The 144,179-nt window shown below is 33.5% G+C and overlaps 1 long non-coding RNA gene, 2 other non-coding genes and 1 pseudogene across 4 annotated transcripts; 2 read left to right on the forward strand and 2 right to left on the reverse strand.

The window, feature by feature from the left end:
* Nucleotides 1-17,453: 17,453 nt before the first annotated feature.
* LOC128042031 (small nucleolar RNA R71) lies at nucleotides 17,454-17,560 on the forward strand. The gene has a single exon (XR_008197239.1). It is a non-coding gene; the product is annotated as a small nucleolar RNA R71 (small nucleolar RNA).
* A 24,156-nt stretch (nucleotides 17,561-41,716) lies between these two features.
* On the reverse strand, nucleotides 41,717-73,476 carry LOC105772251 (uncharacterized). Of its 2 annotated transcripts, none has more exons than XR_001126666.2 (3): nucleotides 73,109-73,476; nucleotides 72,917-73,028; nucleotides 41,717-41,980 (listed from the first exon to the last, which is right to left on the reverse strand). It is a non-coding gene; the product is annotated as an uncharacterized LOC105772251 (long non-coding RNA). The 2 variants fall into 2 exon arrangements; XR_008196773.1 differs by lacking the exon at nucleotides 41,717-41,980 and adding an exon at nucleotides 53,049-53,334 and having other exon boundaries at nucleotides 73,109-73,475.
* Nucleotides 73,477-79,283: 5,807 nt separating this feature from the next.
* Nucleotides 79,284-79,390, reverse strand: LOC128042036 (small nucleolar RNA R71). The gene has a single exon (XR_008197244.1). It is a non-coding gene; the product is annotated as a small nucleolar RNA R71 (small nucleolar RNA).
* A 63,083-nt stretch (nucleotides 79,391-142,473) lies between these two features.
* LOC105771839 (probable sarcosine oxidase) lies at nucleotides 142,474-143,833 on the forward strand (annotated as a pseudogene).
* Nucleotides 143,834-144,179: the final 346 nt, after the last annotated feature.

Consider the following 144,179-nt stretch of genomic DNA (forward strand, 5'->3'; position numbering starts at 1 on the left):
AATTAATCTTCATTAACTTAATTGATTATATAATTAACTAACCTAAATATGAATTAGTAAATTTAGTGACTACACCAAACATCCACCATCGTTTGGTCATAATATAGTGGCCCAATTGTTCATTGGTCATTTGGTTAATTAAGGATTCATAGCGATGAACTTTTACAACTTTGTCTTTATACCTTAATTAACTATGAATTTGACAAAATTGAGGGACCAAAATTTAATTAATCTTTATACTAACCTCGTAAATATAAATATTTATGGACTCGAACATTGATGGACTAACTAATGCGCCTGTTACACTATGAATCAGATGTGCCAAAAATCGTATTTAGGACCAGGTATGGTCGTTATGAATTTTTAGTTATGCTATTTGGGCTAACTAATGAGGCTGTTACATTCATGGACTTAATGACCAGAAATTTTCAACCTTACTTGTACCAATTTGCTGTGTTTATTAACGATATTTTGGTGTACTCGAAGAATGAAGAAGAGTATAATAGACATTTGAGAATTGTGTTACAAATTTAGAGAGAAAAACAATTGTATACCAAGCTAAGAGAATGCGAATTTCAGTTAAAAGAAGTGGCTTTTCTAGGACATTTTGTGTCAACTGATGGTATTTGGGTTGACCTGAAAAAAGTGGAAGCCACCAAAGAATGTAATTGAAATGAGAAGTTTCCTTGGATTGGCGGGTTAATATAGAAGATTTGTAGAATGATTTTCTATAATTATATTACCATTGACTAGATTACTACAAAAAAGATGTTATATTTGAGTGGAAAGAAAAGTGCCAGTTGAGTTTTGAAAAGTTAAAAGCAGCGTTGACAGAAGCTCTAGTACTAGCACAACCTGAGCCAAGAAAAGAATATGTAGTCTATAGTGGTGCATCTTACAGTGGTTTCAGATGTGTATTGATACAAGATGGAAAAGTGGTTGTGTATGCTTCTAGACAATTGAAACCATATGAAAGAAATTACCACACACACAATTTAGAGTTGGCAGCAGTAGTGTTCTCTTTGAAGATTTGGAGACACTATTTTTATGAACAAAAATGTCATATTTTTATAGATAAAAAAAGTCTGAAATATTTTTTGACTCAGAAAGAACTAAATTTTAGATAGAGACGATGGATTGAATTATTGAAAGATTACAACTGTATCATCGATTACCATATGGGAAAAGAAAATGTAGTGCCAATACATTTAGTAGGATGTCATTAATGGCCTTGTAAGCAATGAATGTGCATTTAAAGTTGGAACAAAATAGAGTGTTAATAGTTGAGCTAAACGTGAAAAAAACTTCGTTGCAAAATGTGAAAGATGCCCAAAAGGAAGATATGAAAATGAATTCGATTAAGAAACAAGTTGAAGATGGAAAGAGCAGTGGATTTGTAGTGGATAGCGAAGGAAATTTATGGTTTCAAGGTAGGCATTGTGTGCCTGAAAATGATGAATTGAAGCAAATTATACTATAGGAAGCTCACTGTAGCTCATTTGCTATGCATCTAGGAAGTAACAAAATGTACCATGATTTGAAGCATTTTTATTGGTGGAAGAGAATGGAAAAGGATATAGCAAAATATGTCATCAAGTGCTTAACGTGTAGCAGGTGAAAGCGGAACATCAAGTTCCATTAGGATTGTTACAACATATAACAATACCCAAATGGAAGTGGAAGGGGATTACAATGGATTTTTTGGTTGGTTTAAACTCACACCAAATAAGAAAGATGTAATTTGGGTGATTGTAGATAGATTGAAAAAATCTTCTCATTCTCCATATGTTAGAACATATTATTCCATGGAGAGATATGCATAATTATATATAGAAGAAATAGTGAGACTTCATGGAGTGTTGAAATCTATCATTTTTGATAGAGATCCAAGACTTACTTCAAGATTTTGGGAGAAGTTACATGAAACTTTGGGCACCTGACAAAATTTTAGTACTGCATTCTGTCCTCAAACTAATGCTTAATCCGAACAGGTAATTCATATTTTGGAAGATATGTTGAGAATTTGTGTCATTAAATTTAAGTAAGTTGAGAAAGATATTTTCCATTAGTAAAAGTCACTTATAAGAAAAGCTATTAATCCAACACTACAATGGCACCATATGAAACATTATATGCAAGGAAGTGTAGAACTATTGTTTACTAGAAAGAATTGAGTGAAAATAAGTTAGTGGGACCAGATTTTATCAGAGAAATTGTAACACCCAAAACTCGAAATAGAAGTTATTGTTTAAATCCACCTTTAGAAATCATAAATTCTGATAATTTTATTTACGTCAAAACATTTACAAGTTCATTATGAAATCACATGCAAAATTTATTTATTTTAGTAAAAAAATGCTTAATTTGATATCTAGATTTGCAGCGGAAATTTCTGAGTAGCTAATTCGGAAATTGTGATTTAGATTAGAGAAAACGTATATATATATATATTTACTGATTGTGCATAATCTAAAACTTTCGATATTAACTTACATAAAACTTGTTTCAAAATTTGTAGGGGAAAACTCATATTTGTTTAATTTTAAAAACCAAGCCTTCCATCAACTTAACAGAAAAAATGCAAAAAACTTAAAACTTAAAACAAATAACAAAACCTAAAACCAAAACCAAATCCAAAAACTTAGTCCAAAATCAAAATTCCAGAAAATATAATTAAAAATGATTCAAACCATATTAAGTGAAAACCCAATTGAAGCTCTTGCACACCATTCGGTGCTAAACTTGCTGGTTACTTGAAAGGATAACAAACAAAGAGTGAGCTTACGAGCTCAGTCTGTAACACATCCCAAGCAACAAATCAAATACACATAAATAAATAGATAAATGTTTAGATACAAATTCAAAATCAAAAGCATTTTCATATTCAAATACGGATGCATATTCAGATTTAGTCGTGGATGCAGGCGCAGATTCAGATATGGATGTAGACACTGATTCTGATACAAATGAAGTCACAGATCCTACCCCCATCCACTACACACCAAATCCGTCCAACCAATCAGACTAATTAGGACTATAAGAGTCCATCCATCCAATCACACTGGGTCATGGTGGTATGCCACTCAGATAAGGTGCAGCTAAGCTACCAGATATATATATTAGTTTAATCGCCAAAATTGCAGTAATATTGCCAGAATACACTTCCTCCATCACATATCAAACCAACCCCGATGCACATGCACAAATAAACTAACACATATATCCCATAAACAGATGTCATGCATGCTTTCCATACGTAATCATGCTTTCAGAGTTCTTAGAACATAGAACGTACATGTATTTTTTAGATACCTTACCTATATTGCGTACAGACACATATCTATAGATATCACGAGAGGTGTAATTATGAATTATGAATCCAAACGATCTTAGGTGGAAATTTTCAAAAAATGGGCCCACAAGCCCGTCTGGTCCACACGACTTGACGAATGGCCTCACACACTTTTGCGTGACCCACACGGGCTACCACATGGCCTACCACATGACTGTGTGACCCACACAAGCTACAACACGATCGTGTGGCTCACTCAGTTTACCACATGGCCTACCACACGATCGTGTGACCCACACAACTTACTACACGACTGTGTGACCCACACGAGCTGCCACACGGCTGCGTGACCCACACAAGCTGCCACATGACCTATCATACGACCGTGTGGCCCACACGGCCTGGCACACGACCATGTGACATTGACAATGCTTTTCAGCTTTATGCCATTTGCTACTTTTGGGGTTTTTCGTTACATACCTGATCAATTTCTAAAGAAAACTCAACCACGAAAATTCCAATACCTAAATCAACATCCCAGGAAGTGAAAATTATCAATCATACACTTAAAACCAAGTCACAAATCAAATACAACTGCCATGCTAAAGCCTAACCAAATGAAACAACCCTTAAACCAAAAACATTAATCACTTACCATTGCAAAGTGGCAGCCTAAAATAGTGCCTAAGTCATTAGTGAGACATCGTACGCACCACCCTCTTCTCCTATTGAAAACCTAAAATGATATTCATGAAAACTAATTTTGACTCAAACCATCAACATAAACCTCTAACTCTATACCGAAAACCAACAACACACCATCTCTACAAAAAAATTGAAACCAATACTTACCTAGAGTTAGGAGTGGAGCTAGGATATTAAACTTGTGGAGGCCAAGCTAAAATTAGAAGTGCTATGTAACAGTTGATTTAAAAATATAAACAATCAATTAAAAAGAAGCAATATTCCAACATGACAATCGATTTAAACATATAAAAAATATATTAAAAAAGCACTATTCCAATAATTAAGAGGAAATAACATATCATTACTTAAAATTGTGCACGACGTTCTTTCAAGGAAATAAAATCAGTAAATATAGAGTCTGAATCAAAATTTTTAGCAATCTCTCTCTCAATATAAAAAACAAGATTATCTTTAAGAAGCTCATCCTCTATTTTGTTGCGAAGCCTTGTTTTGACAATTTTCATTGTCGAAAATGCTCTTTCTATCAATAAGAAAATATACCTTTGAAATCTGTGTCTCTACTAATCCTTGACAAATATAAAAAATTCTGGACAAATATAAAAAATTCTGCAATTTAGGATGATTTGGAACATTTTGCTTATAATGCTGCAGTTGATACTTTAAAATTACTTTCTCTTCCTTAATGAAATCAAGAGGATAATATTTTTCCACAATACAACAAATATCATCCATATTGAAGGATTTATAAGCATCCTTCGAATCTAAAGCGGAGCTAAGTGTAAGAAGATCAATTGTCCGTCATTAAATCTACTATTTAGCTCAAGAAGTTGAGAATCTATAGCAGCATTGAATATCTCAACTTGATAATGGTGCTCCATATTGAAATCAACATGTTGGTGACAACAACGTTTTACCCCATATGGAAAATCCATATCAAGAACCTCAATATTGTGCTTTTCACAAAATGCTTTAACAACTTCCAACAAATTGTCCCAAACATCTTCTCTCAACTTTTGTATAAAAGTTTTGGTGCTTGAGACTAAGTACATAACATTTACTATATCTTGGGATTTTTTGTAGATGTTGACAAAGAATATCTATAATACCCATTATCTCTTTCACTAGTTGTAAGATAAAAACAAAATCAAAAGATGTAATCTTCTTATAAGTTGCAACTACATCCCCACAGATAGAATAATTAGAACAACTTTCAATAATATTTTCTATAACAGAACAAGTAGCATCAAACATCCTTATCAGGATACAAACAGAACTAAAATGAGAGATCCAACGGGTTTCTCTAGTTGTTTCACAGTGCCAAGTTGGTTAAGTCCTTTACCAATTTCAAGTTCATCAATTCCTAACATATTTGCAATTTTAATTGCTTGGGTAGCTTGTAATTGATCATGACATTTACAAGAGGCACTTATTATATTAATAATGAAATTCAAATCATAGAAAAAATTATGAATAGGAATTACCTCTCGAGAAGTAGCAACTAATGCCAACTGGAGTTGATGAGCCAAGCAATAAACATAATATGCATAGGGGCAATCATTTAAAAGAAATGCTTACAAACCATTCCATTCACCCTGCATGTTGCTAGAACCATCATATCCATGACCTCAGGTATTTTGAACATCAAGACAATGCCGAGAAAGAACATGTACAAGATCAAAGAAACTCTATTTTATTAAATCCTTTCTCATAAACATATCTCAAAATAATAACCATTTGCATCATTTTAGATTTATCACGTGCCTCATCAATAATGATATAAAATTTAGAATCTACAATTTCTTCACGAATCTTATGACGCACTTTATTTGTAAGAATATGTAACATCTCTTTTTGGATCATATGAGAAGTATATTTAACATTTCTTGGAGAATTTTCCAAAAAAAATTTGGAAACTTTATCAATATAGAAAGCTAACAATGTAATCAATTCAAGAAAATTACCTCGATTTCTTGAATTAGAGGTTTCATCATGACCTCTAAAAGCACATCCTTGCAAAGTTAACCAGCGAAAAATATCAATTGAAGTCTTGACTCTTAAACTTTGTGCATTGATAACATTGTTAATGTGTTGAGATTGATTTAACAAATCGTGAAAAATTTTCTCAGCATTATTATGTGGAGAGCATGGATCTTGGCCAACATGATTCAAGAAAGCACACCTTTTTCCATCATTAAATTTTTTTCAATTATTAAAACCTTAAATAGTGAATGCATCTGTTCCATGATGAACAATTTGTTTTGAGAAAAGATAGCATGAGAAATAATATGTTGCATCTTTAGTAGGGGAATACTCCAACCAAGGAAATTTACAAAACCAAGAAGATTGAAATCTTTGGGGATGCTTGTCACCAGAAAGTGGGTACTCAGACGAACGTATTTGTAACGTCGCAAAATTTTGAGAATTTAATTGTGAGAATCTACAGTAATTAATTTTTGTATCTGTGGCTCTATGTTCTGCTATTGTGTTTAAGGTTTGAAGTTTGAGTTGCATCGTTAAAAGTTTTATTATTTTTAAAACAACCCCTATCCATATGTTACATAGTTAAGTGCAATTCTGTGTAAATCTATGTCAAGAATGAACCTGCTGGTTCACTGGTTAAGCATTTGTATTCTTTCTGGTCCTAAGTTCAAGTCCCATTGTGTGCATTAGGAAAAAATTTTCTTGTTGTCAGAAATACGCTAATGGTTAAGACAAAGGCTTTTTTGAAAAACATTCTCTTTTTCTTTTCATCAGTTCATCCTTTCTCTTTTTTTTTTGTTTTTGTTTTTCCTTTGTTTTCTTTTTCTTTTTCTCCATTTTTGCTTTCTTTTTACATCGTTTGAGTGTACCATGTTGATTATTGAACTTCTCATTCTGATTTGTTGCATGGGTTGGGTAACTAAGTCCTCCGTGATGTTAATTGTGTTAATTTGTTAAAGTTCTAAGAAACAATAGTATGGAATGGTTGATAGTTGTGATAATGGATGAATTCTCATTATTAAGCGATGTTGGTTCCTTATTTTAGGAATAGGAGTTGGAAGTAACGAGTCTCGGCAGGACAATCCAAGTAACTTCAGTTAATCTTTCGGTAAGTGTCGTTTCTGTTGAAGGTTTACATGCCAAAGTTTTCAACATAAGTTTCTGTGTGTAAGTTTACTTCGTTGTCATTGAAATTGGTTGATTGAATGGTTATATGATTTTTTTAGGCTTCGAAGACTCTCCACGCTGTTATCGCTTCAAAATCCCTTTAGGTGTGTACTGAAAACCTTAAATTCTGTAAATTTCAGATGCTGAAAAATGTGACAGTTGATGCGTGTGCCAGGTCATGAGGGTGGCCGTGTAACTCACTGTTCATCGATTTAGAGCCACATAGTCAAGGCACACTGGCGTGTGTCCAGGCCGTGTAACTCACTGTTTATGCTTTAGAGTCATACGAGCAGAGGACATAGGCGTGTGCCCAGGCCGTGTGGCATATAAATAAGGCCCGAAACCTATTTTTAAGGTCGTGAGTGTGGCCTAACACTGATATTAACTTCCTCAATGTTTGAATGATTTGAATTTAATTGTATGAGAACTCTCTGATACCCTGTAATTGACGTATGGATAGCAGAACTGTATGTGTACTGTAATACTTATTCTGATATCGAACTGTATTACCTACTTGTGAAACAATTTAGAATGACTGAATACATATTGGACATTTGTACTCTTCATTTTCATGGGTTGGGATATTGTGAAATAGGAAGTTATCTGCTTTGAATTAGTTGCTAAGCCATAATGCGTATAAATCTGATTTTAGCACTTTGTCGTATTTTGATCTAGCAGCTAAGCTGCGTCTTTGTAAACGTGTCAGAAAGACACTCTATGGTGTGTAGGGTTGGTTGGGCATTGACCGCCTTTAATGGTGTGTTGGGATGGCCAAAGATGGTATGTAGCAGAAGGGGGTTAGGAATATCTACATCTGAATCTAATCTGTTGTGTATATGAAATTTTAATTGGTTCTACATATGTAACTAATCTGTCCTGAATTTGAACTGAAATTGCTTCTGTTACCAAACCGAATCTTTGAATCGAAAACTATTTTATAAATGTGTTTTAATTGAACAAACTTCATTTACGCACTGAGTTCACAACTCACTTAGTTATTGATTAGATTTCAGATGGTTCTCAAACTTGAACGGGTCGGCGCCGCGAAAGCTTGGTCAAGTTTTTGTCTTTCTTTTAAATACTACTATTAGGAATTTCGGTATTCTATAATATAATGATGTTTGGAAAGATTATATACTTAGTTAATTGCTATGTTAGATATTAAGTGATGAATGGTTCATTTTGACTATATTATAAATGTGATGTTTTTAGTATCATTAATGTAACTCTCTAGACTTGGTCTGGATATCTAGGTCGGATTTAGGGTGTTACATTTAATGGTATCAGAGTCAAGTTAGTCAACACTCAGACTATTTTTGGGCTAATAATGTGTGATAAAAAGTGGTTACATGAGAACATGATGTTTGATTCAATATGAAAACTGAAATAATAGTAAATGATCGAGCCTCTAACGCCGAACCTGTAAGTATTTCTGTTATGTTATAATGATTGTATTACATGAACTGTTATATGGTTAAATGTATTGATGTGAATTAGTGAAATTATCATGTTGGATGTCTGAATTGATCTGTGCATTTTGACATTGTAGCTAGATTAGAAAAATGAGTTCGCGGGGTAGTCGTGGACGTGGAATTCGTGGGCGTCGAGGACACCGAGGAAGAGCTCGAACAGAATCATCCTCTATGGGTAATATGCCTAACCTAGAGACTAGCAGATAGTTGGTACTCCCATTGTTGAGATGGAGTCTCAGACTCCGACGGCTGGGACAATGTACTGTCCCAGGCCATGATTCGAGCACTAGAGAGGGTCGCAGGGACCCATTCTGGATCTGGAGGCTAAGGGTTGGTTACTGAATGACTCCGATCGAATGGGGCTAAATTGTTCAGGGGTGTCATAGGAGTCACTCTTACTTTTGTTGAATATTGGCTCGAGGCTATCGAGCATATCATGACTGGTCTTGATTGAAGTTCCACTCAGAAATTGAGGGGTGTGGTATCCCTACTTTGGGATAAGGCTTATCAGTGGTGGCTTACGGTTGAGCAGGGTGCTTAGCCTGAACATATCAACTGGGATTATTTCAAGAACGCCTTCTAGAGTAATTATGTGGGGGCAAGTTATGTCAAGGCTGGCCGACCCAAGTTTGTGAGCCTATTTTAGGGCGACTGAAACGACGAAAATGTGCAAGTGTACACAATCGCAGCAAGTAATAAAGTGACAAGAAAATGTCGAGTTATCGTACCCACAGAGACTGTAAAAAGGAATATTTATGAATTAATGTTAAAACACTTTGGTGATGGAAAATATAAAGATGATTAAAAACAAAGGGCTAAAAACTAAGTAAAAAAAATTAAAAATAAAAAGGTTCTAATGCACGATTTCAAATCAGGTTTAATCAAAATGATATAATTGTGTTGGATTAATTACATTCCTTTAACTTAGAATTATTAAACTTATGTTTATACTGCTACGAAAAAATTCACGGCAACTCGGTAATTTGCAAAATACTGCTCATACATACTTATTAAATTAATCAACCTCTTGAACATTTTTCAATATCAATCCAAGCGATTAATCAATCTTTACAAGCATATAAAAGATCAAGTGAGGTAACAGAGTATTTCTACCTTCAAACAGTTTAATAACAATGATCTTGCAAGTTATGCAAGGCATATGTATTGCCAAATACAATGCTAAACTTTAGCTACCTTAGAAGAATAAACATGCACTGATTAAGTATTGTGTCGATTAATTGCAATTTAAATAAGATTTAATAATTATTGCATTAGTTATCTAACAATTAATATTGCAAGAATAACTTAAGCATGATTTTACTTAATCAAGCATCTTACCAAGGCCTATAACAACAGAAACACAATTTTAATAATTCAAGTAGGCAAAATATAATCAACCCAACACAGATTAAATTAAAACTATATTGATTAAAATAACCATTTCAATAGCATAAATATTCATAAACATGTTTGTCAAAACAACAACGAAATTTAAAGAGATAGGGAACAAGAAGCAAATCTGGTGTTTCTCCGTGGCTTGACTGATTTCTCTATTCTTCGTTCTCCATTGTCCTCGACTATCAAGGTGGATTATGAAAACTTTAATTGCTTCTCAAAAATGGCACTTGAACAAAAGGGAAAATGGGAAGGAAAAGTTAAGAGAAAGTGAGAGAGGAGAAGAGAGAATTGGAGTGTGAGGGATGTGTTGAATGATCAGTAAGGGGTGGCTTTTATAGCTGATTGTGGTTGCTAAAAATAGAAATTTCCAGTTGCCAAAGAGACCCCCCTTGGCTGGCCACACACATGGAAAATTTGAGAGATTCAACAACTTTGCTAAAAATATCCTAGGGAAAATCCATAAAGCCACATTTTTTGGAGGGGTTTAGGCTGGAAATAAATTTGCCTTGATGCTTCAAATTGCTTCTCGGTTTTATTCTTCGAGCATTGTCTGTCGAGCCAATTTTTTCCCTTTGTGCTAATCTGTCGAAAATAAATTAATCAAAATTAACTATAAAATTAATTAAAATTCATCATGTTCATATTTTTAACATAATTTAATTATTTTATAATATTTAATTATTTTTCGAAAAGAATTTAACCGAAGTAGCATGATTTTAAGTTAAAAAGGGCATGTAAAAACATCTAATTTTTCGTGTTTCTACACCCCAAACTTAATTCATTTCTTGTCCCGAGTAATGCACAAATTTGAAAAGAATTTTCTCGAAAACACTTTTTGAAAAGCTCCTTCAGAACAACATTCTTCCCAAAACCATGAAATCAATATACTTATGCTCAAAAACAAGAAATTTGATAATTATGCTACTCAAGTATGTATATCGTTCAAATTAATCTCAATAATCACTACAATAGAAAGATTAGACTAAATGTTTCTTAATAAAGACATGTTAATCCCTACCAATTTGATTTTAATCCCTTATTCAAAATTAAACTGCAATCATTAAGCTTAACTGATGTCTTTATATGTTGAACAGAGCAATTTCTCTCCACTAATGTAGGTAACATTGGAACTTTGAATCAATAGGTGTTTAACAAGGTTGTAACGTGGCTGGGCTTAGGGGTAGGTAAAAGATAGATAATTTTATGTTTAAAAAAAAACCCTAGACTCAGCTTGTATCGGACCTTTCAAAATAATTACCTTTAATACATCAACTTTTCTTTCCTTTTCACATACTCTTTAGTGCAATTTACTTCAAGTACATATGTTTTTTTTTGAGTATTTTACTGCATGTACTACAATTTTTAGAGCATTTCATACTTCTTTGCAACTCCCCCAAACTTATTTTCAAAGAATACTCTGAATAGTACTGAGTCTAGTGTTTGAGAAAATTTTAAGATAATTAAGAAAAGTGATGGCTAACTTTGTAAGGGTTTAAATAAAATTAGGCCATAAAGGCTCAAAGTTGGGTTTCAAAGGATAAATATTTCATCACGGTTGGCTTGAAAGGCTCAAACGGTCCAAAAAACAGTTGCCTAAATCATTCTCAACGTTCCATGCTTCCTAGGATTTCGCCTCAAGAAACTACTAAGTCAATTCTAAAGACTTAAACTTTCATGCATGCCTAACTTTCCTAAAGAACTAAAATTTTATGGTATGATTTGCATGTTTTATTAGAAATACATTTCATGTCATTATTAAGCTAACATAACAATTTTTTGAAATAATCAAATTTTATTCATACTTAAATTTTGCATACTTAACAAAATTCAAATTTATTGAACAAAATATATCATATTCATAATTAAAAGAAAAATTTTATTTTGAGTGGAAATAATTTCAATTTTTGGTCCCCCCAACTTAAAATGAACAATGTCATCATTGTTTAAAGTGAATAGATACTATACACCAGGTAGGATTCCGGAAAAGAGGAGGCGAGTCAATTTGACTGCTTAAGTACCAAGCTCTTCCTAGATCCAATCCTCGACATATATATACCTATTGCCACACTTTAGACTTTACTACTTGTCCATATTTGCTTTTGATTCCCATCTCTTATTTTATTGTGCGAAATAAAAATTCCTAATTAATCCTAATTTAAGCTAAGTTGATAAAATTAATATATAAATTATAAATAATATAATTATATATTAAAGTTTATCAAATTATTAATAATATTAAAGATATTTATTCTAGATGCTTTTGAAAATATTCACAAAGAAAGGCACCTAGTTTTTTTATTATTTACTAAAAGAGTAACTAAATTTTAAAATAATTCAATTAAGTCCGTAGACTTAATGAAAATTTAAAATTGAGCTGCAAATTAAAACTTGGATCAAAATTGACCCTTTTATTTGAAACTAAAAAATTATTTTTCCATTTAGAGGATAATTTCTTGAAAAATTATGTCAAAATAAATTCCCAGGAAAGATTGGAGGGGTCAGAAACAGTCCCGTTTAAGTTCCAATCTCCTAGACAGAATTTATTTAAACATACTTTACCCGAAAATATACCCTAAATAATTTATTCAAAAAGAAAAATGAAAAATTAAGTATCCGATAAAATGAATGAGATTTTATCCCGTTCAATTTTATCTCCCCAATAATGTTTCAGGCGCTGAGCATTAACTCAAAAATTACCTCCCTTACCTTGGAGTTCAACAACTCCGTATGGATAGACTTGGTGAATCGTAAATGGACCGGAACAACGTGATTTTAGCTTATCTGGAAAGAACTTCAATCTGGAATTGAACAACAAGATTTGCTGACCTACTTCAAATTCTCGAACTCGAATGTGGTTGTCATGCCATTTATTGAGTCTTTCTTTAAGTAATTTGGCATTTTCATATGAGAACATTCGGAACTCTTTTAACTCATTGAGTTGGAACATCCGTTTCTCTTTCACGAGCTTAGGATCCAAATTAAGCTGTTGAATAGCCGAGTAAGCTTTGTGCTTTAACTCATTGAGTTGGAACATCCGTTTCTCTTTCGTGAGCTTAGGATCCAAATTAAGCTGTTGAATTGCCCAGTAAGCTTTGTGCTTTAACTCCAATGGTAGATGGCAGGCTTTCCCAAAGACCAACCTATACGGCGACATTCCTAACGGTGTCTTGTATGCTATTCTGTAAGCCCATAAAGCATCATCTAATCTTGTGAACCAATCTAGTCAGTTCGAGCAGACTACCTTCTCAAGTATGCCTTTGATCTCCTTATTTGCCAGTTCAGTTTGCCCATTTGTCTGCGGATGGTAAGCTGTTGCAACCTTATGTTTCACTCCGTACTTGTCTAATAACCATTTTAACCACTTGTTCACAAAGTGGGATCCTTTATCACTGATGATAGCTCTTGGGGTTCCAAACCTTGTGAACACATGCTTCTGCAGAAACTTCATCACAACCTTAGCATCATTTGTCGGATATGCCTCAGCCTCGACCCAGTTAGACACATAGTCTACTGCTACTAGTATGTACTTGTGACCGCAAGACGGAGGAAAAGGACCAAGAAAGTCAATACCCCATACATTGAACAACTCTACCTTAATGATGTTTGTTCGAGGCATCTCATTTCTGTTGGTGACATTTCCAACTCTTTGACATCGATCATAGCTCTTCATGTAAGCATATGCATCCTTGAATAGTGTTGGCCAAAAGAATCTGGCTTGCAATACTTTGGCCACTGTACGTGTACCTCCGAAGTGTCCCCCACTTGGAGATGAGTGACAGTGGTATAAAATCTTTGGTATTTCATCTTCTACCACGCATCTCCTGATCATCTGATCTGCACACTTTTTAAACACATATGGCTCTTCCCAGAAATAGTACTTCACATCGTGAAGAAACTTTTTCCTTTGTTGATACGTCTTATCAATTGGCATCAAACCACAAGCTAAATAGTTAGCAATATCAACGAACCAAGGGGTATTATGGACATGATTTACAGTCAGGATATGTTTGTCTGGAAACGTCTCTTAAATTGGTATAAGAGGAGAATTCCCTTCTTGTGGCTCCAATCTGGACAAGTGATCTGCTACTTGATTTTCGACTCCCTTTCGATCTTGAATTTCTAGATCGAACTCTTAAAGTAGAAGTACCCATCAGATCAGCCTCGACTTAGCTTCTTTCTTCACAAGTAAATACTTAATTACCGAGTGGTCCGTAGAGATAGTCATTTTGGTACGTACCAGATAAGATCGAAACTTGTCGAAAGCAAACACAATAGCAAGTAAAATTTTTTTCTGTTACCGTATAATTCAGTTGAGCTCCTATTAGGGTTCGACTTGCATAATAGATGGGATAAAAAACTTTGTTCCTTCGCTGACCCAAGACAGCTCCAATTGTGAAGTCACTTGCGTCACACATCAATTCGAATGGCAAATCCCAGTCTGGTGTGATGATTATGGGTGCCGTGACTAATCAACTCTTCAAATCATTGAAGGCTTTTAAGTATTCCTCATCAAACTTGAATATAGAGTCCTTCTCCAATAATTTGCATAAGGGTTTAGTAACTTTGGAGAAGTCCTTGATAAATCTTCGATAAAAATCGGAGTGGCCCAAAAAGCTCTTCACACCCTTTACAGATGTTAGAGGTGGAAGTTTCTCAATAACGTCTACCTTGATCCCATGTCTCGTTATCCGATGCCTTAGAACAACTCCTCGTACCATAAAATGACACTTTTCCCAGTTGAGTACGAGATTCGTTCTTCGCATCGCCTTAGTACCTTAGTTAGATTGGATAAACAATCATCGTAAGTATCTCTAAATACTGAAAAATCGTCCATAAAAACTTCCAAATATTTCTCAACCATGTTAGTAAAAATAGACATCATACATCTTTGAAATGTAGCAGGTGGATTACATAAACCAAATGGCATGCATCTAAATTTAAACCTACCATACGGGTAGGTGAATGTCATTGTGTGTTGATCTTCCGGTGCTACTGTAATCTGATTATACCCTGACTATCCATCGAGAAAATAGTAGTAATCTCATCCTGCGAGTCTATCCAACATCTGGTCCAATAACGACAAAGGAAAGTAACCTTTCCTAGTCGCCTTGTTTAGCTTTCGATAATCGATGTAGATTCTCCATCCCGTAACCGTTCTAGTCGGTATAAACTCATTGTTCTCGTTCTCTACGATCGTGATACCTCTTTTTTTTGGCACGCACTGGACCAGGCTTACCCTTGAACTGTCTGAGATGGGATAGATGATACCCGCATATAACCACTTGATGATCTCTTTTTTTACTACGTCCTTCATGATGGGGTTCAGTCTCCGTTGTCCATTGCCATCTTCCAAGATAATCTTGTGCATGCATACAGATGGACTAATACTGCAAATATAGGCTATGGTCCATTCGATGGCTTTCTTGAATTGTTTCAGAACTAGGATAAGTTTCTCTTCTTACTTAGTGGTCAATTCTGCTGAAACAATCATAGGCAGAGTAGAATCATTACCTAAATAAACGTATTTTAAATGAGAAGGTAATACCTTGAGTTTTAATTTAGGTGGCTCATCGATCGACACTTTTGGTTGATAATAGTCCATTTTTTCTAACTCTAAAGATTCAAAATAGGATTGCGAATTAAATCCCCTTTGATTAGCTTCTAGCAAAGCTAACTATTCATCCTCCTCTTCATCATTTGGAGGATCCAATGTCAAAATTCTTTCCAGTGGGTCCTCGACACAGTTGAGTCCCTTCTCCACTATTAAATCCTCTAAATTGGACACTGCAGAGCAATCATCCATTGTGTTAGAAAATCGTATAGACTTAAAGACATTAAATGTTACCTGATCATCCTGAACACGTATAGTGAGCTTGCCCTTCTTCACATCAATAAGGGTCCTTCCAGTTGCTAGGAACGACCTTTCTAGGATGATTGGTACTTCTTTATCTGCTTCAAAATCTAGAATTACAAAGTCAGTAGGAAAGATAAATTATCAACACGTACCAATACGTCCTCGATTTTTCCTTCTGGATGTGCTAAAGATCTATAGTTGGTCTAACTTCTCCTATCCTCAACTTTCTAAATATTGACATAGGCATCAAGTTGATACTTGCAACTGAGTCACATAATGCCTTACCATAATATGTTGCTCCAATGTTGCACAGTATGGTAAAACATCCAGGATCCTTCAATTTTGGGGGTAGTTTGTCTTGAAGATATGCACTACATTCCATCGCCACAGCTGCCGTATCAAATTCTCCAAGTCTTCGTTTATCAGATAAGATATCTTTCATGAACTTGACGTAGTTTGGCATTTGCTCAAGTGCTTTAACCAACGGGATGTTGATGTGAAGTTGCTTGAGCATGTTAAGGAACTTCTTGAATTGAATCTCCTGCTTCTGTTTCTGAAGTCTTTGAGGGTAGGGTGGTGGTGGTTTCATTACTGGCACTGATTCTGGTTGATTTTTCTTTGGCGGCAATTTTGCATCTAACAACGTTGTTAGTTGATCAAAATTAGCTGGTCTTGAGGTTACTTTGTGTGGTTTTGCAGATTTTGGTTCCGGTGAAACTGAAATTTCAACACTTGGTTAAACTTCTTCTAAATCTTAAGCCTCAGCTGGCTCCTTTTCAACTTCGAAAATGTTGGGCTCTACTGTCTTTTTGCTCCTCAATGTCAACGCCTTACAATGTTCCTTCCCCATATTTCTTGGATTCTCTGTGTCACTAGGTAGAGCACCTTGTGGTCAGTTCCTAAGTTTAGTAGCAAGCTGGCCCACTTGATTCTCCAAATTCCTTAGAGTGGCATCATTTTTCGCCATGTATGCCTTCAATCGATTCTCTAAGCTATTGGATGGTTCTGCTTGGGTTGGTTTCTGAACTTGTTAGGGGAAACTAGGCAGCTGAGTTGGTCTAGGTTGGGCGTAAGTGTTACTGGTTCCAGGCCCTTGGTTACTTTAGAAAAAATCGGGTGATTTTGCCACGATGAGTTATAAAAGTTGGATTGCAATCCTTGCCTCCATCGGTTTTGGTTTTGGTTACCCATGTAATATATGGATTCGGGGTTCGATGGACATTCTTTAAACAAATGTCCTTCTCCACAATACACACATGCTATATTCTCAAATTGGTTAGGTGGTTCGGCTGCAAAACTGTTAGACCAATTAGTGGTAAGATTCTTAATCATTGAGGATATTGAAGGTACCTGAGATGCGAGTGAAGTGAGAGCGTCCACTTCATGTATTCCAGTGACTCGTCTTCTTGATACTACTTGATTGGTTGGCCATTGATAATTGTTGTTGGCAATCCTCTCAATAATTTCGTAAGCCTTATTATAAGACTTAGAAAGGAAAGCACCATTAGCAGAGGCGTCCACTACCATCCTCGTGTGAGCATTGAGACCATTATAGAATGTCTCAAGTTAAATGAAATGTGGGATTCCATTATGAGGGAACTTTCGTAATAAATCTTTGTACCTTTCCCATGCCTCATACAGGGGCTCATCATCCATTTGTTGGAAGGCAGTGATCTCATTCCTCAACTTGGTATTCTTGTTCGGCTGGAAATACTTCATGAGGAATTTCTCGGCTAACTCTTGCCATATAGAAATAGAGTTCGATGGCAATGATTTCAGCTAGGCACGAGCTCTGTCCCTTAGCGAATATGGGAACAACTTTAGCCGTAATGCATCTTCGGGGACTCTGGCTAGCTTGAAAGAATCACTCACTTCCATAAATGGTCTTAAGTGAAGATGAGGATCTTCAGTAGGCATTCTACTAAATTGGCCCATAGTGTGAAGCATCTGGAACATGACTGGCTTCAGCTCGAATTGTTGTGGCTCGATTTTGGGTCTCCTAATACCCGAATTAACATCGTTAAATACTGGCATGACATACTGTCGTAAAGTTCTATCCCTATCATCAGCAATAAGAATAGGATTCTGAGCAAGGTTTGCTCCGTTTCCTTGATTCATATTCTCAAAGTTTATCTCTTCGGTCCTTCTCTGGTTCACTTGTCTTCTTCGCTATCGAAAGGTTTGTTCTATTTCAGGGTCCATAGGGAGTAAGTCGATAATCTGGTCAATACTCATAAACACCTGAAATAATCACAGAAAGATTAAGTAAGTAAAGATTTAAACAGGAAAATAAATAAACCAAAATGTAAAAATAAATTCACAAATAATGGCTTTTTTTTAAAAATAGTCCCCGGAAACGGCGCCAAAAACTTTGGACGAGGAAAATGTGCAAGTGTACACAATCGCAACAAGTAATAAAGTGACAAGTAAATGCCGAGTTATCGTATCCACAGGGACTGTAAAAAGGAATATTTAGGAAATTAATGTTAAAACACTTTGGTGATGGAAAATATTTTGGTTTAAAGATGATTAAAAACTAAGGGTTGAAAACTAAGTAAAAAAATTTAAAAATAAAAAGGTTCTAATACACGATTTCAAATAAGGTTTAATCAAGATGATATAATTGTGTTGGATTAATTACATTCCTTTAACTTGGAATTATTAAACTTATGTTTATACTGCTACGAACAAATTCACAGCAACTCGGTATTTTGCTAACTACTGCTCATACATACTTATTAAATTAATCAATCTCTTGAACATTTTTCAATGTCAAGCCAAGTGATTAATCAATCTTTACAAGCATATAAAAGATCAAGTAAGGTAACAGAGTATTTCTACCTTCAAACCGTTTAATCACAATAATCTTGCAAGTTATGCAAGGCATATGTATCGCCAAATGCAATGCTAAATTAACTTCAGCTACCTTAGAAGAATAAACATGCACTGATTAAGTATTGTGTCAATTAATTACAATTTTAATATGATTTAATAATTAGTTCATTAGTTATCTAACAATTAATATTGCAAGAATAACTTAAGCATGATTTTACTTAATCAAGTATCTAACCGAGGCCTATAACAGCGGAAACACAATTTCAATAATTCAAGCAGGAAAAATATAATCAACCCAACACGGATTAAACTCAAACTAGATTGATTAAAATAACCATTTCAATAGCATAAATATTCAGAAACATGTTTGTCAAAACAACAACGAAATTTAAAAAGATAGGAACAAGAAGCAAATCCAGGGTTTCTCCGTGGCTTGACTGATTTCTCTGTTCTTCATTCTCCGTTGTCCTCGGCTATCAAGGTGGCTTATGAACACTTTAATTGTTGCTCAACAATGGCTGATGAGGACCTCTTTCCCAAGAGAAGAAATCAACACTTGAACAAAAGGGAAAATGGGAAGGAAAAGTTGAGAGAAAGTGAGAGAGGAAAAGAGAGAATGAGAGTGTGAGGGATGTGTTGAATGATCAGCAAGGGGTGGCTTTTATAGCTGATTGTGGTTGCTAAAAATAGCAAATTCCATCAGAGGCCCCCCTTGGTTGGCCACAGACATGGCAAAGTTGAGAGATTCAACTTTGCTAAAAATAGCCCGGGGCAAATCCATAAAGCCACATTTTTTGGAGGGGCTTGAATGCAAGGTTGAAATTTATTGAAGGGCTTCTTTGTAAGCTTATTTAGTCAGCTAAAATGCTGATTTGGGTCAGCATATGGACGGTTCTGGGCAGCCCAATTGGTGGCTGGTTCGGTTCAACCAATGCGGTTCAACTAGACCTTTTTTTTCCATAATTAATTAATAATAATTTATTTAGCCCAAATTAAATTGGGAATAAATTAAAATTAATTATATTATGAATTAACACAGATTTTTAGACCATCTTAGGCTGGAAATAAATTTGCCTCGATACTTCAAATTACTTCTCGATTTTATTCTTCGAGCATTGTTTACCGAGCCAATTTTTTTCTTTTGTGCGAATTTGTCGAAAATAGTCAAAATTAATCAAAAGTAACTATAAAATAATTAAAATTCATCATGTTCATATTTTTAACATAATTTAATTATTTTATAATATTTAATTATTTTTCGATAAGAATTTAACAGAAAGAGCATTATTTAAGTTAAAAAGGGCATGTAAAAACACATAAATTTTTATGTTTCCAGGGACTAATCTATGGCTAAATATGAAGCTGAATTTTTGCGCCTGAGTAGGTATGTATAAACAATGGTATCGTCTGACTACAACAAGTGCGTGAGGTTTAAGAAAAGATTGAGATATGATCCATGGGTTCTGATAGCTCCTCAAAGGGAGCGGGTTTTTACGGCTCTGGTTGATAAAGTAAAAATAGTGGACAAAGAGCGTGAGCGGTGTTATCGCGAGAGGGATCAGAGTAAGATTAAGAGGGATTTGGTTCCCTCTAGTTCTAGACAACGCCCTAAGAAACAGGCGAGATTTGATAGGCTTTCGAGGCCCAAGGCACCAGTTGCAGTGACTGAGATTCAGCTGTGCACTGATTATGGGAAACACTATTCGGACGAGTGCTGGAGGAAGTTAGGAGTGTGCCTTCCTTGCGGGTTATGGAGCGTCGAGTTAGGGATTGCCCCTATCAACCAGATCAGGTGCCAACTACGGCACAGACTCCGGCTCCAGGTTCTGTTCAGCCTTCGAGAGTGGTTCAGCAACCACCTAGAGGTCGTGGTTCTGGTAGAGGGGGTAATGGTTGGGGGAGAGTACAAAGAGCACCGGGTAGAGGGTGCCAGTCAGACTCGATAGTCAACTAGTTTACGCGGTGAGACGCTGCGAGAATAGTGATAATGTTGATGTTATTATAGGTACATTGTTCATGCATTATATTTTGTACTATGCTCTCATTGATATTTGATCTACTCACTATTATATAGCAAGTGTTGTTTTTGTAAATCTAGGTTTAACTGTTAAAAATCTTGCTAGAGAGTTTTATGTGATTAGTCCTTTGGGTTTGTCAGTTCAGGTTGATAGAGTATACAGATGGGTACATCTAGAGATCCATGGTACAGTGTTTCCAGCTGATCTAATGGAGTTACCCTTTAATGAGTTTGATTTGATTCTGGGAATGGATTGACTCGTAGAATAGCAGATCAGTCTAGAATGTGCAACCAAGAGAGTTACTCTGAGAACGGATGAGAATGACGAGGTGGTTATGGTTGGTGAGAGTCGAGATTATCTCTCGAATGTAATCTATGCCCTTGTAGCAGACAAGTTAGTTCAAAAGGGGTGTGAGGCATACCTTTCCTATGTATCCAATTCGGTTCCCACAAAGCTTTCTGTGGGAGATATCCGCACTGTGAAAGAATTCCCTGATGTCTTCCCTAAGGAATCGCCCGGAGTACCTCCAAATAGAGAGGTGGAATTCGGTATTGATCTTTTACCAAGTATCGCTCCGGTGTCTATTGCACCCTATCGCATGGCACCGAAGGAGCTGATCGAGCTAAAAGCCCAACTTCAGGAACTTCTTGATAGGGGTTTCATCCGACCGAGTGTGTCTCCATGGGGGGCACCAGTGTTATTTTTTAAGAGAAAGATAGATTGATGAGGATGTGCATAGATTATCAATAGTTGAACAAGTTAATAATAAAAAATAAATACCCGTTACTGAGGATTGACGACTTGTTTAACGAGTTTCGAGGGGAATCTATTTTCTCAAAAATTGATCTGCACACTGGTTACCATCAACTCAAGGTCAAAGAGAATGATGTGTACAACTTCGCCTTTAGGACTCGTTATGGACACTACGAGTTTCTGGTGATGCCTTTCGACTTGACGAATGCCCCATCGGTGTTTATGGATTTAATGAATCGGGTGTTCCAATCGTACTTCGAGCAATTTGTGTTGGTTTTTGTTGACGACATCCTGATCTACTCTAAAACTGAGTTTGAACATGATACTCACCTTCGCATTGTACTCCAGATACTCCGAGAAAAATAGTTGTATGCTAAGTTTAGTAAGTGCGAGTTTTGGTTACAGGAAGTTACTTTTTTGGGTCATGTGGTAATTGTGGAAATGATCCAATTAGATCTACAGAAAATAGACACTATAGTTGAGTGGAAGCAACCAAAAAATGTATCTGAGCTTCGTAGATTCCTGGGCTTTGTCGGTTACTATCGAAGGTTCGTCGAAAGATTTTCTCTAATTGCGTCACCTCTATGAAGTTGCTACATAAGAATACTCTGTTTGTTTGGTCTGAAGCACAACAATCTAGTTTTGATAAGCTTAAGCCTGCTCTAACACAAGCTTCTGTTCTAGTTTAACCGGAATTGGGTCAGGAGTTTGTGGTATACAACGATGCGTCACAAGTCAGGCTAGGATGTGTTTTGATGCAAGATGGTAAAGTGGTCTCTTACGCATCGCGACAACTTAAGGCACACGAGGGTAACTACTCTACACATGATCTTGAGCTGGCTGTGATCTAGTTTGCTCTGAAGATCTAGAGGCATTATCTGTATAGTGAAAACTATATCATTTACACCGATCATAAGAGCCTCAAATATCTATTAACTCAGGAAGAGTTAAATCTTTGGCAACGTAGGTGGGTTGAGTTACTTAAAAATTATGACTGCACGATAGAGTATCATCCAAGCAAGGCTAATGTGGTAGCTGATGCCCTTAGCTGTAGAGCGATGATTGATCTGAGAGAATGGTAGCTCGTCTGAGTTTGGTTGAGGATGGTGGGTTGTTAGCCGAATTGTAGGTTAAACTGACTTGGGTTGAGCAGATTCAAGCTAAACAGTTGAGCGATGAGTCCTTAGTTCAGCGACTACAACAGGTTGGTTCGAACGAAACTTCTGATTTTAGCTTGGACAACGACAAGGTTCTGTGTTTCAGAGGTCAGATTTGCATACCTAATGATAAAGAGTTAAGGCAGTTGATCCTACAGGAGGTGCATAGTAGTCCCTATGCTATGCATCCTGGTGGGAACAAAATGTATCTGGACCTTCGCGAACTCTATTGTTAACTCGGGCTGAAATGGAAGGTAGTTGTTTTTGTCTCCCACTTTCTAACATGCCAAAAGGTTAAGGCTGAACATCAGTTGCCTTCTGGTTTGTTTCAGCCAGTTAAGATTCCTCAGTGAAAGTTGGAGCATGTAAAGGTGGATTTTGTTAGTGGGTTGCGTTTAACCCGCACTAAGAAAGATTCAGTTTGGGTATCGTTGATCAATTGACCAATTCCGCTCACTTTATCCTTATTAGAACAAATTATTCCCTGCAAAAGTTAGCTAAATTGTATATTGCAGAAATCATGAGACTACACGGGATTCCAGTGTCAATCATCTTTGATAGAGATTTTTGGTTCAGATCTAGGTTCTTGAAGAAGCTCCATGAGGCTTTAGGCACCCGACTTAATTTTAGTACTGCGTATCATCCTCAGACTGACGGACAGTCTAAGCGAGTCATTTAAATTTTAGAGGACATGCTTCGGGGTTGTGTAATAGAGTTCTGGGGTAGTTGGGCGGATCATCTACCGTTGGCTGAGTTTGCATACAATAACAGTTTTCAATCTAGTATTTAGATGGCACCCTACGAGGCCTTGTATGGTCGTATGTGCCATACTCCTCTATTTTGGATAGAATTAAGTGAAGGCTGGGTTTGGGTCCTGAGCTAGTTTTTAAAATTGAGAACACGGTGAAATTAATTTGAGATAGACTGAAAGCCGCCTTTGATCTACTGAAGCCCTATGCTGATTTAAAAAGAAAGGATATCGAGTTTTCTGTATGTGATTTGGTGTTCCTGAAGGTGTCGCTATGGAAAAAGGTTTTTTGATTTGGATGCAAGGGCAAGCTGAGCCTGAGCTACATTGGAATTTACCTCATTTTGAAAATAGTCAAACCTATTATGTATTAGTTAGAACTACTGCCAGAGTTAGAGTGAATTCATGATGTGTTTCATGCCTCGATGTTGAGACGATATCGATTTGATCCATTGCACATTGTTCTTGCTGACAAAATCGAGTTGCGACTGAATTTAACATTCGAGGAGGAACCTATTCAGATCATATATCACAATGTTTAGGTACTGAGGAAGAAAAATGTTCCTCTGGTTAAGGTTTTGTGGAAAAATCATAGGAATGGGGAAGCCTCTTGGGAACCTGAAGATTCAATTTGGCAACAATATCTGTATATATTTAAGTCAAGTAAATTTCGAGGCCGAAATTTTTTTTAGGGGGAGAGAGTTATAACACCCCAAAATTTTGAGAATTTAATTGTGGAATCTATAATAATTAATTTTTTTATCTATGGCTCCGTGTTTTTCTATTCTCTTTAAGGTCTGGAGTTCGAGTTGCATAGTTAAAAGTTTTATTATTTTTAAAACAACCCCTATTAATGCGTTACATAGTTAAGTGCAATTCTAAGTAAATCTGTGTCAAGAATAAGCCTGCTGGTTCACTGGTTAAGCATCTGTATTCTGTTTGGTCCGAGTTCGAGTCTCATCGTGTGCGTTAGGAAAAAATTTGCTTGTTGTTGGAAATATGTTTGTGGTTAAGACAAAGGCTTTTTTTTTAAACGTTCTCTTTTTGTCATCATTTCCTCTTTTTTCTTTTCTTTTTTTTCTCTTTTTCCTTTGTTCTCTTTTTCTCCCCTTTCGCTTTCGTTTTACATCGTTTGACCGTACCCTGTCGATTATTGAACTTTTCATTCTGATTTGTTGCACGGGTCAGGTAAGTAAGTCCTCTATGATGTTGATTGTGTTAATTTGTTAAAGTTCTAAGAAACAACAGTGTGGAATGGGTGATAGTTGTGATAATGGATGAATTCTCATTATTAAGCGATGTTGGTTCCTTTTTTTAGGAATAGGAGTTGGAAGTAACGAGTCTCGGAAGGACAATTTGATTAACTTCAGTTAATCTTTCGGTAAGTTCTGTTTTCGTTGAAGGTTTACATGTCGAAGTTTTGGACATAAGTTTCTATGTGTAACTGTACTTTTTTGTCGTTAAAATTGGTTGATTGAATGATTGTACAGTTGTTTTAGGCTTCGGAGACTCTCCACGCTATTATCGCTTCAAAGTCCCTTCAGGTGCGTACCGAAAACCTTAAATTTTGTGAATTTCAGATGCCAGAAAATATGATAGTCAACACCACATGGCTGTGTAGGTGGCCGTGTGTCTAGGCCGTGTATGGCCATGTTAGTGCAGGGTTCACACAGGAAAGGACACGGGCGTGTGTCTAGACCGTGTAACTCTCTATTTGTGACTTTAAATTTAGAAACTATTTTAGAAATGTGGTCTAATTGAACAAACTTCATTTACGCACTGAGTTCACAACTCACTTTGTTATTGATTGGATTTCAGGTAGTTCTTAGACTTGAACGGGTCGGCGCCCCAGAAGATCGGTCAAGCTTTTATATTTCTTTTAAATACTACTATTAGGAATTTCGATATTCTATGATATTATGATGTTTGGAAAGATTATATACTTAGTTAATTGTTGTGTTTGATATTATGTGCTAATGGTTCATTTTGACTGCGTTAGTAATGTGATGTTTTTAGTATCGTTGATGTAACTCTTTGGACTTGGTCTGGACATTTAGAACATGTTAAGGGTGTTACAGTATTTGATATGGCCCCATTTCTAAATATGCTCGAATGGCTTCATCTCTTTGATTAACAGGATATTTCCATATTTGAGGACATAATCTTAGATCTCGCTCTAGATTATTGATATCAAAAGAAAGATTTGAATGATCTTCACTTACAAATCTTGGACATTTAGAAGTATTAACTTCAATAGTTGGAGAATCTTTATTGTTCACTAGTTGACTTGCACCATAAGTATCACTACTTTTCCTTGTAACACCCCAAAATTTTAGTTTTGGGTATTGTGAATGTGTGACACAAAATATTTGTCTACTTTAGTGGTTATGTGTTCTGGGTGTGTTTGGGAGGTCCCAAGGTCAAGCCAGAACTTAGGTAAATTTTGGTATTTTTATGAATAAGCCCTATCTTTGGTCAGTATGCTTTTAAGTAAAAGTTGGCAAATAATTAACAGAATAGGCCTGCTGGTCTGGTGGATAAGTGAAGTGTTGGTGTGAAGGAGGTCCTGTGTTTGAATATTGGCATGGGCATTATTTTTGCTCGTGCGTCCAGGAGAGTTTGAGATGGACTGAAATCTAAGTAGTGGATTTAGTGGGAGTTTGATGGAGAGAAATAAGGGATTAGGGTGGTTATCAACTATTCTTTTCATCTTTTTTTTCGTTGTTTTACTTTCCCCAAAATCCCTCAACACTCTTGTCGTTTTTCTCTTCATTGCTGCAGAATTTCTGCTCTCTTTCACCTTTCATCTTCTTGATTTTTCTTTTCCCACTCTGCCTCGTGTCGCTCCACATTTGTCTGCGATCGTTCGGTAAGTTTTAGATAAGTGATTTGTCTCCATTTGTTAACTTTCTTTTGAAGTGTTTTGTTTATGCTAATTAGGGGAAGATTCAAGGGCTCGTAATAATCAATCGGAGTCTTAGTTTGTGTGGGAATTACTGTTCATCAGTTGAAGGTAAGATTTAGTCGCTTATGGGTTAAAACCTCGATACGAGTTCGATTTGGGATCATGTTATGTGAGATTAAATTAGTGTTATTTGTTCAATTATAGGTTTTGGAGTCCTTGGGGACTGTTTTGGCATCAAACAAAACCAGGTGTGTACTCAAAAAGCAAAAAATAGGATTCGACGAAAAGTCGAAATTACTTGTTGTATGGATAGCAGCAGTAGGCTAACTTTGAAAAATCACCATAAATTGTGGAAATGGAATTAGAGGATTAAAAAAATATGGAATTAAACCTTATTGAGTCTAGTTTCTCATAGAAGAAACGGTGTAACTAATGAAATTTTAAATCATGAGATATGATAATTTTTGTGAGACAAGGCAGAATGAATTCAGGTTCCACTGTTTTGAATTTAGAAAATCATCAAAAATTGGAGAAAAATAATTAGGGGTTAAAATTTACATGTTTAAATTATTAATGAGGGTGCAGTCTCGCTGCTGCGGGACGAGGCTTATCAATGATGGCTGACCGTTAAGGAGGGTACTCAGCCCGAACGTTTAACATGAGAGTTCTTTAAGATTACCTTCCAGGGGAAATAGGTCAGAGCTAGTTATGTGGATGCACGTAGAAGGAGTTTCTGAATCCTACACAGGGGGATCGATTAGTGGCCGAGTACGAGGCCTAGTTTCTGAGACTGAGCCGCTATGCGCGAGGTATGGTAGATTTGAGTATGAGCGATGTGTCTGCTTTGAGGATGGCCTCAGAGATAATTTGAGAGTTTTGATAGCCCCACAGAGGGAGTGAGATCTTTTGGCCCTGGTCGAGAAGGAAACAATCGTCGAGGAAGATATGAAGGTAGTCATGATTGGAGAACGTCGGAACTACTTATCTAATGTGATCTCTACACTAGTGGCGGAGAAGTTGGTTCGTAAGGGATGTGAGGCATTCTTGGTCTATGTAAGTGTTTCAGATTCTGGGGAATCTACAATTAAGGATATTAGAATGGTAAAGGATGTTTCAGACGTCTTTCTTGAGGAGCTACTGAGTTTACCTCCGAATCGTGAAGTGGAGTTTGGGATAGAGCTCCTTCCTCGTACAGCTTCGGTGTCTATCGCCCCCTACCAAATGGCACCCAAGGAGCTTACGGAGCTTAAGTCTCAGATTTAGGAGCTATTGGATCGTTGGTTCATCCGCCCTAGTATGTCTCCGTGGGCAGCACCGATACTGTTTGTAAAGAAGAATGATGGATCCATGCGGATGTGCATCGACTATCAGCAACTGAACCAGATGACCATTAAGAACAAGTACCCCTTACTAAGGATAGATGATCTGTTTAACCAGTTTCGAGGAGCTTCAGTTTTCTCCAAGATTGACCTCTGATTTGGGTATCATCAATTAAGGGTTAAGAAGGTTGATGTTCATAAGACGACATTTAGGACTCATTATGGTCACTACGAGTTCCTAGTGATGCCATTCAGGCTGACTAATGCACCGACAACTTTCATGGATTTAATGAATCGAGTGTTCCAGCCTTATCTGGATCGATTTGTGGTGGTATTCATCGATGATATACTGGTTTACTCGAGGACTGAGGATGAGCATGATGAGCACCTTCGAGTCGTTCTTCAGACTTTAAGGGAAAACCAACTCTATGCTAAGTTTAGTAAGTAATAGTTCTGGATGCGTGAGGAGACATTTCTTGGTCATGTAGCTTCGGCTGAGGGGATTCAAGTTAATCCTCGAAACATTAAGGCTGTGTTTGAGTGGAAGTAGCCTAGGAACTTGTCTGAGATCCATAGTTTTCTGGGACTGACGAGATATTATCAATGATTTGTAGAGGGTTTTTCATTGATTGCAGCACCCTTGACTAAGCTGCTACGTAAGGGTGTGCTATTTAACTGGACTGATGCGCAACAAGAGAGCTTTGAGAAGCTCAAGACTGTGCTGATTGAGGCCCCTATTCTGATATAGCCGGAGCCTGGAAAGGAGTTCACTATTTATAGTGATGCATCACATGTCGGTTTGGGATGTGTGTTGATGCAGGATGGTAAGGTGGTAGCTTATGTGTCTCGTCAGCTTAAGACCCATGAGGCGAATTATTTGATGCATGACTTGGAATTGGTCGCTGTGGTATTCATACTAAAAATCTAGAGGCATTATTTGTATGGTGAGAAGTGTATCATCTACAGTGATTTTAAGAGCCTCAAGTATCTCCTTACTCAGAAGGAACTTAATCTTAGGCAGCACAGATGGATTGAGCTGCTTAAAGACTATGACTACACCATTGAGTACCACCCTGGTAAGGCCAATGTGGTGGCTAATGCATTGACCCGTAGGTCTATGATTGATTTGAAGGCGATATTTGCTCGCCTAAGTTTATTTGATGATGGTAGTTTATTAGTCGAGCTTCAGGTTAAGCCGTCATGGATTGATCAGATTATTGGTAAGCAGTTAGAGGATGAGTCGTTGGGTCTTCGATTTCGGTAGATTGAGGGTGGTAGTACTACGAATTTTGGATTGAACAGTGATGGGATACTCTGTTTCTGTGGGAGAATCTGTGTTCCGAATGATACTGATTTGAAATAGGCCATACTGAGAGAGGTGCATAATAGCCCTTATGCTATGCATCCTAACGGAAAATAAGATGTACAGAGACCTTCGTGAGTTATATTGGTGGCCAGGGTTGAAACGTGAGGTTACTGATTTTGTGGGAAGATGTCTGACTTGCCAGCAGGTTAAGGCTGAGCATCAGTTACCTTCGAGTCTGCTGCAGCTGGTTAAGTTTCCTCTTTGGAAATGGGAGCACGTAATTATGAATTTCGTTAATGGGTTACCTCTAACACCCACTAAGAAGGATTCAATATGGGTCATCATGGATCGATTGACCAAGTCTGCCTACTTCATACCGATTCGTACTAATTATTCTCTACAGAAGAATGTGAAGCTTTATATTTCTTAGATAGCGTGACTGCATGGAGTACCGGTTTCAATCACCTCTGATAGGGATCCTCGTTTCGCGTCTCGATTTTGGAGGAAGTTATATAAGGCTCTGGGTTCAAGGTTGGGCTTCAATACTGCATTCCATCCTTAGACCGATGGTCAGTCTGAGAGGGTGATTCAGATACTAGAAGACATGTTGAGGCGCTACCACTCTGTTGAAGAGATCGATGTTATGCCAGATTTGACCTTTGAGGAAGAGCTGGTTCAGATTCTGGATCACGACGTTAAGGTTTTGAGAAGGAAATTTATTCCACTGGTAAAGGTTCTATGGCGTACTCATAGCGCTGAGCAGGCCACATGGGAGCCTGAGGATGCGATGTGTTAGTAGTGTCATCATCTGTCTACTTTAGTGGTTATGTGTTCTGGGTGTGTTTCGGAGGTCCCAAGTTCAAGCCAAAACTTGGGCAAATTTTGGTATTTTTATGAATAAGCCCTATCTTTGGTCAGTATGCTTTTAAGTAAAAGTTGGCAAATCATTAACAGAACGGGCCTGCTAGTCTGGTGGATAAGTGGAGTATTGGTGTGAAGGAGGTCTTGTGTTCGAATCATGGAGTGGGTATTATTTTTGCTCGTGCGTCTAGGAAAGTTTGAGATGGACTAAAAATCTAAGTAGTGGATTGAGTGGGGAGTTGGATGGAGAGAAATAAAGGATTAGGGTGGTTATCAAATATTCTATTCATCTTTTTTTTCCTTTTATTATTTTCCCCCAAATCCCTCAACACTCTTGCCGTTTTTCTCTTCATTGCTGCCAAATTTCTGCTATCTTTCACCCTTCATCTTCTTGATTTTCTTTTCCCACTCTGCCTCGTGTCGCACCACGTTTGTCTGTGATCATTTGGTAAGTTTTAGATAAGTGATTTGTCTTCGTTTTTTAACTTTCTTCTGAAGTTTTTTGTTTATGCTAGTTAGGGGAGGATTCAAGGGTTCGTAATCACCAATCGAAATCTTAGTTTGTGTGGGAATTACTGTTCATTGGTTGAAGGTAAAGTTTACTCGCTTATGGGTTAAAACCTCGATACGAGTTCGATTTGGGATCACGTTATGTGAGATTAAATTAGTGTTATTTGTTCAGTTATAGGTTTTGGAGTCCTCGGGGACTATTTTAGCATCAAACAAAACTAGGTGTGTACCTGAAAAGCAGAAAATAGGATTCGGCGAAAAGTCAAAATTCCTTGTTGTTTGGACAGCAGCAGTAGGCTAACTTTGAAAAATCACCATAAATTGTGGAAATCGAATTAGAGGATGAACAAAATATGGAATTAAAGCTTATTGAGTCTAGTTTCTCATAGAAGAAATGGTGTAAGTAATGGAATTGTAAGGTCAGAATGAATTCGGGTTCCCCTGTTGTGACTTTGGAAAATCATCAAAAATTGGAGAAAAATAATCAGGGGTTAAAATTTACATGTTTAAATTATTAATGAGTCGATTTTCAATAGAAACAAATGGAAACATCATCCAAATTTTGTATTAGGAGATAATAAATTTTTAGCAAAGAAGGGACGAAGCTGTTAGACAGCAGAACAGGGGTAAGTTTGAAGATTTTACTGTACTTATTGGCTAAACCAAAAATTCTAAAAATTTTATGGTAGAAAGTTATTTGAGTCTAGTTTCAAAGACATCAAACGGATCTTAATTTGGAATTTTGTAGCTCAAGATATAAATAATTTTGTAATAGTGACTCAAGTAGACAGCTTTCAAGGAACATATAAGTAAATAGTGAAAACATATATGAATATTTAGCTAGCATGGGTTACATTAAAAATGGATCACGGGACCAAGGCCAATTTGGGCCGAGTGGGCTACATGGGTGTGTGGGCCCACACGGGCAGGCCAATTGGGCATGTGAGCCCATTTTTCTGAAAAGTTCTGTAAGGTTGCACGGGTCACCCAAGTCGACTCTGGACCTACTGTAGGGTCGGTAAGCTTTACTTAGACCCCTATATGTGTGATAAGTCTGTCTGATTTTTATACCGAGCATGACTTATGATATCTGAATGTACGTACTATTAATTGCATAATGGCAAGACATATTTTGCATGTTGCATTGCATCGGGGTGGGTTGATGATATTTGGAGGAAGTGTCTAAAAGGCTATTAAGCCTATTATCTGGCAGTTCAGCTGCATCCTTTTGATTATGTGTCGTATTTCAGTACAGCATGGTGTGTAGGGATGGTGGGTTGATTTAATCCCCACATGGTGTGTAGGGTTGGACGGAGATGGTGTGTAGAGGCTGGTGGGTAGGATTCGATTTATCAGATCTCGCATTCTCAGATCGATATGGGTCAATGCCCTAATGTATTTCTGAGACTGTATCTGAACGGGCTAAGACCCAAACTGATCTTTGATGGGCCCAGGCCCCAGACTGTATCTAACTGAATGCTGTTGAATATCTGTATGCATGTTTTCTGTGGGGATTACACACTGAGTTGGAGAAAACTCACCCTTTTTCTGTTTAATCTATACAGGTAATCCCCAACCTTGACGGGTTGGTGCAGTAGAGGACTCGACAGTGTCCACACGTAAATTTTAGACTGTCTTCCGTTAATGTCTAGAATTTATTACTTATTTGGGGTTTTTGGTGCAACTCTTAGACTATGGACTGATTGACTTTAAATTTGAGACTTTATACTTTTTTATGGATTTTTTTTGAAACTGCAACTCAACAAAACACGGTTTTTCTAAAAACTAAGGTTTTCGTAAATAGAAACGATTTTCCTTAAATTAATTGGTTACAAAAGCTTCCGCTAAGACACAAGTGTTAAAGCAAATCAACTAGTACTTATTTTTTCCGAATTAAATAAAAGCTAACTAACTGTAACTGTTTTAACTCGACAATCTTGTCTTCAAATCTCATTCCATGTGACATCGCCAGATTCGGCCATAACGTCTAGGCCGGGTTTGGATTGTTACATTCCTCTTAAAAAAGTATAAAAATTCTTTACTTTCCTCAGTTTTTGTAATTGACCTAGAATTTAATTTTATAAAATTATAAAAATGTAAAATGACTATAATATCCATTTCATTTCCATTTTCATATCATTCTCATTTCAATTTTATTTCATATTCAAATCATAAATTGCATAATATAAAATTTTTACTTTTAATGAAACATACTCATGCTTGTGCTTGTTCAACCATTCAAAATCATAATATTCAAATTCAACTTAAAATCAAGAATTTACTAATTTTATAATTGAAATCATAGTTTTCAATTCAAAAATAATCTTTTAAATACTAATTAAATCATTCAAAATCATAAAAATAAAATTAATATAGCTAGATATAGTAAATCAACTACTAATGGCAAGCTTGAATATACATGGTCTATCAAGTTGACAACTTAAGTTTCCTATATTCACATAACTTTCTCCTCGGTTAATCATTTTTTATTCCGTTTTCACAGGAATGCTCATTGCTTCACAAACTATCATTTGACATAATTTTAAACAAAGTGACCAAGGTTTTTTTCCTCCCCTTCACTTTAGCCGAAACTTACTATAACATTATCTAACTATTTTTGTTTCATTTTTACACTTTTAACAAGTTAGAAACTGTCTCCTGATCATTTTCCATCAAAAAACATACACATTTCACTTAATTTTATAAGCTTCCAAGTTCCATCATTATCCTTTAATGACAACTTTTAATATACTTGGTAAAACAAAATCTATTGGTACATATATATAAAACAAGTTTCAAATATTCAAAATCTATGAAAATTTGAAGAAAAACATACCTTATACTTCAAATTTGGAGGAAAATGATTAAGAAATTTTTTCTTCTTTTCTTGTTAAGCACCAATATGAAGAAGAAAGATGATAAAAGTCTCTTCGTCTTTTCTTTTCTTTTTATATATATTATTATATTACTTATAAAATATTATTATGATAAGTAAACTATTAAATAAACATTAATTTTATTATTATTTAACAATAATATCATTCAAAAATTATCATGAGTAATTTAGCTTCTTCAAGAAGATTTTCTCTTTGTTTTTATCAAGAATAAATTTTTTAATATTATTTTTAATCCTATAAAAATATTAGAAGGACCTATTTATATTTTTAGGAGGGCTATAATATATATACAAAGGGGAAAATTGCAAAAATTATAAACCTTGGGGGTACTACTTATATTTTTGGGAGGTCCATAGCGTAAATTTACAAAGGACTAAATTGAAAAAAAAGTAAACTTTGGGGGGGCAATGGCCCCCTTGGGCCTCAACGTGGGTCCGCCACTGCTCGGAGCAGAACGATCTTTTATCAGCACAACACAATGGAACTGAAACAGAAATTAAGAATAAAATAGAAAGAAACTCAAGACAAAATTGAAAAAGAAAAAAAAAAGGGTCCTAAAGAAAAACTTAGCATAAAAAATTATCCAAAAGGAATTTTGGGAAATGAATGGAAATAGAGAGGAGTTAGGACGTGAGAGAGAGAGAGAGAGAGAGAGAGAGAGTGTGTGTGTGTGTGTGTGTGGGAGAAGGACAATTAGGAGTCCTCATGTTTTTTATTTAAAAAAACTACCCATTAACTCCTATTAATTATCCACATCAGATTTTTCTCAGAGTTTAAAAAAAATTTCCACTTTACATATGTAGGGATTTGAACACAAGACTAAAGGGTAAGCTGAAGCCGTACCACTTAACCAATAGGCTCATTCTTATTATCAGTTGAGAAAAAAAATTTTATGCCAGATGTTCAAAGACAGGAGTTTAAGCAAAAATAGATAACATTCAAGGGAAGTGATTTGAATACAGGACCTCTCACACACAAACACAACACATAGCCACAAAATCATATAATTTACTTTTCAAAATTTTCACAATCCTAACTCAAAATCAAGATGTAATCACTATTGGTTCCATTAACCCAATTTCTTATAACTCGATTTTCGGGATGTGACAACTCTCCCCTCCTTAAAAGAATTTTGTCCTCTAAATTCCTATTGTCACACCAAACACTTAACCAAAATATCTGAAACTCTTCATTCCAAACTGACCATCACACTACCGTTTCACAACTCTGATTTCAATGCAATCTGTAACCCCTCGATCTGTAACACATCCCAAGCAACAAATCAGATACACATAAATAAATAAATACGTTTTCAGATATAGATTCAAACATATTCTCATATACATAATCAAAAGTATTTTCATAATCAGATACGGATGCATATTCAGATTTAGATGCAGATGCAGACGCAGATTCATATGCGAATGTAGACACATATTCCAATACAAATTTAGTCACAGATCCTACCCCTATTGCTACACACCAACTCCGTCCAACCAATCACAACAATTAGGACAACAAGAGTCCATCCATCCAATCATACCAGGTCGTAGTGGTATGTCACTCAGATAAGGTGCAGTTAAGTTGTCAGACGTATATTTTGGTTTAACCACCAAAATTGTAGTAATACTGCTAGAATACACTTCCTCCAACACATATCAAACCCACCCTGATGCACATGCATAAATAAACTAACACATATATCCTATAAACAAATGTCATGCATGCTTTCCATACATAATCATGCTTTCAGAGTTATCAGAACATAGAACGTACATGTATTTTTCACATACCTTACTTGTATCACATAAAGACACATATCCATAAATATCATGGGAGGTCTAATTATGAATTTTGGAGTCAAATGGGCCTAGGTGGAAATTTTTAGAAAATAGGTCGACACGACACGGGCTATCACACGGCCTACAATACGATCATGTGACTCACATAGTCTGCCATATTGTCTACCACATGGGCTGCCATACGGCCTGCCACATGGCCGTGTGACCTACATGGGTTGCCACACGCCTGTGTGACCCACACGGTCAACCACATGACTATGTGACTCACATGGTCTGCCACACGATCGTGTGACGTTGACAGAATGCTTTTTGGCTTGACATCGTTCACTATTTTTCGGGTTTTTTGTTACACACCTTATCAGTTTCTGAAGCAAACTTAACCATGAGAATTTCAATACTTAAATCAACATCCCAAAAAGTGAAAATTATCAATCATACACTTAAAACCAAGTCACAAATCAAACGCAACCGCCATACTAAAGCCTAACCAAACGAAACAACCCTTAATACGAAAACATTAATCACTTACCCTTGCAAAGCGGCAGCCTAAAATAGTGCCTAAGTTATTGGTGAGATGTCGTATGTACCATCTTTTTCTCCTATTGGAAACCAAAAACGATATTTATAAAAATCAATTTCGACTCAAACCATCAACATAAACCCCTAACTCTATACTAAAAACTAGCAATACACCATCTCTATAAAAAATTGCAACCAACACTTACCCGAAGCAAAACGATTGTTTGTCAGAACAACACAATGGAACCGAAACAGATTATAGGAATAAAATAAAAAAGAAACACAAGAAAAAATTAAAAAAGAAAGAAAAAGAAAAATTGTGCTAGAGAAAAAGCTTTGCATAAAATATTCTCTAGAAAGAAATTTGGGAAAAAATGGAAACAAAAAGGGATTGGGATGTGAAAGAGAGAGTGTGGGTAAGTGGGAAAAGGATGGTTAGGAAGAGAAGAATCAAGAGAAAATCCCTTATGTATTTTTTAAAAAAGTACCGATTAACTTCTCTTAATTATCCACATTAGATTTTTCTCAGGGTTTAAAAAAAAATTCTACTATACATACATAGGGATTCGAACACAAGACCAAAGGGTAAGCTGAACTAGCAGGCTTGTTTTATCATTAGTTGAGCAAAAATAATATTTATGCCAGGTGTTCAAAGATAGGGATTTGGGAAAAAGTAAAAAAAATTCAAGGGAAGGGATTTGAACATAGGACCTTACACACACAAATAAACACTTAACCACGAAATCAGATCAATTTACTTTTCAAAATTTTCACAATCCTAACTCAAAATCAAGATACAACCACTTTTGATTCCACTAACCCAATTTCTTCTAACTCGATTTTTGGGATGTGATAACTCTCCCCTCCTTAAAAGAATTTCGTCCTCGAAATTCCCACTGTCACACCAAACATTTAAACACAATATCCGAAACTCTCCATTCCAAATTGACCATCACACTACTGTTGCACAACTCTAATTTTAGTACAATTTGTAACCCCAAAATTGGGCCCAGACGTTACGACCCAATCTAAGCGATTACATGGGCCATAAAAATGGCGAAAACTTTGAGTTGAAAAAAAATGGATCTAATCTTTAAAAACATGCTTTAATATTCCCTTTTTATATGTTGTAGTAAAAAATTACTTCGAAGGAAGACTTACTTATCATTGCAAAACATTGTTTTGATCATCAGAAATTATTCGATTAATTGAGTTTGCGGAAAGCAAATTTTATTAAGAAAACCATTAAAATTTTTAATCCATATAAAATTCCATGTTTTCAATGCCCATAGTTTTAAAAACAAAATATCTCATGCCACAATTTAATAATTTTCCACAAAATAAAATCCCAAATATAATCATAAAGTCCATAAAAGTCCTAAATCGTCTTAAAAATCCATAACCAATAAACCATTATTCTGAGAGCCTCTTCGATGACCGATTTCGAGTTGTAGTTATGAGGATTACTTGAGACACACGAGTAATATGGGTGAGCTTTAAAAGGCTTAGTGTGAGATCGATACAAAATATATACACATACAATATGACAAACATTTCAACACATCGAGTAACAGATCCAAAACAATATATATACAACTTTCACAGAAATCAATATTACATATAAAAGAACATATCGAGACGTGCTTTTGTAATAATGCACATTTTGAATAATTTTCTACCCATCTCCTACACACCAATATCGAGTTCCATAGAACTCGTCCATCCAATAACACACCATTTGTAGACAAGCTACTACATAAATGTCGAAAATGACCACGTAGCATATTGTGGGCAAGTCACCATATAAATGTCGAAAACAGCCACATAGCATATTATGGACAAGCCACCACATAATTGCAGATAAACTGCCACATAATTGCAGATAAACTGCCACATATCTTCCTCCTTTCACAAGTCTTGCCAGATGCATATGATATGACCATTTTCTCATTTTAATCAATTCATGTTAACATGTTGTAAACATGCTTTACCCATAGGATTATATATCACATAATCATATTCATATTTTCATATTTGCATAATGGAATCATAATGATAACACACAAGCCATACATCATATGTCATGAGAATAAGATCTACACATATATCAATATCACATAGATGTAATTTTCACAAGCACCACAATCACATAATATCATCACATCACACAATATACTTTTTCAAGAACAACAGATAGGGTCACTTACTTGGGTTTCTCATCGATGGGGTTTTCAACCCTCTTTATGAGTATGTAGCATACCCGTGCACAAAAATTTATTAACATACTAATATAATAAAAGTAAACACTCATCACGGGACATAAGTTAAAGATCCCACACCTTATTGTAGATCTAAACTGTACGCTCCCTTCGTAGAGGTCCCGCTTGGATCTAGTCCCAATCGGAAATCTAATCACACAAATATATATTTTTATTCACGATCTAATGAAAAACAAGTACTTTAATATTAGATCTAATGAAAGAAATCTCACCAATACTTTCCCTTAATTCGAATGCTTAGATCTGTTACTCTCACGATGCCACACTATTGGTTTCCTAGAAGGTTGTTGTTCGATTCTTCATAACACATGGAGATTGAAAGTTAATCTCAAGAAAGTAATTATATTTGAGTCATTATTTGAGAAGGAGGGAAAAATAAGGAAAGATGATGATTCCATCACTTTGCATAACTTACACTACTAAATAGTACAATGAAGTCAAAGATGAATCCTAGAGAAAAGTTCGAAGGTTTAACGATCTACAAGGGATCATGTGATCGGTGAGATTTGTAAATAAGAGGAGTGAAAAAATTAAAGAATGAGTCAATTGAAAGAAAAAGGTGAAAGAAATCGAAAAACATAGGAAAAGTGGAGAAAAACCCAAATCTTAGTGGCAATCAGCGTTGGCGACAGTAGAAATGGTAGCGGTCCGGTGACAACGGCAAAGGGTGGTGATCGGAGGAGTAGAAGGAGAGAATAAGGGTGTGCACAGTGGTGATGTAGTGGTGCAACTAAGGCTCACGGTGGAGGAATAGAAGCAAAGATGAAGAGAAATGGTGGTGGTTGCCAAAAAAGAGAGAAAATGGTGGAGGAAAAGAGAAGAAAAGAGAAAATTAGAGGAAATGAGGGTGGTGGACGGTTTTAAAGGCTTTTGGGGTGGTCAACAACTTTGTTTTGAAATGAAATTAGTGTAAAGAAGGAGAGGGAACAAAGGAGAAAAAAGGGGGATGTGTCTCACAACTTATGGCAAGTTTGACTTGCTAAAGGAGGAAAAGAATCCTCCACATAAGGCAACAAGGGGGTGGACGGTTGGCATCTATTGTGCACATAAGAATTGTGCCAAAAATAGAAAAATAAAAGAAGGGAACAAGGGGATTCAAACTAGGGACCTCTAGGATGGTTAAGAAGCTTCCTACCACTAAGCCACAACACTTCCTTACTTTTATTATTGCGCAATTAATTTAAAACATAGGAGATGACATTATCACTCTTGTATAATTAATAGAAAAGTGGGATGTGACACAATCCAAATAATATTTCACTCCGAATCCAGTCAATATTTCTAACGAACTTTCTATTCACTACCTTGAATAGTCTCAAGAAACTTTTTACAAAGAAAATATCACTAACGATCCCTTTGCCCCAGATTCTTAAATACACCATTGAAAACATGCACTTTGACACAACCAATACTTATCAACGCAAGGTACATTCGGAATAGATTGCAAAAGTACTTGTACCGCTACAAGATGCAGATTGACCCTCTCGACGTCTAATTGCACAAACTAGCCTTCGATTCCCTCTCTGAGCCGAAGCTTGCATCCGACTAAGAAAATGTCAAGAACAATCCCTAACATGATGCTAAATTGACCCACATCTAAAACATGCTCTGTTTCCTCCAAAATTCACCTAAATGACACCTATCACAGTAAGCACAAATCAAAATCTAATCCTACACTCACAACTGCCTCAACCCGCTGAGGCCTAACTGTTCTGACTTGTTTCCTAGATCGCAGATTCAAATCATCGAGACCAAAACTCTTTTTATTCCATACCTTGTCCCTTTCCTTTTCCTCACTCTTCAAGTGATTACTCTCTTCTTATTTCTTGAACTCATTCAAGCAGAGCTGCTCGGTCATTGACCCTTGACCCACAAATCCAGATTGGACCCCAACGACCCTTTGTAGATCTCTAAGCATAACCTGGAACACAACAACATCCCCAACTTCTTGATTACCACCCTTATATTCGAGTGTCTTAGCTAACTTGATAATTTCAAAATTGGGCACACTGCCCGGATAAGAGAAATTGGCATGAGCCGCTTAACAACGTCCACCACATCCTCGCACACCATGACTATAGATACCGCGTAAACTCATTTTACTTAACTGCAATTTAAAATTCTAAAGTTTAGCTTAGGTTTTCTTTAGATCCTAAGTCTAAAGTTTAACAGATTTAACTAATTTATAGTAAAGAGTGTTTTATAGTCTCTAAATCTAACAATTTTACTAAAATACTAAAGAAAATATAACTCAAGTACACATACTTACTTGGATAGACATTGGAGACTTGGATTCACATTTCTAGATTCTTAGTAAATTTTTGTACAAATGCATCGACATCAAATTTAAAAAATTTTCTTAAAAATTAGAAATTTCACAAACAAATTATGCATAAATTTTTTTAAATCCAAAAATCATAGCCTGAGTTTTACAACCTAGCTCTGATACCACTAAATGTAACACCCCAAACTGGCATAGACGTTATGGTTGAATCTAGAGAAATTACATTAGTTTGTTTTAAAACTCAGAAATTTAAATCTAGCTTTAGAAATCACAAATTTTGAAAATATTATTTACATCGAAACACTTACAATTTCATTATGGAATCACACACATAATTTATTTATTTTATAGAAAAACTCTTACTTTGATATCTATATTTGCAGATGAAAATTTCAGAGTAGCGAATTTGAAAATCGTGATTTAGATTAGAGAAAATGTATATATATTTATCGGTTGTGCATAATCTGAAACTTTCAATGTTAACTTATGTAAAACTTATTTCAAATTTTGTAGCGGAAAACCCATATTTGGTTAATTTTAATAAGCAAGCCTTCCATGAACTTAACATAAAACATGCAAAAAATATAAAGCATAACAAAACCCAAAACCAAAACCAAAACCAAAACCAAATCCAAACCTAAAACCTTAGTCCAAAATCAGAAGTCCAGAAAACTTATTTAAAAATGATTCAAGCCATCTTAAGTGAGAAACTAATCCGAGCTCCTGAACACTGTCTAATCCTAAACTTGTTGGTTACCTGAGTGGAAAACAAACAAAGAGTGAGCTTACGAGCTCAGTGTGAAACACATCCTAAGCAACAAATCAGATACACATAAAGAAATAGATACATTTTTAAATATAGATTCAAACATATTCTCATATCAAAATCAAATGGATTTTCATAATAAGATACAGAGGCATATTCAAATTTAGATGTCGATACAGACACAGATTCCGATACAGAAGCAGTCACAGATCCTACCCACATCTACTACACTAACTTGGTCCAACCAATCACACCAATTAAGACTACAAGAGTCCATCCATCCAATCATACTGGGTCGTGGTGGTATGTCACTCATATAAGGTGCAACTGAGCTACGAGACATTTATTGCGGTTTAACCGCTAAAATGACAATAATACTGCCAGAATACACTTTCTCCATCACATAACACCCGCCCCAATGCACATGCATAAATAAATTAACATATATCCTATAAATAGTTGTCATGCATGCTTTCCATACGTAATCATGCTTTCAGAGTTATCTAAACACAGAAAATACATGTATTTTTCACTTACCTAACCTATATCACATACAAACACATATCCACAGATATCATGGGAGGTCTAATTACAAATTTTGGAGTCAAACAGGCCTAAGTGGAAATTTAAAAAAAAATGTCCACACGATCGTGTGGTCCATACGGCTTGACGCACGACCTCACACATGCCCGTGTGACCCACAAGGGCTGCCATACGACCTGCCACATAGCCGTGTGACCTACACGAGTTGCCACACGGTCGTGTGACCCACACGATCAACCACACGGTAGTGTGACCTGCCATATGGCCGTGTGACTCACAAGATCTACCACACGATTGTGTGACGTTGATAAAATGCTTTTCGGCTTTACATCGTTCACTGTTTTTCAGATTTTTCATTACACCTGATTAGTTTCTGAAGCAAACTCAACCACGGGAATCCTAATACCTAAATCAACATCCCAGTAAGTGAAAATTATCAATCATACACTTAAAAACAAGTCATAAATCAAATACAACCGCCATACTAAATCTTAACCAAACTAAACAGCCCTTAATCCAGAAACATTAATCACTTACCCTTGCAAAGCGGTAGCCTAAAGCAGTTCCTAAGTCGTCGATGAGACATCATACGCACCACTTTCATCTCCTATTGGAAACCAAAAATGATATTCATAAAAACCAATTTTAACTTAAACCATGAACATAAACCCCTAACTCCATATTGAAAAATAACAACACACCATATTTATAAAAAAATTGATACCAACAGTTACTTGGAGTAGATCGACCGTTTGTCAGCGCAACACGATGGAACCAAAATAGAAAATAGGAATAAAATGGAAAGAAGCATAAGACAGAATTGAAAAAAAAGAAAGAAAAATGAAAAATGGTGTCAGAGAAAACTTAGCATAAAAAATTCTCCAGAAAGAAATTTGGGAAAGAAATGGAAACAAAAAGGGGTTGGGACGTGAGAGAGAGAATCAAGGTATGAGTTGATTGGTAGTCTGATAGTTATCCAACTCAATATGTGATTTCACCAGATGCTAGATCAATTAGTATGTATCCGGCAAGAAATAGTATCTATGAGTAACAATTCTGGGGAAAATATAAAGTGTATAATTGAAAGTGGGTTCTGTATAGATATTCTTCTGAGAAGTACCTTTTTTGCCTAAGAGAAAAGAAAGGTAGAAATCATCTAGTAAGGTCTGGAGTTAGCTAAGTAATGAAGTGAGAGATGATACGTTAAGTACGATACTTGGCGTATAACTATATATATCCGATATTATGAATGTATTAGCTAAAGATAGAATAGTAATCCAAAATCTTCAGGATGAAGAATTCAATAACAAAGGTTCCAAGGTATTTTGTATTAAAACTCACTAAGTGCATGCGAAATTATAAGCGTTTGGTCCATGTTTCAGGTGTGGTTGTATATATGAGTTCGTTAGGAGAGACCAAGCTAGGATTGCACCAAGGAAACAACGAGCTGGGATACTATGCATCAGAAAATATCTTAGAAGTACGATGTATAGTTCTCTATGCCAAGAGAGCCTGTTTTTAGCAAATTGATGTGTTGTAACGTTGTTGTAATTATTTGATATTCTTTATATATAGAGGAATAGTAAAAAAATAATACAAATTGTGTGGAAAAAGAATTATATGCAAATTGTTTAAAGTTTATGCAAAGTATTTGTATGTTGTAACATCTAATATCTGGATTCAGAGATTCGGGTCGGGTTAAAGGTGTTACATAGAATGTCAATTTGGTATCGATTTTAGAATGGGTATTGATATTTTGAAAAGTATCGATACTTGGCCAAAAAGTATCAATACTTTTTTACCTAGAGCAATACTAACTTGTTTTAAAATAGTTTTAACTTGATTGAAAATGTTTAACTCAATTGAAACCATTTTAACTTGATTTTATCATTTTGCCAATTTTGTTCAACTTTAACTTTTATTCCAAAACATTTAATTTATTATATCAAAACATATTATCAAATAAAGTTGGTTTAACAATCTCTCCTTTTGATATAACAAAACATTTTTAAATTTATTTTGAATAGATTACCCTTATATAAAAGTCATTTTCAATTTAAGGCTTAAAAAATTGACATAAGATCAAATTTGACATTCAGTTTACTATGAAAACATGGTCACTAAATTTGGCATAAAATCAATTAATCATAATCAATCAACTATTAAATTTACCTTTCTCTTCTCCTTCTTTTTCTTATATAAAAATAATCAAATAAAACTTGAAAGAAAAAAAAGTGGTTAGACCGAGATAGATATTAAAAATAAGGAAGAAGGAACTAACATACCAAGTAAACATTAAGGTACAATCACATAGAATTTGCATTAGTGATGTTCTCCTTGAAGTAATGCACCTTTTCCTACAAACATAGAATTAAATTTTTGTTTTTGGTACAATTTCTTTTGGGCCCATAAGCATTAGATTTTAATATTCTAGTCCCTTTAGGTATCCATTTAGAAAGAATATCATTATCTTTGGTAGTTATGAGTCCTTTAGAGACCCATATATTTCTAAAAAATTTTCCATTGTAAAAACTTGGAGGACCTCTCTGTTTATATAAATTAAAGCTTGTTTTAACAAAGTTTTGTTTTGAACTTTCTCCTTTTTCAAAAACTTTGTTAGAGTGAGATTTTTCAATCTTAAGCACCTTAAGTTGCTTTTGATGCCTATCATGAACTTTAAAAAGTAAATTATGCAAGTTACAATTCTTTTTCTCAAAATCATTTATAATAACTTGCATATCATTTATTTTACTTTCAAGTTCATGATTGACTTTGAAGAGAGAATTATTTTCAACTTTTAGTTTTGAAATAATTTCCTATATTTTGAAACCATTAATTCAAACTCCAAGCCTAATTCATCATAGTAATCTTGCAACTCATCAAAAGAATAATAATTTGAAGTAGATAAGTTAGAAGTTACCTTAGAATCATTGATGGTCATAATGCATAGGTTGTGTAACATCGCAAACTTGGCCTAGACGTTATGGCCGGATTTAGCGATGTCACATGATAGGGTGTTTGAAAACCGTGTTGTCGCGTTAAAACCATTTCCATTTAATTTCTTATCTTAATATCTTATTAGTTCAAAAATTATGTTGCTCATTTAATCGATAGTTTCAAAATGTTATTCGTTTGCAGAAGCTTTTAAAACAGATTAAACAATCGTGTGTTTAGGAAAAATAATTTATTTCTTTTGAAAACCGAAGTTTCCTACTACTACCAGTTGTAATCCATAAGGTAAAGATAATTAAAACCCAAAACCAAATTTCGAAAGTCCAATTACAACCCAAAAACTTAGCCAGTAAAAAAAAGAATAGAAATCAAACAAATTATCGTAAATATGGGTTAAAAACCATGAAAGTCCAAAATCGTGGTCATCGCCGAGTCCTCTGCCGCGCCGATCCATCTAGATTTAGGGATTACTTGTGCACATTTAAACAAAAGTGGTGAGTTTACGAAAACTCAGTGTGTAATCCCACAAAAAACAAACAATAGCAAATCACAGTGCACAGTTAAAGCAGTCCTAGGCCTAAGCCATTTTTCAGTATCAGTAGCAGTTTGGGCCTTAGCCCATCTCAGTACAGTATCAAATATGCAGTAGGGCCTTAGCCTATTACAGTATCAATAGTAGTCATGCAGTATTCAGTAACAAAGTCCTACCAAACCAGCCTCTACACACCATCTCCGTCCAACCCTACACTTCTTGTGGGGATCAAATCAACCTACCCATCCCTATACTTTAGGTAGTACCGAATGCGACAAAAAATAGTAATTTGCAACTGAGCTACCAGCATGTTAGGCTTAAGGGCCTTTCAGTACACTTCCTCCAAATATAATGAACCCAACCACATGCAATGCAACATACAAGTCATGACATGCTATCTCAAGACATCAGTACATATAACCAGTTTAGTATACAAGCATACTATCGTCATGCTCAACACATATATAAATCAAACAGTCAGTTCGTACAATTAAGGGTCTAAGTGATGCTTACTGACCCTACAGTAGGTTCACAATCGACTTGGGTGACCCGTGCCACCTTAGCAATCAATTTAGTGAAAATGGGCTCACACACCCATGTGGTCTGCCTGTGTGGGCCTACACACCCATGTGGCCCACTAAGCCCAAATTGGCCTTGGCCGTGTTGTCCATTTTTAATGTAACTCGTGCTAGTTAAATATTCGTATATGTTTTCACTATTTACTTATATGTTCCTTCAAAGCTGTCTACTTGAGTCACTATTACAAAATTATTTATATCTTGAGGTACAGAATTCCAAATTAAGGTCTGCTTGATGTCTTTGAAACAAGACTCAAATAAATTTCTACCATAAAATTTCCAGAATTTTTGGTTCAGTCAATAAGTACAGTAAAATCTTTAATCTTACCCCTTTTCTGCTGTCTGACAGCTTCGGCCTTTCTTTGCTAAAAATTCATTATCTCGTAGTACAAAATTTGGATGCTGTTACCATTTGTTTCTATTCAAAATAGACTCATTAATAATTTAAACATATAAATTTTAACCCCTAATTATTTTTCTCCAATTTTTGATTATTTTCCAAAGCCAGAACAGGGGAACCCGAATTCATTCTAACATTGTCTCACAAAACTTATTATATCTCACGATTTACAATTCCATTACTTCTATGAGAAACTAGACTCAATAAGATTTAATTCCATATTTTTTTCAACCTCTAATTAGATTTCCACAATTTATGGTGATTTTTCAAATTTAGCCTACTGCTGCTGTCCAAACAACAAGCAATTTCAGCTTTTCGCTGAATCCCATTTTCTACATTTCAGGTACACACTTGGTTTCATTTGATGATAAAATAGTCCCCAAGCACTCCAAAGCCTTCAACCAATTAACAGTAATTCTGATACAAACTAAGACTCTGATTGGTGATTACGAGCCCTTTAATCCTCCCCGAACGATCGCAGACAAACATGGAGCAACACGAGGCAGAGTGGGAAAAGAAAAATCAAGAAGATGAAGGGTGAAAGAGAGCAAAAATTCGGCAGCAATGAAGAGAAAAATGGCAAAAGGGTGGAGGGATTTTAGGGAAATTAAAAAAAAAGGAAAAAATGAATAGAATATTTAATAATCACCCAATCCCTTATTTCTCTCTATCAAACTCCCCACTAAATCCACTACTTAGATTTTTAGTCCATATCAAGCTCTCCCGGACGCAAGAGCAAAAATAATGCCCATGCCAAGATTCGATCACAGGACCTCCTTCACACCAACACTTCACTTACCCATCAAACCAGTAGGCCCATTCTATTAATTATTTGTCAACTTTTACTTAAAAGCTTACTGACCAAAGATATATCTTATTCATAAAAATATCAAAATTTGCCCAAGTCCTACCTTGAACTTAGGACCTCCCAAACACACCCAGAGCACATAACCACTAAAGCAAACATATATTTTGTGTAACACATTCACAATACGAAAAATTAAAATTTTGGGCATTACAATTCTACCCCCATAAAGAAAATTTCATCCTCGAAATTTACCCTGTCAGAACAGATGAGGACATTGCTGACACATTGCATCCTCAGGCTCCCATATGGCCTCCTCAGTGCTATGAGTACGCTATAGAACCTTTACCAGTGGAATGGATTTCCTTCCCAAAACCTTAACATCTCAATCTAGAATCTGAACTGGCTCTTCCTCAAAGGTCAAATCTGGCCTAACCTCGATCTCTTCAACAGGGACAATATGAGTAGGATCAGAGCGGTAGCGCCTTAACATGTCTTCCAGTATCTGAATCACCCTCTTAGACTGACCATCGGTCTGAGGATGGAATGTAGTACTAAAGTCCAACTTTGAACCCAAAGCCTCATATTCCTCTAAAATCGAGACGCGAAACGAGGATCCCTATCAGAGGTGATTGAAATCGGTACTCCATGTACTCTCACTATTTCAGAATTATAAAGCTTTGCCAACTTCTGCAAAGAATAATCAGTACGAACCGGTATGAAATGGGCGGACTTCGTCAATCAATCCATGATGACTCATACTAAATCCTTCTTAGTGGGTGTCACAAGCAACCAATTAACCACCTGCAGCAAACCCGAAGGTAACTGATGCTTAGCCTTAACCTGCTGGCAATTCAGACATCTGCCCACAAAATTAGTAACCTCATGTTTCAACCCTAGCCACCAATATAACTCACGGAGGTCTCGGTACATCTTATTTCTGTCAGGATGCATAGCATAAGGGCTAATATACGCCTCTTTCAGTATGGCCTGTCTCAAATTAGTATCATTTGGAACACAGATTCTCCCACAGAAACAGAGTACCCCATCACTGTTCAGTCCAAAATCTGTAGTACTACCACCCTCAATCTACCGGAATCAAAGACCCAACGACTCATCCTCCAACTTCTTACCTTTAATCTGCTCAATCCATGACGGCTTAACCTGAAGCTCGACTAATAAACTACCATCATCGAATAAACTTAAGTGAGCAAATATCGCCCTTAACTCAGTCATAGTCCTATGGCTTATTGCATCAGCCACCATATTGGCCTTACCAGAGTGGTACCCAATGGTGCAGTCATAGGTTTTAAGTAGCTCAATCCATCTGCGCTGCCTAAGATTAGTTTCCTTCCAAGTGAGAAGATACTTGAGGCTCTTATGATCACTGTAGATGATACACTTCTCACCATACAAATAATGCCTCCAGATTTTTAGTGTGAATACCACAGTGACCAACTCCAAGCCATGCGTCAGATAATTCGCCTCATGGGTCTTAAGCTGATGAGACGCATAGGCTACCACCTTACAATCCTACATCAACACACATCCCAAACCGACATATGATGCATCACTATAAATAGTGAACTCATTTCCAAATTTTGGCTGTATCAGAATAAGGGCCTCAGTTAGTACAGTCTTGAGCTTCTCAAAGCTCTCTTGCTACGCATCAGTCTAGTTAAATGACACACCATTACGTAGCAACTTAGTTAAGGGTGCTGCAATTAATAAAAACCCTCTACAAATCATCGATAATATCCCGTCAGTCCTGGAAAACTACGGATCTCAAACACGTTCCTAGGCTACTTCCACTCCAACACAGCCTTAATCTTTAGAGGATAAACTTGAATCCCCTCAGTCGAAACTACATGACCAAGAAATGTCTTCTCACGTAGCTAGAACTCGCACTTCTAAACTTAGCATAGAGTTATTTTTCCCTCAAAGTCTGAAGAACGACTTGGAGGTGCTCATCATGCTCATTCTCAGTCCTCGAGTAAACCAGTATATCGTCGATTAATACCACTACAAACCGATCCAGATAAGGCTGGAACACTCGATTCATTAAATCCATGAAACCTTTCGGTACATTAGTCAGTTCGAATGGCATCACTAGGAACTCGTAGTGACCATAACGAGTCCTAAACAGCCTCTTATGAGCATCAGCCTCCTTAAACCTTAATTGATGATATCCAGATCGGAGGTCAATCTTGGAGAAAACCAAAGCTCCTTGATACTGGTTAAACAGATCACTTATCCTTGGTAGGGGGTACCTGTTCTTAATGGCCATCTTGTTCAGTTGTTGGTAGTCGATGCACATCCGCATGGATCTATCCTTTTTCTTTACAAACAGTACCGGTGCTCCCTACGGAGACATACTAGGGCGGATGAACCCACGATCCAATAACTCCTAAATCTGAGCCTTAAGCTCCGTAAGCTCCTTCGGTGCCATTCGATAGGGGGCGATAGACACTAGAGCTATACCAGGAAGGAGCTCTATCCCAAACTCCACTTCACAATTCAGAGGTAAACCCGGTAGCTCCTCAAGAAAGACGTCTGGAACATCCTTTTAATTTTTGCTTAGAGGTGCAATCTAGATTATCCATGATCCTCTCCATGGCCTCAATTCAGTACTCGGCCACATTAGGGGCGACCCTAGTGACACCCCTGAAGAGCACAACTCTATTGGACCGGAGTCATTCCGTAACCGACCTTCAACCCCCAAATCTAATATTGGGCCCAACGACCTTCTCTAAAATCCTTAGCATAGCATGGGACAATGCATCGTCCCTAGCCATGTGATTTTGAGACCCAGTCTCAGTAGCGGGTGACATTGGCGTCTCACTCTTATCCAAATTTGGCAGGTTGCCTGATAACGAGAACTCAGCTCGAGCCCCTCTACGGCCTTTACCTAGGCCTCTAGTACCCCGTCCGCGGACACTTCGTGTACTCATATTTAATCAAGTTTATCTGGTATTATAAGTTTTATGAATCAGTTACAATTCCAGTGTTTATTAAAAAATGTTTTATGTAAAACAATATCGGTTATTCAAAATTTGTTTTCGTAAATCGCAGTCTCACTACAGTTTCTAATTTCTCTACAATTTTTAGTATACACTAACTAAAGTGTTTTTAGTTAAGTTTACTACCTATATTAGTTTCAAAATATACTATCCATAACAGTTTCAATTTAAAACAAATCACTGTTCAGAATACTTATAGGATCGGCTCCGGAGAATCGGTGTACCACTTACTCAGTTAAAAACATTTTAAATCATCTGGAAATCAATAAATTTTTTGAAAGCCCAATTTTTATAAAACCAATAATCCATAGTTGAGTTTTACAACATGGCTCTGATACCACTAAATGTAACACCCCAAACTCGTCCCAGACATTATGGCCGGATCTAGCGATGTCACATGATAGGGTGTTTGAAAACCGTGTTGTCGTGTTAAAACCATTTCCATTGAATTCCTTATCTTAATATCTTATCGTGTGTTTAGGAATAAAAATAGAATAGAAATAAAACCAATTATCGTAAATATGGGTTAAAAACCATGAAAGTCCAAAATCGTGGTCACCGCCGAGTCCTCTGCCACACCGATCCATCTAGATTTAGGGATTACTTGTGCACATTTAAACAAAAGGGGTGAGTTTACGAAAACTCAGTGTGTAATCCCACAGAAAACAAACAATTGCAAATCACAGTGCACAATTAAAGCAATCCTGTGCCTAAGCCCTTTTTTAGTATTAGTAGCAGTTTGGGCCTTAGCCCATCTCAGTACAATATCAAATAAGCAGTAGGGCCTTAACTCATTACAGTATTTGTAGCAGCCAGGCAGTATTCAGTAACAAAGTCCTACCCAACCAGCCTCTACACACCATCTCTGTTTAACCCTACACTTCTTGTGGGGATCAAATCAACCTACCCATCCCTACACTTTAGGTAGTACTGAATGCGACAAAAAATGTATTTATAATGATTGTTGGCATTTGTTGAGCATTTGTTGGCATATATGTTGGATAAATGTATTTATAATAAAATAATTATGAATTGAGATGTCAAATGATAATGTAATATGAAATGAATACCCTATTAAGTGTTTTGGCAAAGTCAGATATAGTTGGCATGCCATAGGATAGGAAGAGTTTAGGGTTATTCGACTACGAGTCGATGAGGCACTGGGTGCAAATTTGCTTCAGTTTAACCAATGAGACATTGGGTGTCAACTTAGTTTAGCACTGAACGTAATTATTTGCTTCGAATTTATCTGATGACGCACTGGGTGTCAAATTGGTGTGTTGTTTGGATCTGTGTATCCGTCAGAGTCCAAGTCGTGTTAATAGGGGAATTGAATGGTAAAAATCGATATATTCGATATTGAAATGGAAAACGATAAGAAATGGAATTGAAATGTGAAAGGGACTATGAAATCGTGAATTGAATTGTGAATATTGAATTATTAGGATGAATGAATCCAAGAAATTTGAAATTTGAGATGAAATGTGCTATTATATGAGTTGTGTTATCAAATAATTTATAGAATGAGATTGTCATGCCTTAATTTCGGTATACTGATCTTGTATATTCCTTATGATCTCTATTTTAATTTATGCATTCTTATGAATTACAATATGTTTCAATGTTCAGATTATAGAAATACCATTGAGTTATACTCAACGTACGATTTTATTTTTCCCGTGCGCAGGTTAGGTACTTATTGATTCGATCATTGACTTAGCATCCAACAGCAATCCTAAACTTAAGTTTTGGTGAATTGTTCAATTTGTCTTAGCATGTACCTAGGATGGTTAATGCTTATAATGGTCATTTTGCATCTTGTTGGACTTTTCAAGATTATATAAATATGTATAAGTGTGATGGCAATGGTCATGTGGTTGATGACTTGATAGATTGATTTGATTATAGGCTTAATGTCTTCATGGTTGAGAAAATATCATGCTAGGCATTGTGTTTTGGTTGATGCTTGGTCTTGGTTTGATGGATGATATGCTTAGGTTATGTTTTGGTAAGTTTGATACTTAAACATGTGATAGTTGAACCGTTGAATATAAATATGTGTGGCTTGATCATTTGAGGTACCATTGAAGGTATACTGGCATGATTGAATGTAGTCATTTCACTACTTTTGAATTGTTGATTGAGGCATCAATTGTGGTATATTGGTTAGGCACTTAGGATGGTTGTTTTAAATGATGATATTGACTTGAATTGGATGTTTTTCAATAGGTTGAAATGTGGCTTAAACGGTAGCTTGTGGCATAAGTTTTTCATGGTTGAATAACTTGTTTTGCAAGGCATTTCTAGGTATACACGGCCTGAGACATGACCTAGAACACGACCGTGTGCCATACACGAGCTCGTGGCACGATCGTGTAGTATGCAATAATTTAGGTAATTTTGGTACACATAGTCACAATTAGTTGCACGATCTAGGGATACGGCCGTGTGACCTATCTCACACGGGCTGAGCTCTCGCACACGGTTAGTGACACGACCGTGTGATTCATTACACATGGGTTTAGCTTTCGCACACAGCTAAGGGACACGACCATGTGACCCTTGTATGTAGATTTTTCCTTCCTTTTTAAATTTGTTTCAAATTGATCCCTAATAATTGCATGCTTAGTTTAGCCTTCCGCAAGCTTGATATTAAATCGAAATTGATTGAAACACATATTAATTTTATTTTTATGAATTATATGTTAATTAATTGAGATTTAAGTTATAATTTGTTTGTAAAAGATGCTACAGATTAACAACCAAAAAGCGAAATAATACCCAGGAAAGAATTCGCCTAGATTTTATCTGTCACTAATAATCTAAATTACACAATTTCTTTACTTAGCACCATGATCCGTAGAAATCCCTAAATTATGTTAATATCTCTTTCGAGCATAAGAACAACTGACTCTAGGTTGATTAATTAAAATTTCTTTCTAATTAAAACCCCTATTATCGCATTAACTCATGCTATGGGTTCCCCTATTAGATCTGACTCTAATTCGGTAGATTTATGTCATCCTATTTCTAGGATTGCATGCTACTCCACTCAATCACGCAAGATCTACTCTTAAACATGGTCTATTCAGCCATTGATTTAAGCACATCAAACATGGATTAATAATCTAGAAATATCAAACCAAGAATTAAGCACACATAATTGAGAACAAGAAACTAAATTTTTTTTTGTATAAAATAAAAATCAAATGACAAAATCCATCATAGGGTTCATCTCCCCTAGGTATTTATAAAATTAGTTCGTTCTTGAAAATAAAAACATCCAAGACACAATATAACCAAAAGAAATAAAGAAACTCATGATAACTTCCTAAGAAATCAAATGGAAATCTTCAATCTTGACGAAAATCTACTTTAAAGTCTTCTTTTATGGTGTTTTTTGGGTTGTTTTCTTTTATATCCTAAGGCAGATCACTCATATATTCTTATTTTTGTCATATATACGTCTTAGAATGCCTGAAAAACCTAAAAATCATGATTTTCTGAAGTTCAGTGTGAAATCTAGTGAAATCATCATGACCTATTACATGCTCGTGTGGGTCACATTGCTTTGTGGCCAGGCCTTGTGGAATGGTCCAGCCCGTGTGGCTCATATAGCTTGCTCTGGTGCTTCGATTTTCACTCATTTTTCACTCATTTTGCTCCTAAGTGCTCTATTGAGAATCAAAACATAAATTTAATGGATTAGGAGCATAAAATTAACAATTAACATCGAATAATCATCCAAAAATGCATTAAGAATAATGTTAAAACATGCTACTTTTAGCACTTATCAAATATCCCCACACTTAAGCGTTTGATTGTTCTCAAGTAAAATTCTCAACCCACATTCAAGTTAACCTCCCACAATTTATCGTTTTCGTCGACAATGTATTAGGATAATCTATAGATAATCATTCATTGGAAATTCACACTAAGATGACACTAAAAAGTACAAGCAATCCAAGCAGAGATTTTTAAGGCTTAAAAACATTAGGCATCTCCCCTATCTCAATAATTACCTGAAATTTAAACTCAACAAGAATTAACATCCTCAATAATGATTCACTCAAAACACTCAAAGTGTTTACGACTAAAGTAATGTGCACCCAACAATCAAACAAGAAATGTTATTACCATAAGCTTACTTAAAAATTAAATCTCCACCACTATAGATCGAGATGACACACCAATCAAAAGGTCTTGACAAGATTGTATTGGGGCTTAGATTAAGGGTACGAAAAAGGTCAAAAGAGTTAATTACAATTGAGAGTTTAGTTGATAAATTAAAAAACTAAAAAAAATCAGTTGCTGGATAAAAAATAATTTACACCAACAAGAAAGAAAGAGAGGAAATGAGCTTTTACATAGAATATAAGATTAAAGATTCAAGCTCAATCAATTTTTTCCATTTTACACATATAAAATCCTCCCCATACTTAAGATGTACATTACCCTCAATGTACAAACAAATATAATCATAGTAAGCAAAAAATCATAAGGACGGAGAGAACTGAAACTGCCCTGAATTTGGATGATTTCACCGGAATAGTGAAATTCAGAATCGTAGCAGATTCTAAATAAAGTACATGTTTTCGAGCACGCTACTAAGAAAATAGACAAAAATAGATAAGATAAAGAGATAACAAAATAGAAAAACAATCGATAAAATAATAATGTGCATAATAAAATTCATAAGATTCGGATGAAATAGTCTATATCAGTGTGGACCCGCTCCATCCTGGCGTTGTATCATCCTCATATGGCTTATAATAGATAATCCTTGCGGGATCATATGTCCAACCAAGGTGAAGGAAAAAGTTTGCTCTAGGGTGTCAAGTAGCTCAAAGTATCTTGCCAGTCAAGTCACATAGAGACCCATACAAGTAGGGCCCTTCCTATTCCGATCAGACTAGTGGCAACAACAGAGAGCCATGAAGTAAGTGACATCAATTGGGTGGCACGTTTCCATGCTCCATAGAAAATAAGCGTCTGAAGTACCAGTGACCCCGTGTTCTCCCTTCAACTAGTCAATGTGTGGGCATAAATGGCATGAATATAGTGTAAAGCCGGAGGTAAACATGTTGCCTTTGACTGACTCGAGTTATAATGCGCCTTAGTTTTGGTAATGTCAAACCAACAGAGTGGAGCCGGTCGATGGATGTGCCTGGACAATGTCAGGAACTCAAGGGTACTCATAAAATCCTTGAGATAAAGCCTAATGGTGGCTTTGAAACCCGGGATGCTCAAGTAACCCGTCATACCTTCAAGTATGAAAGAAATCGTACAAGGCTCATCTTAACGTGAAATCGTTGATTGTAAGAAGAAATTTGAATAGAACCCCAATATGAGTTTTGTATATGTATTCTCCATAGTGGTGAAAAATCGGTCCCACAATGTCATATCGATTAGTACCCAAACCTTGGCAGCTAAACGAATCGCCTGTAGAGCCTCTCAATTAATGCAACGACCCAACCCCAAGGGTCACTCCTTAAGATGATGATACTGGTCCTTATGTGGACTTGGACTAAATTGGAGACATAGATGTCTCATGATTATGGTCGGGGCCAAGGACAAATTTGCATCCGGTGTTTTTTGGTTTTTCAAGGTGAGGACAACTACCCTGGTTTTACCTGTAGTATTTGTCATTATGTATGATGGATGAGAGGGTTACGACCGGTGGTGTTATGGTTGAGACGAATGTGATGGTTACAGTGGTCAGCAGCAATGGAAGGAGAGTGAGGGAAGGGAGAAGATAGACAACGAGCGAAGGTAGAGAGGCAGATTAGGGGGAAACGATAGTCGACAAAGACTATGTGATGGGGGATGGGCCTGGATGGTGGTGCAGGGATAAAAAAAGGGACGATGGGAGAAAGGAGAACGACAGTGAGTTTAAGGTTAAGGGAAAGGAGGATGGTGAGTTTAAGGAGAAGGGAGGATCGACAGCGATGGGGGTTGACGAGGGTGAAAAGATAAGGGAGAAGGAAGAAAAAAATTAGGGTTTTAGGTTTAAAAATGAAGTACGATCGTGTATTTGGCCCGTGTTGGGCCACACAATCGTGTCTTGCAATAATGTATGTTTATAAAGCCCGCATGTCACACGAAAATTTTAAAAAATAAGCTCCAGTATTCATATGGCCCAGGACATGCCCATGTATCCAGGCTGTGTGTACTACACAGTCATGTCACTAAGCCATGTGGCCTATCCCATACCGTGTGATGTTTTCGTTCACTTCTCCCACGACCGTGTACAGGGGTATTTGGGGCACATAGCCATCTTTCCAAACTGTGTGGCTCTACTGAAACCGTGTGTGTCACAATAAAATGAAAAAATTAGGTCCAGTAGTCACTCAATCCATAACAGGTCCGTTTAGCTAGGTCGTGTGTACCACACAGCCGTGTGGATTCATTCAGGCCGTGTGGTTTTATCATTCACTTCTCCCACGATCATGCCATAGGGTGTGTGGGTCACACAATCGTGTCTCTAGGCCGAGTAACTCTCTGTAACCGTGTGGCTCCTAAAAGATTTTTTTATGCCCCATGTGCCCATGCCGTATAAGTGTAAACTGAAAAATATATAAGATTTCTCCTATAAAATTCATTACCTTTTTACTTAAATTTGTTGTTAAAACCAAGTAATTGTTTAATAAATTAATGAAATATGCGAATATATGGAATTAGGACATAGAAATTATTAAAATGTGATTTTATACTTTATTATATAGTTTTCATGCATAAAATAGCTTATTTTATATTAATTTGAGCATATTATATTTTTAAGCTATAAAGTGGGTCATGCATGATTAAATTAAATAATAAAATATAAATTTATATTTAATAATTCATTTTTAATAATTCAATAATAAATTGGGTTTTAATTAAATAAATAAATTGATTAATTAAAATTGTTAAATTATATTATTTGGTCCTCTAAACTATCTACTATTTTTGGACAGGGCTGAGAGTTTTCTTTTAATTGCAAAACCATCCAAATTGGGGACCAAGTCAACCTAATTTTCGGCTGCACATGGATGTCATAAACCATTTTTTGGTTTAATTATACAAAGTCCTTGAAGAGTTAAAGAAATCAGAGATTTTTCTGAAGATTTATTAATGACCGAGTCTTAGTCCTGAGTTGTTGTGACACTCAAATTTACCAAAAATCAAGGAAAAATCAGCCACCTTTCCTCAATTCATGGTCGGCCACTCTTGGAGAAAGTTTCAAAGGATGGGCATTCCTATTTTTAGCAAACTAGCTCCCTTGCCTCACTTATAAATAAGAACTCATTTCTCACTTTTTCAATCATCCCTCATCCCATCATCTCTCACTCATTCATCATTCTCTCAACTCTTTTAGCTATATTTCCCATTCATCATCCTTGCATAAGGATTTTAGCAATTATGTCTTTTAAAGAAACCTTGATCGGCCACCTTGGAGAGCCATCAGCAAAGGAGCAACGCAAAGAAGCGAAAGAGCCTTGTCAGTCAGAGTCTTGGGTGACAGCCACTCTGAATTGGGTTTAATCTTTCTTTTCTTTAATTTAATATAAAAATGTTTTCTATGTGTTCTTTGTTCTTGTTTACAACAATGATAGCTTAATTTTATTTAAGCTAGGATGATTATTTTGATTAAATAATATTTATTTGATTCATGCTTATAATGTTTGTGCCTTAATCGATCATGTTTTCAATTAAAATCAAGTCTGTATTTCATTCATACGTGATTGAAATGCACCTGAATTAGCTGAGCGATCCAAACCAGACGACGGCTAATAGACGCATAATTGAAATGTGAATGCTCAATTTAGATCCTAACCCGATTGAATTGTAGGTTGCATAAAAACTCTAACCAAGCTCTGTTATCTGCATAGTTTTTAGATTGGTGAGATTAAATTGTTTCAAACCTAACACGTCCCTGTTACCTCACACGAATGCTAAGAAACTTTTAGTAAATAACGATCAGTAAAATGCATATTTACTAAGTAAAGGGTTCCGAAAGGACCTAAGGTAGTTTCCAAACTCATGAAAGATCGAGTTGCCATGGAATGTTTTTCCGAATGTTATTAAGCATGTTAATAATAAATTGAGTTTAATTAAAGTAATTGTCCTAGTTTATTTATGTTATAATTGTTGCAAATTGTGTTTAATTTTACTAAAATCTATTTCATTCATATAGTTTGCATACTTAGGATAATTTACATTAGGGATCATTGCATTTAGTTTAATATATTTTAATCACCACTTCTTAACTATATTGTTTTTTTATTTACCAAATTGTTAATATAATTTTACAAATTAAATGACTTAGCGCAAATACAATCCCTGTGGAGACGATAACTTGATACTTACTTATTACTTGATAACGACTGTGTACACTTGCAAAAACCCCAGCGTTATTGTAGGCCTACCCTAGACTGTGTGGACCACTTTTTTTTAATTTATTCTTTTAAATAAAAATAAACATACTAAGCATGCGACAAAATTGAAATAAATAAATAAAACAACATTCGTGTTGCCTCCCGAGATGCGCTTATTTAGAGTTTAAGCTCAACTTTCCCCTTAAAGCTCACAGTTAAGTCAAATCTTGGAGCTAAAGCTCCTCTCCCGTTATCAATATCACTACTAAAATAAAGTTTAATATGATGACAATTTACCTTAAATGTGTGGAAATCGGAATGTGTTACATCAGTGGTTCTGTATAGGAATACATTTTGTACCAAAACTGGATTTGACTATCTCGATTTAAGCTCTTTAGGGAACATTCGTGGATCTAAATTATCTAGTAACATTTTGTCTCTAGCTTTGATTTGGTTCATCCTCTTTACATGCACACCATGGCATTGCTTTTTATTTCCTCGAACATTCTCAAGTTCTCATTAGCCTTTGTTTGCCACTCATCTAATTCATCGAGCTGCACCATTCTTTCTTCACTTGTCCCTTGATTTTTATCATCTTGAATATGATCTGGTTCTAACATGTTTTCATGAGTGATTTCTTGCAAAGAACGTTGAGCTGCATGATTACTAACTTCAACAGAATAACTAGTACCATCTCGCTTACTAGAAACTCTCACAGCACCAGGTGCTTAAAAAGTAACCTCTTCATCACCTACCCCCAACACAAGTTCACCATTACCCACATCAATAAAATTTGTAGAAATGGCTAAAAAGGGTTGACCTAAGATCATGGATACCTCAATATCCTTATCCATGTCCAATATAACAAAATCAACAAGGAATTTACATTTATCGACTTTAACAAGTACATCTTCAATAATGCACCTAGGATACTTGATTGATATGTTAGCTAATTGAATACTCATCCTAATAGGTTTTGGTTCCCCGAGACAAAGTTGTTTGAACATTTTATAAGGTATAAGATTTATACAAGCACCCAAATCAGGCAAAGTTGTTAAATCAGCTTTAGAGACTAGCTCTGATACCAATTCTTAGCTCAATAATTTAACTTGAAATTGCCAAGAAGGAAGGATAATTAACCTTTAAGAAAAATGGTGAAGCAATGAAACAATATGAAACAATGAACACAAGAATTTAGAATGGTTCAGAATCAATTGTCTACTCCACTACCTTAGTTTTCCATAACTAAGAATTTTTCCCAAATTCACTAATTTGATAACTTTTGAGAACAAGGTTTAACCTTACAATCTCTTTTAAAATTTCTACCCAAAATCTTAAGATTGCAACTCCCTTAAGGTTTCTACCCAAACCTTAAGATACGACCCTCTCAAAGATATACAAAGAAACAAATAAATAAACAACCCTCTGAAAGATTAGAATGTTTATCGATAAAACTCAAATAAACAAGAATACACTTGAGCTAAAGAATTACAATGAAAGCTCACAAGTGTGTACAAGAAAAGTATGAAATATTAAGCACTAAGGTTGTTTTGATTGATCTTTAAGCTTGATAATCTCTCTTATTGTTGTAAGATCTTTGGAAGATGGTATTTATACTCCCTAATTGATTTCCAACTGTTGTGGTTGTTGGACATATAAATAGATCTACTAGGGATGTGAAAACCAATGCATTTAATTCACCTGTAACAACAAGTATCGATACTAGCTAAAAAGGTATCAATACCAATGGACTTTTATGAAAAGAATTGATACCGGATCGATACTTAGCTAAATTGGTTGAAAACAAAATGTCAATTTGGTATCCATTTTAGAATGGTTATCGATATTTTTAAAACTACCAATACTTGGCCAAAAAGTATCAATACTTTTTAAAACTATCGATATCGTTGGATCAATAATGGCTTGTTTTAAAATAGATTTAACATGATTGAAAATGTTTAACTCAATTGAAACCATTTTAACTTGATTTCATCATTTTGTCAATTCTCTTCAACTTTAACATTTATTCAAAAAATTAATTTGTTATATGAAAACATATTATTAAACAAAGCTAGTTTAACACTGTGTGATGATATTGCAAATTGGTTACTCTATTAAATGAACAAGTCTATACTTTGGGTTAGTCGATGATATACTACAGTGTCAGCTTAAGATGTACATTGACTAATATGAGCATCGATCTTGAAAGTCCAAGTTAGGTTATTAGGATTATATTAATTTGTTTTGTGATTTAATGCAAACTAAATGTTGTAATAATACGATAGAGTATGTAAATCAAATGAAATCGAATCATGAAGGACACAATGAATTCAAATGGGTTGGAAGACTCTAGAAACAAATAAATTATGTGATATTATAAGTGGTAAATCGAAATAGGATTGATAATGGAATGTTTGGATATTGATATGTTTGAAATGTTGTTACTACAAGCATAATGAAGTGTTTATATAGATTGAACTGAAGTAAAATGAATTGGTGTTAGTTTTGTACACTTAACACATTTATACTAAACATGTAAAGCTCGATAACTCCAAGTTATAAGTATATGGTAGATATGTGATTTAGAAATGCATGATTTGGCATTGGTGATGCTTAGTTGAATTGATATATTTTGACATTTAAGTTTGAGATGTATGGTGTGTGAAATTACTTGTTTTAATGTAGATTGGCATAGGTGAAGTCGATACGAAATGTGGTAGGAAATGAGAGGTATGTCTGTATATCATGCTAAGTATGAAGAATGAATGGATATAGTTGTAACTAAATATAGTCAAATGGAATATGAAACTGGTTGACTTGAAAACAAATCTAACCAGTTAGGATGTAAATTTATTATATACTTGCTTTTGAGAAGATGAATTTATGTTTCATAAAATGGTATGAGATTAAATTAGGAATGAAATTTTGCATGTTGCATATGTTTATTTACTTTGTTGAATCATAAACTTACTAGTGAGTTTATTACTCACCGTACAATTTTGTTTTCTGTGCATAGGTTAGGGCAAATTTGAGATCTCGATCAACGAATTCAACATCCAAAAGAAATCTCAAGCTCAACAAAGTAGGTGAAATTCTTTTGTTAGTTAATTGACATGTACCTAGTAGAGTCCTTTTTGTATTTTACTATGTTTGGAATGTTTGATTTGGAAGTTGTGAAATGTATATAGTTATGTATATGCAAATGTTAGTATATGGAAGTATGGTACATTTTGTTGATGCATAGTTAAAGATGACATGTTTTGGAAATGGTTGGAATGCATATAAGGCATAAGAATTGGTATTCCAACATGTGAATTGGTATGGAACTATATATTAGTTGATTTATGCATAACACGTGTTCTTGTTAAGGAATTGATTGGTTAAATGAATGATTGAATAATGGAATGTTGAGATTGTAGCAAGGATGCATATAGTTACTTGCATGCGTTTAGGATATACTATTAATATGTAACATGTTAGTATGTTATTAGTGTTTGATTTGTAGTTCTTGGTAGGTGAAAATGACATGTTGGATGGGTAAATCAAGTTGTAAATGTTGGGAGGATGAATGGGACCATTATGTGTGATTATGTTTTTGAGGTGTTTGCTGCAGGTAAAAATGCTTGACTTAGGCATGAATTGAGGAAATGAAAGGTTGGCTTGGCATTAGGTATCAAATGGTACATTTTTAGCCAAGTATGTCACGTTTCGATGTCAAGCGACGGTCGTCGTGACGAGCTTGATCTTCAGGCCTCAACGCGACAAAGAACCTCGTCGTCGCAACAAGGTCAAGTCAGTACGTCACGTCATGACAAGGAACCCCCTCACATCACGACGTTGGCCCTGTATTTTAAATTCTTTTCAAAATAGTCCCTGTTTGATCTCGAGTTAATTTTAGAGCGTACACAGGCTCGTATAAGTCCTAGAAAAGGTTGTATATCATGATTATGAACTTAAATATGTTTGCTTGAATTATGCTATGATTTAAATGTTTTGTGTTCGTAGTTACTCTGACAACAAATGTAATATACTGTTACTTGGACTTGACAATCGGGTCGAACAAATGGTGTTACATAATCTGATAAATATTATCTCAAATAATCTAATAAATATTTTTGTATTCACTTTAAAAAAATAAAAAAAAAGTTAAATTTAAATGATAAAATTACATAAAAAGGGTTAACAATTTACGTGATAAAGTTAACCAACAAATCAACTATAAATATTATATCAATTTATTCACTTCTATTTTATTTATTTATGTAGGTCCAAATCTAAATATTTATGTTATAGGATTTTAATTATTAATGGTATTATATATATTTGATTTTTATTTAGTTAAATTAATCAAGTTAACTATGTATGTATACTTCTTTTGCTTAATTATGATAAATTATATTTGCTTTGTTTATTTGGCTTAGTCAAATTAGTATATTTTAAAGTATATTGAAGCATGGTTTTTAATTTCTTATTAGAGTAAATTACTTAAAAATACTAAAAAAATAAAATAAAATTACTAAAATAGGTCATTTTTTGGAAAATTTAGGGGAATAAGTCAATTTTACGAAAACGCTTATAGCTGGAAGAATTTTCAACGTATTGACAGAAAAACGCTTCCAGCTAGAAGTGCTTTCTACCACATCAGTACTAAAAGTGGCAACACCAATATTTTTTTTTTCTAGTGTCTCCTATTAATGTGGAAATAAAACTAGCAAAATAGGTGTTTATATAGACCCAAAGTCTCATTTCCCAATTTGTAGTTTGTTCCTAGACAATGTGGGATTACTTACTCTTTTACCAATATCTTTCCCCATGTTTGGTGTTGTGAATAAAGCGAGAAAGAGTAATGAAGATGTGTGTGTGAGGGAGATATTATTAAATAATAATTTAATTTAATTTTTTAATATTATTAAAAATGTCATGTATCAACTCTTAATTAATTGAAAGAATTTTTCTCAAAAATATAATAGTATAGGCTATAATAGTTATGAAATTATAGTTTATCTCATTTTTGACAAATAAATAAATCTAAATATCTAACCAAAAAATATATATAATTTGAAGGTTGTTTATTTCAACTTTTATTGTGACAACAATAGTATAAAAATATAATAATAATAATAATAATAATAATAATAATAATAATAATAAAAGTTGTCACATCTCGAAAACCAGGTTAGATGAAATTGAGTTAGTGATACCAAGAGTAGTCATGTCTTGATTTTGAGTTACTATTGTGAAAATTTTAAAAAGTGGGTTAATCTGGTTCAATGGATAGGTGTAATGTGTGTGGGTGAAAGGTCTTTTGTTCAAATTACTTCCCTTGAACTTTTAGTAATTTTGTTGTAACCATTTCCTTAACTATCTGGCATAAATGATATTTTCACTCAATTGATAACAAGAATAAGTTTGCTGGTTTAGTGGTAAAGAGTAAACTTACTCTTTGGTTTTGTCTTCGATATTCATATGTGCAAAGTTGAAATTATGTTTTGTTTTAAATTTTGAAGAAAAATTTCCTTATATAAGGATTAGATAGTGGAGTTATTGGTAGTTTAAATTTGTTTTAATTTTTCATTTTATTTTATTCTCTTAAAATAATATTAATATAATAAAAAATAATTATTTTCCCTAAATTTTCTCCAAGTTTGTACCCACGTCCTCACTTCTTTTTCATTATTCTTTTTGTTTTTGTTTTTTCTTTCTTTCTTTCTCTTTATTCTTTTTGTTGTTTAAATTTGTTTTTGGTTTTCAAAATGTCTTTCACAAATTTGCTTTTCTTCTCAAAGATGGCTATCGTGCAAAGCCTTTCTTTGTATTTCCTTCTCTTTAGATCTGAATGCGATGCTTTTGAGGTGTAGGGTCTATGTGATTTGGTGCAAGTAGGAGAAGATTGTGTGACAATCAATCCTCCGGCAAATCAAATTCCCTTTTTAAGTTGTTGTTTTGTATGAGGGTTACGGGGTTCTTCATTCGTGAATCTTTATCAAAACCAACTCAAGTGTGTGTTTCTAACCCCAAAACATTAATTCAAACTCAAAAAATTGAAAACCAAATAGTTGATTTCAAATTGCAGTCTGCATCTCACGACCATGTGCTCCACACGGGTATGTGGTCGGCCGTGTGCCAGGTCGTCTGGAGCACAGAGGTGTGTGCGATTACACTAGCAACTTGGGTAGGCCGTGTGGGGCACATGGGCTGCCTAATTAGGCCGTGTGAGCCCATTTTCCAGAAAACTTTCACTTAGGTCCATTTGACATAAAAATGAGTGATTAGATCTTTCGTGGGTCAGTTTGACTTATATAAGACTCGATATGTGAAAATTTTCAATATGTGTCAGTATGTGATGTGGTTAAGGTACGTGAAAATTATAAATACGATTTGTGTACTGGTAACTCTGAAAACGTAATTATGTGTTTCATTACACATGACATCATTATATGAAATAATTGTTAGTAAAAGAAATAAGATATGATACAATATGTATAAATTATGTGTTGTGTTATGCTTTGTAAAATATGTGTTTAGGTCTGTATGGCATACCACCTATGTGTTATGTATGTAAGTTAATATGATTTTGCATTTGCATTGGGGTGAGTTTTGATATGATGGAGGAAGTGTTTTATGCCAATATTACTGCAATTTTGGCAGTTAAACCGCAATATCTGTCTGGCAACTCAACTGCATCAATATGAGTGGCATACCGCCATAACCCGATGTGATTGGATAGATGGACTATTGTAGTCTTATTTGGTATGATTGGTTGGACAGAGTTGGTGTGTAGCGGATGGGGTTGGTTGGACATAGTTGATGTGTAGCAGATGGGGGTAGAATTTGTTCTGTTCTGATATGACATTATGATCTAATATATATTTTTAAAAATTATTACTATCCGACACAATATATGTTTCTGGATCTGTTGTGACATTTTGATATGTTATTTGCATATGTGTACGTTATGAGTAAAAATCGATTTTGATATTGGTGTCTACATTTGTATTTGGTTATAAAAATATATATATTTGATTCTATATTTGAGTATATCTTAAATCTGTAACTGATAATGTGTCTGTTATTTGTGTACATCTGTTTGTGGACCGAGTCACACACTAGGCTTCTAGCTCACTCATTTGTTTGATTCGTTTCAGCTGTACTTCTAACTTAGGACTTGGCGACGACTTCAAAGCTCGGTTCATACATTTTGGCATAAGTTTATTTGATTTTTAATTTTAGACTTCACGGTCTTTCAGATTTTAATTTGTTTTGGAACATTAACTTCTTGGTCTTGGTATTTGTTTTCACGAATATTTTATTTAAAACTTGTAAACTCACCCAATACGACATAACTAATGGATCTTATGATTTTAAGGGATAAGAATTTTAAAAGTATTTTTCCGCTACAAGGTTTTTAAATTAATTACGACTTTTTACAACTAAATCAGTTAAACATTTGTGATTGTTTTTATAAAATTAATAAAACAAGATTTTCGTCAAGTGCTGACGCACGTTCTTCTGAAAACTTTTATTTTCGATAAATTAATAACTTTATTACTCTAGAATTAAAACTAAGTTTTTGCGTAAATTAATCAACAATGTTTTTATGAGCGTTGTAACCTCTATAATCTCACCTTAGCTTCTAGGCCGGATTTGGAGTGTTACATTTAGTAGTATCAGAGCTAGGCTGGAAAACTCAGGGTGTGATTTCTGGTTCCAACTTCTCTTTTATGAAAATTATTTTGATTCGGGATTTGGAATTTTGATAAATTTTTATATCTGGTTATGAAATATGAGTCCAAGTCTCCAGCGCTGACCCAGGTTAAAAAACTCGTTGCTTTAGTTACTTTAGTTATACTTACTTTAGAACTTTAGCTAATTGGTAAACTTTAGAAGCTGTAGAAATTAAAGAATATATGCTTCAGATTAGTTAACTCTGTTAAACTTTAGACTTAAGATCTAAAGACAATTTAAGCTACACTTTAGAATTCTGATCTGCCGTTAAGCAAAATGAGTTTATCCAATATCTATGATCACAGTGCGCAATGACGTGGTGGACGTTGTCAAGTGGCTCACCCCGAGTTCTCTTTTCAAGAAATCATACCCAATCTGGAATTTGCAAGTTTGCTAAGACGTCCATATCTGACGGTGATAATCATGAAGTTGAGAATGTTGATGTATAATAGGTTATGTTTAAGGATTTATAGAGGGTCATTGGGGTTTAATCTGTATCTGTGGGTTGAGGATCTGTGATTGAGTGACTTCGATCAAATGAAACCGAGTTAGCAGATAAGATTAATCGCTTAGAGAGCAAGGAAAAATAAGGAATAAGTGCGGTGTAAGAGCAATGCTGGTCCTGTTTACTTGAATCTGCGATTTAGGAAACAGGCCAAAGTAGTAGGCCTCAACAAGTTGACGCAGTTGTGAGCATATGTTAGGTTTCGATTTATGTTTTCTGTGATAGGCATCATTCGAGTGAGTGTTGGAAGAATATGAGTGTGTTTTAGATTTGGATATGAAGAGCATCGTGTCAAGGATTTTTCACAACATTCTCTTATTCGGATGCAAGCTTCGACTCAGAGAGGTAATCAGAAACCGCTTTGTCCATCTAGGCATCGAGAGGATTAAGCCGCATCTAGCAACAATACGGGTACATTTTTTATACATGTCAATTGTACTCTGCGTAGATTAACTGTTTAATTGTCATTAGAGTTTCTAAGACATTGAGATTGCGGATAGTTATTGATATTTCTATAGAATCTTTTTTTAGACATTCCGAGGAAATAAATGGAAAATTCGTTTGAAAAAAAATTGACTGTTTTGAGAGTAAAATATTATTTGGATTTGCATTGAAATTAGAGTTGCGTAGCGATAGCATGGTGATCAGTATTAATAAGAAAATTTTAGATTTTGTGGTTAAGCAAATGGTGTGACAACGAGAATTTTGAGAACAAAATTCTTTTAAAGAGGGAAAAGTTGTCACATTCCGAAAACCAGGTTAGATAAAATTGAGCTAATGATACCAAGAGTGGTCACATCTTGATTTTGAGTTATTATTGTGAAAATTTTTAAAAGTGGGTTAATATGGTTTAGTAGATAGGTGTAATGTGTGTGGGGTGAGAGGTTTTATGTTCAAATCACTTTCCTTGAATTTTTAGTAATTTTGTTATAACCTTTATCGTTAACCATCTGGCATAAATAATATTTTCACTCAATTAATAATAAGAATGAGCTTTCTGTTTCAGTGATAAGGAGTAAGCTTATCCTTTGGTCTTGTGTTCAAATCCTCATATGTACAAAGTGGAAATTAAAATTTTTTTAATTTTTCATTTTATTTTATTCTCTTAAAACATAATATTAATATAATAAAAATTAATTATTTTCCTAAATTTTCTCCAATTTTGTACCCACGTTCCCATTTTCTTTTTCTTTATTATTTTTTCTCTTTCTTTCTTTCTTCTGTTTAAATTTGTTTTTCTTCCCAAAGATGGCTATCGTGCAAAGCCTTTCTTTGTATTTCCTTCTTTTTAGATCCGAATGCGGTGCTTTTGAAGTGTAGGGTCTATGTGATTTGGTGCAATTAGAAGAAGATTATGAGACAATTGATCCTCCGACGAATTAAATTCCCTTTTTAAGTTGTTGTTTCATATAAGGGTTACAGGGTTGTTCGTTTGTGAATCTTCATCAAAACCAACTCAAGTATGTGCTTCAAACCCAAAAACATTGATTCAAACTTAGAAAATCTAAAAAAAAAAAAACTTTAAGTTGTTTTTGAACTGCAATCTGCATCACACAGATGTGTGTGCCACACGAGCGTGTGGTCAGTCGTGGGCTAGGTCGTGTGGAGCACATAGGCATGTGCGATTACATTGGCAACTTAGGTAGGTCATGTGGGGCACACGGGCTGGTTAGGTAGGTCGTGTAGGCCACACAGGCTGGCCAATTAGGCCGTGTAGGCCTATTTTCAAAAAAAATCACTTAAGCCCATTTGACATAGAAATGTGTGATTAGATCCTTCGTTGGGTCCATTTGACATTATAAGACCCGAAATGTAACAGTTGTCAATATGTGTTAGTACGTGATATGGTTAAGGTATGTGAAAATTGTAAATACAATCTGTGTCCTGGTAACTCTAAAAACGTAATTGTGTTTGATTACACATGACATCTTTATGTGGAATAACTGTTAGTATAAGAAATAAGATATGATACAATATGTATAAGTTATGTGTTATGTTATACTCCGTAAAATATGTGTTTAGGTATGTATGGCATTCCACCTATGTGTTATGTATGTAAGTTAATATGATTTTGCTTTTGCATTGGGGTGGATTTTGATATGATGGAAGAAGTGTTTTCTGACAGTATTACTACAATTTCGGCAGTTAAACCGCAATATCTATCTGGCAGCTCATCTGCATCATTATGAGTGGCAAACCACCACGACCCAGTGTGATTAGATGGATGGACTCTTGTAGTCCTATTTAATGTGATTGGTTGGATGGTGTTGGTGTGTAGCGAATGGGAATAAGATTTGTTCTATTCTAATATGACATTATGATCCAATATATATTTCTAAAAATTATTATTGTACTACACGATATATGTTTCTGGATTTGTTGTGATATTTTGATATGTTATTTGCATATGTGTACGTTATGAATAAGAATTTGTTTCGATACTGGTGTCTGCATTTGTATTTGGTTATAAAAATATATATATCTGATTTTGTATTTGAGTATATATTAAGTCTATAACTGATAATGTGTCTGTTATTTATGTACATCTGTTTGTGGACCAAGTCACACACTAGGCTTCTAGCTCACTCATTTGTTTGATTCATTTCAGGTGTACTTCTGACTTAGGACTTAGCGGCGACTTCAAAGCTGGGTTCACACATTTTGGTATAAGTTTATTTGATTTTTAATTTCGAACTTCACAATATTTCAGATTTTAATTTGTTTTGGAACGTTAACTTCTTGGTCTTGGTATTTGTTTTCACGAATGTTTTATTTAAAACTTGTAAACTCACCCAATACGACATAACTAATAGACCTTATGATTTTAAGGGATAAAAATTTTAAAAGTATTTTTCCGCTACAAGGTTTTTAAATTAATTACGACTTTTTACAACTAAATCGGTTAAACATTTGGGATTTTTTTTATAAAATTAATAAAATAAGATTTTCGTCCAAGTGCTTACGCACATTCCTCTGAAAACTTTTATTTTCGATAAATTAATAACTTTATTACTCTAGAATTAAAACTAAGTTTTTGCGTAAATTAATCGACAATGTTTTTATGAGCGTTGTAACCTCCATAATCCAACCTTAGCTTCTAGGCCGGATTTGGAGTGTTACAGTAATAATAATAATAATAACAATAATAGAAACCAATAAAACATGGCTATCAGTGATAATTATAGGATCATATGATACCTTTTTATTAGTGTTTATGCAAATACTAAAACTGCAAAGTTGGTTATGAATTAAGTGAAATGAACACAACAAAAATAATTAAAATAAATAAAATTTCAATATAAAAACAAAAAAACAATACTCTACATTTGTATCTTTTATTTTTAATTTAATATATATTTTAAAATACTCTATATTTCTATAGAGAAAATATATTTTGTAGCAATTAATCTTATGTTGTTATTTGTAAAAATGATAAAAAATTGTAAGTGTAAATAATATTTTAAATATAAATTAATACATGATTATAAAATGGAAAAACACAAATACGATATAAATGTATAAAATTTTGATGATAAAAATAAAAGAAAATAAAAAGTTAAAAATTAAGGTGAAATTACATTTTATTATATCTACATATTTTTAATATATATTAAATTTAAGTATTTTTTTTAAAGTTGGTTGTATCTTTTCAATAGTGTTTCATTAACAATTTTAATTAAAAATTAAATTTAAATAATAATAATTTTACAAAACAAACCAACAACTCATGCACCACATGGAATAGAAAACTGGTATATTGATATATATATATATATATATAATATAGTAAGGTTTTAGAGAAATTATGTAAACTTTCAATTTTGGTGACTTATATGCTTTCTAAGTGGCGAAATCTAATATATATTATATTATAAGATTCTTAAGTTTTCAACATGGTCAATTATTAAAATTTTACATGTGGCAAATGTAAATAGTTTTAGCTTATTATTATAATTAAAAATAAGTTTTTAAGAGTTGTTACTTTTTTAATATATATTATATTATAAGGTGAATTTTAAATTTTAAATCATCGTTGTAACTTATTTGTAAGTAAATAAGAAATAATAATGTTTTACAAATTAAATAATTTTGAAAAAATAAAATAATTTATTAATATGATCATAAAACTTATATAATTTTCATTAAGTAATAAAATAAATTAAACAAAATATTATTTAAATTAATTCAACATAATTATTAGATTTAAATGTAAGTATTTATTTAATTATTATGACAAAAATTATCTATGTCAAATTCATATATTAATTATTATGATTCAAATCTAAGCTATTTTGAAGTACCGTAAACACCGGCTAATAAATCACAACTTGGGATTCATATATAAAATTTATATAATTTTATACATTAAAATATTAAAACAACATTAAATATAAAATTTAAAGATTATATCAGTATATAAACGTAAACTATGGTTCTTATAATTCTACAAATAATTAAGAAAATATTATTTTATCTAATAATATTGTTTCCACTATTACATTTTCCTGATATTACACTAAATATTTTTGGTACTAATTTACTTTTTAATAATTCTCACTAATCTTTAAAATAATTTACCTTTTCTTACTTTAAACTATAAATTACAAGTAATTAACTTAATAAAGTATAGATTAATTACATATTTTTAATTATTCAATACAATGTATTCCTCACCCTATTTTCAATTGGACTTATAAAATAAAGTTGTTTATTAATAAAAAATTAAGAGTACACATTTATTAATATATATATATAAATCAAGAAAATATTTTTTAAATAACATAAATTAATTCATCACATATAACAAAATTTACAATTATTCTAATTATGACACACTCTTGTTTCCAATAACCACGTTTTAATATATATTTAAAAGAAAACAGAACAATTTATTTTAAATTAAAAAAATTATGTTTTTTAATAGGATTGACAAAAATTTATCATCCATGCATCGCATGGGATAAAAATTAGTATATCATATTATATATATACTCTCGCACGCTCACACGTATATATATTATATATTATATATTACAATATCTAAGATCAAAGTTGATATAGGCATACTATTTCGAGGACACATAAACATCTTTATATTTATTTGAATTCTTAATTTTTTGTGATGAATTATAAAATAAATTATTTTAACATTTTAAATTAAATAAAATTGAAATCATATATATATATATATATATATATATATATATAAGCTCTTAGGTCTTAAGTGACATGGAGGTTTAATTTATTGACACGTGACATACCTATTATGATGACACGTGATAATGTATTATTTATTTCCATTTTTATTTAAAATAAAATAAAATATTAAAATTACAATACATTATTTGAATAATATCAATAATTTATAAATTTAAATATTTAAAATGCTTAAATTACATGCACAAGTTTTATAAAATTGATAAAATTTTAACAATTAAAAATAAGATCATATTAATGGATTGAATTTTAATTTTATAAAACAATTAAATATTTGAAAATTTTAAATAATATTATTTCAAATACATATTATTTATAAATTAAAAAATTAATTTTATTATTATTAAAATTATGTAGGTGAAGTTATCAATAAGAAAATTGATTATTTAAGTATAAAATTAAAACCAAAATTAAAATAATAATTAAAATAAAATCTTAATTTTAATAAATAAATTATGTAGGGTTCATTTCAAATAATAATAGTATTTTAATGAAGATATTTGTAGATATAATTGTTTATTTGTTTTCTTTCTAATTTAGTCCTACATTCTATTTACAACGGTAAACTTTTACAAAATATTTAGGAATATCTTTGATTTTAGTCCATTAGAACTATTTCCTAATTATTTTCATATAGTAGTTTATATTTTTATTACTACTATGTTTTTTATATTTTATTTTATTAAATTAATTTTATTTTATAATTTAATATTTTTAAATGATTGTTTCCTTCTTATATTATAAAGTATTGAAAGTCAACAATTAATCTACTTGCTACTAGCTATTAGCGAAACACTACTCAGGTCTCAAAATCAAAATACAGTATTGCTAATGAGTCTACAAAATATAAAAGATTAGTTATTTAACTTGTTCTGGTAGATATCTTGAAAAATAAAAATAAAAATTAATGTGTATGTTATTTTTAGTCCTCATCATTTATATTTTTATCAATTTGGTCATTATTTTTCTTTTTAGCTAAATTTAGTCATTAAGTTTTCAAAAGAATCAAATTGTTTTTAGTGGAAGTACTAACTAAAACATTATTTTTTAACGATGTTAGTGTCACAACCTACGTCATAGTCCAAATGTATTTCATGCTAACATGACACTATTTGTCTTATATATCATGTCAACAAATAATTTAAAAATAATAAAATATTCAAAAGATAAAAATTAAGATTAAAAATTCATAAAAATTCAAAATAATTAGAATGAAATGCAAGTGAATTGTTATGCAAGTTGTCATGTTTAAAATTTTAATGTTTAAGTAAGTCTTTTTGTTAAAAAAATTCAACTCCTTTTGTAAGATTGATGATCAAATTCAATTTTTTTTAAGGTTAAAGCCAAATTTAACTAAAAAAAGAATTGGGATAAATTTATCATTGTGCCTTAAATTAAACCTGCAGTCTATTCCGAAGTAGTTAACATTAGAAATATTAAATGAAAACGTACCTTCGGTGTTTTTGGCGGAGGCCCTTGCATTCATTCAGGGTATTCAATTGGGTCTGGATCTGGGGTTTACGGCAATCGAAGTTGAAGGCGATGCCTTTTTCTTGTCAAAATACTAAAAAGAGGAGGGGATGATAAATCAGAAATTTGTGCTTATATTAGAGATGGGCAAGGGCTGAGTAAAAGATTTCAAACCTGTCAGTTCAAACATGGCAACTGATTGATGAATGCTGTTGCTCATTTGCTGACTGCAGAAGGTTTGACGAAAGGGGATCAAAGCTTGATGAGAAATGGGATTTCTGAATATGCTAAAGAAGAGGTGGAAAGTGATATCGTAAAGGGATAATGCTGATGGACTAAGTTCTTCGCTTAGATTTGGCAACCTGGGGGAGAAAGAGCATCTAGAGAGGAGAGTAGCAATGGAAGATGGAAGGTTTTCAAGAATCTGGAAAAAGAAAAGATTAATTAATGAGGGATTTCTATCTAGTTGTTGGTCCTCAGGAGTTGCGTCGAGTTAATTGTTTTGGCTGGTGGCTTGGATGCTTATAGAGCAAGCTCATTTCTTTGCTGGATTATTGGGTTGATTGAGTTACCTCAATTTTAATTGATTAGTTCGTTTGTTGTCTAGGCTTTTATTTTTGAATAAATGAATAAAATGCCAATTGATATTTTCAATATATATATATATATATATATAACTTGTAAATATTGTAGATATATTTCTCTAAAATCACCAAACTTATCAAATTATATTAGATGCATTCGTTACAAATGTAGATACTGCTATGGCAAATCATATCATATATATCCTATAGTTATTTTATGTAAAATTATATAATCACATATTAATCAATACATATTGTTATCATTGCACAATTATTTTCTTAAATTAATAGTTATATATAAATTATTTATTTTAATCACAAGCATTTATTCACTTATTTAAATGAATAAACTTATTGTTAACTTTTTTTCAAATTAAAATAATAATTCTCAAAATAAATAAACAAGAAAAGAAATTCGTTCATTCAATTAGAATAATCAATAGTATGTAAAATGAATTTAAGGCAATAAAATAAAGATTTATAACTTTTTGAATGGGTAAATTCCTTTTAAACCAATCCACATTTTGTTAAAGTATTTAAAGGTGCTCAATATTCCTAAATCAGAATTTAAGTCCTCATTGTTTCCAACCTTTTAAAATTAAAAAATTCCTTGTTAAAATCACAAAATTAGACCATATCATTTTCTTATTTGTTTTAAAAACTACCAATTAGTCAAAAATCAAATAAATTAATTAAGTAATTATAAATTTTATTTTGTTGAAAATAATTATCAAAGAAAAGTAAATTTATTATTGTTATGTTCCGAATTCCGATTTTATAAATAAACACGCACAAAAATATACTTTTAATTTTTATTACAATTTTAGCAAAAAGTTTATACATATTACAATTTTTTTTAAAAATAAATAATACACATGATAAACCCATGCATCGCACAAGAAAAAAAACTAGTGTATAATATAAGTATTCCTGATTTTACATATTTAAAATTATTTCTGGTTTTAAAATAAATTATTTTTATAATTTTAAACTAATTTAAAAGACTAAATATATGGATAATTTTGGAAGTTTTATTTCAACTCCTGATTTTCCATATGAAAAGTAATCAAAATAAATTATTTTTGAATGATTTAAAATATAAAAGATAAGTATTCATGATTTTCCATATGAAACTTGAACTATATGATGCTAAAATAAAGAAGAAATATGGTTTTTTTAGCATAAAAGCTACGAGTAAAATAAAGAAGAAAAGAGAAATTAATATATATATATATATATATATATATATAAAAAGATTAATGAACAAAAGGGTGAAAGTTTGGCTTTTGTAGTTGGAGTTAATGGAGAATTACAAAATAAGTCCCTCTGTGTTTTCCTTTTTTCCGTAAGGCTTTCTGCCGTTTTTATTACAACCTAAGTCCTTCTTATTTTAGATTTATTTGAAATTTCGAAATTCCAGCATAATTAATTGCAGCATTTGACCCTACATGCTTTTGAGGATAATTTTCAAGGGTTTTTGTTTTTAAATTTATCAGTTTAGTCCTCCAAGGTTTTAAATGCTTTAGAATTTTGAAATCATGGCTTGATTATTTGACTAATAAGTCCGTTTGTCTTCACATTTATTATAAAATTTGAAAATTATCTTCTTCTTCTTTTTTTTTCCCAATATTCATTATTTTCAAACAATTTTGAAATTTTTCTAGAATTTTACATGGATGTTTACTTACTTTTAAAACTCGCTTATAGTTGAGCCAAACAATATACCTCTTTTTATAAGATAAATGCTTCCAATAGGTAAGCTCAGATCTCAGTTCCATCCATGTTCGGGAATTGGATCTAATTAATTAAACTTTGATGGTACAGTAAAAGATAATTCCGGGTTTGCTAAGATTGGGGGAGTCTTGCGTGACAAGTATAGTAGATGGATTCTTGGGTTTAATTGGTTTGTGGTAATTTTTTCTATTCTAAATGCTAAATTGTGGGGTATTTGGGAGGGTTTGGCGATTGCACTTGATAGAGGTTTCAACAGATTGATTATCTTCTATTACAGTCAAGAGGTGGTACAAGTTTTACAGGGCAGCTCTACAAAGGTATCAAGTTCCGCTTTGGCTAGAAGAATTGAAATATTATTGGATAAAATGGTGCATTAGTTGATTCATAACATACTTCAAGAGTATAATTAAGAGGTTAATAGTCTAACTAAAATAACTATTGGTAATAGTGGTGGTATCCAGATATTCAAAACGCCTCCAAGAGGCTTGGGTTTTAATTTTAGTAATTTATTGTAATGTTTTTATTAACCTAAAAACACTCGCATGCAAACATATAATATTTTTTAATCTAAAATGCTTAACAAAATTTTTTTAAAAATCACTTTACCAACAATATTAAAATTAGTTTTAAAAATACAATTAAAATAAAATTTTTGTATACATTTTTAAAACTTTTAAAAATTTAAAATTGATTTAAAATTTTTCTAAACTGCTTTATATTTTACGCTCAAAAATAATTTATCAAAAGTCTTATACATTTTAAAAGAATCTTATTGAAATTTAAATATATTACATAAGCTTAAAGCAATATTTTAGGGTCGAAATGATAACTAAACTATTGTCGTATTCTATTTTAGTCATGAAGTTTTATTTTTTAATTTAGTCACTAAACTATTTGAAATAAAAAATTTTATCACCGAATGTCAATAGACATTTTAAATTAGATGAAAGTGTTTGGCGTGGGCTTTTTTTATTAGTCTAATAAAAATTTAGCCCTCTAATGTGTACACATTCTATCAATTTTATCCTAAATATAAAAATTCAAAAAAATTACCCTTAATATTTACAAAATTTGACATTTTAGGTAAAATTCTAAATAATTCAATTAATTTAGCTATCAATATTTACAAAATAAAAATTTTTAATTTTTAATAATTTCGTAATTTTTTAAAAAAAGCCCAACACCCGAACCTCTATTTCTCCACCGTGCTCACCTCCATCAACTTACACTTCCAACAATATGCCATCAGTAAAAAGATTATATGTCATCATGCCTGGCGAAACTCCAACGACTCTCATCAGATCCGCCATTAGCCATGCCTCCTTGACCTTCTTCTTCGTCAACACGTTTACGATCGAGTGAAAAGGTGGTGACATTCAATCCACAGTTTTCCCTCATAGTAAAAAAAACACAATCCTTTTAATCTTGTAGAGACGTGTGATGAGCGAACCGAATGAGTGCTTGCACGCGAGGCCTTTGTCTAAATGAGATAAGATTTGGACCAAAGGGTCAAGAATCGAGAGAGAGGATTTCGTGTTAGTGATGAAGCTGAAGGTTTTGATGGTGTTGAATGTAAACTCTAATTTATATAGGTTTTTTTAGTAGTTTATAACACCTTTTTACTCGAAATTAATATTAATCTCAAGCATTTTATTATTAATTGAGTGAATTTTGCTCATATTTTAGTAATGGGCATGATTTAAGGAAGAATGTAATTTTATGTTTTTTTGTATTAAATTATTGCATAATTTAATTGTTTTGCTACATATTAATTGTTTTACTTTATTTAATGCAGCTGGACCAATGAATTTATTATGCATGATTTATTTACAAAATAAAGTTACATGGACATGCCAAACTTCACTCAACATGGACGACAAACACATGCAAATGAGTCATGAAGAAGTTACTTTTGATCTAATTGAACATGGATCAATTGATGGACAAGTCTGGTAAACAACTGGGTCACCAAACCATCCAACAAGAGAAAAACAAGTCCAATTTGACATGACACTTGTGAGTAGCCCAAAAACTAGATTTGGGAAATTTATTAGAGATCTCTACAGTTGCAAATGAAAAAAAAAATCAACTCACAAGATTTAGCTTTGAAACCGTCCAACCCTACAGTTGCAAATGATTTCATGCTTGAATCAAGCAACCAACATCCATTCCTTTCCATAATATGTGGTTGGCCAAGCAAAGTAGTAAATAGGGGGATTTTTTACACTATTTTTAGTAAACTCATCCACCAACCTTCACTATAAATACCCACCTCCATTCCCTATTTGAAAGCATCCCTACATCCCTTACTCATCTCTACATACATCCCTTATTCATTTCTCTTATTCCTTCTCTTCATCTCTAGGCATAGCATCCCCTATTCCTTTTCTTTTTTAGCCAGCAAAACCTTGAGAAGATTATCTCTTGGTCGGCCACCTTGAGAAGCCATTAGCAAAGGAACAACACGAGGATTGGAGGAAAATTCTTCAATCGTAGTTCGCGAGATTGCTAATTCAAACAAAGTTTATTTTTTCCTTACTTTGTTAGTTTAATTAAATCATGTTTGTAATGTGCTTTGTTTTCTTATCATCAACAATGGTAGCTTAAATCTATTTAGCTAGGATGATTGCACCAATTCAATCAAGTTTGTTTAAATCATGTTTTTAGTGTTTGTGCCTTAGTCGTCTATGTTTTCAATTAAACCCAAGCATGTATTTCATTCATACATGATTGAATGCATTGGAATTAGTTGAGCGATCCGAACCAGATGACGGCTAATAGACACAATAATTGAAAATTGCATGCTTAATTTATATCCAACCTAGAATAAATTAAAGGTTCGTAATAACTTTACCGAGCTCTATTACCGTGTATAACTTTTAGGTTTGTGTGATTAAATTGTTTCAAACCAACCCAGTCCCTGTTACTTCACATGAATTCTAAAAACCCCTTAGTTTAATATGATCAGTAAAATGCATGTTTTACTAAGTAAAAGATTCCAAAAGAACTTAATTTGGTTTCAAGCCCATGAAAGATCGAGTTGCCATGGAATATTTTTTGAACACTGTTAAACATGAGAAAAATAAATCAGAATTGAATGATGTAACTATTCTAGCCTATTCATGTTATTGATTGTTGAAGTTTGTGTTTTTGCTGCTAAACTCATCTTATACATTTCATTTCATACTTTGCATTTAGATTAATTTGCATTAGGGATCAACTTACATTTAATAATTTATTTTTACATCAATCACTTAAAAATTGTTCTGTTTTTCTCACCAAATTGTTTACTTTAATTTTACAATTAATTGATTAACATTCACAGTCTCTGTGGAGACGATAACTCTTTTTCGTATTACTTGATAATGACTGTGTACACTTGCACAAACCATGCATTACAAGTTTTTGCCACCATTGCCGAGGACTAACGCCTTAATCATTTTTTTGAAATTATTCTTTGCGATTTGGTTTTTATTTTTTTATTTCTAAATTTACTAATTAATTCTTTATTCTTTAATTTTTTTGATTTATTTTCATGTGTTTATAAGAATAGATCGAATCATCGATTTATTACCTGTAAACCCTGAAATCGATTTATTTCAAAATGATTTTCAAGGGAATAGAGCCACTAATGCTCGAAATCCAATCCTTATTGCTAATGATAGGGATCGAGCCATAAGACAGTACATTATGCCACATTTTAATGAGTTAAATTTAGGAATTAAGAAATTGACAATTAAGGCACCATAATTTAAATTGAAGTCGGTAATGTTTCAAATGCTTCAAACCATGGGCCAATTTAGTGGAATGCCTACAAAAGATCCACACCTTCACCTTTGATTTTTCATGGAGGTGAGCAATTCCTTTAAGATAGCTGGTGTAACTGAAGACGCATTGAGATTGAAGTTGTTTCCATACTCATTGTGAGATTGAGAGCATTGCTTAAGTTGTTGCCCCCACATTCAATTTCAACATGGCAAGAATTAGTTGAATGCTTTCTGGTAAAGTATTTCCCACCTAACAAAAAAGCTAAGTTGTGGAAAGAGATCACCACTTTTCAACAATTGGATGACGAGTCCCTATACGAGGCATGGGAAAGATTCAAAGAGTTACTTTGAAGATGCCCTCACCACGGGATTCCACATTGCATTCAATTGGAGACATTTTATAATGGTCTTGTTAGCTCTAGTTTTTCAAGTATTTTAATATAACAAAAAGAATATTAAAAATCCTTACTTAAAATTGCAAAAATTATTTATAAGTCCTGAAAATTATTTTCAAAGTGTTGGACAAAATAAACTTTTAAAAAGCCTTGAATTAACTTGATTTTTAACGAGTTTTTTGAATTCTGAAGGACTTCTATCAATACTTAGGTGGACAAGTATCGATAGAACTCAAAAAGAAAATAACCTTGAAAAGGCTACAGAATTCTACCTGTAGAACTAGAAGTTCTCCCGATATAACTTGGACTTCTATTAGTAGAACGCACTCCAGTAAGCAGTGTAGTTTTGGCATTGGACTTTTGTCGATACCCTGGTCAGATCTACTGATATCCTTAGAGTTCTACCGCTATCTTAAGGTCTTCTATCGCAACAAGTCAAAATAGTAGCCAAGGTTCAACGTCTCCCATATTTCTACCGAAACTCTAATGGCTTCTATAGATACGAGTTGAAACCACTAGAGTTCTACCGATACCTTGAGGACTTCTACCGAAACAAGTCAAGACAGTAGCCAAAGTTTAGCATCTCTTACACTTTTACCGATACTCTGATTGGTTCTACCGATACCAAATGAAACCCTCAGATTTCTACCGATATAAGGGAACTTTTATAAATAAAATAAGCCCAACGATCATATTTTGGAAAGACTTCTATCGATACAAGATTCCTTCTACTGGTACAACAAAGCTGTAAACTGTATTTAGTGCTGGTTTTTATGGTTGCAATGACTCTAATTTGTTTCTGACGGTTACAAATGTCCACAAGGTTGTTAGAGGACTTAAATACAAGGTGAAGGCTCCCCATTGAAGTCAAGAAAAGACAAGAAACAAGTACCTAACTTCCAAGAACTCAATTTTCCAATCTTTTACTAAATATTTCTTGTACACACTTATGGGTTAAGTTTTCTATCATTCTTTCAAGTGTTGTAACTTTGTGTAATAGTGGTTAGTTTTTGGTTATTTACCTTTTAGAGGTATCATCTTATTTATCATTATTTTTCTCTCATTTGTGAGGTGTTACTGAAGGTTTTGGGTAAAAAACCTTAAGGGAAAGTGGTTCTATCTTACCTTTGGAAAGATACAGATTTGTAAGGTTAAACCTTGTCCTTAAAGGTTCAAGTCTAGTGGATTTGAAAAATCCTTAGTTGAGGAAAGCTAAAGTAGCGGATGTAGGCAATTGAGGCCAAACCATTATAAATACTTGAGTCATTTTATTTTTTCTTTCCTAAAAATGTTTTAATAGACCAATTCACCCCCTCTTAGTGTATTCCGATCTCAACAATTGGCATTAGGGTTAGAACTCTAGAGACGATTTTACCACCAAGAGAGAAGATTCTCAAGATACTCAAGATGGAAGCCACAAGTCAAGAAATTTGTTTCATGGCATTGGAGAAAAATTCCACCATATTGAGAGAAGGGCATTCCACCATGAGGCCTCCTTTATTCAGTGGCACCAACTACTCATATTGCAGAACAAGAATGAAGCTATTCATCCAAGCTAATGACTATGAAGTTTGGAGGATAATTACAAATGGTCCATCCATTCCAATAAAGAGGGTCGAAGATGTTTTTGTCCTAAAGAAACAGAGTGAATGATATGATAATGATATCAAAAAAGTGAAATTAAATGCAAAGGCTATGCATACTCTATTTTGTGCTCTTGGTCCAAATAAGTATAATAGAGTCTCCTTGTGTAATAATGCAAAAGAAATATGAGACAAGCTTGAAGTCGCCCATGAAGGGACAAGTAGAGTTAAAGAGTCCAAGATAAGCCTTCTCACCCTTAATTATGAGTTGTTTAATGCAAAACTAGAAGAAGGAATCAATCAGATGTCCAATCGCTTCACCCATATCATCAATGGTCTCAAAGCCTTTGGAAAGATATATCCCAACAAGGAAATGGTGAAGAAGATGTTGAATAGTCTCCCAAAGTCTTGGGAATCTAAAGTGACAGTAATAGAAGAATCAAAGAATCTCAACTTACTCTCACTTGATGAGCTCATGGGTTTTTTTGTTGACATATGAAATGAAGATCAACCACAATGCACAATAAATCAAAGAAGCTCCAAAGATAGTGGGAGTTGCCTTCAAATCAACTACTTGTGAGAATGACGAAAGCTCTAGTAATGATGATGATGATGAGAAGATGGATATGTTTGCAAAGAAATTCAAAAAATTCATGAAGTTCAACAAAGCCAAAAGATTCCAAGTAAGAGACATCATCAAAGGTGAACTAAGCAAAAAGAAAAATGAATCAATCATTTACTATGAGTGCAAAAGCTGAGTCACATTAAATTTGATTGTCCATATTTGCAGAAGAAAAGGGCATTAAAACAAAAGAAGAAAGCCATGATGGCAACTTGGAGCGATAGTGATTCATTCGATAGTGATGAGGACAATGAAGTTGCCAACCTATGTCTTATGGCTATTTAAGAACCAAAGGTAATCCTAAATTCTAGTGAATTAAATGAATATACATCTGAAGAATTACAAGATGCCTTTGATGAATTGGCTATAGATTTTGAGACTATGAACTCCAAATATAAGAAAACGATTTCAAAATTAAAGGAGGAAAATAATTCTCTGATCATAGCTAAAAAGGAGATAGAAAATAAATTTAATGATATGCAAGCTCGAATTGATGATTTGATTTTAGAGAATTAAAACTTGCATAATTCATTTTCTATGTTTCATATAGGGCAACAAAAACTAAATGATATGCTTGAATCTTAAAGAGCCTTCTTTAAGAAAAGTGACTTAGGTTTTGTTAATTTTCAAAGAGAAAGAAAATTTAAAATTTTTTTTGAGAAATCAAGCTATATTTATGATGCCTCACTCTCATGCACACATTGTCATAGAAAGGGGCATAATAGACAAGTATGTTCTTTAAGGAAGCTCACATCTAGGAGCAAACTTACTAAGAGTGTATCAGTTCCAAAAGAATTAAGCACATCTTAAAATGAGAGTGCTTTAAAGAAGTGGATTCCTAAGGGGACAAAAATAGTTAACACTAATGCTAATAGACCAAGAAAGTTTGGGTACCAAAATCCAAAATTTAACTGTGTTTGTAGGAGGAAGAACATTGCTTCAAGGCAAGCAACTTTAAGAATAACTCATGGTACCTTGATAGTGGATGCTTTGGACACATGATCTATGACAAAAACCATTTCATAGAACTAATGCCAAAGAATGGAGGGGAAGTCACATTTGGTGATAACTCCAAAGTGCTTATTGAAAGTATTGGTTCTATAGGTATAAATTCTTCCACTCTCATTAAAAATGTGCTTTATGTCAATGGTCTTAAGCATAACCTCCTCAGCATTAGTCAACTGTGTGACAAGGGATTCAAAGTAATATTTGAGTCTAACGGGTGCAAAGTTATAGATATTGTAAATAATAGGATTCTTTTTGTAGGACATAGGTAGGTAATATTTTTATGATGCATCTTAATGACATATCTTCCTCTAATATTTGTTTTATGGCTCATAATGAAAATGTATGTTGGCTATGGCATAGAAGATTAGGACACGCAAGCATGAGTGTTATTTCAAAGCTTATGAAAAATGAACTTGTTGTTGGCATGCCTAACTTTCCTATTGACTTTGATAAAGTATGTGATGCAAATGATAAAGGTAAACATAGGAGAGCATATTTTAAATCTAAAAATATATTTTCTACATCTAAAGTAGTCCAAATCATTCATATTGACATTTTTGGACCCACTAGAACTATGAGTTTAAGAGGTAAACAATATGGACTTGTTATTGTTGATGACTATTCTAGATATACACGGGTTTTCCTTTTGTTTTCAAAAGATGAAACTTTAGAAAATTTATTACTTTTTGTAAAATGATTCAAAACCAAGTGGGATATTCAATTTCAAGTGTAAGAAGTGATCATGGAAAAGAATTTGAAAACCTTGGCTTTGATAATTTTTGTAATGAACATGGTATTAGGCGCAATTTTTTGGCACCTAGAACCCTTTAACAAAATGGATGTGTTGAGAGGAAAAATAGGAACTTAGAGGAAATGGCTAGAACCATATTATGTGAAAATAATTTGCCAAGATATTTTTGGGCGGAAGCCATAAACACTTCTTGCTATATTATATATAGAGTTATGGTCAGACCTATTTTGAAGAAAACTCCTTATGAAATTTTTAAAGGAAGAAAGTCTAACATAAGTCACTTTCATGGACAAGAAAATTTAGGAAAATTTGATGCCAAAAGTGATGAAGACATTTTTCTTGGTTATTCCACAAATTCTAAAGCTTATAGAATTTTTTATGAATCTAACTCTCATTCTAGAAAAGAATCTATTGATTTTGATGATGTAGAAATATATCGAGTTGAAAAAAATCAAGCATCACATGAAGATCAATGCATAAGTAAGTTGGTTCAAGAACTCAAAATTGATGAACTACAAGAACCAACTCACGTTGAAAGAGAATCTAGCCACCCAAGAGAGCTTTCATATGTTAAGGATGGACACGTCATTGGTGATCCATCTAAAGGGGTAATTACTAAATCTTGAATTAGAAATACTTTTAATTATGTTACTTTCATTTCATGTATAGAACCTAAAAACATTGATGATGCTTTAAATGATGAATTTTGGATAATGGTTATGCAAGAAGAATTAAATCAATTTGAAAGAAATCAAGTATGGAATTTAGTTGATAGACCTAGTGATCATCCAACTATAGGAAATAAATGGGTCCTTAAAAAATAAACTTGATGAAAATGGTAACATTGTTAGAAACAAGGCTAGATTAGTTGCCAAAAGATATAGCCAAGAGAAAGGTATAGACTATGATGAAACTTATGCACCAGTAGCTAGGTTAGAAGCCATTAGGATGTTATTATCAAACAATTTCAAAAATTTTCAAATGGATGTCAAAAGTGCATTTTTAAATGGTTTCATAAATAGAGAAGTTTATGTTGAACAACCTCCCAGTTTTGAAAATCTAAATTTTCCAAATCATATTTTCAAATTGTCTAAAGCTCTATGCAGTTTGAAGTAAGCTCCTATAGCTTGGTATGAAAGACTTTCAAAGTTTTAAAGTAAAAATGGCTTTAGAATAGGCAAAGTAGACACCACCTTGTTCATAAAAACTAAAGACAAAGACATTTTAGTAGTACAAATTTATGTTGATGATATTATATTTGGTGCTACTAATGAACTTCTTTGTCAAGAATTTTCTAAGATTATGCATTGTGAATTTAAGATAAGCATAATGGGTGAGCTCAACTTCTTTTTGAGGCTCCAAATCAAGCAAACTCAAAATGGCATCTTCATCAATCAAGCTAAATACATCAAGGAAATGCTCACGAAGTTTAAAATGGAGGACTTGAAGCCTCAACCAACACCAATGAGCACTTCAACAAAGCTTGATAAAGATGAATGAGATAAATGTGTTGACACTAAACTTTATAGGTCTATAATAGGATCATTGCTTTATCTTACCGCAAGTAAAGCGGATATAATGTTTAGTGTTTGTATGCTTTAGATTTCAATCATCCCCTAAGGAGTCACATTTACAAGCCATTAAGAGAATCTTTAAGTACCTTAAGGACACTCCAAATCTAGGACTTTGGTATCCCAAAGATTCATCATTTAGTTTGCATGCTTACTCTGATTCGGATTTTGGAGGATGCAAGTTAGATAGAAAAACATTTTCGAAACATGTCAATTCTTAGGAAGCATGCTTGTTTCTTAGTTCTATAAGAAACAAAATAGTGTAGCTTTGTCCACAACCAAAGCGAAATATGTTGTCATAGGTAACTGTTGTGCTCAAATGCTTTGGATGAAAAAATAATTATTTGACTATGGACTTGATATGGATCACATTCCTATATGGTGTGATAACACTACTACTATTTTCTTAACATAAAATCCTATCCAACACTCTAGAACAAAGCATATAGAGATAAGACACCATTTCATTAGAGATCATGTACAAAAAGGTGACATAGTTCTAGAGTTTGTAGATACTTTGCCTCAACTAGCCGATATTTTTACAAAGCCTTTAGATAAGGAGAGATTTTGAATAATTAGGGGAGAGTTAGGACTAATTAACATGCCTTAATAAGCTTGTTGTATAATTTTTTGACATTCTTGGACACTTGCATTGTTTTATGCATAGTTTGTGTACATTAATTGATTATACTTGTAAACCTGTAAATTCCTTATTTCTCTTTATTCTCACATGTTTGAAATGTTGTTAATATGTGATATAATTAAGTTAGACAAGATTTTAAATCATAGATTAGAATTTGAGTATGTTAGTAAATGTATTTTCCACCTTTTGATTACCTCCAAGCATGTTTTTACTTGATTTTATTGTAGATATTTTTTAAACATGGTATTATATGATTTTACATATGTTATCTATTTGTTTTGTACCTTTTTCGATGTATTTTCCATTTTCCGATTGGTTGTTTGGTTGTCTTTCTTTGGATATTTGAGATATTAATATTGGTTGCTTTATTTTTATTTTGTTTCTATTTTTATTCTTAGGTCTCCAAATATTTAAGTATTGTGCACTTATTCCCTTAGATTTCCAAGAAAACATTCTTTTGATATTATAAAAGGGGAGAACATTGCAAAATTTGCTTCACAACAAATTCTTTCAACTTAATCTTAAAGCCAAATTCTTAAGTTGGAAATTTAAATGAAATGATGTCTAAATTATTTTTTTCAAAAATGGATCTTATTTTGAAAATAATGTTTAAAATAAGAGTTAGAAAATTTTTCAAAATGTTTTATTATATCAAAAGGGGAGATTGTTAGCTCTAGTTTTTCAAGTATTTTGATATAACAAAAAGAATATTATAAATCCCCTACTTAAATTTCCAAAAATTGTTTATAAGTCCTAAAAATTATTTTCAAAGTGTTGGACAAAATAAACTTTCAAAAAGCCTTGAATTAACTTGATTTTTAATGAGTTTTTTTAAGTCTGAAGGACTTCTATCCATACTTAGGTGGACAAGTATTGATGGAACTCAAGATGAAAATAACCTTGAAAACGCTACTGAATTCTACTGGTAGAACTAGAAGTTCTACTGATATAACCCAAACTTCTATCAGTAGAACACACTCCAGTAAGCAAGATAGTTTTGGCCTGGGACTTCTATTGATACCCTAGTTAGGTCTACCGATATTCTCAGAGTTTTACCGGTACCTTGAGGTCTTATACCGCAACAAGTCAAAACAGTAGCCAAGGTTCAGCTTCTCCCTTATTTCTACTGAAACTCTGATGGCTTCTACTGATATGAGTTGAAACCACCAGACCTCTACCGATACCTTGAGGACTTCTACCGAAACAAGTTAAGACAATAGCCAAAGTTTAGCATCCCCTGCACTTCTACAGATACTCTGATTGGTTCTATTGATACCGAATGAAACTTTTAGAGTTCTACCAATTCAAGGGAACTTCTACCTATAGAACAAGCCCCACGGTCATATTTTGGAAAGACTTCTACCGATACAACAAAGTTGCAAACTACATTTAATGTTGGTTTTTATGGCTACAACGACTCTAATTTGTTTCTAATGACTACAAATGCGCACAAGGTTGTTAGAGGACTTAAATACAAGGCCAAGGCTCCCCATTGTAGTCAAGAAAAGACAAGAAACAAGTACCTAAATTCTAAGAACTCAATTTTCTAATTTTTCTCAATCTTTTACTAAATATTACTTGTGGGTTAAGTTTTCTATCATTTTTTCAAGTGTTGTAACTTTGTGTGAGAGTGCTTAATTTTTTATTATCTACCTTTTAGATGTATCATCTTATTCATCATTAGTTTCCTCTCATTTGTGAGGTGTTACTTAAGGTTTTCCGTAGAAAACCTTAAGGGGAAGTGGTTCTATCTTACCTTTGAAAAGATAGGGATTTGTAAGGTTAAACTTTGTCCTTAAAGGTTCAAATCAAGTGGATTTGGGAATCCTTAGTTGAGGAAATCTAAGGTAGTGGATGTAGGCAATTGAGGTCGAACCATTATAAATACTTGAGTTGTTTTATTTTTTCCCTTTCTTGAAAAAGTTTTAATAGACTAATTCCCCCTTCTTAATGTATTTCGATCTCAACAGGTCTTAACGCGCACACAATGTTGGTGGTAGATGCTTCTCTGAATAGTGCTCTCTGGTTGAAGTCTTATAATAAGGCTTACGAGATCATCGAGAGAATAGCCAGGAATAATTACAAGTAGTTGACAAATTTAGCAGCTTCAGGAAGACGAGTAGCCAGAGTGCATGAAGTTGATGGCCTTACTTCACTCTTCGCTCAAGTATCTTCTACCTCTTCATGTTGAAACAGTTTACTACAAACGATTTTAATCTTGTTGCAACCCAACCACCTAGTCAATTCGAGTTTATTTCCTGCGTATATTGTGGGGATGGTAACTCTTTTGAGAACTATCCATCAAATCCCGAGTCAGTTTACTATGTAGGGAATCAATACCAAAATAGTAATGGACAAGGACCACAGTCCAACTTCCACAATCCTTCACGGCATAACCATCCAAACTTTTCGTGGAGTAACCAAGGAGGAGGACCGAACAACTACATGTATCATAGACCAAATCAACCCCAAAGGTTTAGTCAAGAAGCTCCAAAACCATCACAAGTTGAATTATCCAACAGTTTGGAGAATTTGTTGAAGGCATACATGGCGAAGAATGATGCCTTAATCCAAAGTCAAACAGAAACACTAAAAAATTTAGAGAACCAAATGGGTCAGTTGGCTACGGAGCTTTATAATAGACTATAAGGAGCCTTATCAAGCGATACAGAAAATCCAAGAAATTTGGGTAAAAAACGTTGCAAGGTAGTTGCTTTATGAAGTGGTAAGACTTTGGAACCCAAGGAAGCTGTGATTGAAGATAAACCTATTGAGAAGGAGGAAAGTCAACCAACAATTGAAATTCCTACACCAGAAGAGCCAGAACCTACAAAATATGATGATGTGAAATCTAAACTAGTGAATTCTAATAAGCTAACATCTTCTTTATATGTAGATTTATCTCTTCAGAAAAGTTGTCCAGTCCAACCCAAAGTTCCATCACCTCCGTATCCTCAAAAATTCCAACCAATTAAGAAGAAATAAGAGGTGTAATTCAAGAAGTTTTTGGACGTTCTAAAGTAACTTCACATCAACACCCCACTGGTGGAAGCTTTCAAACAAATTCCCAACTATGTCAAGTTCATGAAGGACATTCTATCCAAAAAGAAGAGACTTAGTGCGTATGAGACTATAGCTTTAACGAAGGAGTGCAGTGTGTTCTTATAGAACAAGCTACCTTCAAAACTGAAGGACCTTCGAAGCTTTACTATACCCTGTAATATTGGAGAGTCTTATAGTGGTAAAGCTTTATACGACTTAGGAGCAAGCGCTAACTTGATGCCCAATTCTATTTTCAACCTGTTGGGAATAGGTGAAGTAGCACCCACGACTGTGACACTCCAACTAGTAGGTCGATCTTTAGCATACCCAGAAGGAAAGATTGAGGATGTTTATGTAAGAGTAGATAAGTTTATTTTTCCTATTGATTTTATTGTCTTAAATTTTGAAGTAGATAAGGAAGTGCCGATCATCTTGGGGAGACCTTTCCCAGCCATGAGAAGAACGTTAATAAACATGCAAAAAGGTGAACTCACCATGAGAGATCAAAACGATCATGTAACATTTAATATTCTTAAAGTAATGAAATTTCCTGACCTGACGGAGAAATGTTCAGTGATGGAAGAGTTAGAAACTTTAGTTTTTATGGAATGGGAGAATAATTTTGTAAAGGACCCATTGGAGAACACCTTAGGGTCTGAATCATTGGAAGTTGAAAAAGGTAATGAAAATATAGCTTTGATGGAAGCTGATCTGAGGAAATATGTTCAACCAGCTCGGTTTGAACCATTAGAGTTGGAAGTTCATTCTTATTTGAAATATGTTTATTTGGGTAATATTTCTACTTTGTTTGTGATTATTTCAGAAGAACTAACAGAACACCAAAAGGAGCAACTGATTGAAGTTTTAAAGAAATTTAAAAAGGCAATCGGCTGGACCATAGTTGATATTTGAGGAATAAGCCCTTCTTTCTGTATGCATAAAATTATCTTAGAAGAGGGTGAGCAAGCTAGAATTAATGGGAAAAGGAGATTCAATCCTATCATGAAAGAGGTAGTTTGAAAGGAAGTTATCAAATGGTTAGATGCAGGAATTATCTACCCCATCTCAGATAATTCATGGGTAAGTCTAGTACAATGTGTACCAAAGAAGGGTGGAATTACGATTGTTAAGAATGAACGTAATAAGTTAATCTCGACGAGGACGGTCACGGGTTGGAGAATCTGTATTGACTACAGGAAGTTGAACAAAGCCACTTGGAAGGATCATTTTTCGCTGCGTTTTATGTATCAGATGTTAGACCGACTAGCAAGTAATGAATATTACTGTTTCTTAGATGGATATTCGGGATACAACCAAATAGTTGTAGCCCCGAAAGACCAACACAAAACCACTTTTACTTGCTCGTATGGTATTTTTTTTAGGCAAATGCCTTTCGGTTTATGTAATGTACTTGCCACATTTCAACAATGCATGATGAAAATATTTGCTGATATAGTTGAAAATTTTGTTGAGGCTTTCATAGATGATTTTTCTTTTTTTGGTAATACTTATGATATTTTTTTGAGTAATTTGACTAAGTTACTGAAAAAATACGAGGGGAAAATTCTTGTCCTTAACTGGGAGAAATGTCACTTTATGGTTAATGAGGGAATTGTTTTAGGACATAAAATTTCTAAAACTGGGATCGAAGTTGATAAAGCGAAAGTGGACGTGATTGAAAATTTACCAACATCAGTCACTGTTAAAGGATTTCAAAGTTTTTTAGGCCATGCCAGTTTTTACCAAAAGTTCATCAAAGATTTCTCAAAAATTTCCTAACCTTTGTGAATGCTTTTAGAAAAAGATACACTTTTTTATTTTAACAAAGCATGTTTAGAAGCTTTTGAAGAGTTGAAAAATTGGTTAATCTTAGCTCCAATAATTGTTACACCTGATTAGAACTCACCTTTTGATTTGATTGTGATGCAAGCAATGTTGCTGTTGGAGCTGTGATGGGTCAAAGAAGAAACAAAGTGTTTCATTAGATCTACTATGTAAGCATAACTTTGACGGAAGCCCAACAAAATTACATGGTAACTGAAAAAGAATTTTTTGCTATAATTTTTTCTTTTGACAAGTTCCGTTCATATCTTATAGGTACCAAAGTTACAGTATTTACTGACCATGCGGCCATTAAATACTTACTTACAAAAAAAGATGCTAAACCGAGGCTAATTCGATGGATCCTTCTACTCCAATAATTTGACCTTGAGATCTAAAAAAGAAAGGGTGTTGAAAATCAGGTAGCTGATCATCTATTGAGGTTGGAACAAAATGAGGTAACTAATTCACTTATTCCAATTAATGAAAGTTTTCTAGATGAACATATCTTTGAGGTAAGCCGAATTCATGAAATACCTTGGTTTGTTGATTATGGAAATTATTTAGCATGTGGAATAATTCCTCGAGAAATGACATACCAACAAAGGAAGAAATTCCTTCCCGAAAGTCAGTATTATTTTTGGGAGGATCCGTTTTTGTTTAAACAATGTATAGATAACATAATCAGGAAGTGCGTAGCTGGAAGTAAAATTAATGAGATTTTGTATCACTACCATTCATCTTCAAGTGGGGGACACTTTGGTGGTTCTCGAACTACAGTAAACATCTTACAAGCAAGATTCTTTTGGGCTATAATGTTTAAGGATGCGTATGCATATGTATATGCGAAAAATTGTCATAGATGCCAAAGGACCGAAAACATATCAAGGAGGAACGAGATGCCCTTGACGAACATTTTAGAGGTAAAATTATTTGATGTATAGGGCATTGATTTTTAGGCCTGTTTCCTTCCTCTTATGGTAACAAGTATATCTTAGTAGCTGTGGATCACGTATCCAAGTGGGTTGAAGCCGGGGCATACCCAACGAATGATGCTAAGGTTGTCATGCAATTTTTACATAAGCATATGTTTACACAGTTTAGGACTCCTAGAGCTATAATTAGGGATGTCATAATGTTGCCTACATAAGGGTACGGGGGCCGAGTAAGCAAAGCTAGACACGAAGGGCCTAAATTAACATAGAGTCGCCACTAACCAATTAAGGCTAGGTTGGTTAGCCAACTATCATCTAAAAGTCTAGAATTAATACTACGAAAAATCCTAAAAGTCTAGACTCGATCTCATCACTAAATTTCGGGTTTGGGAGTACGAATACGTGTGGGGAATGTTATAGCAGCCCCACAATGCCTGTCAGGGGATAGTCTTATGGGGTCTTAGGAGCTAGATTTTTTATTTTTCGCATATTAATGTTTTAATCTGGGTTAAAATATTATGGAAATCTTAAATAAAAACTCTAAATAAAATGTCTTCAGTTTACTTGTAACTCGATTAAAATGTGTTCACCAAACTTATCTAATTTGAAACTTAAAGTAGAGATTTTTACTTCTAACGAGAACCCTAAAGGATACCTAAATAAATTGCCTTCAATTCCTAACATTAATTCTATCTTAGAATTCTAAAAAAACCCTAGATATTACTAATGAATTAAGAGAAATATTAAAATCCATCTACCACTTATTTCATCTTTTGTTATTATTATTTTTAAATGATTTAATTAATAATGTTGAACCTATCAAGATCTTACGAAAGTATCCTATGCCGAGTTTATGATTTATCTTACTTTAAAATTATTGATCTAATATTTAAATTCGTCAAAATTATAAAATAATATATCTTAAGTAATATTTATTAGCTTGCTTAAAAGTTTCTAAAATAAAATACTTAGAAAGGCCTACTCATGATTTACAATTCACCTACAAAAATATTTAGCTTTAAACTTGAATAAAGTCCTGAAGAATATTTACATATTAATTTAAGATTCTAATCCTATACGATATTTAAAATTAGTTTAAAGCCCCAAAAAATATCTTACATATTATTTATAATTTTTCTAGGGTAAATGGTAGATAAGATCTTAAAGACTAACCTAAATCCGAATGTCAAAACCTTATGGTTTCATTAAAATGTAAAACTTATGGTTTTGTTAAAATGTAACACCTACTTAACTAACTTCATGTCAACAATTACAGGATAGAAAAATGACCTAAAGTACCCTCTTTTAAAATGAATAGTAATAAAATAGGAAAATTAATTAAATTGGCTAAAATTAATAAAAGTTAAAACTCTTTCAAAATGACAATAATAAAAAACTTAAATAAATGAAATAAATAAGATATTGACATGATGGTGATGATAATAACAATAGTACACATAATACAATAAAAGAATCAAAGTAACATAAATAAATAATATTAAAATGTATATAAGGGGAATATGTAAAGAAAAAACATAATTTGTAACACCCTAAACCCGTATCCGTCGTGGAGTAGGGTTATGGAGTATTACCGACTAATAGAAACATTAAACATACATATCATAAACAATCATAAGAATAAATTAATACATCAACAAAAATGCGAATTTGTCCCTAAATCGAGGCTTAAAGATATTAAAATTTCCTTAGAAACAATTCAAGACTAAATAGAAATCATTTGAAAAAGTAGAGAAAAAGTTGAAAAAATTCTGGCTACAGACGACCGTGTAACCCTCGAAAATGGCCTCACACGCCCGTGTGCTAGCCGTGTGTCTCACATGGTCAAGTCACGCACCCGTGTGTCTGGCTGTGTGGACCTAAAACTGTGCCTTAAACCACAAGTTTACTATTTCCTACTTACTTGGGCATTAAGCAACTCAAAAATCATTTGTTTAATCTATTCAAAACACGTTCAAACACACTCAAAACATGCCAAAATAATTATCCTAGGTGCCTAAACAATGTACCCTCGTTGGTACCAAATTTATATCATCAAAACATATCATCAATGTGTCATTCAAATCAAAGTTTAAAACATACCAAAATCACTCCATTTAACCTAGTTTATAACCACTTATACATCAATAGAAAATTTCACATACACCTAACCATCTTAGTTTCAAATCAACATGCCAATTATAGCTCCAACACAACATATGATCATATACATACCAAATCAACATTATACTCAAACTCAAATTAGGTAAATCATCAAAATGATCAAATCATTTAAGCAATCATTACTTTTAAGTAATGCATAAAACTTCAAACATGTATTTACAATTATTTAAACTTATAAGTTCATATTCCCTAGGACTTACTAACAAAAGGGACATTATCACTAAATTTGTCTCCTAGGTACACGCCAAAAAGAAACACAAAAGACAACATCATCAACATTGAGTACAAGATACTTGAAGGATGACGAGTCCGGTTCTATTATTTATCTAACCTACAAACATACAAATCAAATTACATTCACTAGAATTCATTTATTTAGCTAATCACAAGAACAATCGGCAATAATATAAAATTTTCACTTAACCAAATGAAACTTCAATTATTTTGATAATTCAAGTAACCTTGTTGTATGATCTATTAGCTATGTGACACCCGGTGCCTGGCGGATAAACCGTAGAGGAGTTTGTGCCCAGCGCTAGTCAGGTTAACCAACAATATTGAAAGTGAGTCCAGCTCTAGTTGGATAAACCAACAATGTTTGCACCCAGTGCTAGTCGAATATATCGACGATAATAAAAATGAGCCCAGCTCTTGTTGGATAAACCAACGGTGTTTGCGCCCAGCGCTAGTCATATAAACCGATGGTTGTGTGCCTAGCACTAGTCAGAAAAGCTGACAAAGATTGCGCCCAATGCTAGTCAAATATATCGACAAAAATCCACAGTGAGCCCAGCTCTAGTCGAATATATCGTGCATTGTACAATTATTTACTTCCACAATTTCCTCATTCATTTTCCTTAACGTTAAATCGATAATATACATACATTTTATATCAAAAGCTAATTTAGCATTAATTAATTAAATAGTAATTAGAAAAATTAAGTTCGAGTCCACAAACTTATCGGAATTATGCTTGAGAACAATTATTCAGTAGCTTTCTCTTTTCCACTATTGGCAACAGAAGCTCTCGTACTCGATCTAGAAATATTAGTTTAATTAAATCAATTACTCAACAATTATGCTTACATATTTAACCATTAACAATTGTTATTCAATCAACTTTAACCCTAGCCACGAATATAACTAGACATCCGATTTCTACAATAATGTCCTCATACAACCGAGTATATTTATATACTTATGTGTATATATATATATCTATTTCTCAACAATCCTTATACTCTTGGAATTTATCACTCATTACCATGCCATCTAAAAATTTAACAGCAGCTACATCCTTAACCATTAATCCCATTCAAATCATCATACAAATACATTAAAATGACAATTGAAATGAACATCTCTACTTCATTTAATTATTTTTTCCAGCTCATAAACATTCAAAGCAAAACAGCCTTTGCCTGCCAAATTTCTCCCAACAACATTAAACTCAATCTCATTATTCAATATATTACCAATGTGCAAATTATAAGATTATCCTTAACAAGGTTTTCCCTAAAACATCCATGCATTTAAGCTCACCATTAAATCCAAAAGAAAATTTAAACTACATCTATGGCATTATCCACTACTTCCAAAAATTCTCCATTCTAGCATAAAGATTAGTTAAATTAATCTATTCCCAACTCAAAAATATAACAAAAATGAAAATCCCTTTGAGAAATACTTACATGCATTCAAAGATAGCAAATAAAATAACCAAGCTTTTCCCTTTTGCCTTCAATGGTTTTTCGGCAGTAACGAGGAAGAAGAAAAACATTCCCCCCCCTCCCACTCACTTACTTTTCTTTATTATTTTCTTTTCCTATAGTCATTAATATTTTCTTTTGCTTTTATTTTTATCTCTTACATATAATAATTATCATATTATAATTATTAATGATATCACCTATATATATTATTCTCATACTCATCCACTAACCCCATATGACTAAAAAAATGGACTATTTCATTAAATAGTCCTTGCAATTATTTCTTTTTCTTATTAAACCATCTCTTTTAGTTTTTTATAATTTATTATATATTCTAATTACCAATTGTTTCAATAATTTATATATATAGTATATATATACCATCATAAACTTCCACTATAAAAACCTATATAAGTAATGGCCTATTTATTGAATAAGTCCTTTAATCAAGTCCTACTTTGCCATTTAATAATAACTATTATTTCTTTCTCATAATTAATTTAGTCCCTAACAATTAAAATTATCAATTTAATATTCAATTAACTTCTAAAGTAACTCCTGAAATTATAATATTAATATTTTTAAACTCGATACACGAAGGCGGGATCCAGTGACGTTCCCTTTATCAGAGCCCAAAATCCGATCCTTCATGACATGTCTGTGGCTAAAAAAAGATAGAAGAAAAAAAAATAAATAGAATGCTTATTGTTGTTGATTTTTTTTACCTTTTTTTTAATAACAAAAATATGAAAAACCTCTGTTTTTCCCTTTCCTTTCATTTCACATATATATTATTTTTTAATCTTGTTTATTTGTAAAAAATTATAAAAATGATATTTAATAATAGTAGTAGTGATGATAATAATAATAATCTGGGCCTTTGACAGACCCAAAAAGGAAGGAAGAAAAAAATAAAAATAAAAATAAAATAAAGGTCTCACATTGACCAAAATCGGGTGGGCTTCGAACGGCCCAAGAGAGAACAAAAACTTAAATGGGCCCCCAATTGGGCTCGAGCAAATTGGGTGTCTACAGTTGTCCCTCATTGTTCATGGCTTTCGTAGCAAGGAACGTACAAAGACGTAGACACTAACCACTATCAAATCCCACTCAACATCGCAATAAAAGGAATAACATATTTTTACAATTACCAAAATTGAAACAAATCAAAACATATCACCTGATCTAAAACTAGAAAAGTAGATACCAAACCATCAAAACATGAAGAATGAAGCAAGATAGACCTCACAACCAAATCTTCGAAATGAGAATGCAGAAGAAAAGTAAATGGACCTCCACACTTGGGCCTCTAAATGCAATGAAAAGTGAATGGATCTCCACCCCTGGGACTCTAAATGCAATGAAAACTGAATGGACCTCCACATCTGGGCCTCTAAATGAAATGAAAAGTAAATGCACCTCCACACCTGGGCCTCTAAATGTAATGAATGCTTTCCTTTCTTCCTTTCTTGAATTTTTCATAAAAGGTAATCATTTTGAGAACCATGTTTTTAGGTTTAAAAAGATCAAATCTCTATCCACACACAACAAATCATGAAAATCAAATTCCATGGGATATCACCTTAACAAATATCAAAATGATTTTATGACTCGTAAATTAAATTCTTAAATGATAATTCACTTAACAAACTTGGTACAACAGATTTCAATAAATCCACCCTTGAAACATAAATTTCTTGCATCAAGAGTCAACTCATTAATTCTCATGAAGCCGAATTTCCTTCTGACTTTGAATTGTTCTGACTATGAACCTTGTACCATGCTCTTTTGCAAAATTGCGTCTTAAAGTAGATATATATAGTTCCTTTCTCTTGCTCTCTCTATATTATTTTGGTTTTTTTATTGTTTTATTGTTTTTTTTCTTGATTTAAGCAAAATCTTCTTTATATAGACTTTTACATTCTCCAAGTAGATTAATTCCCTAATTTAAACCGACCATGAGCAATCAAATGGACTTGTTCCAGGGTTATAGTGTCGGCTTGAGTTTTGTTGCCAAAGAAAGGGCTAAAATAGGCTCAAATAGATGACTTCAGGGCTCATACTGAAGGATCAATTTCTTCTGGAATTCTTCATTATCCTCCAAGATATCTTAACTTTTTTTAGAAATCTCTCTAGACTCCTCATTTCTGAGTTTTCACTCCAAAGTTCATCTCCCTCTTTTATGCTCTTGAAGACGTCACAATTTCCTAAGAATTAACTTCTTTTTTTGAACAAAATATTCAATCAAAATGGTCTTTTAAGGGTTATAATGTGGCCTAAGGGTTAATGGTCAATCAGAGAAAGGTTTTTCAAGCTAATATATATTATGTGAAAGAGTATAAAAATCATGATGAGTTATTTTGAATTTTTGATTGCTCCTTCCATCTCCCAATCACTTTCTTCTTTCTTACTCATTCCCATTTCCTTTCTTTTCTTGTTTTTTATTTGCTTTCGCTATTTCTTCTTTTTTCTTTTTGGAAGGAGATTAGGAATTCAGAATTTTGCTTTCATTTTTCATGATCTTTCTAGTCAATCCATGATGTTCAATGGATGACTTTAATTAGGGTTCAGAAAGATGATACATTATGCTCAAAATGGGGTAGCAAGGGATACAATTTTCTCCAAGTGACGTTGAGAACAAAGGAATGCCATTTATCATTTCAAAATATGGTTAATCTCATCACAAAGGTCATTCTTGGGAATGCGCCATCTTTTCAATTTGAATTGCACATAATCTCATGTTTGCCTCACAAAGTTGTAAAATCATCGATCCATACCTAAAACCTCACAATTTTTCCTCCAACGTAGAGGGTGATCCTTCAGTAAGGGTCAATTTTGAACAAACAAGATGGTCCAAAGTGGTTAACAGAGGATGGAATTTTCTTCAAATGAAGGATACTTCAAAAATTCCATTTGTCACTTTGAACATGGCAAACTTATTAAGTAATTAACCTTAAGGAGAATGCAAGTTACCAAGGTAAAATGTAACCTCAAACGTGATGCAAAAAGAAAAGTAAAACATTAAAAGTGAAGCTTAGTTTTTGGGAAAAGTATTTTTCTCAATGCATCAGAATTTACAAGGTTCGGCATCTTGTCTCCATCCATTTTAGCGAGAATCAACGTTGCACCAGAGAAAGCATTCTTCACCACATATGGTCCTTCCCATTTTGGCGTCCATTTTCCCCGTTGATCATGAACATATGGTAGAATCTTCTTTTGTACCAGATCCCATTCTCTGAACTGCCTTGGTTGCACTTTCTTGTTATAGGCCTTCATTATTCTTTGCTAATACAACTAGCCATGACATAAAGCTACTAACCTCTTTTCCTTAATTAAATTCAATTGTTTATATCTCTCTTGCACCTATTCAACCTTCTCTAGTCGCACCTCCCTTACCACTTATAGAGATGGGATTTACGTATCGATAGGTAAAATAACCTCCATGCCATACACTAATGAAAATGCAGTAGCTCCAGTCAAAGTCTACACTGATGTGTGGTATGCATGGGGTCCAAAAGGGAGTTGCTCATGCCAATCCCTATACGTTTGTATTGTCTTGAAATGATCTTCTTGATATTCCTGTTTGCGACTTTGACTGCCCTATTCATTTTTGGACGATATGGCGCAGAATTGTGATGCTTGATCTTATATTGTGTGCGAACCTCTTCTATCAAAACATTTTTCAAGTTCTTGGCATTGTCTGAGATGATTCTTTCTGGTAAACTGTACTGAGAAAGACCTCTTTTTTCAAAATTTATAGATCACTGATCGAGTTACATTGACATATGAAGCGGTTTCAACCCATTTGGTGAAATAATCAATCACTATAAAGATGAAGCGATGCCCGTTTGATGCTTTCTATGAGATAGGGCCACTGACATCCATACCCTACATTGAGAACGGCCAAGGAGGCACTAATATATGAAGATTGGTAGAAGGAGCGTTAATACTATCTGCATAAATCTGACATTTATGACATTTCCAAGCATAATTTAAACAATCTCGCTCCAACGTCAATCAGAAATATCCAACCCTCATTACCTTGTCATCATATGTTTGTTACTATGTGCTCCACATACTCCATCATGGATTTCCTTCATTATTTGATTCACCTCTTTTGTGTCGACACATCTCAACAGGGTTTAGTCGTGTCCTCTTTTGTACAAAAACTCACCGTCCAATAAGAAACCCATGGCCAGCCTCCTAATTACTTGTTTATTATTTTTTTAGGCGCAATCTGGGTATTGTTGGTATTGCAAATATAACTTAATGTCAATATACCATGGTTTCCCATTCGTTCTTGATTCTACTCCCGCGCAATGGGCCGTTGAGTCCTTCACCCTTAGCTATATAGGTTGCACTTCTGTTTCAGATCCTACTTTGAACATGGGGGCTAGAGTAGCTAATGCTTCTACTAACTGGTTTTCTTCTCTCGACAATTGACAAATTTGAACATCATCAAACTCTTTGATTAGTCTATGCACATATGTTTGATAGTGAATCAGTTTGGAATCCCTTGTTTCCCATCCTCCTCTTAATTGGTAAACAACTAACGTTGAGTCACTAAAAATATTTAAAACCCTGACCTTTTTCTCAATGGCGATCTAAAGTGCCAAAATGCATGCCTCGTATTTAGCTACATTGTTCATATAGATGAACATTAGTTTAGCTATAGCGAGAAAATACTGGCCACTTAGGGAGATTAGTACTACCCCAATCCCATACCCCATCATGTTGGATGTTCCATCGAAATACACCTTCAAATCTCTTCTTTGCACTTCGAAATTGACATGATCTTTTCATTTGGAAAATTAAAACTCATAGGCTCGTATTTCTCTTTTACGTGATCCGCTAGAAATTTCGCGACTATACGTTCTTTTATAGCCTTTTGAGACACGTAGACGATGTCACACTCGGATAATACCACTTGCCAAAGAGTAACTCTCTCTGACAATGATGGCTTCTCGAAAATGTACTTCAAAGGGTCTAACTTTGCAATGAGGAAGGTGGTGTGATACAACATGTATTGCCTTAGTCAACGCGCAGTCCATGCTAAGGTGCAATACATATTTTCCAGATGGGAATACTTGGCTTCATATTCAGTGAACTTCTTGCTCAGATAATAGACTGCATGTTGTTTCTTGTTTGAACCATTTCTTTACCCCAGAACATAACCTATAGAATTATCCAGCACTACCAAATACAAAATCAAAGGTCTTACTGGCACCTGGGGAATCAAAATTGGTGGCTTAGCCAAATACTCTTTTACTTTCTCGAACACTTCTTAACAATCTTCAGTCCATTCACCATCGCTATCCTTATATAAGAGCTTGAACATGGGATTACATTTATCTATCAAATGTGAGATGAAACGAGACACATAATTTAACCGTCCCAAAAAACCTCTTACCTCTTTTTGAGTTTTAGGGGGTGTCGCATCTGAATTGCTCAATCCTTGTCTGGATCTATTTCAATTCCCCGTTCACTCACTACGAAACCCAACAGCTTCCCCTACTTTACCCCGAAAGTACATTTTGCTAGATTCAATCTCAATTTGTATTTCCTCAATCTTTCAAATAGTTTGTGGAGGTTTTCCACATGAATTTCCTCCCTAGCGGACTTTGCTATCATATCGTCAACATAAATTTCAATCTCTTTATGCATTAAGTCATGAAACAGTGTCACCATTGCTCATTGATACATGGCCCCTGCATTTTTTAGACCAAATGGCATGACCCTGTAACAAAAAATTCCCCAGGTCATGATGAACGTGGTCTTTTCCATGTCTTCCCTCGCCATTTTGATTTGGTTATACCCCAAGAATCCATCTATGAAAGAGAAAACACAATGTTTAGTAGTGTTATCCACCAATATGTCTATATGAGGTAACAGAAAATTATGCTTGGGGCTAGCTCGGTTTAAATCTCTATTATCGACTCACATTTTGACTTTTTCATCCTTTTTAGGCACTGGTACAATATTTTCCACCCACTCTGGGAACTTAGCTACTTCTAGAAATCCCGCATCAATTTGTTTCTTAATCTCTTCTTTAATCTTCAATAGCATCTCAGGTTTCATCCTTCTCAATTTCTGGTATACGGGCTTGCAATCTGATTTCAAAGGTAGCTCGTGTTCCACGATATTAGTGTCCAAACCCAACATTTCTTGGTATGATCATACAAACACATCTGAGAACTCAATAAGTAGATCCTTCAACAATTGACTTTCCGTTGGCATGAGAGTGGTTCCAATCTTAATTTCCTTTCTTACCTCTTCATCACCCAAATTGATTAAATTTGTTTCCTCCAAGTGGGGTTCTATAAGCTTATTTTCTTGTTCAACTAGCCTAAAAAGCTCATTTGGTGCAACTTCCTCCTCTTCCATCCCATGATCATTATAGTGAACATAATTATAAGAATTTGATTCAAAGATGTCATTTGGATCATTTATCAATTCATGAGGTATATCCTTAAAATAATTATGATTATGTATATTGGTATATGAATGAAAATGATTGAATGAATACAAGTGACTAGGGACATGATCCAAATATGATTTCATTCAAGAGAAAATAATTTTACATGGACTTTTGAAGAAAATTAAATTAATTGAATGATATTAAAATTTGATAAAAAAACTCTTAAAAACAATTATATCTCGGAGGACTCAAGGATAGCAAGTAACGGTATGAGTTGCCAATTGTCCAAGGCGAGTATTATACCGATGAGCTATCCTTAGTCCTTTTTAAAATGAAATTTATTTCGAAAGTTAGAAATTTATTTGGATTTGTCATAAAAAGTGTTCTTTTTTTTTAAATAATGTTTCTGAATGAACAAATGAACGAATGAGTGAATGAATGGATAAATGAATTAATGAATGATTGAAATTGGAGTATATTGTCGTAAATATACTCTAACATAAACATTTTCTTTCATGGAAGGTTTGAGAACTTTTCGGCTTACAAAGTTCTTTTTTTTCCATTTTTCATTCATACTTAAAAAAAATCCTAATTGATCCTATTGCCATAGGGCAAATCTCTACTCACCGTTCTTCTTTCTCCTCCTCATGAGCTTGATAAAATTTTGGTAATGTGCCTGAGCCACCTCCAGAAGTTTCATTACAGGCTCATGAAATCTGACCATCCTTGTGCATTGTTGCAAACACCTCTTGTCAGCTTACTGTCATTTGTTCCACCGCGATAAAACGCTCCGCAAGCTTTGTATATTCTTTTATGACCTCTTTGTTTTGCTCTTCTTTTGTCTTTAATTCTTTAGTTAGAAGACAAATTTCCTCCTCTAACACCTCCATTTTAGCAGTTTTTTTGTTAGACACCCTCCTCCAAATTCTCTCTTATTCTCGTACTTTCTGGAGTTCAATAGCCTGCAGACTCAAATCTGCCTCCAACCTCTGAATCTAAGCGAACAAGTCAGATATTTCTCATTGACGTCATTCTAACTGTGTTGTTAGTTCTTCCTCTCTTCCCTTTATGTCTAATCGGTGTTGATGTTGTTGTTTCATGATTTCTTCCTCATTTTCCTTTACATATGCCTAATGCTGCTCTCGTTGCTGTCTGACCTCTTTATCTTTCCCCCTCAAACGCATCTCTAAATCACGTATCTTTTCTGTTAGCTCAGCTATGTCATCTGAAACCTTCCTCTTTCTTTCGAATTGCACTAAAACTGAGATTTTCCTTCTTTTTAGGCTCCACTGGATATACGTTTCTGAGGGGGAATGGTTGAAAAAGGTTCCTGATTGCAAGCTTAAGGTTTGACCCCACCTGATTTGTATCTCTTCCAATTTCCTCCAAAATCTTGGGTCCTGAACTAAAGCTTCCACCTTGTTTAAACCAAATGTAGCAGGTATGCATTAATCATACCTGTATTGGATCAAAACCATCAACGAGTAATAATTGATGGCTCCCTATATGTCAATTAAGGGAAGCCACAAGCGACCACCCACCCAATGAGTACCGTGCTCTAAATCATCAATGGATCCCTCCGTTCTATTTCTTGGTATATCGATGTACTAAAGTTCTGAAGCCACTCCTCAATCGATTGATTTCGAGGCCACTCACTTTCCAGAAATTCCTATATAGGCATAGTCAAAGGAGTAAACACTTGACGAAAGCGCTTATAGAGGCACCTAAAATGGCTTTTCATCCATACGAACAATAATTGTACGCATCCTAAGAAACATCCTTCTCTATAACATCCCAAAAATCAGGGGTTAGTAGAATCAAGTTTGTGAATTGAGAAAGAGTGATTATAACTTAATTTTTTAAATTTATCTATGCACTTTAGGAAATAAATGAGGTATTGGTTTGTTGGTTAAGTGTTAGTGAAATGTTCCTTGAAACCCAAGTTCAAATCTCTTCTCCCTCACCATTTTTATTATTTTGCAAATTTTGCCTTAAACCCTAGTTTGTGACATGTATTTTTTTAAAAAAAATAAATATTTCAAAATTATATCAAGAATGAGTTATTGGATTGGTGGTTAAACATTAGTGAATTTATCCTTGAGGTCCCAACTTCAATTGCATTCTCATGCAAATAATTTAATTTTTTGACAAAAACCCTTTGTTTTAATGTGTGGGCCATCCAAGCCTAGTTAAACTAGGTATAAATATTAATTTTTCAATAATAATCATCCTTCTTATTTCCCTACTCATTCCTCTCCTCTTCTCTTTCTCTTTGATTTTATTTTTTTTTCCTTTCCTCCGTTGTTGTCGTCGCCTACACCTAATTTTACCATCTCTTTCTTTTTTTTCTTTTTGCCACAAGATTTGCTAACATATTCCCCACCATATTTCTGTCATTTTTCTCATTAAAATCAGCCCCAAATCTGAAATCTTGAACTCCAAGATTGATCTCAAACATTACCGAGAAAGTGTCATTGTTGTTTCTCTCGACTAGCTTGGGTAAGATCTCTTTTCTCTTCAATTTATTGATTAATTTTGTCAATTAAAAACTAAAAATTATAGATATATAATTTTGGGGGATTTTAAATGATTTCAAAGGTATTTTTCCAAAATTTAATGAGATCTCACACCATTTTAAAATTCAGCCCCAATTTTGGCCACCATGGATGGTGGTACGTGCGCCTATGTGCAAGAAAGGGGGCTGTTTTGTTTCTTGGTTATTGACTATATTTTTTCCAGAGTTAATTTGATCTCTTGAACCCTCCTAATCATCTTTTAAATCTATTTCAATTAGGTAAAAATGTTCTTGATCGATTGGCCATTCAGATCCCACAAATTGTCAAGCGTAAGTGCAATTAAGGGTAAGTAGTTTGTTATTTCGACATAGTTGTTGGGTAAAGGTCATGAATTGATTAAATGAAGGAATTTAATCATTAATTAGCTACTTATTTTCCAGTATATTATTGAATTAGGTGCTAACCCAAACGCCCCAAATCAATCGTAAGGGTGAAGAACGATTGTACGTACGGTTCGCATCGATACAATGTAAGGAATCTAACTAGTTTGGATTCATAAAATAGTTATAATTTCAACGATTGGTCTGAACTCATAAGTAGGTGTTTGAGGACTGGTTTCATGGTAAATTTATTGAATTTATACTAAATTTTGGTTTAGGTTTGTTTAAGGAATTATTAAGGAAAATTGGAAGATTCGCTAGTGTGCTGAGAGGAAACGAAAAATAAGGTGTGGCTCCTAAACTCATAAAATTGTTTGAAAATGTTAAATATCATGTTATATTTGATAAATTAGCTCGTTGATTGGGTTGGCTTAATATCCAAATTATTTATTTTGTGAGTGGCTGAACCAGGTATGTTTCGAGCCTTAAAAGATTCACATGTCGGCAAAATTGCTAGTTTGATAGTATGAATGTTTGATTGAGTTTGTAATTGCATATTTGAGTTATGAGATACGAAAATGTTTGACTAAATGATATAATGTTTTGAGATATTAATCTTATGTATGATTTAAACGCATGAAATGTTTGTTATATTGTATACTGAAAAGGTTGTTATTTATGCACAATAAAAATCCATAAAGTATGAGAAATTGAATGATATTGATTGATACCAACACAATGGTAATTTGAAATATTGGAACACTTTTTTCCATTTACTAAAAGTATGTGATTATTGGGGACACACTGAGCATGTCAAATGAATGTGAAAAATATTAAAATATGGTTATGTATGAGATTGTGTGACATATTGCATATGCATTGGGTTGGAATTTTGTGGTTGACGGAGGAGTTCCTTGGAGTACCGGCGGCATATTAAGTCTGCATTATTTGTAGTCAGTGCACATCACTGGAGTACCAAGGGGAATGTCGATTTATTGTATTTTTATTGGTAGTATTATCTACATTTTGTTTTCAGTGGTTTTAACCACAACGGGCTTAAGCCCATAATGTTTTGGAGTTCGGATGACGGGTTCTGAAGAACTCGTGGTGTGTAATGGATGGTATGGTTAGGAACCTTTTTGCATTGCATTATGCTCACAACATATTTGAATGTTATTGATTTATGCTACGTATTGTATTTTGTTGTGTTGAATGGAATCGAAATTAATGATTGTTACTCAAATGAGTGATGTCCCATGCTCATACACCTTTTAACATTAATTTGATAATGGCTATGTAATGATATGAAATTCCACTAATGGTTTTGTTTTCTTCTATTAAAGCTATTTTGTTTCACTGTATTTGCTATTTATGTCCGTTTAAATAATTGTTCAACTCACACTGAGCTTTTCATAAGCTCTGTAATAGCCCGATTTTTTTACCCTAATCGGAATAGTGTTTTGGGACCACAAATCCGAGTCTGAAAAATATTTTAATATTATTTTCTATGTTTATTATGTGTGGATTTACATGTGTGAAACTTTAGTGAATTAATTTTATTGTTTGTGTGCTTAATTTAATAAAAGGACTTAATCTCGTTAAATGAAAAAGTGGCTAATTAATGTGTAAGTGCTAATTTGCTAATGTCTTTATAATGTGAAGTCCTTAATTGGTAATTAGCCCACTATTAAAATGAGTGGACGGAAATGGTCAAGAATGACCTTAAATTATATGTTTTATATATTTAGTAATAAAGGTTAAATTAGTAAATGAATAAATAATATATGTTATAATAAAACAAAACATTAAAAGCCACCATTTAATGTTCATCTTTCTTCACCGAATTTAGAAAAGAAAAATGAGGTTTGAAAGCTTGAAACATTCGGCCATTTTGAAGCTTAATTCAAGCTTAATTCAAGTACTACAAGACCAATGCTTGAATTTTTGAAATTGATGATGATTTTGTGTTTTTCCATTGATGATAGCTTGTGATTTTTGTTTTTTGATGATGAAATATCAAAGCTATGTGAAAGATTAACATGTTTTCTCTTTGGATTTTTGATTAATTTGAGCAATTAGAGCTAAATTGTGAAAATAATATTTTGAGGGACTAAAATATGAAAAAAATGAAATATATGGACTTGTATGGAGCTTATGAATATTCGGCCCTAGCATGGTATATGAAAATTTTGTGTATTTCATGTTTTATGAAATAGGGATTAAATTGTAAAAAGTGTAAAATGTTAGGGGCAAAATAGTAATTTGTCCATTTATGTGTTTTTTGGATTTAACTGAATGAATGTGTGGTTAAATTAGTTAAATTTGAATTTATTTAGATTAAGAATAGAGGAAAATGGAATTAGATCGGGGGAATCGAAAGTAGTCAAATAATCGATTTCGTCTGTCGATATCTGAGGTAAGTCTATAAGCATTTAAATGTTGTTAAATTCGAGAATATATAAATGTTATGTGATAAATTGAATTGTTTGAATAAATATAAGCCTTGGCCGAATGTGATTTTGAGATAGGGACTATGTTTTGAGTTCGATTCGATCGAGATTCAATGTCCGAAAGTCCCGTACGAACCCTAAGAATAGTTAGGATACATATGTCATGACATAGGATTTTCGATGTGTGTTTTCATGTAAGACCACGTCTGCGACGTTGGCATCGATTTGTGTTTACGTGTAAGACCATGTCTGGGACATTTGCATTGTATTTAATTCGTGTAAGACCCTATCTGGGACAGTGGCATCGATATGTGATTACATATAAGACCACGTCTAGGACGTTGGCATTGTACGAGCCTTCTGACTATCCGCGTATCCTTATTAATTTCGAATGGTTCAATGGGCAATATGAAGTAAAGACCAAATGTGAAATTGAATTACAGGTTCAGGTATGTGTTAGTTATTTGTTTAAATGAAAACAAGGTAAGTTGATTATTTGAAATGATATAAAGTTTTATGAATATGAATTATGTGTTAGCATATTTGATCATATAAGTGATTCGGCCTATTGATGTATTTGTGATAATAAAAGTGAATATATATATATGTGTGTAAATGATTGATTATATTCGACCATAAGGTATATGTATATGTGATTAAAGTGTGACCTTTGTAGTAAATGATATACTTGTATTGGAAAAATATGTGTAATCGGTCTTATTAACCTAATGTTAATATGCAAATGTATGTATAAATGTTTTTGCTTATAACTTACTAAGCATAAATAGCTTACTTTGTGTGTGTTCTTGTTTACCTCTGTTTTATAGATTTTGGAGTCAAGTTACGAGCTCGGGAATCGTCAGCAAAGTCTATCACACTATCGACTATTTTCGGTATTTTATAAGCTAAATTTATTTGAAACTATGGCATGTATAGGCTAGTTTAGGAGTTAGTTTAATTCGAAAGTGAATGTATAAAAGTCATTCGAAAAAGGCTTAATTTCCTTGCTTGTGTTCGGTTTTGATTTAACTATGGCTTAAGTTTATTTTGGTCATGGTTTAATCTTATATGGTTAGTAATCACATGGTAAGGTATATATATGTGATATGTGTGGTATGTTTGGTTTTGGTATTAAGTGAGGTTGGTTATGGCTTATAAAATGTAATATGTATATGAAGGTTGGAAGCTATTTATAATTCGACTTATTAAAGTAGTAAAAGAATGATCATATGTTTGAATGTGTATTGGTTATCTTGATATGCTTGCTTGAAGATCGGTAATTAAAGATAAAATGTTAGGTTTAATATTTGAGTTGAAAATATGTCACATTTATGATATTGGGCATATGTGTACTAAGTTAGGTGATAATAATTGGATTAAGATTTGTGGTTTTATTATTGAGTTGAAATGACATGTTTTAAAAGAAAATTTTGGTTTAGAACTGAAAAATTAAGTGTAAAGGTATATTAAGCTAAGGAGATGTGCTAAGATGATAAGCATGATATTCGGTTTATAGCATTATATAAATATACTATGGATTGGATGATTTATATACAGTGACCGAATATGTAATGATTAGCTTTGTAGTGATAATGAAACATGGATATTCGGAAATGACTCAATTGTGTACACATGTGCGCAAGTTGGTAAATGGAAAATATGCATGTTTTTTGTTCTTTGAAATGTTCAATAATTGTTTATGTTACTTTTGATCTTGGTCATTAGGCTTTTTGTTATGATTTGTTTAATCTACTAAGAGTAAGTATACTATTAAGTAAAAAGGTATTTAGTAAATTATTATTGTTATTATTCGAATATCATTGTAATGGTAATTACATAATATGTAATTGTGTATGTGCATATAAAATGCTAATAGATTATACATATCATTAATCTATTATTTGTGGTTAAATATGGTGATTGTATAAAAAATGTGAATAATGGTTCGGAAAATAGATGTTTTGAATATTTAATAATTGAATAATAAAGAATATGACTTGTGCTTAAAGTTGACTGGTGCTTGATCAAGAGTTTTATTTTGAACATGATAAATTAGATATATGAAATGGTGCATTATTCAGTGCATTATTCGGCCCTTGTAATATTATTAGGGTTTCATAAGTTATGTTAAATTTTGAAATATGCGTATGTGCAGAAGTTTTTAAATGGTATGTTTGACATTCTTTTAATGAGATAGAAATAGTAAATGTCTGTCCCGATCTGTGCTATGTCCGGTAATGCCTTGTAACCCTAATTCGACAATGGATACGGGTTAAAGGTGTTACAAACTCACCCCCGATACTATTTAACTTTTCAGGTAAACATCAAAATTAGGACCAGACTCGGCATTCGGAGAATCACCTTGGACCTCAAATTATTTTTTTAAATAAGTATTAATTAGTTTCTATTGGTTTTGGCTTGTAATTTTTAATTATTTCTAGTCTGTGGCTTGGTAACTTTTCTTTTGGGGATTTTTGCATGCATGGATTACTCAAGCATAATAACCGAATAATGCATGATATCAGACTTAAGTAAAATTTGATATTGTTCCCTAGTTTTTGCTGCATTGCAAAGGAACCGATTTTGAGAAACAAATCGATAAGGCAACTAAGTTTCCAAATGACTTGAAAAGTGGTTTTCTTTTTACTGCATTAGTTTAACATTGAGTTTTTTTAAGAAAAGCGACAAGCAAATGATTTTTCTAAGACAACACTATAAACAATAAATGAATCCTAATCATACACGACCTAATGAATGAATGTTTTTAAGCTAACTCAAAGTACAACTACGGTTTTCTCTAAAATGAGTGACAAATGTCTATCACCGCAGGCCTTTCCCATAACATCCCTAATGTCAGACCAGGAAATGCAGGGACCATTTTTATCTTTTAATCTTACTTTCACCATATCTACAAGTAATCCCATCAGATTGGCTAAGGGTCCCCGGAAATTGACGTTCTGTTTCTAATATATCCTAAGAAGATTTCTAAAGTCATAGTGGAGAAGGGTAGAATATTCCTCGATAGTCGGTACCATATCCACTTTATTAAACGTAAAACACCTATAAGTGTGATCCCAAAAATGTACCGTAGCCTTCAACAGGGCATCATCCGGTTTAACGCACAGAAGCTGTGCTACATCGCCATACTTGTCCCGAAAACGCGTTTTCTTAGCCTCATCTCATGATTTCCATATTTCATTTAACTCATTTTCACGATTCCTCCTACAGTCCATGCAGACTATCTGAAGTGGGCTTGAGTCAAAACTAGCTATCTGGAAATCACCTTCTCTGCTCTAAGTATCCTATCCGCTATATTTTCTACCCCATGCCGAACAACTGAATCTTCTTGAAATGTGTTCATGTCGAATATAGATGTGACGCTGTGCCCCAACTATTTAAATGATGCATGAATTATGCCATGGAGATACACAGACACAAGGAAAACAAAGTCAGTAAAAAAAAACAATAAAGTCAAAGGAAAAAATGCAAAATTAAATCATAAAGCATTGCAAAAAAAAAAATCAAACACAAAACATACAAATAAATGCTTATGATGTCCTATAGGGTATTATTACCAAGGGTAAGGTACGGCTAATATGTCTAGGCTTTACATTTAAAATGGTCATTACATGCTGGCTTATGCCTGACTCTAATGCACGAGGAACCCAAGGCTTAAATACGACATCCATAGGGATCCGTTCCCCTTTTAAAAGGGTTGGCCCTTTGGTGGTAAGACTTCCATAGCGTGTAACACCCCTAACCCGTATCCATCGCCAGATTAGGGTTATAGAGCATTATCGGAGTTTACAAATTAATTTACAAACATTTCATTTTATCAAGCATTCATATTTATAACCAATCAAAATCAAAACATTAATGAGCTAACGTTGGCCAATTTAACTTATACATGTCATTATAACTAAAATCAAATCATCCAAAATTACCGATAGAACCAATGGACCCAATCGAGCTTCCGATAATCATTTCAATGCATCTAATAATTATATATATTACCAATGATAATTCAATTCCAACAATAAAACACATATTTATATAATATTCATCACCAAATAACATTCACTTTAATTAAAATTATATGAATATAGTTCATACGAACTTATCAAAGCTAAATTACGTAAATACCAAAATTCGTAAACATTTTGGTAATTTTCTATTTTCCTCAATTTTCACCCAATCTTGATCTAAATTAATATTTCATTCAATTTATCAATTTAAATAATAAAACAATTCATTTTCATGCAATTTGGTCACTTTTTGACATTTTTACAAAATTTCCTAAAATTTTACTTTTATTCAATTTAGTCCTCAAACCTAAAACATGTAAATTAGCTATTTTAAAATAAACCCATATATTTAGATATATTTTCCTCCTCCTCCAGTCCATTCCACATCCTTGATATATACATAATACCACTATTTACTTGTTTACTCATAACAAGCTGTTCACTTTAGTCATAGTCACTAAATTAATTATATCTTAAGCTACGTAACTTTGAATTGAGATCCTCAAATTTTATCCGAAACTAGACTCACATATCATCTTTCCATAAAATTTTCATAATTTTTGGTTTATCCAATAAGTACGCTTTATTCTTTAAAGACATCCTTATTCAATTTCTACGATTTTTGGTAAATTTTCAAAATCAGACTACTGCTATTGTCTCAAAACTGCTTTTAGTGTAAAATGTTGATAACTAAATTTATAACACCTTCCTTTCCTTTCTCTTCAATATTTTCCATCACTTCCTCTTATTTCCTTTACCAACATAACAAGAATATAGAACCTTATATAATGAAACTCTACATTAACATTAATTTCCTACTTTTCAATAATATCAAACTCAAAAGTATATTGAAATCTTGATGTTCTTACCTTGTGTTATTAATTTCAATCTTTAACTTGATTTTCTCTCTCCTCCAGCTTCTATTTCTTGAATCTAACTTGATATTCTAGCTCCCCATTGTCTCCTTGTTATCTTTCTCTCTTGATGGCTATGGAAATTCTTTTGATTTCTAGGTGAAAATGGTAAATTTTTGGTAGAAGGACCAAATTTTAAAGAAAGCAAAACTTTCCTTCTTTCTCTCTTTTTCTCACGTTGGATGCATGGGAAGATGATGATTTCTCTTCATCTTTCCTCCCTTTTATATTAATCATTTAATAATAAAATAATACTAAAAATCTTAATAAAATATTAATTAAATAATATTTATCTAATTAATTAATTAAAAATATCACCAACATCATCATTACCTTCTAGAATTCTCTCTCTCTAATTGACCATTTTGCCCTTTATAATCTTTTGAAATTCCATCATTGAGTTATCACTTAATTTGGTAAAATTGCAATTTAGTCCCTTAAAATTCTTCACCTTTTCAATTTGATCCTAATTCATCCATTTTCCTTAATTTCTAGATTATTCCACCCTTAAAATATTTACACTATTGGTCCTTCAAATTTTTCGTATTTACACTTTAACCCCTCAAATTTTGAGTATTTACTCTTGGGCAACAAAACTTTTCTCACTTTTGCGATTTAATTCTTTCTTGAATTAATATGTCATAATATACTTCCCAATGTTGACATAACTCAAAATTACCCTTTTTATCATTTTATTTCCTTATTTTACCATATCAGGGATATCATCTTACTTTCTTACTATAGTATTTTTCGGGGTATTACATAGCGTACACGGTACCATTTACTACATGAACATCTATGTCCATCTTAACCATGGAGTAGTCCTTAAACTTATGCAGTGGCATATTGCACACGAAAGCCTAATGCTACTCCTTCTAAACGGGTTGGGCCTGAGCATAGGATCGAAAGCAAGATGCAATATGAATGACAATTATAGCTGCCCCACGATGGTAGAGTCAACATACAAATTAATCAATTTCATTGATAAAAGAATAAACAAACACATTGGCATACATATCAAAATAGGATAAGTAAATAAAATGAACAAATAAATCAATATTTAACATATATTCAACAATTTAAAATGACATTAGACAATTAAATAAATTAATGCACGAATAAATAAATCTAATATGCACAAATACTAAAAAACCTAGCTCTCAAACCTAAGTAAGTCGACTAACTAACATCCCCAGTGGAGTCGCCAAGCTGTCATAACGTTGCCTACATAAGGGTACGGGCACCGAGTAAGCAAAGTTAGACACGGAGGACCTAAATTAACGTAGAGTCGCCACTAACCAATTAAGGCTAGGTTGGTTAGCCACCTATCATCTAAAAGTTTAGAATTAATACTATGAAAAATCCTAAAAGTCTAGACTCGATCTCATCACCAAATTTCGAGTTCAAGAGTCCAATTACGTGTGGGAAAGGTTATAGCATCCCCACAACGCCTATCCAGGGATAGTCCTACGGGGTCTTAGGATCTAGGTTTTTTATTTAAGCATATTAATGTTTTAATCTAGGCTAAAATCTTATGGAAATCTTAAATAAAAACTCTAAAGAAAATGTCTTCGATTTACTTGTAACTCGATTAAGATGTGTTCACCAAACTTATCTAATTTGAAATTTAAATTAGAGATTTTTACTTTTAACGGGAACCCTCAAGGATACCTAAATAATTTACCTTCAATTCCTAAAATTAATTCTATCTTCAATTCTAAAAAAAAAACTAGATATTACCAATGAATAAAGAGAAATATTAAAATCCATCTACAACTTATTTGATTTGTTATTATTATTATTTAAAAGATTTAATTAATAACGTTGAACCTATCAAAGATCTTACGAAAGTATCCTATGTCGGGTTTATGATTTATCTTACTTTAAAATTATTGATCTAATGTTTAAATTCGTGAAATCCTAAAATAATATATCTTAAGTAATATTTATTAGTTTTCTTAAAAAGTTTCTAAAATAAAATACTTAGAAAGACCTAATCATGATTTACAATTCACCTACAAAAATCTTTAGTTTTAATTTTGAATAAAGTCCTAAAGAATATTTACATATTAAGTTAAGATTCTAATCCTATACTATATTTAAAATTAGTTTAAAACCCTAAAAAATATCTTACATATTATTTATAAATTTTCTAGGTAAATGGTAGATAAGATCTTAAAGACTAACCTAAATCCTAATGTAAAAACCTTTATGGTTTCATTAAAATGTAAAAACTTTATGGTTTCATTAAAATGTAACACCTACTTAACTAACTTCATGTCAAAAATTATAGAATAGAAAAATTACCTAAAGTTAATGAAATAGTAATAATAAAATAGGAAAATTAATTAAATTGGCTAAAGTTAATGAAAAGTTAAAACTTTTTCAAAATGGCAATAATAAAAAGAGAACTTAAATAAATGTAATAAATAAGATATTGACATGATGATGATAATAATAACAATAATACACATAATTCATAATACAATAAAAGAATCAAAGTAATATAAATAAATAATATTAAAATATATGTAAGGGAATGTGTAAAGAAAAACATAAATATAAATGGACATGAAAATAAATAAAGGCAAAATAAGAATAAATAAAATTATACAAGTGTGAATAAATATAAAACATTAAAATAAAGTGTATAATTGACATTAAATATATGTAAGTTATAAATGCAAATGAAATGAAATATATAAGTGTAAATAATTTATTAAAGATGGAAACAAAATGACATAACTTGATTTTGGGACTAAAAGATAAAAAAAAATGTGGAAGACAAAGGACTGATGTAGGAATTAATTTGCTTTTAATTTTGAAATTTCAAATTAAATCGAATGTTTTAATAAACAAAAAGGTTACGAGTGTAAATAGGCCAAAGAGTGAGGGCGGTGATACAAAAAACGAGGTATTTTTTTTGTAAATTTAAAAAGTAAGGGGTGAGAATAAATTATAAATTTTTGGCACTTATAAATGAAAAAAACTATTCATTCTTTCATTTTAACCTCATTTTTTTCAAAAAAAAAAAAACCTCTTACTCTCTCTTCCTCCTTCTATGTTGGCCATGGCTCCACCACCGAAGAGCCCAACGGCTCTCCAGCCTCCGATGGTGAAACCGCTGTGTATGGTGGCCAAAATTTTTTTTTTTTTTGCAAAATCAAAGTTTTCCTTTAAAAAAATCACTACTTTTCTTAAAAATCAAAACTTTATTTCGAAATAGTTGAAAAAATCAAAACTTTATTTTACAAAATCTAAACTTTTCCTTTAAAAGGACTAAAAACAAAATTTTATTTTAAAAATCTAAAGTTTCTCCTTTTAAAAAAAACTATTTTTTTCTTAAAGATCAAAACTTTTATTTTGAAATAGTTTAAAAAATTAAAATTTTATTTTAAAATTTTTAAAATTCAAAAAATTAAAAATTTATTTTAAAATTTTCTTTTAAATGACTAAAAAATTTTTATTTTAAAAATCTGAACTTTCTTCTTTTAAAAAAATAATTTTTCTTAAAGATCAATTCTTTTATTTTGAAATAGTTGAAAAAAATCAAAATTTTGTTTTAAAATTTAAAATTTCCTTTAAAATGACTAAAAATAGATTTTTATTTTTAAAATCTAAAATTTCTTTTTCTTTTTAAAAAATAAACATCATTTTTCTTAAATATCAAAACTTTTATTTTGAAATAGTTGAAAAAAGTCAAAACTTTATTTTTAACATTTAAAGTTTCCTTAAAAATGACTAAAAACATATTTTTATTTTTTAAATCTAAACTTTCTCCTTTTAAAAAGAATCAAAATTTTTCCCAAGATCAAGCCTTTTTTTTTTAAAAAAAGAAACCTTTATTCTAGACAGGAAAAGAAAAAAAATGGGATTTTTGGGGGCTCCTAGGGGTAGAGGATGGACGGTCCGGTGACATCCCCCTCATTGGAGCCCAAAACCCGATCCTTCATTACATGTCTATGGCTAAAAAAAAGGATAGAAGAAAAAAAAAGTAAATAGAATGTTTGTTGTTGTTTGTTTTTTAATTTTTTTTTAAGAACAAAAATATGAAAAACCTTTTTTTTCTTTCATTTCATGTATATATATATTTTTAATTTTGTTTATTTGTAAAAAATGATAATAATGATATTTAATAATAATAGTAGTAGTGATAATAAAAATAATAATAATTTGGGCCCTTGACAGGCCCAAAGAGGAAAGAAGAAAAAAATAAAATAAAGGTCTCACATTAACCAAAATCGGGTGGGCTTAGAACAGCCCAAGAGAGAACAAAAATTTAAAGGGATCTCCAATTGGGCTCAGAAAAAATGGGTGTCTACAAGCGATGAAAGACCTCACTTTGTAAATAAATGGCTTAAGTGATTTCTTGACAAGTACGATGTGAAACATAAAATTGCCATTGCCGATCATCCAAAGTCAAATGGGTAAGCTGAAAGGGTAAACCGTGAGATTAAAGGTATCCTTGAGAAGGTAGTGTGACCTAATAGAAAAGATTGGTCTCGAAGGCTCGATGATGCTCTATGGGCCTATTGAACTATTTTTAAGACACTGATAAGAATGACTCCTTATTGGTTCGTCTTTGGAAAGACGTGTCATTTTCCGCTTGAGTTGGACAATAAAGCTCACTGGGCCTTGAAACGATTTAATTTGAATCTAAAGCAAGCTGGTGAGAAAAGAATGTTACAGCTTGATGAAATTGAGGAGTTGAGGTTATTTTCATATGAGAATGCCAAGATGTATAAAGAAAAGTCTAAGAGGTGGCATGACAACCGTATACAACCTCGAGAATTCAGAGAAGGAAAAAAAGTGTTGTTGTTTAATTCAAGGCTAAGGTTATTTCTGGGGAAGCTTAAATCCCGATGGACTGGACCTTTCACCATTCATAAAGTTTATCCATACGTAGTCGTAGAATTGTATGACAACAATGGAGGTACGTTTAAAGTTAATGGACAACGTCTCAAACACTATTGGGATGGTGAAATTGAGCGAGTTGAAACCTTATTTAATTTAATAGACCCTTGATTTTTCATATTTTTATTTTTCTACCGATTATTATTAACAATAATAATACTTAGAAATTATTTTTCTCGAATTAGTACATTGAATTAAGTCTGCTTAAGGAGATTGGAACTTAAGCGAGACCATTTGTGACCCTTCCAACCTTTCTTGGGATATTAATTTGATGTAATTCTTCGAGAAGAAATTTTCTAAGTAATCCAATATTTTTAATTTTTATTTTTCTTTGCCAATTTCAAGTTAGTTTTTTATGTTTATTAAGAGAGTCAAATTGGCCTAAGTACTAATAAATTTATTTTTTTAGTTCAGTTTAATTTTTCAGTATAGCAAATAATTGCAGTTTGGGCTTGAGGCCCAAAACAGTGAAGAGGAGAAATCTACCCATGTAAATGCTATCCATATATTTTCCCAAAACCCTAATTTTTGCCGCCACTTTCCTTCCCTCCTTACCTTGCTGTCCAAGCATCCTTTGTAGCTAAATTTTTGCTACAAATTACACCTAATTTACCACTATATAAACCTCTCTTTACCATCATATTTTTCACACCATTCAAGCAATTAGTTTAAACTCTAGCCACCTATTTTTCTTCTCTTTGCTGTCGGCCTCAAATTCTGAAAGATCTCTCCAATTTTCTTTCTTTTTTGTACAACCCTCTTATTGCCACAGCAACATCGTCACTGAAGCAACCTTACCGCTACTGTAATACCGTCACTGTCGCAACATCATCGCCGTCACAATTCCATCACTGCCGTAATCTTTTACATTTCTAATCTTTCTTCTTTCTCTGTCGAAATTCTCTTATTTTTTCGAGAAAAGTTACCATGTCTCGCAAAAGAACCAGATCTTCCAAAACTTTTACCGAAAATTCAATTATGATTCGAGATGAGGAAGTAAGGGAAATATTTGATTCTATCTTCAAAAATCAACCCAGGATGCTGGAAAAGGTTTTAATTTGGAAAACAATAAAAAGATGGTCATGCCTTTGTCGATTCGATAGACGATTAATGCTATAAATTGGAATCAATTCTATGATGCATGGCCAATGCTTGATAAGGATTTGGTGCGAGAGTTCTATGCCAACTTGACCACGCTAGACACTAATGAAATTCTTGTTTGTAAGAAGGTACCCCTTACTTCTAAGTCAATTAATGATTTGTTTAACTTACCTAATGTTGAAGAAGATGAATACTCTGCTATGATGACAAATATCAATTGAGATTTTCTTTAACAAGTTCTTAATATGGTTACAAATCCGGGATCCCAATGAATTATAAGAAAGTATGGTAGTCATTCTTACCGAAGGCAATATTTAAATTCAATGGCTAAGGTATGGTTCTACTTTATTCTATATATCTTCATGTCTATCTCACATAGTTCCACCATCTCGATGGAACGAATGCTTTTGTTGTATACGATTATAACAAAAAGGTCTATCAATGTTGGGATAATTATTCTCAAGAAAATTCAAGATTGTGCTTGAAAAAAGGCAAGAAGTGCTTACTTTCCATCATTGATTACTTCACTTTGCTTGAGGGCCCAAGTAAGATCAAAAACAAACTTGAATGACTGTTATGTTCAAGGTTCCATAACAAGGCATGACCTTGAAAGGTTAATGGAGAGTGTTGAATGATTAAACCAAATGAACCGAACAAACCAGAATCTGATGAGTCATCAACCAAATCTGAATCGGAAGCTGACTCAATAAATGACACAGAAGAAGTAGAAACTGAAGAGGAACCAAACAACCCTGAATTGGGGGTGGAACCAAATGTTGCTGAACCAGTTGAGCCAAGTGTTAATCCTGAGTTGACTATTCTAATACTCACCTCGTCAAATGCTATGAATAAATTAGAATTTTCAACTATAATGGATATGTGGAAATTCATGCATAACCAACAACAAGTTTACAAAAGTTATGTGAAAATTAGAGATGATTCCGTACGAAATAATTTTAATAATATCTCTAACACTTTCTTTCTTGAGTTTTCAGATCATATCTTCAAGACATGACAAGAGGAGATTGTGGGATCAAGTGCGACAAAGAAAGGGAAAGGAAAAATACATGGAGGATGACACGAATAAAAAGGGAAAATTTCTTTTTCTTAGCATTTATTTATTTTTAGGCATTTATATTTCTTTCATAGTTAGTATTTTGCTTTCATACAATCAAAATTGCAAACATTAATAAAATAAGTTCAATGCCTCTTCTCTAATAAATAGCAAAGTAATGTGGTAATGTGAATGAACATGTCTAGGATTGGATTGTTGATAAATATTTGGTATTTAAGCAGTCTTCATGACTCACCTCTTTTTCTTACTATCCTACATAGTATTTAGTTCTCATTCATTACTTTACTTACAAATGAGAACATTGCTTTTTTTTTAAGGTGACAGTAGGGCAATACTAACATGAATTTTAAATTTTTCTTAAGTATGTTTCAATGCTTTCGCATAAGTATGCTAAAATAAAATGATGTTGAGAAAGAATTTTTGTTCATAAGTTAGCTTAAATTCAAATATTATTTACTGATTTTATCTGAGCTTTTTTATGTTATCTTGAGTTATGGAATGCTTGTATGTTCTTAGGTCTTATGTAGCATTTTTCCATGAAATTGAACTTCCTTAGAAGTAGACATGCATGAAGGTTTAAGTCCTTAGAATTAACTTAGTAACTTTCTTGAGGCGAAATCCTAAAAGGCATAAGAATCTAAACATGATTTAGGCACATTTTCTTTGGATCGTTTGAGCCTTTCAAGCTTACCATATGAATTTGACATTTGAAACCTTAATTTGAGCCTTTAAGCCTATTTTATTGTCAATTACCAACATAATAAGCCATGCTACCATTTTTTTTAAAATTTTATCTTATTTTTGCACCTATCTTTACTATACTTGTCTTGGTGAGCAAAGATCAAGAAAGAATTTCAAAAAGATGTACATATTCTTCATTTGTTTTTTTTTAAAAAAAGCTTTATTCAAATGTCAAGCAAAAAGAGCAAAATAAATACTCAAAGTATTAAGAAATTTTGTTGGGCATACGCTTCAAAATTAAGTTTAGGGAGTAAAACCCATTAGTAGGAATGATGTACCTCGAATTGATCCAATGCTAAGTTAGAATTAAGATTACTAAACCTAAAATTCACTTCTCTTTATCCCTACCTTGAGCCTAGTCCCATTACAACCTTATAAAAGACCTATTTATTTTGATAATTATGCCTACTACATTAGTGGAGAGGAATTGCTAAGTTCAACATATGAGGACCATTAATTAAACCTTGTGATTATTTAGTTTGATTGATAATGAAACTTTGATTGAATGGTGAATGTTATTTATGATCTTGAAAAGCATGAACTCTATGACTTATGCTAGAATTTTTCCGCACTTAGAATAAAATTTTGAAATAATGTTTGTATATGAACGACTTATCAATAAAAAAAGTTTGTGAGCATGATTTTGTTGAAGTATGTGTATGTGTAAAAGTTGATTCTACTTAATGATTTTATTTAAACTTATTGTGAGATTACTCTATCGAAATTTTAGCTTTGCATTACTCGGGACGAGCAGTGGATGAAGTTTGGGGGTGTCTAAACTCTAATTTATATAAGTTTATTTTAGTAGTTTATAACACCTTTTTACTTAAAATTAATATTAATCTCGAGTATTTTATTATTAATTGAGTGAATTTTGTTCATATTTCAATAATGGACATGATTTAAGGAAGAATGTCAATTTATGTTATTTTGTATTAAATTATTGCATAATTTAATTATTTTGCTACATATTAATTTTTGAATTTATTTAATATAGTTGGATCAAAGAAATTATGCATGATTTATTTACAAAATAAAGTTACATGGACATGCCCAAATTCACTCAACATGGACAGCAAACACATGCAAATGGGTCATGAAGAAGTTGTTTTTGACCCAATTGAACATGGATCAATTGATAGATTTGGGTCACCAAACCGTCTAACAAGAGAAGAACAAGCCTAATTCGGCATGAAACTTGTGAGCTGCCAAAAACCAGTTTTCGGGAAATTTATTGAAGGTCCTTATAGTTGCAAATGAATCAAAAATCAACCCACAAGATTTGGCTTTGAAACCGTCCAACCCTTGCTTGATTTGTAACGCCCCAAAAATTCCTTGTATATATTTATTTTTGTATGTTTGTGACACAAATATCTGTTAGCTTTAATGGTTACATGTTCTAGGAAGTGTTTGAGAGGTCCCAAGTTCAAGCCTTTCCTTGGGCAAATTTTTGTTTTTAATTGAATATAGCCCTATCTTTAATCAGTAGGCTTATAAGTATATGATGGTAAAATATGTTAGAATGGGCTTGCTGGTCTAGTGGTTAAGTGGAGTGTTAATGTTGCAAGAGGTTTGGAGTTCGAATCCCTACTTGTGGAAAATGGGTCAAATTTTTGCTGTTATGTATGGCTAGAGTTTGTGTTTTATTAAATGTTTGAGTGGTGGGAAGGCTGGAGTGATTTTAGGAGAAAATTATGGGATTAGGGAAGTTATCCCGATTTGGTGGGATCTAGAATTCGGCTCCCTCCCCTCATCTTTTCCAATTTCAATTTTTGATAGAGTTCTTTTCTTTCTTTTTCAACTTTGCTGCCGCCACACCCTCCTTGTTCTCTCTACCGAATTACCTTTGCCGAATATTGCTAGGTGTATATTTGTTATATCTTTTGTTCCCTTCGGCTTTATCCCTTTCTACGACCGACGTTCTTTCCTCCTCTTTTACCAATTCTTTTTCTTCTTCTGCTTCCCTCTTGGTGCGTCTCTTTCTTTCCTCGTTGCTGCTGTTCTTTGCATTTCTGCTCTTTGCTGAATTGCGGTTACCTTGGTTTCTTTTCTTTTTGGTTTTATTTTTTTCAATTGGCACATCCCCTTTACGCAGTTTTGCACTTTCGGTAAGTTTGATATTCGATTTGGTTCAAACTGTTCATGTGAATAACTGTTAATAGGGGTACTGGTTGGAATGAAGGTAATAACCGAAGAGTTAGTGATCATTCTTTTCCAATAGTTTGAGGGTGTAAGGCCTCGGTTGCTCAAAAAAGGTAAGTGGTTGTCGACCAAGTGCATAAGTGATTTGGATATTGTTCATTTTAAATATGATTGGTATGCGATTAATCGAGTGTTTATGATTGAACATAGGTTTTGAAGTGCTCGTGGACTGTGTGCGCGTTTTTTGTTACCAGGTGTGTAAACAGAACTCTAAAAATGGAAATTGGTGAAAAGCCAAAAAAATGTGATTGTCGACGCCACACGGGCGTGCAGTTGCCCATGTGGTAGGTCGTGTGATCGAACATGGGTGTGTGATCGACGAGGCTGGCGATGTGCGATTCATGGGCTGGGCCAAATTGGGCCACGTGAGCCACATGAACAAGTGGGTCCTACACGGGTGAACCACACGAGCTTTGGATATATTGGGTCAGGCCGTGAGATCCACATAGCCAAGGCCATTTTGGGTTGTGTGGGCCACATGGGCGTGTGGGCCCACATGGGCATGCAACATGGGCCATGGGCCCATTTTCACTGTTTGACTCCTAAGGTACCATGGGTCGCTCGAGTCGACTGTGGACCTACTGTAAGGTCGATAAGCTTACCTAGACCCCTAATTGACTGAAATGACTATATGACTGATACGATTATGCATGTTATTAAGCGTGATGAAGTCCCACTGGTTTGATACTATATGCCTTGATTTTATGCATGATATTATGTTTCAGCATGTCATATATGTATATTGCATTGCATTGGGGTGGGGTGGGGTGGGGTTATATTATTCGGAGGAAGTGTACTAAAAGGCCTCGAGCCTAAATTACTAGCAACTCAGCTACAAACTTCTGTCTAGTGCCGCATTCAATACTTTTTGGAGTGTAGGGATGGGTGGGTTGATTATATCCCTACATAGAGTGTAGGGTTGGACAAAGTTGGAGTGTAGAGGCTGGTTGGGTAGGATTTGATACTGCATATCTATTACTGTATTGAATATTGATACTGTAATGGGCCAAGGCCCAAATGCATAACTGCTTCTGTACTGTACTGGGCTAAGGCCCTAATTGAAACTAAAACTATTACCGAAATGGGCTTAGGCCCAGACTATAATTGCATATTGTTTGCTTGTTTATATGGAGATTACACACTGACTTTTTGTAAACTCACCATTCTGATTCATCTGTTCAGGTAATCCCCAGACTTAGGCTGATCGAAGCGGCGGAGGACTCAGTTGTGGCCACACGACTCATTTTTACTGTTTCGTATTTAATTAGGTTTATTTTTTAAAGCTTTATTTGGGGTATTTTTCTGTAATAATGGCCGTTATGAGTTTTTGCTTAAAATTTGGATTTTATACTGCTTTATGTTTTATATCTGCTAGAGGTAGATAAAACACGGGTTTTAAAAAGAAATGCATGTGTTTTAGCAAAATACCCACAAGGACACAAACTGTTTTAAAAAGCTTTCACAACATATAATATTTTGCAAACTAACGATTGAATAAAAATCACTATTTTAGGATTAATAAAAGATAACGACGAGATCTAAACAAAAAATATTTTAAGCAAAGTTACGATTTTTTCAACACGAGCATCGATTTTCAAACACACTATCATGTGACATCGCCAGATTTGGCCATAACATCCAAGCTGGGTTTGGGGTGTTACATGATTCAAACATGATTTCATGCTTGAATCAATCAATCAACCAACATCCATTCCTTTCCACAATATGTGGCCGGCCAAGCAAATGAGTAAATGGGGGGATTTTTCACACTATTTTTAGTAAACTCATCCACCAACCTTCAATATAAATACTCACATCCATTCTCCATTTGAAAGCATCACTGCATCCCTTACTCATCTTTACATACTTCCCTTATTCATTTATCTCATTCCCTCTCTTCATCTCCACGCATAGCATCCCATATTCCTTTTCTTTTTTAGCCAAGAAAACCTTGACAAGATTATCTCCTAGCCACCCACCTTGAGAAGCCATTAGCAAAGGAGCAACAAAAGGATTGGAGGAAACTTCTTCAATCGTACTTCGCGAGACTACTGATTCGAACAAAGTTTATTCTTCCTTTACTTTGTTACTTTAATTAATCATTTTTGCAATGTGCTTTATTATCTTGTCATCAACAATGGCAACTTAAATCTGTTTAGCTAGGATGATTGCATCAATTCAATGATGTTTGTTTAAATCATGTTTATACTGTTTGTGCCTCAGTCATTCATGTTTTCAATTAAACTCAAGTTTGTACTTCGTTAATACGTGATTTGATGCATTAGAATTAGTTGAACGATTTGAATTAAACAATGGCTAATAGACAAAATAATTGAAAATTTGCATGCTTAAATTATATCTGACCTACAATAAATTAAAGTTTTGTAATAACTTGACCGAGCTCTATTACTTTGCATGGCTTTTAGATTTATGTGATTACATTGTTTCAAATCGACCTAGTCCCTGTTACTTCACATGAATTCTAAGAAACCCTTAGTTTAATATGATCAATAAAATACATGTTTTACTAAGTAAAAGATTCTGAAAGGACTTAATTTGGTTTCAAGCCCATAAAAGATCGAGTTGCCATGAAATATTTTCCGAACACTGTTAAACATGAGAAAAATAAATTAGAATTGAATGATGTAATTATTCTAACCTATTCATGTTATTGATTGTTGAAGTTTGTGTTTTTGCTGCTAAACTCATCTCATACATTTCATTTTATGCTTTGCATTTAGATTAATTTGCATTAGGCATCATCTTACATTTAGTAATTTATTTTTACATCAATCAATCAAAAATTTTTGTGTTTTTCTCACCAAATTGTTAACTTTAATTTTTTCAATTAATTGATTAACATACACAATCCCTATGGAGACGATAACTCTTTTACTTACTTATTAGTTGATAACGAACTGTGTACACTTGCACAAAACACACATTACATTGAAGAACCTATCTTTCACACGCTTATTCAAGAGGTAGCTTACTGTTGCCATATATCCATTTTGGTTAGCTTTGTGAACTTGCTTGTTGTAGTCGATCGATGTTTCAAATTCTATCAGTGAATTCTTTAACAACAGTTAAATTATCCACCTTCAACACTGTTAGTTCAAAACTCCGATAAGGAAAATCTCGAACACACGATCGAAACTCGAACAGAAAAAGAAGAAATAGGACAGGCTCCAAGGCGTGTATCAAGCCACTATCTTTAAGGTTATATTCGCCCCCACCTACCTTCGGTGTGAAAATGAGTTCCAAGCAAATTAACCTCGAGGATACAATGAAGCCAATAACTATTTGCGTTTTGCACTGACGAGAATAGTCCACTATGCACTAAGCAATGTATAACAAAAAACTCAATTTCTACAAAGGATTTCTGCAGTAATACTTTATAGAATAATCTAATAATATTAGAAAATGAAGGAAGGAAAGAAAGAGTATTAGAATTTGTTGATATGATTTCCAAATGAAATTCCATTCCTATTTATAGGAATTTTCATGTCTCTTCATATAGACATCTTTCAATAGGTGTCTTTATGAATAAATAAATAAATAAAATTATTAATTTAATTTTGTAACTATTCAAATAATATTTTTGAATAGTTATAATTTTTTTTTTAAAATCAAATGATATAACTTTTGACCAATGACCAAAAGATTTATCTTTTGATTAATTACACCCATTCATTTATAGTTATTGGGATACTATAAATATTTGAAAATATTCCAACAATCTTCCCCCATTTTCAACATATTTAGATTTTGATATTCTTGGAAATCAATTTGCATAAATAAAGGTGTCTTACGATTGAACCTTCACTTAGTGAAAACATGTTAAAGTTAATCAAAATTGCATGGTAGACTAAGCTTTGAACCAACTATTCCATTTGATTAACTGTACACATCTCACACAATGATTTCAACATCGGTCAATGCATAGTATCTAGGGACACTATTATGGCCATGTGTCTATGTCCTCTTTTCATGAGTGCTGTCAGAGCCAAGCACTTAAGCTCCTAGAAGCGGCCACACTTCCACTCACATAGGTGGATCCCATCAAAAGTGTTCCCGTAATTATAACACTCTAACATATTTATGTTATGGGTCCATTAAGAGTACATTACTCATCCTTCCCTTATCATTACGGGTACCTAGCACTTTAATCTTAGGATGGATTTATTTATAGTGCTAACAGTCACATACTAATGATGTATTTTGTCTCATTGAACTCAAGACTTGACGTTATACCAAGCGTTGAGTCGAGTTTCCATCATGGGTGACTCTAATTAATAGGCTTGAGTCCCATCTCTTTTGAGGTCCTTTTCTCGCATCTCTAGCAAGACTTTTGTTAAAGGATCTCGCCAAATTTTCACTTGACCTCACATAATTAATAGTGATCACTCAATCAGAGATTAATTGCCGGACATAACTATGTCTTAATCCAATGTGTCTAGACTTTCCATTATATACTTGGCTATATTCCTTTGCTAGAGTAGCCTCACTATCACAACCGATAGAAATAGGTGAAATTGGCTTAGGCCATAAAGGTACATCATAAAGCAAATTTCTTAACCATTCGCTTCTTTAGATGCAAGACTAATGCAATAAATTCTCACGCCATGGTGGAATCGATAATACATGTTTGTTTCTTGGAACCCCAAGAAATGACTCCTCCACCAAGAATGAAGATCCATCCACTAGTAGATGCATGATCTTCCAAACTTGTAATCCAACTAGCATCCGAATACCCTTCTAAAACTGGAGGATATCCATTATAACACAATCCATAGTTAAAAGTTTTCTTTAAGTACCTAAGTACTCTATTCAAAGCTTGCCAATGCAAACTACTTGGATTACTTGTGCACCTACTCAATTTTCCAACAGCATATGCAATATCTGGTCTTGTACAAGTCATTATGTACATAAGACAACCAATTAGACTTGCATATTTCAATTGATCAATTTTCCTACCAGCATTAGATGCTAATTTTAATTAAGGATCCATGGGTGTAGATGCTGGTATACAGTTGAAAAGATCAAACTTTTTAAGCACATTTTCAATGTAATGTGATTGTGATAAAGCTATAGTGCTTTCATCTCGAGTTATTTTAATCCCAAAAATAACATCTGCTACACCCATATCCTTCATAGCAAAGTTGTTTGACAAGAATTTCTAAGTGTTTTCTATTTGTTCCAAATTCGTGCCAAAAATAAGCATGTCATCTACATATAAGCAAATTATGACACCTTTTCCATTTTCAAATTTGCTATATATGCACTTATCAGATTCATTTATTTTATAGCCATTAGCTAAAACAACCTTGTCAAACTTTTGGTGCCATTATTCTGGTGCTTGTTTAAGCCCATATAAAGATTTAACAAGCTTACATACCTTATGCTCTTGTCCTGGAACAAAAAATCCTTCCGGTTGCTCCATGTACACTTCCTCCTTCAATTCACCATTTAAAAATGCAGTTTTAACATCCATTTGGTGAACAACCAAATTATATATAGAGGTAAGTGATATTAAGAGTCTAACTGTAGCAATTCTTGCTACTGGAGCATAAGTATCAAAGTAATCAATACCTTGTCTCTGTGTAAAACCTTTTGCTACCAACCTTGCTTTAAATTTATCAATGGTTCCATCGACCTTCATTTTCTTTTTGAAGATCCATTTACAACCTATTGGTTTGGAACCTGGTGGAAGATCAACTAAAATCCAAGTTTGATTTCCCATTATTGAATCCATGTCATCATTTATTGCTTCTTTCCAAAAAGCAGAGTCTTGAGATTTCACTACCTCTTCAAATGTAATAGGATCAGATTCAATATTATAACAGTAAGGTACCTTATTGCATATACTTTCACCTTTTCCTTCTACAAGAAACATAATGAAATCTGGTCCAAAATCTTTGACTTTTTTAATCCTCTTACTTCTTCTTAATTCTTGACAAGATTCATCATTATTATCAATTTGTTTCAATGGAATCTCATTCTCATTTGAAGAATGAATCAATTGTTGTGGTTGTAATTGTCTTGATATAGAATTAAATCTATTTTCATCAAAATAGCATCTCTTGATTCAATAATGATTAATTGAAATTGAACCATTTGGTTCAATTACCATGAACCTATATGCCTTGCTATTATGTGCATAACCTATAAATATGCATTCAATTCCTCTTTCACCTAACTTTTACGCTTAGGTGTTGGAACTTTACAATAGTTTACAACCCCAAACCTTCAAATAATTAAGGTTTGGTTTCCTTTTCTTCCATTGTTCATAGGGGGTTATTTCAGTTTCCTTATTAGGAACTCTATTCAATATATGACAAGCTGTTAGAACAACTTCTCCCCTAAAACCTTGTCCAAGACCTGAATATGATAACATTGAATTTACCATTTCAGTCATGACTCTATTTTTTCTTTCAGCTACACCATTTTGTTGTGGTGTGTAAGGGGCTGAAACTTGATGGACAATTCCAGTGAGTTCAAAATAACTTGGATTATAGTATTCTCCACCTCTATCCGATCTTAAGCACTTGATAAATGATTCACACTGAAGTTCAACTTCAGATTTATAAACTTTAAATTTATCAAGCGCTTCATCTTTTGAATGCAATAAATGTACATAACAATATCTAGAACAATCATCAATAAAAGTAACAAAATATTTCCTTCCACCTAATGTAGGAGTATTATGCAAGTCACATAAATCACTATGTATCAAATCAAGCAATTCTGTTTTCCTTTTAACCTTAGGGAAATGATTTCTTGTAATTTTAGTCAACATACAGGTATTGCATTTTTCAATATTATTATTAAAAATAGGAATTAAATCTAATTTATACATGTCATTCAATTTTCTATAATTCAAATGACCTAATCTATAATGCCACAAACAAAAGATTCAACCATATAAGCGTAAATAGTATTTTATTCTTATTAATAATATTGAGTTTAAACATGCTTTCATACATATAGCCTTTCCCCACAAAAATTCCTCCCTTAGACAAAATAAACTTATCTGCCTCAAAAACAAGTTTGAAACCAAACTTATTCAACAGACTTCCAGACACTAAATTCTTCCTAACTTCTGGTACATAATATACATCATTTAATGTTAAAACCTTTCCGTAAGTGAATTGTAGTTCAATGACCCTTTGCCTTTAATTGTCGGTGGAAGAATTTCCCATGTACAAGACATTGTCATTTTCACATTGTGTGAACTTTGTGAACATGCTTTTGTCTTTGCACACATGTTTGGTTGCTCCTGTATCAATCCACCATGTATTATCATCTTGTGCCATATTAATTTCAGATATCATTGCAACGAACTTTTCGTTATTATCAGTCTTAGAAGATGATTTCTTCTTTAAAAATCGACATTCATTCTTGAAATGTCTCGGCTTTCCACAATGACAGCATGGGCCCTTTTGTTTCTTTTTGAACTTAGGTGCCCTATTAATCTGTTTGAACTTTCTCTTGAATGGTTTAGTAGTCTGTACTTCCTCTGTAACATGTACTTTGGCATTTTCAGAATTTAGGTTCTGATCTTGTTTTCTATACTCTTCTTCAATACGAAGATGATTTGCCAAAGCCTCAAGAGATATTTCCTCTTTCTTATGTTTTAGACTTCTTTTAAAGTCTTTCCAAGATGGAGGAAGTTTGTCTATTATGGAGGATACCACAATCATTTCATCCATTTTCATATCATATTGCTTAAATTGATTCAGCATCTTTTCAATATCACGAAATTGTTCCATAACAGAACGACCATCAACCATTTGATAATTATTGAAACGACTGACAAGAAATTTCTTACTTGTAACATCTTCGGTCATGTATCTTGCCCCCAATTTGTCCCATAATTCTTTAGCAGTGACCTCGTTTTGGTAGGTGTCGAACAAACCATCAGATAAACCATTCAATATATGGCCCATGCACATGTAGTCATCATTGTCCCATTTTTGTCTTTCTAGGGTTGCAGCAACAGATTCGTTTTCATTCTCTTCAGGTCTTGGAGTATCTAAAACATAAGTAATCTTCAAAGTTGATAATAAGAAGTGCATCTTTTTTTTGCCATCGTCGAAAATTACCACCATCAAACCGATCAAGTTTAACAAAATTGGAAGCCAACTCTCTTAGTGTTCCACTTTCATGTGTTATGGTAGTCATCATGAAATATAACCTTAAAATTGTTAGTTCAAAACTCCGGTAAGGAAAATCTCGAACACACGATCGAAACTCGAACAGAAAAAGAAGAAATAGGACAGGCTCCAAGGCGTGTATCAAGCCACTATCTTTAAGGTTATATTCGCCCCACCTACCTTCTTGTGCAAATGAGTTCCAAGCAAATTAACCTCGAGGATACAATGAAGCCAATGACTATTTGCGTTTTGCAATCGATTTGAGAATAGTCCACTATGCACTAAGCAATGTATAACAAAACTCAATTTCTACAAAGGATTTCTGCAGAATACTTTATAGAATAATCTAATAATATTAGAAAATGAAGGAAGGAAAGAAAGAGTATTAGAATTTGTTGATATGATTTCCAAATGAAATTCCATTCCTATTTATAGGAATTTTCATGTCTCTTCATATAGACATCTTTCAATAGGTGTCTTTATGAATAAATAAATAAATAAAATTATTAATTTAATTTTGTAACTATTCAAATAATATTTTTGAATAGTTATAATTCTTTTTTTTTTAAAAATCAAATGATATAACTTTTGACCAATGACCAAAAGATTTATCTTTTGATTAATTACACCCATTCATTTATAGTTATTGGGATACTATAAATATTTGAAAATATTCCAACAAACACTAGTCTACATACCATCGACCAAGCCAACTCAGCTTCCTCCACTGTAGTACAGCCAACATTCCGGTTATAGCCCGTTACCCACTCTCCTCTATAGTCTCTCAATACCCCGCCTGCATATGCGTAACCATTCACTCCTTTAACCGCCCCATCAGTGTTAAGTTTCAGCCATCCACTTACCGGCGGCAGCCATTTAATTTCCCAACTCGCTGCCTCCCTACCTCCAGCTGCATTCCTTATTTCCATATTACGCGCGTGCCTCCAGGAAACAAGCCAGTTATTGTAGGCATACCAGATTTCCTCGTCCTCCATGTACTCCGTATCAAATAGCAATTTGTTCCTTCGATTCCATAATTTCCAGCGCAGCAGTCCAAATCGTAGGTCCCAAGTCTTCCTCCTCCTTGGCAAAATATGTCAGTTTTGGTATGTTCACAGTTACCCAGTTCTGCATATGAATAGTCATAAATTCCAACAGCTTATCTTGTCTGACAGCTCGAGTCCAAACCGATACAGCAGCAACGCACTTGCGAAAAATATGATTAATATCTTCAATATCCTCTCCACAAAGTTGACAAGTGGTGCTCCTTGCTCTATCGGCATTGGTGTGCAGCCGGTTCTTACAAACAAGCCAAAGGAACATTCTCACGCGTTGAGTGCCTCCAGTTTTTTTCCTCTATTTGTATTAAAACACAGCTAAGGGTTGTTTCAATTTTTAAATACTGATTTTAAAACAATATACATTAGTCAAACTCTGACTAATTTTTTGCTATAATTACTTCCTATTAAGGTTTTGAAAACACTATGAATTATAAGGAATAGAAGTTCCATAAAAATGGGAAAAGGGAATTACGATTACAGTGGGCTTGACAGTGGTGGAGCAGGTGATGTGGCCAAGTCGGACAGTGTTGGTCTTTAAGGGGTTGCACAAGACAAGTCTTCTGAACTATAATTTTTCATGTTGGTAGTGGAAATTCGACGCTTTCTAAGAAACTTATAACACTGGATGCATACGGCGAAGATCTCTCTCCGGGTGTCGCCATTGTACCACCATCGAGAGAAGAGATTGCTTAAGATTCCTGAGAAGTAGGAAAGGATTTGACATTTCTATGTTTCTATTAACGAGTTGACACCTATTTTTTTAACTGTTATCTTTTGATCAAATTTTAGTTTTCCGCCTTTTACCATGGTCGACATTGTGATTTGGCCCATACCATTTTATGCACTTTCCACATTCCCATAACAAACAACGACTAGTCTCAAAACCTTAAGTAATCCCATAAATTCAGGCCTAAAATATGGCCACTAAAAGAATGTGTTTAAGCTTTCTGGAACCTCTAAATAGACTGATTGTTTGGATTCAGACTTTAAATTTGGACCCGGAAAAGTAAAATCTTTAATGGGTTGTCAGTAATATTTAAAATTTATTTAAAAAGAAAAACTGTCATAGTAGAAACGGATTGTATTTTTGTTATTGAATCCATCGGGGTAGATTTTAAGGCCAACTGAATGGCAATTTAACTATAAAAATTATTGAATTGTGTCGAAAACAATGGAGGATAGTGATCCAATATGTCTCAAGGCAGGTTAATATGATTGCACATATGCTTGCCGGATTGATGAAGCAATTTTCTGTTGGTTCACATGTTTTTTAGGATATACCTTTAGTGGTAGCGAAACAATTATGAAGAGAACATTCTTCCTCTAATTTAGGATATTATGATTAATGTGTAATTGTTATTATTTTATTAAAAAAATCAAATTTTCATTATTATTCTTGTTTTCTTACCCACCTCATCAAATTTTTGAATGGATTTAAAATTAATTCAAATCCAAAATTATGCCAATTCTAACTTAAAACGAACATGGGACATTATGTTCGGTTTGAGTTTTAATAAAAAAATTGCCCCCAAGTTTATTCTCAAAATTTGGAAAACTTGGGTTTAGCCTTTGTATTAAAACTGAAACTTTAATTTTAATTTTAAAACCAAATTAAAAAATTAATTCAGTTAAAAATAGATTAAAAGTATATTTAACTCAAAAAGTCTAACTAAGCTCCTATTTTAATAAAATCAAGGCCCAGTAAATTTAAAATAGAAATGTCTGGATAAAATTAGGTGTCAAAACTTATGAAACATTTGTTGGGCTATATAATGTTGTTTGGTCAATGATAAAGTGGTAGCATCCACAAAGTCCCAAAAGTATACAAAGTTGCTTCGATGGCAAGAAACAAATCGAATAGAATAGGGAAGCTCTAAACCGATCCTAAAGATGCTTTGGAGAATGACTCGGATAACAAGAAATGATGGTAGACCTGAACAAAATTGAAAAAGAAAACACTAAACAATCAAAATCAAATAGCAAAATGAAGGAAAATTTTAAAATCAGAAAAGAAAGAATCGACTTAGGGAGAAAAGATGGAGTTCGAATAGAGTTGATGGTTTCCCAAGGCCGCCCGAGTGCTTAGATGTGCTTTTTTGAATCTGGAAAATGAGAGTCAAAATTAGAACAATTCAAGAAAAATAAACTAAGTAATTTAGAAAATAAGAAAACCAAAATTGATAGATGGAAAGATAAACCGATGGATATGGATATAATGATAAGTGTCCGATTAAACCTTTCAAGAAATATTTCCTGACAAACTCAAGACTTTAATCGACTATTCAAGAATGAGTTCTTAGGAACTTGGGGTTTGAAGAACTTTTCTCAAAATCTTGAACAATATTTAGTAAAAAAAAAATCTTTTGAATAAAAATTACAATTGAATCTTGTAAAATAAAATACTCCAAGAAGTGCTTTCATTCAAAAAAAATGCATTGCAAATTAATTTATTTTTTAGAATTTAAAATTGGCAGCTTTAGTGGACTAAATTTAAAGAATGTCAACCTATCTGCGTATGTATCAGTCTAAGTACTAAAATTGAACATTGAAGCCAAACTCAAGTATCAAATTGAGATAAAAAAAAAACTTAAATATCCAATTAAATATTAAAACCAAATTCAAATATCAAATACTGCATTAGGCTTAAATCATTCTCAGCTTGCAAGTTGCAACAAGTTCTAATTCCAGAGGACAATAAGAAATTGAGAAAATATTTCAAGAGAAAGTGAGAAAATTCTGTGAAGAAATTATTTCAGAAGATTTCTGGAGATATTTTTCTTATTTACAACTTAACCTCAAAGTTTAGAGAAATTGTAAAATTGCCCTAATAGTAATTTTGTGGAAAATTTTCTAATTCGAAGCAAACCCACACCCGGCAGACGTAAGCTTGAGGATAGTAGAGAAGACTACTTGATCGAAGTGTTCATCCTAGACGAATCGAAAAAGTAAAATTTTGATTAAGTGTTTATTACTTTAGATATCACAACTAAGTTTTTGTTTTTGGAAAAACAAATTAAAACTCTAGATTTTCCCTTAAACTTATTTTTTGCAACGTTTTTTTCCAACAATAATTTTCCAAGTTAATTACTTCGGCCTAAAACTCCTTCTCTAAACCTGTGTTTAAAAGCATACATCGATATTTCTCAAGTAAAGTTTTGTTCATCCTTTCAGCAACACCATTCTGCTGCGGGGTAACAACTATGCGTTGTCTTTTGATTCTTTCCCATTTACAGTAACCGTTAAACTCAGGTGAACAGAACTCAAGACCATTACCCGTTCTTAAGCGCTTTATGGACTTCCCAATCTGCTTTTCAAGTAAGCTCTTCCATTGTTTAAAGACCCCAAAGACTTCATTCTTATTTTTCAGGAAAAAAACCCAAACTTTCCTGGAGTGGTCATCAATAAAAGTTAAAAGATATATGCTACCTTATTTGGACACTACTAGAGTTGAACCCCATAAGTCAAAATGAATGTAGTCAACGGTCCCTTTTGTCTTTTGCACTGCCAAATCGAAGTCGACTCGAGTCTGCTTCCCATAAATGCAATGCTTGTAGAAATCTAACTTTCCTACTCTAGTGCTTGTTGGAAGACCTCTTTTATTTAAAGTGGGCATACCTTTTTCGCTCATATGACCAAAATCACAAGTTCCATGACTAAGTTGATTTAGAATCCGTAAAGAGGGAATTTTGTCGCGTCATCGCGACATTATGGGAGTCCTTGTCGCGACGACGATTTCTTCTTTGTTTTTGTAATTTTTGCCGAACCAGTCACCGTTGAACCTTGTAGAATGTATAGGCTACCGACTTTCTGCCCTCTCATCAAGACAAGATCTCCATGAGATATTTTCAAACCGCTTGACTTAGTAATGATCTTGCAACCATTCGAGTCTATAACACCCAAAGAGACGAGATTCTTCTTTAAATCAAACACACATCTGTCATTTAATAATGTTCTAATTATCTCGTCATGCATCCTAATCTGAATGGTACCAATGCGAGTTAATTTGTAGGGTGAGTTATTTTCCAAAAGCACAACTCTACCTTCAATTGAACTATATGTGGAGAACCAGTCCTTGTTGAGACACATATGGTAGGAGCACCCTGAATTCAAGATCCACTTGGATGTGAATTTAGCCCTTTGAGTCGTTGGCACCAACAATAAATCATCACCTCTGTCCTCGACTACACTAACACCTGCTACATAAGCTTTCTGCTTCCCTTTTCTCGTCGTTTTTGGTAGCCCACTTTTTTTAATATGATATATCTTTTTGCAGTAGCCACATTGTTTATCTCGACTTCTTAATTTCGATCTCGCCCTAGGCTTATTCTGATATGATTTTCTAGATTGTTGCTTGCCTTTTGCAACCAAAATTGAAGCTAGCCCATCTGACTTATTGTTTGAACCTAACTCCTTGTTAAGTTTATCCTTGCTCAATAAGTTTACCTTCACATCTTCAAATGAGAATGTTTCTCTACCACAAATTAGGGTTTCTGTGAAAGTTTTATCTGAAAGAGGCAAATAACACAACAATAACATAGTCTAACCTTCATATTCTATGTTGGCCTCGACATTCCTCAGGTCATTCAAGAGAGAAATAAATTCACTAATGTGAGCCCTTATAGATTTGCGTTCGGCCATACAGAATGTGTATAATCATTATTTTAATACCAAGTGATTTGCAAGAGACTTTGTCAAGTGAAGGGCTTCTTATTTTCTTTATAAGGCTGCTGTCATTTTCTATGTAAGCACCTCCCGCAATACATTGTTTGTGAGGCACAATTGAATTGTTGATAGAGCATTCTCATCAATATCCTCACATTCCGTCTGATTCACATTCGAGGGCTTTTACCTTGTAACGACCCTTTTCAAATTGTTCTGAACAAGAATTGTTGTCATTCGAACTTACTATAAATTGAAATTTGTGATTCCATTAAACTTCTCAATATCGTATCTCATTTCTATCTTTAAACGGTTTGAATACAAAATCCAAACCAAGCTCTGATACCAGTTTGTTGGGGATAAACCTGAATTAATCAACAAGCATGAATGAATAGAGAAAATTGGACACAAATATTTATGTAGAAAAACTCCTCTTAAGAGGATAAAAAACCACGGACAAAGAAAATTTCACTAAAACGAAAAATAACCGATAAGGAATACAAGATGGAGAAATAAAAATAAACTCAAACTCAAGATACAAAGTTCTCTCGAAATTCCCACAAAACTCCCTCTTGATTGTGTTGTTGAATCTAACTCTTTAGGGTTGCTAAAAGCCCTATTTATACACTAAAATTTGTTAGCTAATCTGGTTAGAATATCCTTAGAGCTATTAGAGTTCAACTAAGAAAATATAGCAGATTTTAACTAGGAGAAGAAACCCAGTTTAGTAGGGAACACGTCGCCACGTTATGACATCACTATCGGCTCGTTGGGATGTCACATGTCGCATCTTTAGGACTTCCGGTTCTTCTCGTCAGGACGTTGTGTCTCGCGTTATTGGCTTTTCGTCACCATGACTTCGAATCCATTTTAGCCAAAGTGTGAGGCACACTCCACAAAAAACCTTAACGAAAAACAAACTCCTAATTGAAATAAACTTCTAATTTTGCTAAACAATAAGTAATTCTAGTTAAACTAAATCTTCTTGTTAACTAAGAATAATAAAACTTCTAAACAACCTAAAATATTTAAAAGTATCCTAATATTCAAAATAAATCAATACAAAAAAAACATAAAACTTTACAAATAAAATATCGGGGATTACTATAATCAAAATTAAGCCTTAAAACCAAACTCAATATGATTCAAAGACGAATAAGATCCCAAAATTCATAATTCCCATAATAATCTCACCTTGAAAATTTTACTCGTGTAGTCGTCATTAACATGGTCATAACTCGAGCTACCGAACTCAAAATAAGGTGATTCAAAGTGAGTTTTGAATATAAGAGATCGATCTTTCATTAATCAAAAGACATCTTGACTAAAAAATGTCTAGATTTTATTAAAAATACGTTGCAAGTTAACTGATTCTTCAGCATTTAAAATTGTCGGCTTTAATGAACTAAATTTAAATAATGTCACCCCATCTACGCATGTACCAGTCTAGGTACTAAAATTGAACTTTCAAACCAAACTTAAGTATCAAATTGAGATAAAAAAAACTTAAATATCCAATTAAATATTAAAACCAAACTCAAATATCAAATACTGCATTAGGCTTAAATCATTCTCAACTTGCAAGTTGCAACAAGCTCTAATTTTGAAGGACAATAAGAAATTACGAAATTATTTCAGGAGAAATTTGTAAAGAGAATTTTTTGAAGAAATTATTTCAGAAGATTTCTAAAGATATTTTTCCTATTAACAAATTAACCCTAAAGTTTAGAGAAATTGTGAAATTACCGTACTAGTAATTTTGTGGAAAATTTTCTGATTCGAAGTGAACTCACACTCGGTAGATATGAGCTTGAGGATAACATAAAGACTACTCGGTCGAAGCATTCATCCTAGATGAATCGAAAAGATAAATTTTGATTAAGTGTTTATTACTTTAAATATCACAACCAAGTTCTTGTTTTTGGAAAAAAATTTAAAACTCTAGTTTTTCCCTTAAACTTATCTTCTGCCCCGTTTTCCAAACTCGTTTTTCCAACAATAATTTGCCAGGTTACTGCTTCAACCTAAAACTTCGTTTCTAAACCTGCGTTTGAAAGCATACATTAGGATTTCTCAAGTAAAGTTTTGTTCATCCTTTCAGCAACACCATTCTTCTGCGGGGTAACAACTGCGCGTTGCCTTTTGATTCTTTCCCATTTGTAGTAATCGTTAAACTCAAGCGAATAGAACTCGAGACCATTGCCCATTCTTAACCACTTTATAGACTTCTAATCTATTTTTCTAGTAAGGTCTTCCACTATTTAAAGATCCCAAAGACTTTATTTTTTTGCTTCAGGAAATAAACTCAAACTTTCCCAGAGTGGTCGTCAATAAAAGTTAGAAGATATCAGCTACCTCATTTGGAGACGACTAGAATTGGACCCCATAAGTCAGAATGAATGTAGTTAAGAGTCCATTTCTGTCCCGTGTACTACCAAATCAAAGTTTACTTAAGTCTACTTCCCATAAACGCAATGCTCGCAGAAATCTAACTTTCCAACTCTGGTGTCTATTGGAAGACCTCTTCTATTTAAAGCGGTCATACATTTTTCACTCATATTACCGAGTCGTATGTGCCACAACTAAGTTGATATAGTCTTCATAAAAAGGGAATTTTTGTCGAGTCATCACGACGTCATGGGAGTCCTTGTTGCAACATGGCGATGATTTCGTCTATGTTTTTGTAATTTTTGTCAAACCGGTCACCATTGAACCTTGTAGAATGTATAGGCTACCAAATTTTTACCCTTTTATCAAGAAAAGAGCTCCATAAGATATTTTCAAACCTTTTGAATCAATGACGATCCTGCAACCATTCGAGTCTAGAATACCCAAATAGACGAGATTCTTCTCTAAATCAGGCACATGCTTGACATTTGATAATGTTCTGATTACCCCGTCATGTTTCCTAATTTGAATGGTACCAATGCTAGTTATTTTGCAGGGTGAGTTATTTCCTAAAAGCACAACTCCACCTTCAACTTAACTGTATGTGGAGAACCAGTCCCTATTGGGACACATATGATAGGAACACCTTGAATCTAAGATCCACTTGGATGTGAACTTGGACCTTTCAGTCATTGACAATAGTAATAAATCATCACCTCTGTCCTCGGCTACACTAGCATCGGCTACACTAGCTTTCTACTTCCCTTCCTCATCATTTTCGATAGCCCTCTTATTTTTAGTCTAAAGTTTATAGCATTCTATTTTGATGTGACCCACCTTTTTGTAGTAGCCACATTTCTTGTCTTAGTTTCTTGATTTCGATCTCGCCCTAGGCCTGTTTTGATCTGATTTTCTAGATTGTTGCTTACCCTTTGCAACTAAAATCGAGACTTTCCCATCTGACTCGTTTTTCGAATCTAAGTCATTGTCAAGCTTATCCTTGCTCAATATGTTTCCCTTCATGTCTTCAAATGAGAGTCTCTCTCTACCATAAATCAAGGTTTCCTTAAAAGTTTTATATGAAGGGGCAAAGAACATAACAATAACATAGTCTGATCTTCATCTTTCATGTTGGCCTTGTCATTTTTTAGGTCATTCAGGAGAGTGACAAATTCACTAATGTGAGCCCTAATAGACTCACATTCGGCCATATGGAACGTGTATAATCGTTATTTCAATACCAAGCGATTTGTGAGAGACTTTGTCATGTGAAGGGATTCTAATTTTCTCTATAAGGTTACTTTCATTTTCTCTGTAAGCTCCTCCTACAATAGATTGTTCGTGAGGCACAATTGAAATGTTGATAGAGCCTTCTCATCAATATCCTCCCATTCCGTCTGATTCACATCTGTGGGATTATGTCCTACAATGACATTTTTCAAACCATTCTGAACTAAAATTATCGTAATCTAAACTTACCATAAACTAAAATTTATGATTCCATTGAACTTCTCGATATTGTATCTTATTTCCATCTCTAAACGGGTTGAATGCGGAATCTGAACCAAGCTATGATACTAGTTTGTTGGGGATAAACCCAAATTAAGCAATGAACACAAACAAATAGAGAAAATTGAACACAAATATTTACGTAGAAACTCCTTTTAGGAGAATAAAAAAGCCACGAGTAAAGAAAATTTCACTAAAACAACAAATAATCGATAATGAGTACGAGATAGAAAAACAAAAATAAACTCAAACCCAAGATACAAAGTTCTCCCGAAATTCTCACAAAACTCTTTCTTAACTGTGTTGTTGAATCCAAATCTCTAAGGTTGCTAAAAGCCATATTTATAAACTAAAATTCATGGGCTAATTTGATTAAAATATTCTTAGAGTTATTAAAGTTCGACTGAGAAAATATAGAAGAGATTAACTAGGAGAAGAAACCTGATTTAGTAGGAACACGTCGCCACGTCGTGACATCACTATCTGTTCATCGGGACGTCACATGTCACGTCGTTAAGAAGTTGTGTGTCGCGTCGCTGAGACGTCAGCTCTTCGTCGTCATGACATCGAATCCATTTTGGCCAAAATAAGAGGCACACTTCACAAAAAACTTACTGAAAAACAAACTCCTAATTCAAATAAACTTCTAATTTGGCTAAACAATAAGTAATTCTAGTTGAACTAAATCTTCTTGCCAACTAAGAAATATAAAACTTCTAAGCAACCTAAAATATTTTTAAAAAAATCCTAATATTTGATATAAATAAATTTAAAAATATTAAACTTAACTAATAAAATATCAGGATTATATATAATCAAATTAAGCCTTAAAACCAAACTCAATATATTTTAAACACGAATAAGAGCCAAAAACTCATAATTTTTATAATAATCTCGTCCTGAAAATTCTGCTTGTGCAGTCTTCACTGAAATGGTCATAACTCGAGTTACCGAACTCGAAATAAGATGATTCAAAGTGAGTTTTGAATATAAGAGATCGATCTTTCATCAATCAGAAGACATCTTGACTAAAAAAATGTTTATATTTTATTCAAAAATGCGTTGCAAGTTAACTGATCTTTCAGAATTTAAAATTGGCAACTTCAGTGAATTAAATTTAAAGAATGTCAACTCATCTACTCATGTATCAGTCTAAGTGCTAAAATTGAATATAAAAATCAAACTTAAGTATCAAATTAAGATAAGAAAAACTTTAATATCTAATTAAATATCAAAATCAAACTCAAATATAAAATACTATGCTTAAATCATTCTCAAGTTGCAACAAGTTCTAATTTCGGAGTACAATAAGGATGATGAGTGAATATGTTATTGTTAGTAGATCAAATGTCTAGTCATTGATGAGTCAGCCATTCCATATTCAATTTGTCGTTATGATAGGATGATGCTACAATGCCAGACTGTTATGTTGCAGAACCTACTGAATATAGAAAATCATTTCAATTGTGATTGCATTAGGTCATCCAAGACCCACCATTTTTGGAACCTGGTTAAAACAAACACAATGTTATTAAGTTCTAAGCATACATGCATAAATACACTGAGCTTATAGCTATTAAATGTGTCAAATAATAATACTAAAATGGGCCATCATAGAAAGCAAAAGATCAATTAACCATAAAAAAAGAAAAAAAAAGGAAAGGGATAAATGGGTGGTGACAAAAAATGAGGGTTGTTGCACAAATAAAGCTGCCTAATATGACAAAGGGATTGGCTTTCCAAAAGATTCTCGTTATCAACTCTTTATTTTTAATGATGAAGTCCCTTTTCTTTTTCTTTTTTCAATAAAGTCCTATTTCATCATTAATAAGACTTCATTTCAACCTTAATAATTAAAATTTAATTGATGAGTGTCACAAAAAAAACTTTAATTGATGATTCAGTTCATGATTTTTATTAAATTAAATTATGTGATTTGTTTTTTTTAAAATTGTTTGGTTAATATTATATTTGTGAGAGGTTAAATAAGCAAATAAAAACATTAAATATGATGTTGTAAGATTATTCATACTTTTTTCATGGCTTTCATTGTATTAATTTAAAATATCACATAATTCACTGCGTCATAATCAATTTTAAACAAAAATAAATTTACGAATTTGAGAAAATATAAAAAATTAATTTCAAAACATTGGGTTTTATTAAGAAAACACAAGATCTTTTTCTGTTAATAACAATAGTCATGGGTAGAAAATAATCATAAAATTCAAAAGCTTGAATCTTTTTATTGTGCAAATCAAGCTTAATTCGAGTTTGACTCGAACAAAAATGCTTACAACACACTTTAATATAAATATTTTAATGATTTTATTAATTAAAATTTAATTATTAAATGAACAGAATTGAGGATTTTATAGAATTAAAAAAAGGGACTGAATTTCAAATGTGAAAAATACATGAACTGAGAGCATAATTAGAACATGAAACGTTCCAAATATATTGCTTACGAACTTTCCATATGTATTACGGAATTTAGCATTAATCTTTAGTCAAATCAGGAAGAAACAAACAACGTATGGCAATTATGAAATTACCTCTCAAATGTGGGCCTTTTTTTACATTAAAATATCATTTTAAATACCTACTGTTATTCGCTAGTACTATTATATATGCCACACTCTGTGAAATAATAACTAAGCCAAGTTGAAAGCAATAGCTAAACCCCATTTTTGTCATTGTAACAGTGCGACGAATATGGGATATTCGGACAATGAATTTGACGTAATTGTCGTAGGGGCGGGCGTCGTGGGGAGCTCCACGGCGTACCAACTAACCAAAAGAGGCCAAAAAACGCTACTCCTCGAGCGGTTTGATTTTCTGTACCATCAAAGCTCCTCTCATGGTGAGTCACGCACCATACAAGCAACATACCTTGAAGACTACTACTTCGGCTTAGTCGATGAGTCCTATTGGTTGTGGGAGTAGGCTTAATCTGAAATTGGGTTCAAGGTTTACTTCAAGGCCCAACACTTTGACATGGGCCCATTCAACGCCAATAGTCTCCTTCTTGTGCTCGCTACTTGTAGAAAGAACACCATCCCGTACCAAGTCCTCGATCACCGGCAAGTTGCTGAAAGATTTTCAAGACAGATCGATATACCAGAGGTCTAGATTGGCATGTTGTGCGAGCTCGACTGCATCATTAAGCCCACCAATGTAATGTTAATGTTCCAAATGTTGGCTTTCAAGAATGGTGCATGCCTTAAGGACAATACCACACTGGTTAGCATAAACAAAGATGGTGACCAAGGATTGAAGGTAGCTGCAAGCAATGGTGAAAATTTTTGGGGTAAAAAATATGTGGTGGTAGTGGGCGATTGGATGAGAAATTTGGTTAAAACAGTGTGCGGCATTGAACTTCCTATCCAACCATTGGAAGCCAATGTATGTTATTGGCAGATTAAGGACGGACACAAGGTCGAGTATGCAATCGGGAATGATTTTCCGATGTTCACTAGCTATGGACATTCATACATTTTTGGCACACCATCATTGGAGTACCCGGGATTGATTAAAGTAGCGGTACATGGAGGATATCAATGTAACCCAAACAAAAGACCATGGGGACCAGAACTTGTGCTCGACTCATTAAAGCAATGGATCAAGCAATGATTCAAAGGGAAAGTCGATTTGAGCAAACCGGTCATGATTCAATTGTGTGTGTACTTGATGACACCTAATGAGGATTTCATGGTCGATTTTTTGAGAGGGGAGTTCGGGAAGGATGTGGTGATCAGAGGTGGGTTTTCAGGTCATGGAATCAAGATGTCACCCGCAATAGGGATCCTTGACTGATTTAGCGCTTATAGGAGAGGCATAGGGAGTTGAGCTAAAACAGTTCAGGATAGCAAGATTTGAGGAGAATCCTAAAGGGAACATTAAGGAATATGAAGATCAAGTTGGGTTATTAAAAACTTCATTGTGAATATTTGATTTTGTATGTGTTTTTTTATTCATTCATATTAGTTGCCATCAACATCACCCTCCTCCCCTCAAATCTTAATCTTTTCTTCTTTTTCTTTCGCTCTAGAATAATCATCAAGAAATATAAATAAAACTTCTATCATGTTGATAGAAAAATTTACTATTGAAAAGTGATTTAAAATTTCAAGTCCAAACCATCAACTCCTAGTATAGACACCCAAGTATTTTATCCAATCTACTAATTATTTAGATTAGAAGAATTTTTATTGCATTAATTTAAATTTGATCCATTTTCACTATTTGAGTCATGTTTTAAAAGTTTTGGGCTTCAATTCATTGGTATGTATATATAAAAAGCCTTTTGACTTTCACAAATTATGCATTTCGATCCCTCACATAGTCACCATCTCATCAATTGATTACATTCCTTGCCCTATCACTC

Source organism: Gossypium raimondii, chromosome 6, assembly GCF_025698545.1.
Source record: "Gossypium raimondii isolate GPD5lz chromosome 6, ASM2569854v1, whole genome shotgun sequence".
Classification (NCBI taxonomy): domain Eukaryota; kingdom Viridiplantae; phylum Streptophyta; class Magnoliopsida; order Malvales; family Malvaceae; genus Gossypium; species Gossypium raimondii.